The sequence below is a fragment of the Ceratotherium simum genome, chromosome 6 (assembly GCF_057802395.1).
Source record: "Ceratotherium simum simum isolate JZ-2026a chromosome 6, ASM5780239v1, whole genome shotgun sequence".
NCBI lineage: Eukaryota > Metazoa > Chordata > Mammalia > Perissodactyla > Rhinocerotidae > Ceratotherium > Ceratotherium simum.
The window spans coordinates 64183030-64314283 of NC_141905.1; the positions used below are offsets into that span (position 1 = coordinate 64183030).

Below are 131254 nucleotides of genomic sequence, written 5' to 3' on the forward strand. Positions count from 1 at the left end.
GGCACTAAAGTTTTAAGAAGAGTATATAGGAAAAAAATATATAGTTGGAAGGGTTCTACATCTTGCTTTAATTTTTTTTCTACAAATTTAGAAAAAGTCACCCTAATTTTGATTTTACCTGTGAAACATCTTGGACCAGCTCACAGAACACCATTTTTCTACTGGTGCACAATTTGAGAAAATTTGGCTAAAAGAAAGAGATGAGAAAACTTCACTCATCAAGCAGATCTCTTGTACTGCCCCTGCCACCTGCCTCCATCCCAAGCTTTAAGGTCACCACCACCATCACCACCACCGTCATCACCAACACCAACACCATCACCACCTTCATCACCACTGTGCTGAGTGTCACTATCTGCCAAGTCCCGTTAAGCACTTTATCTGCATCATCACATCTAATGGAATAGATATTATTACCCCATTTTATATACAAGGAACACTGTTAGTGAGATTATCACTAATATAGCTTATAATGGCAGAGCTGAGGTTTAAATCCAAGTATGTCTGACTCCACTGTCCATTCTCTTAACTGCTACCTTATACTTCCTTCTTTATGACCCAACATACAGCAGCAAGAGTAGAAAATAACCCATTGTATTTTGTAAGCCTGTCAATAAGCCCTTTATCAGGTGTTTAAAAACTTCTCAATCATAAATCTACCACTATATTACCCAAGGAGTATCTGTCTCCTGTAATCAGGTTTATACTTGTAGAATATATTTTACAGAATTAGTTATTAAAAAAAATATTGATTGAAAGCAAGAAGGAAGATTCTATCAGGATTGTTGTGAAGACAGTAAAATATAGCTCAAATTCCACTTTTTTCCCATGAAGGCTTCCTTGATTCAACTTTCTTGGAACTCCCTTAGCCCTTCCCCTGTACCCTTAGCACTTTATCTCCTGATTGAATCCCCTACATCTGCTAAGCCTTTTGTGTAGGTGCTGGGGATACAGAGATCAAAGACACAGTCCCTGCTCTCAAATAGCTCACGATAAAATATGTATTAGGATACCTACAGGGGGCTATGAAAAAGGAAAGGCATCAACTCTAGCTAGAAGACTTGAGGGAGGGGAGTACAAGGAGAGCGTGGGTCCCTGGGAAGGAAGTGAGAGGGAATAGGGATTGTGACCCTTGACCTCATCTTGAGGTGGAAGTAGGAATTAGGCAGAGGGAGAAGGTGTGCATGTATTTGGGTGTGTGCATAAGCGTATGTGTGCCTGTGTTTTCTAGGCAGAAGAAGCAAGCACGATGATAAGAAGGAGAGGAGTCTGGCCTATTACGGGAACTGCAAGTACATAATTCGAGACGGTTTGTGCACAGGGTGTGTGCTGGGAAATGGCCCAAGATGAACCTGGAAAAGTTTGTTTGGTGAGGAGTTTGGATTTTATCCTGACAAGGATTGTGCATCATTAGAAGATCTTAAGATCTTTGGAAAGATCATCCAGGCAGCAATGTAGAGAATGGACGGGCACGGGAAATGAGATGGCATGGGAAAGTGGTGCGCAAGTCTAGAAGTCAGGAGATCAGTCAGGAGGCTCTTGCAGGCATTCAGGCCAGAACTGATCGGGCAGTGGAAGTGATATTGAAGAGGAGGAGTGAGAGACAAGACATATTTAGGCAAATAAAATGAATAAATGGGGCAAAATAAAACAGTAATCTCGGGTTTCCAGATAAATAAAATAGATTTACCTTTTTATGTTATCCCTGAAAAGATTCACATTTCTCCATTTTTTCCAGAGATTGCACTACTGGTATATAGCACAGTTAGCAGAATTAATAGAATTAGTATTCTTTGTATGCAGCCAACATATATTTACTTCTTGTTGCACCATCCAACTTGGTTTCCTGAAGCTGAAGTTGTGGGTTGATTTCCATGAACCTGACTTGCCTTTACTCCATTCCCTGGCTACACAGACTGCAAATGACACTGCCTCTGTCTTGACATGAGTACAGCCATGTTTGGCCGCTCCATTGACCTACAGCCACCAGCACAAAAAGAAATATAAAAGCTGCTTTCTGCGTGGTGGGAACTGGCCCTTCTCTCATGGAGGGAGTTGCAAGTTGTAACATTTCAAGGCTCTTGGAGCGTCGTAGCACGGGATGGACTGGCCATCTGTGCCGGGCTGGGACGATAACCAAAGAGAACAATGCAGTACACAACTACTGGGCTGGGACGTTAGCCAGGGGCCTCAGTGCACATACGCCACTGATAACCATTTTGTGCATGGGAACACTAAATGCTTGCTCTGCAAACTCTGTAATTGCTTACTCTAAAAATTACTGATGGTATAAAAACTGCTGGAAACTGAGACCCGGAGAGAGTTCCACCTGCGGAGGGGATGCCTTGCCCAGGACGAGTGATCCTTGCCCAGCCGCGTCGATTGACAGGGCTCTCCCGGCAGTGGGGCGTGGATGTTGTGAGTAATTGATTTGATGTGAAGTAATTGATTTGATATGAAGTAATTGATTTGATGTGTTCTCTTTTCGGTCAACCTGGTGTTTCTCTTTCTGGTTGATTTGTGTCATTTCTCTTCAGCCGATGTGGGTGTTTTCCCTTTCCAGTCGGGCTGATGTTTTTCCCTCTTAATATTTGACCTATTTGGATCTGTTTGCAGACTGTCACCTTTACTATCCTCTATATAATAAAATATACCTTCGGTCCATTTGTTTGGAGTGGAAAGTGTCTTTTACGTCTCCGATCGAATCCCCGAACCTCTCATAACAGCCTCTCACAAGAGGATTGGGTAAGGGGCAGAGAAGACAGACCTGTTAAAACCCATCCCACTGTGAATGAAGCACCTCGAAAGGCACCACTTCCAAGAGGGCCGGTGGCATCATCCAGAAAGGGAGTGCATCTTTAGTGTATATTTCTATGATGGTGAAAGTAGCCTTCCTTAGTCCAATGACAGAAGCAACAAAAAGAAAGAAGACATGCAGCTGAAAGGTTTAGATTAGATTTGAGGAACCGTTTTCCCGTCAGAGAAGCTGTTCAATATTGATATCAGTTATGCCAAAGAATATTCTCTCCTGGAGATATTTTGGGGATTGTGATAAAATATACATAAAATAAAATTTACCATTTTAAGGGTACAGTTCTGTAGCAGTAGGTACATTTACGTTGTTGTGTAACCTTCACCACACCACCATCCATCTCTAGAATGTTTTTATCATCCCAAACTGAAACTCTGTACCCATTAAACAAAATCTCTCTATTGCTCTCTTCCCGCAGCTTCTGGTAACCACTATTCTTTTTGTCTCTATGAATTTGACTACTCTAGGTACCTATATAAGTAGAATCATCCAATATTTGTCTTTTGGGCCTAGCTTATTTAACTTAGCATAATGTTTTCAAGATTCACACATGCTATAGAATGTATCAGAATTTCATTCCTTTTTAAGGTTGAATAATATCCCATTGTATGTATATACCACATTTTGTTTCTCCATTTATCTGCTGATGGACAGTTGGGTTGTTTCCACGTTTTGGTTATTATGAATAATGCTGCTATGAACACTGGTGTACAAATATCTGTTGAGTCCCTGCTTTCGATTCTTTTGGGTATATACCAAGAAGTGGAATTGATGGATCATAAGTGTATTAGGAAAAAACCCAGTCTTTCCTCCTGTGTGTCTCTCCTTTGCTCTCACACTACTATCACACTCATAACACTTCTGACACTTCTGGTCACCAAATGTGTGGCGGTTTTTCCCACACCAACCAATTCTCTGTGACACCAGCTGGGTGTTCTACAATTTAATTCAATTCTGACACTATCTATCTGGAGATAGTGGCAGATCCCACAGGTTAAGTGTTCAGTCCCACGAGACTGTCCCTTCAATTCAGATGCCAATTGCAAGTAGTAGGTCTCCAGATTACCCACAACTTCTGTCCGACTTGGTTACAAGTAGGAGGTTCCCAAGACCTCCTCCCCCTTGGATTTGATTATTTGCTAGAGCGGCTCACAGAACTCAGGGAAACACGTTTACCAGTTTATTAAAAGATATGATAAAGGACACAAATGGACAGCCAGGTCTGGGAGGGTCCTGAGCTCAGGAGCTTCTGTCCCCACGGAGTTGGGGTGTGTTACTTTCCTGGAAGTGTTCACTAACCCGGAAACTCTCTGCACCCCACGCTATTGGGATTTTACAGATGCTTCCTCACGTTGGCATGATCAATTATTAACTCCATTTCTGGCCCCTCTTCCCTCTCTAGAGAATTGAGGGTGGGGCCATGCAGGGCTGAAAATTCCAAGCTTCTAATCATGGCTTGGTCTTTCTGGTGACCAGCTCTCATCCAGGAGCCCACCCAGAGTTGTCTCATTAGAAGAAAAGACAGTCCTGTCACCCAGAAAATTCCAAGGGATTTGGGAGCCTTGTGTCAGGAACTGGGGTCAAAGACCAACTATTTGAACAAAAGATGTTCTTATCACTTAACGAATTCACAGGGGTTTCAGGAGCTCTGTGCGAGGAACTTGAGTTGCAGGGGGGGGTGGGCAGAGACGAATATATATATTTTCTATTATCTCACAATATTGTAATTCTATGTTTAATTTTTTGAAGAACCATCATACTGTTTTCCACAGTGGCTGTACCATTTTACATTTTCACCAGCAATGCAAGAGATTTTTAAAAATAGGATTTTGCCTGGGGGGTTTACAACTGTTTCTCCCAAAACTCACTCTTCATTCACTATGCCCTTAAATTCACTAACCTTTTTGTTTGTATCGACTGCATTATCTTTTTTATCATTTTTTTTTGTTTAAAGAAGGATAAATTCAGTAATTTATCAGTAATTCGAAGGGCACAGTGAAAGTTCCACCTGTTGTTAATATTCCCCTGCTCCTCCCTCTATTTGACTGCTATGCTATCACTCTCTCTCCTTACCTCATTTGGGATTCTCACTTGTTGAGCTACTGATTAAATAATCCATTCATCCTTAAATTTATCCATTCAAAACACATTTATTGAGCACCTACAGCAAGCCTCAAATGTTAATAAAGGCAGGGGCATGAGTTCCAGAGGATGACAGTAAAAGTAAGCAGAGTAACTAGAAGTGTGTCCTGCAATGGCAAGTGGTGGGTGATGGGAGTTAGCCTGAAGCCTTGGGCTTGGGAGACTGGGACTCAGATGGTGTGGAGGGCTGCTAAGAGGAAAGAAAGGTCACTGAAGAAAAAAATCCTCTATATAACAATTTTTCCCAGGGCTGGTGCTGATTGAATCTATGTGATAAATACCAATGTGTTCAATTTGTCTTTGTAAACTCCTAAAAAATATATTTACTTTTCCATCCTCAGCATCTAGCACAGCTCCCATAGCATTAACATAATGGTTGTTTCCATGGGGAATTTTATCTGTAACTTTGTTTAACTCTCTGTGAACAAAGTAATGGTAGGAACTTGTAATTTCAGGTGTACCAAAATGTACTACAACTGGAATTAGAGAAACTCAGGGCTGGAAATTCTACAATTCATAGATGAGAAAACTGGGACCATAGAATTGGAATTGAGCCTGCCAAAGTCACGTAGCTTGTTAGTTGTTAGTGGCAGGGTCAGTAAAGAACTTAGCGGCTTTGATTCAGTCCTGTCCCTTGCTGCAGCCATACTTCCATCAGAACGAATGATTCAGAGAAAAAAGAGTTGTAAACATCAATGTGTATCATTTGTACTTAGCAAAACTTGTATTCAAACAAAAATCCCAAATGATTCCCCATTTTCCCCCAATTTAAGCTGACAACCCATGATTATGTCATATTTAGTACAGATTTAAGAAACCTCACCTTCACCATTTGTGACCACAGCCCATTTCATCCCTAATTCACTGCATACAGCAGCAAAAATCAACAAAGAAAGGTTTAAGGCCTTACTCACTTAAAATTTCACCTACTGTAAAATGTGGCTTACCTACTTTACAAGATATAATCAGGTTGAACCTGATTTTTATAACATTCTATCAGTCCTAAGAAAGTACATATATATCTATAATGCATGTTTATATCTTTATTAATCATAAAATCTTGAACTTCCATAATCCTTTTTATTCAGTTGTATCAAAAGGCCTTAAGAACATGATGCATGCATTTCTCATGAAGGAAGCATCATGATTTTTTCAGAAGCTAGCCCCAATTAAATGTGCCTAGGTTTCATGGTGTTTGATCTGCCATTTGGACCTCAAAACCCAGGTTAAATCTGCAGAATAACTTGTAATATGGAGTAAACAAGCCTAGTAATCAGTAGCCTGTTACAAAAAAATAGTGTTTTATAACACTAGAGTTTTGCTCTGCTTAAGGGCAAGAAACATGTAGTAAAGATGTCTGCCTCCCCTTCCCTCTCCTCTCCTGCACTTCTGCCTCATTCCCTCCCCTCCCCTCCCTTAACCTCTCCTTTCTCCTCCTACATAATTCTTGGCAGTGAATTATAAACTCTTGAGGATGGCTTCAGTTATGAATGTAGTGGTCCAGGAAAGCTTCCTGTAATCTTAACCTGAGCAGTTATTGATTGGAAGGTGATGGGTTTGTAAGGCTTGCCTTGAGACCTGCTAATTAGTATGCAAATGTTCAATTTCAGCCTCGTCAGTACTCTCATTAGCCCACGTAATTCTTACCTGTAGTCTTTCAAACCTGTGATAACATGCTATTTCTACTCCTCAAAATCAAGTCACTTCAGGTACTGCTCACTGCATCTACGGTTTGATATCCATGAATTTCGTTTTCTGAAGTGAATTATCTTCCTAGAGTTTATTTTGGGGACTTAATCCTGTTGTGAGCTTGGCAGACTTCTATCTAGTTTGAGGGGAGCGGTAAGTCTGATTCTTTCAGACTATAAATATGGCAAGTATTCATAGCAGACAGAGTTGTCCTGGTGAGTAAAATTATTGATTGAGTCATCCTGAAAACTAGTGGCTATGAATAAATTGCTATCCTTATACACAATTATTGGAATGAATCAAAGTCAGCTTTACATACCTTCAAAACCTGAGGAAAACAGCTCTGAGTGAAAATAATATGTACTGGTGAAACTGCTTTTTTTAAAAGAGGAACATCTTGCCAAAGATTCAAACTCATTCCTTTCCGGGTAGCTTAATTGCACAAGCCTTATGCTAATTATATTAAAGATTTGGCAGCTTTACAAAAATCTTAAACTTGTACATGCAGGTTCAAAATACCCTATTTCAGTAGCCCAGAGTTAGGCCAGGAAAGTGTTTCGGATAATGCCAACCTATAGTAATGCTTTTTTTTTTTTTTTATAACTATGGGCAGCTTATAATTTATAGTTTCACAGGAATTTGCTTAACAAATGTGCACGTGATTACTTGCCTGTCCTCCAAAGCCCAAACCTGTGTCTTCTGATATCATGGGATGCTATCTGCCACGTGCCAGACTTATAAAAGTCCGCAAAGATCCTCTTTGCTGGTGAGTGTTGTCCTCGTACTTGGTATGAATTCCACTCACAGCACATCTTCAGCTGCATAGAGGTTGAGTTTTTAATATTCAGCATTCATAGAAGGGCATAGATCTACAAGTTATAACAGAGTGTAAGGAAGAGAGTAAACAGCACAATGGAGATAGACTAAGCCGTCATTCCCATGTACTACAGAGTATTGGAAAACAATTAAGTAAACTTCTCTTGATTAAAAAAAATAAAGAAAAGAAAGGTTTGAAAGTGGCTGTAAGAAAAGGATAATTTGATTCAGAGCTAGTCATTTATATCAAGGGAAAAATACCTGAGATGATGTAGGTTCTTGATAGCTGCTATAATAATAACCAGACTGGCACTTAAGGGGAAATTTGGGGAGGTGGGAGGGTTGGGAAGAGTTTGAGTTAAAAGTATATATTGTTGAAAGAAAAGTATTATGTGTCTTAATCTTGTGTTAACAAAGTCTAAATAGCTGGGTGAAGTCTTGGAGGACCATGTCAGGGTGAATGTACCTGTATTATATCCTTCTTTTCCAAGATCTTATCTGTGGGAAAGATATATTTTCACCATAAAAAATAGTGATATCATTTGCCAATTGAGGGTCACCAGCATCTGCATTAAACTTCACACATTATTTTTTGGTAGCCACAGAGGTGTTAACAGAGTTGGAGTGTTGGGTAATGTTTTTTCTTTTTTTTTTTTATAATTTTATTTATTTATTTATTTTTCCCCCAAAGCCCCAGTAGATAGTTGTATGTCATAGTTGCACATCCTTCTAGTTGCTGTATGTGGGACTCAGCCTCAGCTTGGCCGGAGAAGCAGTGTGTCTGTGCGTGCCCGGGATCTGAACCCCGGCCGCCAGCATCGGAGCACACGCGCTTAACCGCTAGGCCACGGGGCCGGCCCGAGTGTTGGGTAATGTTGATGTCACTGACGGGTGGTATAATTTAGGCATGGGAGACGTGAGGAGTAGGCACACTCTTAGAGGTGGAAGGGAGAGGATCGAGGAAGAGATATCTTTGCTCAAGCTACCTCCCCCATCTTTGATGGTGCCTCTCCAATGGATCCTCCCTGGCAATTCAGACCTTCTGGTCAGGGGCTCTGCATTCAGTGGGCTTGGTACTGCTCCTAAAGGTCCCTGATGAAAATCTAAGACATTTTATATTGCCTTTGGGAGTGGTGGGAAAGGGATTAAATTGCAGTCTGGCTCTCAGATCCTGAACTGGGCCAGATAATTCTGGTTATAGGCTAATTCACAGATTTTCTCTACCACTCTACTTATCATCAAAGCTCGTCAAGAGGTGGAAAGGCAGAAGCAAAAAGATCAATAGTGTCCTAGAACATAGTAGAATAGTCTCTTAACTCCTTATTTATTTATTTATTTTTGGTGAGGAAGATTGGCCCTCAGCTAACACCTGTTGCCAAGCTTCCTTTCTTTGCTTGAGGAAGAGTGGCCCTGAGCTAACATCTGTGCCCACCCTCCTCTATTTTGTATGTAGTTTGCTGCCACAGCATGACTTGAAGAGAGGTATAGGTCTGCACCTGGGATCCTAACCCGAGAACCTGGGCCACTGAAGCGGAGAACTCCGAACTTAACAACTGTGCCACTGGGCTGGCCCCAAATTCCTTATTTTCCTGATACCATTAGACACCCTTGCTCTCCCACCTAAAAAAAATCACCAAGAAGAAATCTTCTATATTCTCAAGACTGAAACAGTAATGAAAGGTGTGGACTGTGATAACAAAATGAAGTAACATATGTAAGGCTTCTAAAATGGAGCTGGGATGCCATTAAGGAAGTGAGGCTGGGCCGGCCCGTGTGTAGAGGTTAAGTGCTCATGCTCTGCTGCTGGCGGCCCTGGTTCGGATCCCGGGTGCGCACTGATGCACCGCTTGTCAGGCCATGCTGTGGCGGCCTCCCATACAAAGTGGAAGAAGATGGTCACAGATGTTAGCTCAGGGCCGGTCTTCCTCAGCAAAAAGAGGAGGATTGGCCTGGATGTTAGCTCAGGGCCGATCTTTCTCAAAAAAAAAAAAAAAAAAAAAGGACGTGAGGCTTATGCATGTATACCACCTCTCTGCCCAGATGAAATGTGACTTTTTTGAATTGTGCTTTGCTGTTATCTTGACTTTCTTTTAAGAATTGGAAAAAAATGCTTCCTTCCATAGATAAGAACTTTATTTTTGCCTTAGAGATGGCCTTAGCAACCAATCACGAATAGCCAAGGAAGAACAGTTGTTGGTAGCACCAATCACATGTCTTGCAAAACAACCTGTGTGATTTATCTCTTTTTGTCTTTATAAACTCTTGCCTTGTTTGCCTTCTCCAGAGCTCATTTTGGGTTTCTGCCTAAATCTATGTCTCCCTGGATTGCAATTCTAATTGACCAAACAAATATCTGTTGTTTAAATTGTAGTGATTTTTCATGGGTCAACAGAGGCAAAGGTAGAAAACTGAGCTGACTCTTTGCCGGCACTTCAAACAGATTTCAATACTGTGAAATCATCTGGGGAGTTGTTATCTCTCAAACTTCAGGTGGTTAAAGACGATTATAAGACATGTTCTGTTGCTTAAAGATTTGCTGACATCAAATGCCTTTTTTTCTCCAAATGAATGCAGGAGTGACATTTCTGAGTTAATAAAGGATCTGAGAAAGATGTGGCCTTGAGCAGCATTTTTATTACCATTACTTTTCCACAATCTAACTCTTCTGCCACAACCCTCCTGCCCACACAAACCCTACCCCCTTCCTCAGCATTATTAATCTAACCTGAATCACTCTATTCTTCTCCAAGAGAACACACCCCAGTAATAGCAGTGAGTCATAGACACTCTTGCTTTTCTCTAGTCTCTAAAGGACTTGACGAAATGCCAGATCTGATAGAATAAACAATAGGAATTTCAGGTGAAAGGAGCTCTTTAGGTTCTTGTTCAGTATATTACCCTCAATATTAGTTACCAGGTAAATTTTCTAGTTGCCTAGTGGTGGACAGGTTTTTTATCACACTAATACTATTGACCCTCTCTATATCTCCATGTTCTAAGTAGTCATCCTATTCAGTGAGGCAAACTCTCAGCTGTGTCTTTTAGCTAAATCAAGGGCTCTTTCATCTTGAGGTTGAAAATAAAATCCTTTCTTGCTTAAGTTGGCTAAAAAATATGAAACAGTTTACCCACAAAGGTCACCCTTTGATAACAAAGTCTTCAACAGTCTCTACAAGTGAATCAATGACACATTATAGAATCCCATATGAGACCTTTAGGTAATAAAGAAAAGACATAGAAATAGTTTGTCAATTACTCAAGAGGAAATTTATGAGATGACAGAGCACTAAAACACATCTTCTTTACCATGGATAGGTCTATAAGATGAGACTTGAATTTATGGCAAGAGAAACCTAGAGGAGAGTTTTTGAAGGTGATTTTCAACTTATATACAAATGTCATGAGAAATATTGAAAGCTACTTAAGAGAATTTAGTAGACTTTCTTGTGAGTGTTATAAATCTGTATTAAATTTAGTTTGTTTAACTTGTCCTAATGGATATTATAAATTAACTTAATCATGTGGATTTTATGCAATCCCTCACCCAAGTGGATTTTGATCCTGGTTTTTTACAAGTGTATGTCTATATTTTTAATTGTTTAAAAAAATACCTATGGATACTAGCTATGTCGACATGATATAAAAATTTTTGTCAATACAGAAAAGTCAATGGTATGGAATTTAGGTCATCCTGAGATTACTGTTAAGATTTAAAAAATAATGCTAAAGCCAAGAATTTTAAAAATAGATAAATCTACTGAATGAAATTTTAAATTGTGGCTTAAAAGTATGTGTGTGTGTGGGTGTGTTTGTATGGAGAGAAAGAGAGAGACACTATTCACTATTCTCTTCTTGCTGTTAAAAAAGAATAAAACACCTCATAAAGATTTTTAGGTCTACGTCATCATCCCACCAACAATAATCACAGACAAGAACGGAAGAAGCATTTTACCACTCCCTGATGAATAACAAAGTGGCTAACAGTAGCCTTGGGTATTGAAGAAATTTAAAAACACAAAGAGAAAGCCTGCCTTAGGTTGATATTAATTACTATTATCATTGAATTCTATTGCCCAAATTGTCCTCTATGGGAGTAAGGAGTCCTTGCCTGCTGGCTCTCTGGGGCAGTATTTTTCCTTGCCAAGTTTCATATGAAACATACAATGTCCTGTGTCAGAAACACCAAATTCCTTATAGGCCAATAGATTTCAGGCTCCTAAAGACATGGAAATGTTTTATCTAAAGGTATAATTAAAAACTATAGGGGCTATATTCCAGATCCCTCATACTAAATTGAGAGAGGAAGGTATGTTTCCATTTTGTTATGTGACAGGAGTAAGTAAAATACAAACTTATATATGGGAAGATTATTCAATTCTAACAACACGTGGAAGTCAGAGATGTAGGTCAACAAATGTGCATTTCTGAAATACAGGTTTTCCTGAGTACTTATTCCGAGGTTCTTTGAAAATCTGGCCAAAACAATCCTGTTTAATATACCAGTTCACATAATAAGCAAGTCAGAACATTTGCAAGGCAAGATGTTGTTTTCCTTTATGCAGCCAGCAAAAACACAGCTCTAAGCTTAGGTCGTAATGGTAAAAGGATTTTGGAGCAGCTGACTCTAGGGAATCATAAAAACAACCCAACCTTATGCCCCAAGGCATAAGAATATGCAGTCTGCATTGTGCTTCTAGTGTCAGGACAAATCATTCTGCTTTTTTCAGTGAGTAACTGATGCCAATGGATGAGTAAAGGGAGAAATAAATGTAAATGTACAGACTCAGGCCTGTGGTGAGGTGAGTAACACCTATATCACAAAATCATGAGTTCTCTTTCATTTTGTAAATTCCTTGAGATTAATTTATATAATTTTTGAAAAATTTAGAAGGAATGGGATACATATTATTAATTTTGTAGAGGCTCCAAGTTTTCTGTTATTTATGGCTTAAATTGTGAGGGATCTTATAGACCGTAGCATCTTTAAAAAAATATGTGACCTTTTTTTGGGAGATAATTAAAGGGATGAAAGAATTATGGGATGCATTCCTTTAAATCAATAAAGGAATGGCGAATATAGTTGCCTATATAAAATAACGATTGAGTGCTTCCTACATACCTACCGCTGTTCTCACGTGCTGTCATGAATTCTCATTTAATCCTCCAATCCCTTGGAGGTTGATACTATTATCCCCATTTTACAGATGAGGAAACCGAGGCACAGAGACACTATTACAAAGCACATAAAGTACTGGTGCCAGAATTTGAACCCAGGCAGTTTGACTCCACCATTTATGCCCTTAATCACTGCATTAGGCTGTCTTCAGGTTCTGTAGTTATACCCGACTGCTTAGGGCTCAGTTAATTCCTCCCGGGTCCTGGCTACTTCTAAGCCATTATTACCAGATGTTAGTACAGAGACAGTGTCCTTGTTTAAAATGGCCATTCCCCAGGATTGAAAACACTGGCCCCTTAAAAATTCCCATCTTCCACGTGACTCAGAAATTACTCAGCTGTCTCTCCCTAAACCCGGTGCTCCACCCAATTTAGTTAACTTTGTTGTTGCCCAGCAACTGAACAGCGCCACACAGGAAATGAACAGGATTATATTAGACTAAGGATGTGGCTGTCTAGTATCCAGCAGGGTCCATATCTGCCTCAAACATCTGAATTCTGGACCAACTTATTCTCAATTAGCGATGATTCTGCTTCCTGTATTGCACCACGACCAATTTCATTGGGCTACATTTTCTCTCAGTTTTGACCAAAAGATTTGAAATCAAGCTAAGGAATCCACATTTTGAGGTAGATACACTAGAAAACCTGTGACAGAAGCGCTAAGTGTGTGGCAGCAAGGGCTAGAAATTAGCTCAACTGCATCCGCGCGGACTCGAGGAGAGATTTCTAACGTGTTTGAGTCTCAATGGCTGCTCTTTTCTGGCCTCTGCCTCTGGAGCGTTACAAGCTGTCAACTTCACACACAGCCGGCCCTGCGGCTTTTGGTCCCGTGGAGACTGACGAAGCGCCTTTGCTGTGATGAGCGGGAGACCAGACTAAGGAGAGCCAGGAGAAGGGGAGGCGCGTTCTCAGGCGTTCTTCACAAACACACAAAAATAAGGAAGCAGGAAAAGAAGACGATGCACGGAAAGAGGAGGGAGGGGGGGCGCGAAGAGAAGCGCGCCCCCAGCAGGATCGGTTAGTCCTTCTGAAGCTCAGCCCAACCCATTCCCAACGCCTGCTGGGGATCGCGGTCACGCGCGCGTAGTCTCGCCGCTCTCGGGCGCTGGGCGGAGCCGAGCGGCGCGCGTCAGTCAACTCGGCCAATCACGAGTCTCTGCCGCCTCTCACGTGGCTCCTCCCGCCCCGCCCCCTTGCGGAGGCTCGCGGCCGCGCGCGCGCCGTCCCGCCGTGCTCGGCGCCGGGCAAAGCCGAGCTGCGCGCGTCAGTCAATCTGGCCAATCGCGCGTCTTTTCCGCCTCTTGCGCGGCGCCGCCCCTGGGACGGGACCGGCTCACGGCCGCGGCTGCGCGCTTTTCCCGCGCTCTGGGGATGGCGGAGGGAGGTAGCGTGTGGGGCGGCGAGTGGATGTCTGAGACCTGGGCCTCTTGGGGGGTGGGCTGTGGAGTCTAGGAGAGCCCTTGTCGCGGTCAGGGGACCTCTGAACCCCACCTCAGGCCTGGGGTCTCGAGGGCTAGTGTGGGTTTTCTGCAGTGGTGGGAGGGACGGGAGGACTCCTCCTTCTGTTTTTCTCCCGGGAAAGTTGATGCCTTTGTTTGAGGAGACACACGCCAGTCGACTCTCTTTCGGAGGCTATTCGCTGTTTAAACTGAAAAGATGCACACAGGCGTAAATTTATCTGCGCTTGTGTTCCTTATCCCTCAGGCCTGGAGGGTCACTGGTTCTAGTCACACGGCTTTTAGGGTTTAGGGTGGTGTGACAGGTCTGATGATGTTTGAGTCAAGATTTCAGTTACGCTTCCTCTCATTATGAAGCTGGCATAACGAAATTAAAGAATTGTGACTCTCCGAAGTTGTTATTCTCCCCCACCCCCCGTATGGCAGGTTTTGAGGATATTTTGATAAGATAAAAACAAACGGAGAGTCTTGTTTATATGAGATGCTAGCTAGTTAATTTGTCACGGAGAAACTAGTAGTCACCATGAGGACCAGCACCGTCTTATTTAGGAAGGTAAATGGGAAACCACTGCAAAAAGAGCTAGAAGGAATCCCAACTAAGTGAACGAGGACATAGCTGGCTCCTTGTGGATATTATGTACAACGATAAACAATTCTGTGATAAAAATTGAGGAATATATAGAGGTGTGGGTTAATTTGATTTCCATTTTGTGATTATTTTCTGTTTTTTTAGAGGTAAACCAAGATTTCATTTTCAAGATGGAAAGTCCATCAGACTCAGCTGTGGTTTCACCAAGCACTCCACAGGCCAGTGCCAGTCCGCCATCTCCCCATACCAGTAGTTCAAGAAAACAAGTATGAACATCTTAGTTCTTCCAGGGGAGCTGTTCTGGACTTCTAAGTATTGTCAGTGGTAGCTTTAAGTCTACTGAAGATTCTTAATTAACATAATGTGTAGGTTAATAAGTAAATATTTTATTAGTAAATAATTTTAGGTGTTTAAGATAAGGGTTTGACCTCCCCCCCCCCCAAATTTTCATCTTGAATCTGTTTTCATTTAGTTTCAGATCAGGTGATTACAACATTCCGAAATGAGGCAGTTTGAATCTGCGATGTTGTGAGGGTCTTTGGTGGCAGGATCTAGGTCTTTTCCTCACTTTGTGACTTGCAGGCCCCTAGAGTAGCAGCAGGCGTGCTAGTAGCTGACCAGATGTTTGTGATTACTGGGATAAGTGTCTCAACACTGTTTTAGGAGAGTGCTGACTTTGCTAAAATAAAAAGAGGATAAAACTTAATGGAGCTTCCAGGAATTAAAGATGTTTTGTGATGCTTACTTTAGATATATGGAGACAGAAAGCCATCTAGTGGTGTCTACCATAGAAATGTAAGGTCTTTATTTCTAGAAGATTTATTTAGACCAAGAATGTTGTTCTTGATTAACATTATTAATGTTTTGTGCCTTTTTCAGCCTATGAGTGCAACACTTAGAGAACGATTAAGGAAAACTAGATCTTCATTTAATTCCTCTTACAGTGTGGTAAAACGTCTCAAAGTAGAGAATGAAGGAGACGATCAGAACTTTTCAGAGAAACCAGCAAGTTCAACAGAAGAAAACTGTGTGGAATTTCGAGAAAATTTTAAACGGGTAGACAGTGAATTTGAAGAAAGTCCATATGGGAAAAATACCTTCAAGAATATCAATGCATGTGAGTCTACATCAGTTGATGCTGGGTCATGCAGTGATGATCTTCAAAATGACTTTGTGAATGAGAATCTTCCCAAAGAAGGATTAAATGAAGAAAAAACAAAATTGGTGAAGCAGATTCAGGAGAAAGAAGACCTTCTTCGGAGGCTAAAACTAGTCAAAATGTACAGATCAAAGGTGAGAATAATTTCAGAACCATTGCATGATTTTTTTTTTTTTAGATAAATGATAGGAAAGTAATTTCAAAAAGAAAAAATAAGTTTATTTTAGCATAATAAGCAATAAGCCAAGTATCCAGAAGCCTGGCTTCCAACAACTTTAACTCAAATATAAGCCATATATTTAGAGTAGAGTAGAAGAGGCCTCTGACACCAGATACAGCCTTTTAAAAGACCTAGCTCTCGTTTAATATGCTCTCTCTAATATTTTCTCTCTAGTTTCCAACCTGTAGCAATATTAGCAATATCAAATGTTAGATGCAAATACAATGAGAGCAGAAGTGACAGCTGATAGAGAATGATTAAAAAAGCTAAAAATGGGCCACAGATTATAATAAAAAGTATTTTTAGTAGTGATCTTGTGTTCCTCCAAATTATTAAAATGTTCCAGGCATTTTGTTTGAGAAAACAACTAATATATATTAGATTTTAGATTTTAACCCAGATAGGTTGAATTAAATAGAACTTGGGAATTGGAAGAAGATAAGCTTTACTTACCTGGATCATTCATGTGTATGCAATTGCTGCTTCTTCCCTAGCAATGTGGTATAAATGATGGAATAGTATATCCTATTTGCTCTCTTGAATGTTTAGGATTTTTCTAAATATAACTACTTGAGTTTTATGAGATAGTGAATGTTGAAAAATATTTTTAATTTGAATATTTCATTTTTTAAAGTACAACTGTAATAGAAAAAGTGGATTTTTTGAATCTATACTGTTGCTTCTCTCCAGTTTTGCCCTATTTAATAATTTGATTTTTCCCTGAGGGTAAGGGTGGCCCAGAGCCTGGACCAAACAAAATAGCCATGGGACTCAATTTGAGTGTCATTGTAACCATTCTACTTAAAACCATCCTACTTTTTCCTGGATAGAGGTCCCATTCATGACCAAGTGTGTTATTCTTTAAACCTACTCATCGACTGATTTAACAACTTTAAGTTAAAGTAGGATGCCTATCTAGTTACTGACATATATGGTTTTTTTTTCCTGTTTCAGAATGACCTGTCTCAGTTACAGTCGTTAATAAAGAAGTGGAGAAGCTGTAGCCAGCTGTTGCTTTATGAGTTGCAGTCAGCTATGGCTGACGAGAACAAGAAACTCAGCCTTACTCAGTTGATAGACCACTATGGGTTAGATGATAAGTTGCTACACTATAACAGAAATGAAGAAGAATTTATAGGTGTTTAATTCCTAATTTTTTCTTCAGAATATCTTTGAAAATGACAACTTAAAAGATACTTCTACATTTTAAAGGGAAGATACAAACCATTACGGCTTTGAGAAAGGTATCTCGATGAACATCAATTTAGGGCAATCTGTTATATAAATATAAACTAAATTCTAAAGTGAAAATTTAGTATTTTGGATAAATTTGCCAAAGAAAACTTGACATTTAAAGAAATGTGAAAAAAAATTTGTCATGTTTGAAAAAATAATTGTGACAATTCTGAAAATCAGTTTTAATACATTGTTTTGTTTATTGTGGTAAAAAAGTTTTATTTTAAATGTTAAAAAATAGTCCAGTCTGGTAAATGTCTAAACCTAAAAGCGGTCTAAAAATGCCTGCCTCTCTCCTAAGTTTGTGAACCTTGTTTCCATCCATTTACCACATGTTTCCATCTGGATGGTCTAGCAGGTAATTAAGCTCATATGTCCAAAATTATATTCTTTCCTCTCTCTCCAAATTTGTTTCTCATATTTCTCATCTCATTTAGTGAAATGACCGTTTATCTCTTGCAAAACCACATATCCTCATCTCTTACTTTGAGGCATCATGGCATACAAGGTCTTTCACATTCATCTACATTTCTAGCTTCATCTGTGCAGTAGATTAAACTTAGAGTTTCTTCTTTGTTCACAGCGACTTCTCATCCAGAAACCCACCTTCATAGGGTTTTGTTTCTGCCTGCCATATTATACAATGTTACCTGTCATCCTGGCCATATACAGAAATATGACCCAAGTAGGCCCAGTCTCTGGGAATTTGGAATTGTGCTTAGGAAAAAGAAAGCCCGTCTCTTTTTGTGGCTGAAGCTGTTGTATGTAAACTTGGAAGCAGAAAACCTGGTGTACTAAGTAGAGTGTGTGCCCTTACAAAGAAAGGCAGAGATGACAAATAGAGAACTTGGTGGGTCAGCGGCTTCCTGGTTCTAGTTTCCAGTCCTTCTTGAGGGCTTTCTGGATTTCTGCTTTTGGGTCCTTTTATGGGCTAAAACAGCTTTACTTAGTTTAAAAAAAAATCTTAAAAAAAAAGTACTTGCCTGCTAGTAGGTAAGTAGCCACTACCCTGAGCTCCCCTCCTCCAAGTGTGCCCCACTTTCAGCCCAGTCCCTGCCTATGATCTACCAAACTGTTAATATTTGGCATATCAGGAGACCTCAGGACCCTGCTCTTGCATCCATTCTAATTGTTAGTGCCCATACCAGAAAACTCTCACCCTCCCCGCCACCCCACCACACACACACACAAATTCCTGCCTTCTAGACACTGCTATTGTCATTGCTTCTGTGAACACAAGAGGACTGGCCCAGGCCTCACGTGGGCCTCCCTAGGCTCTGGGATTCCTAATTGGGCACTCCTGGGGAGCTGTGCTGTTTTGTACCTATCAGCCTCTGTCACTGCTTGCTGCTTAGCCAGATGGCTTAAATGTGGCAGGGGAAGCAGTTTCCATGGTGAAGGTGCTGGCATTTGGCTGCAGCTACTCACTGTTGAATAGCACATCCCCTAGAGTCACCTTACATGTCCACTTGGGGGAACAGTGGGACTCTGGTTCTGGGAGAGTTAGGGGGAGCAGATGGGGTCACAGTAATGGGCATTTCCAAGGCATTGGCTGAGTGCTGAGGGCTCCAACAGCACAGTAGGCACTCTTGCAATAGGAGGTGGGTCATGGAATATGGATCAGGCTTATGGGAGAATTTGGGGCCTAGGGATGCCTATGAAGCAGTCAGTCCCGTTTTTTATTGTTTCTGTTGAATTTCACCTCCATTTAATGGGATACGTTTATTAAAAACCACTAAATACTATATTTTTATTCATGAAAATGAAAGCTACCTCTAAGCACTTGCTTTGTGTCAGTTTAAAAAGTATGTTAACTCATTTGAGGATTACAGTTATCAACATCCCAATTTTAAAGATGAGGGAATTTATGATGAAGTTATTTAAAAAAACTAAGTAATTATTTAAAACTGAAGTGGCAGAGCCGGGATTTGAAACCAGGCAACCCAGCAATAGAGCCCTACTCTTAAATCTTGTGCTTAAAGCTGTGCTATGTTTGACCAAATTAATTATATTACTACTTGATAATATAGATAATATTTTAAGGGGCTATAAAAATATGAATATAATTGCTGTTCAGCAGAAGTTGAGAGGAATCAGTACCACGGACAGTATCAAAAGTGGGTTGGGGTGCATGACCCATGTGCCCTTTCAAAGTCAACCCCCAAAATCAATATATCCCCTGTTGAAAAGAGCTGCAAGAGGTTCCTGCTAACCTCCACCTATCCATGCCTCAAAACTGAGGCATTCAAGCAGGGAGCTTTGTCAGAATCACCCAGGGTAGCCACTAAGAAATAGAAATCACACAGGCTATTTGGTTTGTTAAGACCTGGGAATCCACAGAACATTATCCAGTGAAATTGGTGGCATTGACTATTAGCAAATGGAGCCTTCAGGCAGCTAATTTAGGTGACATGGAATTTGTATCACTGGAAGAAAAAAAAGTCTAGTATATCCATGGTTGGCTCAAACCAATAGGACAGAGAACTTCTGACAATCCTAAGTACAAAGTATTTGTACTCTTCACACTTCTCTACCCTTGGGTCCATCCTCCCACCCCATCAATACCCCTCTCAGAGACAGTTTTGAAAGACCCTAGGAAATGTTACCAATGGGCACTTCCTTGCTGAATCAGCCAAATTGACTACTTCAGGAATCATTCTAGTACTAAGGAGGGAAGTCATAAAAAATGATGTTGGTCCTTTTATTTCTCTTACCATTCACATCTAGCACTGATCAGTATATGGGTGATCAATTATGGTACTATCCTGGCCATTTCTAAATGGAAAATTTTAAATCTAAAGATTTATTTCTAAATAGAAAGTTTTATAATAGCTCTCTTGCTTTACCTACACCAGTGTACATTGGATATGGTGTTGCAGATTATACTTAATATTTAATTCACAAATTGCAGAACACTGAGGCATTGACATCACTTGGAGATTGTGGTCAATGATCCCAATGGTATCAACCTGGAATGTAGCAGTCCACAGGCTATGGAAAGGCAAAGCAGTCTTCTGACCAGTTAATCTTCTCATTATTTAATTATCATCATCTATGTGAATACAGTGATAAACTTTTCATGGAAATGAGAAAACACTTTTTTCTGTTTGCTGAACCCTATTGGCTAGGGCACAAAATTGAGATCTGTTACAGTGAATATGAAGTGTAGAAGATTATGTAGAAGAAAACATGTAATTTACAAATGATTCAGGGCTTGGTAAAAGTAAACAGTTCACCTTGTTCTCATTGCTAGAACAGGGACTAATATTTAAACGTTCTGGTAAACTTTTTTTTGATTATAGAAGAAATGCTTACTGAAGAAAACTTGGGAAATGTAGAAAAGTATATGTCATCCATAATCTCATAACTTTTCTGGTAATTTTATAAAATTAGAAATGCCAGAAGTGGCTAAGAATAATTTCTTTTTGTCTTTAAGACTTTCTATACTATTACCATGAAAATAAAAAATTAAGACTAAATGAATAAAATGAATCTTGAATACTTTCTGAGTTAAAATTTTGTTCATTCTTAAACAAAAACAACAATTCATGATATTTGACACACATTTATTCATGCAGGACAAACATTTTTATAATGATTAAGGCTAAAATGAAATAATTTGCTATTAAAAATATGTAACTAAGAAGAGGCTCTACTTAAATTCCCTGATATGAAAGAAAAAGAAATCATTTAAATCAAATTAATTTATTTTTTAAATGATCGACTTGGCCTTGTGTTTTCCACCAGCGTTTTTACATTTGAACAAGAGCAGGAAATGCTTTCATCCTTAATCTTTCAACTTCAGCCTGCAGTATTGAAATCTGTTCAGCTTGTTCTTTTGAAATTTTTGTTAACTTTTGTTGTTGCATCATGTTTTCATATCGTTCTTTGGCAATCTTTTCACAAGTCAGTTTAGACCCTATTCCAAAAATGAAGAAGAAAGGATTTAGTAGATTATTATCAATACTTTCAAATATAGAAACAACACTTGGAATCAATTAAACGTGGAAGAAATGCTGGTAGCTTTATAACTACTGTACAGATTTCAGGAGTACTGATTACTTTTAAAGAAACCTACCATTGAGTAAAGAAAAAAAATGCTTACCGATTGCATTACAGATGTCTTGTCTCTCTGAGACAGCCACCAACTCTTCTCGTAAATTGCAGCTTAGAGTATAATTTGCTACATCTTTTTGATTGCTGAACTTTCCCAGTTTTTTTAGTAGTTTTTTGCAGTTTTCCACATTCTTTTTGTGGGTCTGAAATTTTGGTTTCCATGACACCCCACAAAAATAATTTTGAAAAAATACATTATATTTTATAAAGAAATTATTCTTAAAATTTAAATTCATCATCATTAATCACCATTTCCTAGTGCCAAGCATGATGCCTGCACATAGTAGGTACCTAGATTATTTGTTGGAAGATAGAATGGTAGGTTAATAGCACATTTTAGAAAAAATCTTGTATATTCTTAAAAATGAGAGATTAAAAACCACATAGCCTTGAGATTACATTGTTTCTATCTTATATATGCTACACAATCAAAACTGAGCATTTGTTAAGCATTTCTGAAAAAACAAAGCCTTTACAATGCCAAGGAAAGACGATCAACACTTCTCTTACATAAATCATAACCTAATGTGAAATAGGAAATTCACATACACTCAGATATCTCCCAAGGGGTTAATTCTAATATTAAAAGAAGGGCTTCAGTCTACCACGCTTGTTATGGTTGCGAAGACACTATTCAGAGATCTCTACATCCTGAATATTTGTAAATGACCAAGATTTTGTTAGGTTCTGTTTGAATTCATGATTTGGAACACTGTTACTTTGTTCGAATGATTCACAACTGTTGGGATTATAATGATCACTATTTTTTGAGACCTACCTTATCTAAAACAGCAATGGTTTGCTCCATTATTCCAATCTGAATGGCAATCAGAGTCTCATAGTGTGGTTCATTTAGGTACTTTGAGAGAGAGAAAAAAACAATATATATAAGGATATTTTTCTCTGTTTATTTCAATAGATAACTATAAAGATTATCTTAGTTTTGAAAGTTACTGTTTTCATAAAAATTGTCCAAGTTTAGGCTTATTTGACTTTTGTGCCATAATAATGTACTTGTATTTAGCCATTGATACGCTCACCTATATACTAATAATTACAAATGCCTAGAGTTTATTTTCTTATTCATTCATTCATTTATTCAACTCACCAAATATTTATTAAGTGTCTCATTTGAATCCCATATTAACAGTGTTCCAGTTAAAGACACTGTGGGAGATACAAAGATAACATAACCTAGCCTTCAAGAAAAAGTGAACAGGTAGACGTGATTGGTTGCCAGAAAATATGTAAAGTGACAAGCAAATTCAAAGGTGGTTTGAGATGGGATTTGGTTTCTCTGGACTGGGGAAATCAAAAGGCTTTATGAAAGAGGTGGCATTTATCCTGAAAAATAGATTTGGAATGTGAAAAAAAAATGAGGGAAGATATGCCAGGTAGAAGAACCAGTAATGAGCAAAGGCACAGAGGTAGAATCCTAGAAAATAGTAATCAGTTGGGGTTGAGAATACTGATGTATTAGAGGAATGTGGGAATGAATTTGAAAAGTTAGGGTGAAGGACACTGAACGTCCACCTAAGGATTTCATAATTCATTTGCCAGGTAAGAAGTGGCAGTTTAAAATGTTTGAGCAGAGTAGTAAAGTGATTAGAGCTGAATAGGAATATTAATCTGACAGCAGTATATGATATAGATTAGAGAAAGACTCAAGGTCAGAGACCAACTAGGAGATTATTATAAAATAGTCTAAATCATTGACAGGGAAAGACTGAGCCGGGGAAAAGGCTATGGGGATAGAGAATGAGGGAATAAGTAGATAAACTAGGCAAGACTTGGAAGGAAAGGGAAAACATGACTACACCTTCAAGCCTGAGTGAGTGGCTGAAAAGAACTGAAATAAGCAAATTAAGAAGAGTTGCTATTGGGAGGTGGGAAATATAGAAATAGAGCTTGAGGGAGGTGAGGGCCAGAGAGCTTGGATTGGAATTGGAATTGAATTGGAATCCAGAGAGCTTGAATCAGTCATTTAGAAGTGAGCACTGAAGTTAGAAAAATAGAGATCATCAAAGGAGAGGGCATGGAAAGAAACGCAAACAAAGCTAAGGGCAAAATCTTAAAGAATAGCTATGTTAAGAGACGTAAAAGAGAAATCAGTAAGAGGCAGAGTAGTCTGACACGTCGGAAGAAAAACAGGAGAAAATAGGGATGATAAAAGCCAAAAGAAGGAGCAATTAAGATGGTCAGATGCTACACAGTTGAGGGATGGTGATGACTGGATTTGACAATTAGGAAATCCTCGGTGAACTGCAAGATAGAACTATATTCCTGAATGGGTCACGAAGAACCGGAGACAGCAGATGTAAACTACTGGAAGAAAAAGACGGAATTCATAGACATATTATGAATAAACACTATTGGTTTAGGATATGCTTGATATCACACAGGCTCCTGATTAAATACTGGTTAAATGAATAAATACATTAATGAATGAAATTAAAATTATATAGTGGGGCAGGGGGAACTTACCTTTTGACGATCTCTTGAAAAAAACAGCATCTGAATATCCCAAGCCTTCTGATTTAGATCTTCCATTTCCATCTCCATTTTCTTATGTTCCCACTCAATCTGAAATATTCCTTTGTGGATATCTTTACTTTCCATCATGCTAGCAACTTTCTTTTGTCCTTGAGTCTTTAAAAAAAAGGTACATTCCAATATTCATATAATATGATTCTGCATACAGAGTATAGACTATCTGAAGCTGAATGCTATTAGAAAACACTTGGAGCACAGAGATAAGTCTATGTTCTTTTAAAAAATGTAGCAGATATTAAAAATTACTTCTTGGGCAAAATCTGATCACTATAAAGTATGATAGTTACTAAACAGAAGGGATTATAAGATACATTTGAATGGCATAGCCTATTTTCTTTATTTGTCAACGATTAGGCAGGAACTCTTTTTGCCATCACCAATATGTATGCATTTGTATCCCTACTCTCTGCCCTGCTTCCTGACGCTACAGATAAAGGATTGTAGTTTAATGCAGCTAGGCACAACAGTATCTGGTTGGTAGCTAGTGGAAAAGCAAAAAAATTTGAATGAGTTAAATATGATATTTAAACAACTAGATGTTTTGCACTTCACTTCAAATTACCTACATGAAGTTCAGAAAGTTGTTCTCTCAGATTGCTAATAGTGAAACTACTATGTCTCTAAAATAAATTTGTACAAGAGTTCCATCCAGTTACATTTTATATTTTTCCTCTCTTCTCCTTCAAAAACTTAGCTTTTTGAAGTTCATGCCACCATACTATAGCACGTGCTACTTTTTTTTTTTTGCTGAGGAAGATTCACCTTGAGCTAATATCTGTTGCCAATCTTCCTCTTTTTGTTTGAGGAAGATTTGCCCTGAGCTAACATCTGTGCCAATCTTCCTCTATTTGGCATGTGGGTTGCCACCACACAATGGCCGCCAAAGAGTGGTGTAGGTCCATGCCCAGGAACCGAAGCCCGGTCGCTGAAGCGGAGTGTACTGAACTCAACCACTAGGCCATGGGGCCAGCACCCACCTGCTACTCTTTTTAAAAATTATTTTCTTCTTCTGATCACTGCTTGGCCTGTCAATGCCTTGAATTTCCCACTTTCAATGATCTTTTCTCCTTCTCACTCAGCTACCCAGCTCCCATGATCATACCCTTGATCTTGTCATCGCCAGCTCCAAAATCTTAAGTTCGAGCATTTTTCTAGAGGAGTGCTCCTCAAATGGGGCAAATATTGCCCCACCAGGGGAAATTAGACTATGTTTGGAGACATTTTTGGCTGATGTGACTGGAGGAGGGGGTGTTGCTACTGGCACCTAGTAGATAGAGACCAGGGATGCCGCTAAACTTCATGCAATACACAAAACATCTCTCCACAACAAATAATCATCTGGCCCAAAATGTCAATAGTGCCAAGGCTGAGAAACACCGCTGTAGAGCTACCACATCTCTTCTCTGCTTTCCTTTCAGTCAACTTTTTTGTAAAATTTATTTATAGCCACAGTTTCTACTGCCTCACTTCATATTATTTCTTCAACCATCACCGATTGAACTCCTGCCCCAACCCTCCACTGAGACTGCTCTTGTCAAGTAATTGACATAGCGTATGAGTCCCTCCTCCTTGAAACTGTTTCTCTCGTGGTTTCTAGATTTCCTCCTGGCAGCTCCTTCTCAGTCTCCTTACCTGACTCCTTCTCTGCTAGCTTTTTGAGGGTTGGACTTTGGGCATTGGCCCAAACTCACTCTTCTTCTAGCTACCCACTTCCTGGGTGGTCTCAAGCAATCTCATGGCTTAAGTTATCTATATGTAGATATCTATATGTAATAACCCATATTAGTTTTCTACATGTGATCTATATATAGCAGTCTCCTAAATTTATATCTCAGCCGTGAATTTTGACTGTCTACTTAATATTTCCATTGGGATGTTTTACAGGCATCTCAAATTTAACAAAGGCCAAAACTCTTCATTCTATGCCCTCAGTCAAAGCTACATCTCTCCAGTCTTTCTCATGTCAGTTAATGACACCATCAACTACTCAGTTGCTCAAAAGCCAAAACTTTAGGACTTATTCTTGAGGCCTCTTTTTACCTCACCCTTCACGTTCAATCCATCAGCAAATCTGATAATGATTGTTGCTTCTACCCTAACAACAAAAACTGAAGGAAAATTTAAAACATTCTGAGATAAACAAAAGCTGAGGGAGCCCACCATTAATAGGCCTGCTCTACAAGAAATACTAAAGGGAGTCCTTCAAATTGAAATCAAAAGGCACTAGACAGTAACTCAAAGCTAAAGAAGAAATTTTAAAAAACCAAATAAAAAATTAACTCCATAGGTAAATATAAAAGCCAGTATTATTGCTTTTTGGTTAAGTACTCTTTTTTTCCATATGATTTAAAGGAAATATGCATAAACAATAATTATAAATCTACGCTAATGGATGCATAATATATAAAGTTGTGATTTGTGACAATAACAACACAAAGGGGGAGGAACAGAGCTGTATAGGAGCAGAGTTTTGTATACTATTGAAACTAAGTTGGTGTTAATTTGAACTAGTTTATTATAAAATTATGATGTCAGTTGTAATCCCCAGGGTAACTACTAAGAAAACAACTAAAATGTATATGGAAAAGGAAAAGAGAAGGGAATCAAAATGGTACTCTGCAAAAAAATCAACTATATACAAAAGAAGGTAGTAGTGGAGGGATTGAAGAACCAAAAATATGATATGCAGATAACAAATATCAAAATGGCAGAGGTTAAGTTCTTATTTACCAGTAATTACTTTAACTGTAAATGGATTAAATGCCACAATTAAAAGGTAGAGATAGGCACAGAGGATTAAAATAAATGATCGAATGATATTATGTCTAGAAGAGATTCACTTCAGATCCAATGACACAAGTAGTTTGAAAGTGAAAGGATGGAAAGATATCTTCCATGCAAATTGTAACCAAAAGACAGCTGGGGTGGCTGTATTAATATCAGACAAAATAAACTTTAAGACAAAAATTGTTAGAGAGACAAAAGAGGACATTATATGTTGAAAAAAGGCCAATCCTTCAAGAAGATGTAACAATTATAAACGTATATGCACCTAAAAACAGAGCCCCAAAACATATGAAGCAAAAATTGACAGAATTAAAGGAGAAATACAGTTCTATAATAATTGGAGACTTCAGTATTTCACTTTTAACAATGGATAGAATAAGTATACAGAAGATCAATAAGGAAATAGAGGATTTGAACAACACTATAAACTAATTAGACCTAAGAGACATATACAGAAGACATCCCAATAATAGCAGTATACACATTCTTTGCAAGTGCATTGCAAAGAATGCACTTCTTTGGAACATTCTCAAGTATACACTATATGTTAGGCCATAAAAATGAATCCTAATAAATTTTAAAAGATTAAAATCATACAAAGTATCTGCTCTGACCACAAGGGAATAAAACTAGAAATCGATAACTGAAGAAAAACTGGAATATTCACAAATATGTGGAAATTATACAACATATTATTAAATAATCAATGGATCAAGGAAGAAATCACAAGGGTTATTAGAAAATACTTTGAAGAATGAAAGTGAAAGCATAACATACCAAAACTTATGAAATGCATCAAAAGCAGTGTTCAGAGGAAAATTTATAGTTGTAAACACCTACATTAAAAAAGGAGAATGATCTCAAATCAATAATATAACTTTACCTGCCTTATGGAATTAGGAAAAGAAGACCAAACTAAACCCAAAACAAGCAGAAGGAAGGAAATAGGAAGATTAGAACAGAGATAAATGAAATAGAAATAGGAAAACAATAGAGAAAATAAATAAAACCCAAATCTTTGAAATCAGAATCTTTGAAAAAAAATCAACAAAATTGACAAACCGTTAGCTAGACTGACAAAGAAAAAAAGAGAAAAAATTCAATTTGCTAAAATCAGAAATGAAATCAGGGACATTAATACCAACCTTACAGAAATTAAAATTTTATAAGAGAATACTATGAACAGTTGCATGCCAAGAAATTGGATAACCTAGATGAAATAGAAAAAATCCTAGAAACACATAAAGTGCAAAAACTGATTCAAGAAGTAATAGAAAATCTGAATAGACTTATAGTAAGTGAAGATATTGAATTAGAATAAAAAACATCCCAACAACAAAAAAAAGCCCAGGACCAGAAGGCTTTGCTAGTGAAGTCTACCAAATATTTAAAAAGCATTAATACCAATCCTTGTAAAACTCTTACAAAAAATTGAAGAGGAAGGAACACTTCCAAACTCATTTTACTAGGCCAGCATTACCCTGATACCAAAGCCAGACAAGGATAACACAAGAAAAGAAAATTACAGGCCAATGTCCCTAATGAACATAGACGCAAAAATCCTCAACAAAATATTAGCAAACCAAATCCAACAGTACATAAAAGAATCGTACACACGTGCGCGCGCACACACACACACTCCTAGACATATGTTCAAACTGCTAAAAGCCAAAGATAAAGAGAAAATCTCACAGGCAAACATATTACCTTAAGAGGAACAAAGATAAAAAAATATAGTAGGCATCCTGTCAGAAACTCTGTAAGCAAGAAGAAAATGAACACCTTTAAAGTGAAAAGAATGAGAAAGAGAGAGAGAGAACCTGCCAATCAAGGGAACCCAGCAAAATATCTTTCAACAACGAAGGTGAATCAAAGACAATTTCAGACAAAGAAAAACTGAGAGAATTCTTTATAGGCAGACTTGCATTTCAGTTAAGTAAAAAGAAGTTCTTGAAGCAGATGGTGTATGATACAAGACAGAAACTTCAATTCACACGAAGAAAGATCTCTTGAAATAGTGAATACGAAAGAAAATAGAAAATACTTTTTTCTTATTTTTCATCACTCTAAAAGATAATTGACTCTCTAAAGCAAAAACAATAACAATGTATTGTGGGTTTAGGACATTTGTAAAAGTAAAATGTATGGCAACATTAACACATAATCCCTAAATAGCACAAAATGCCCAAATATTTGGAAATTAAATAACACACTTCTAAATAACTCATGAGTCAAATAAGAAGTTACAAGGGAAATTAGAAAATATTTTAAATGGGAAGAAAATGGAAATGTAAAATATCAAAATTTGCAGAATGCAGCTAAAATGTTGCTTAAGGGGAAATTTATAACATTAAATGTTAGAAAACAAGCAAGGTCTGAAATCAATTATCTAAGCTTGTCTAAGATTATCGTTAGGTAAGTAGATTGAGCCTAACAGAATGATGGCATATTAGAATGAACATTTAACTCCATGGTCCTGAACTTCTTGTACTTCAGAATTATCTGGGAAGCTTTTAAAAAAATACCCATGCCTAGGAGTGGGGCCTAATGTACTGCCAGAGGTGGAAACCACTGATTTAACTGAATGAAAATGATTTATCATGGAAATGGGAGAATAATGAAAAATACTTGGTACAGCAGATGATATGTTGGTTTTTTTCTCCTTAAAAAATGATAATTACCCGAATCACAGAATTCAAGTCTTCAATTATGTTCTTGTTGATGAGAATTGCATCAGAATACTCCAGCAATAACTGGAAATTCTCCAGTTCTACTTGTCCTTGTTTAAGGAGAATTTGGATTGTCAAATTTAACTGGAATCTCGCTTTCTCTTCCTGTAATCTAAATTGAAAAAGACTTCAAAGTAAGTGGTGGTAATATATTTATGCTTCAAATCTCACCTATTATCTGAGAATATAAAATTAAAACTTAATTTTCCTTAAGCTGAAGGAAAACATGCTAGAGATCAACGTGGAAAATATTTTCCCAATGATGAACTTTCCTAGAGTTCTCTATGGAATTAATATGGAATTACTTCTTATTAATATGGAATTATACTTGGGCTGCTCAAAGAATGGTATGGACAGAAATACATTCATAAAGTTTTACTTTATGATTAAGAAAAGACTAATATAATTTTGATTGTAAGTGGAAGAAAATAGAGATGCTGCTAAACAAATCTATTAAAGTTCTGACTTTATGTACTGACTTCTGATATTATATTAACAATGTTTAATCTATATACTACTTATCAAATATATTTCTGGGTAGTTCATATTCCTCCTTATATCCTAGATCTGCAAATGATGTATAATGATGGATTTGGGACCATCAAAGAAGTATTTATCAATGTGGCTGTAAATACAGCCAAAAGTGAAGCAAGAACTTAAAACAGTATCCCAATCACTCAGCAAAATACAACAAGCTCCCCTAAAGAAAAAGATATTAGCTGGTTAGGTGCCTACATGGAAATTTCTCAGATATCTGCTTAATTTTCCACACAGGTTGCTTGTGTGGCTTGAGCCCAAAAGTTCTTACTAGCAGAAGTAATTTCTTTGTATGTATTTTTATGTGGAAGGAGCAGATTAAAAAATACTAAGATTTTTCGGTAACTTGCCTATTTGTAAAAAGAGCAATGGAACATGTAGGTTAGTTCCGTTCTGATATAAGGTCTTTTGTAACAAAATGCACCTTTCCAAAGAGAAGTTACAAAGCCCAACGAGACAGGTAAGTCTTCGCCAGCTGTGAACTAGTGATTAGGCATTCTCCCCCCAATGATAACACAACCTAACAGCCCTAGCTTGGACTTTGAATAAACGAAAGGTTCATATTACAGGATGAGTTCATGGAAGACTTTTTCAATTTCACGTTGCACCTTCTCATCATCCTCACTTCTTCTTCGGAGAAAAGCCACCATTTCCATTAAGCCAGCTGCTTTCTGCCTCACCTGAAGAAGCCAAACCACAAACATCTCAGAACATACGGAGATTTAGAAATGAAAGCAAGCTAATTTTAAAGAACTTTAGAAAACGTACATCTTTTAACTTTGTTATAAAACCTTAGCAAGCCTATCTTTCTAAGAGACTAATAAAAATTTAAATCCCTGCCAATACATAATATAATATACCTAAAACTTACATGGTACATTCTATAAATAATTTGAAAAGTATCAAATTTGCTTCTCACTGAAAATCAAACATGTAACCAACTAGAATTTTTTGTATATTTTACTTTAAAATTTGTCGTCATCATCTTAGATAAAATTATAAAATCATAGACACTTTAACAAAAATATGCCAGCCTGATGCATGTGGCACTGAATTTAGGGAATTTGGGGGAGAAGAGGCAGGATGGTCAAGAAGCAAGAGGAAGGATTCTCTTCCCAATTAAACACACTCTCAAATTGTTACCCTTGGCTATATTTAAAAAAAATGTCTTATCAGAGACTGATATATAACAATGTACACCTGAAATTATACAATGTTATAAACCAATATGACCTCAATAAAATAACTTTTAAAAATGTATTCTAGCGAAACTGTAAAGTTGGTTCTGGTGAAATATAATTCTAATCTATGCAAAAAGGACTACTCAAGACTTGAGGACTACTCAAGACCAGAGCAGAGAGGAGAAGGGAAGTTGTGTCTACAACATTGCTGTCCAAGACAAATATAATGTGAGCCATAAATGCGAGCCACATATGTAATTTTAAATTTTGTAGTAGCCATATTAAAAGAAGTGAAATGAAACAGGTGAAATTAATTTTATTAATATATTTTATTTATACAATATATCCAAAACATTGTCATTTCAACCTGTAATTTATATAAAAATTTGAGACATTTGCCATTCCTTTTTTTCATACTAAGTCTTCTAAATCTGTGTGTTTCCACTTACAACACATCTCAGCTGGGACTGGCCACATTTATTTCAAGTAAACAATAACCACACGTGGCTAGTGGCCACCATTTGGACAGCGTGGGTCTACAATTACAGGTCTATACTGAGCCCTCAATAGCACTAAGGTTAAAATTTTATTTCATCATCATTATTATTAATATTACTAACCACTACTCTAGCAGGAAAACCTAAATAATTAGCTTTTCTGAAAGCATTGACCACCATGAACTATATATATGATATTAGTATACTAAATGAAATTGAGATAAAAGAAAATAAAATATTATATACTTTCTGTTCATTTTCCACTTTCACTCGTCTGGTCATGCAGAAATGATCCCAGACCAAGGGGTCCAAGCCTTCTGGCATGTTATTAATATTGTCCAAGTCATCCATGGCTTTCATTAACTGGGCAAAGGCATCCTTATTCAATTTCCCAGATCCTGGTCGCTCTCCAAAAGGCACAATACTGGCCATATCTGAGTGTGTTTTCGGTTTATGAATCCTGGTATCACCAATAAAAGCCCATCAACCTTTCACATTCTCACACAAAAAATCAATGTTAAATAATACAACCCTTAGCATAGGTATGGCATTGCAAGACACTTTCCTTTGGCACTTAGGGGCTGGTGAGTGGATTATTCCAAAGAGGAAAGCACCCACTTTGACCTCCTTCTGTACTCTCTGGATGCCCAGACATGACCTTAGCTGAACTATAGATGTTCCTAACTGTTGTCAGCATTGGCAGCTTTACCTGCACTAGAAAATGTCTCCCTTCTGTGTATTTTAAGCAGGCAAGCAAATGCCCAAGAGAAGTGTGACTGTTCCCTGGTTCTGTCCCACACACCCTCTGCTTGTATCCTTTTTGCAGGTGAGTAGCCTGGAATATGTTCAGATATACAGGCAACTGGAGAAGTGCCTCTTTTTAGCCACATTAATAGATTAGCTTTGTTTCCCTGGGCTGCAGCTGGGAAGGGGAGTACAAAGATCTGTGCAAGGCACTCACTATCGAGATGCTTTACAATACACTATGCAGTTACTATTGCTAGCCTCTTTCTCTAGATGAGAGCAGTGAAGCTCTGAGAGGAGCTATTGGCCCCAGGTCACAGGTCTGATAGATGGTGGCGTTAGGATTTAAAACTAATTCTGTCTGGCTATAAAGCTTATGCTCTTTCCACTGTTGCCTCCCAATATATGGGAGGTCTCACTTCGTTTTTCACAAGGCTTATTATAACTTGCTCCTTTAAAAACAGGGGAACCTGTGATGTGAGGCATGTTCTAGGTTGAATTCCCCAGGTTGCACGTGACCCGTAAGAATGAGTTTGTATCTCAGACACAAATGAGCCTACACCTTTGTGACAAACTCCATGATTTCTAGATTACATTTGATTGAAAATTATGGAAATTTGAATTTATAAAAATTTGGAAATCTGTGAAATGTAATTCTAATGCTGCTTTCAGTATAAAAATCAGATCTTTTAGAACTTTTTTGATAATGGTTATTTTCAATCATTTATACTGACATTTTCGAACTTGGACACAATCACATGAGATGTTCTGAGAAAAAGGGATTTGTGTCAAATAAGTTTGGAAAACACCGCTTACTCTATTTTCTATACTTGGAGATCCAAAGGCCAAAATCAAGTTCTGAGAAGTTCTTTAGTAAAGAAACTGTTTAACTTTTTTTTTAACCCAGTATTTCCCCAAACTTACTTTGTCCTGGAAGCCTTTTATGTGTAATTCCAATTCATACCTCAAGGGACTCATATTTGCTGGAACATATCTTGGGAAAAACTGTTTATAAGTCTGTATGCCATCTGACTTCAGAGGAACTACTTTCATTTATAACATAGAACCTGTAATAGCACTATGCTTACCTAGATACTTAAGTATTTTTAAATAATGAAAAGAAATCATTATTCTTCATTGCCTCCTTAAGATGTAAGAATAATCTAAAAAGAACTGAGTTATGATTAAGGCACTTAAACATTTTCATGTAAAAGATATTACCCTGCATATTTCCATCTAATTGAGAGAAAAAGCTGAATTCTAACAACACTCCTGTTCATTTACAAACTTTTTTCTCAGAAACATGATAGCAAAGGAGAAACAAACCTGGGTCGGCGTTTAAAAAGTTTGTAGAGTATATCCACCTGATGACTGGGAATTTCAGAAAATTCCTTTTTAAAGCTGCGATCTAGAACCTAAGGACAAACATATCATTGCCAGGATTGCAACCTTTTTCTGAAACCTTTTATTTGTTGACAATACTCTTCAAAATATAGAGTCGTATCACTTTGATTTAAAAAAAAATCCATGAAAACTTGGTTTATAAGGTAGACTTGTTAGATGGCGTCCACTCACTGTGCAAGGATTTCTCAAAGATTTATTTTGAATAGAAAGCACCTCAGTGAGTTAAAAATATTATTTTATATGAGATTTTAGAAATCATTCAGAACTGAAGTTTCACAAAATAATATTTACCTGTAAAACATGCAAAGTACTCTAATCTATTCTATTCTATTTCATCCCATTCAATTCTATTCTTCTTTATGCTTTTCTATCCTACTCTTATCCATTATAAAACTGCTGGTCATAGCCTAATTAAAGTGATTTCATGACCAACTAATGGGACCTGCAACGTGATGTTCGCAAAGCCTGAAAGTCGAGATGATCTCTCTCTTTTTTGTACAAGAGAAAGCTTAACCCAGAGAAATTTGCAAAAATTTATTTACACAATGATTTTCAGAAATATACAATGGCATAGAATGAAGGTCACCCACAACTAAGAATGATAGTAGGAGAAAAATCTATGAGGAAATTAAATTATATCCCTTTTAATCTTCCCCAAATCCAGGCAGCAGCAACTCCGTTGCATTGGTGAGGGGCAAGACAATGGCTCTCACTTTGTCTTCCGCCAGTAAGTTGTCATAGTGTTCCTTGTACACATCGAGGTCTTCTCTAGATTTCCGGATGGCCTCTGAAGTCTGGCTCTATAATAATATCAGGAATAGCCGATTGGAACTGGAGATTTTTCAGGATAAACAAAAATATTGGGGATACTAAAAAGAACAAGAAATTTCCTAGTACAAGATAGATGTCAATGAAGTATCCACTACAGGTAACATTTGTAGAAGAAAGTAACCAGTTAGACACTTTGAAAGAACAAACATCCAATCACCTGTTCCTAAGTACAGCCAGCTCTGTATGTGAGTGTGGAAGTGACTATGGAGCATACTGCATCCTGGGCAAGGTGGTATGGACAATGAAATTGCACAGGCTTGGGAGTCACGTGGACCTGGTTTCTGAGAGCCTGAATATATAAAGGGACAATGGCCAGACCGTATATTAAAAAAGAACTCTGACCCACAACTTCTGCAGCAACCAGCCAAGAAGTTTAACTGCAACCTCTGCAGCAATGGGCCCCAAATTGTCAGGACTTGGTCAATAACTTTCAGCTTTCCTAATTTTTGCCACCATTTCCAACTTAGGACCAACCAGAGAAGGCCAAATATACTCCCAAACCAATCCCATAGGTTGCCCAGCTTTTAATTAACTTGCCCCCTAGCTTCCCAAAGCCAACAACTTCCAATCAGGGTGCACCTGAAGCCCTCTCTTCCTTTCATCATAACGCTTTCCCATCCCCTGCCTGCCTTGGAGTGTCTGCCAAACACAAGTAATGGCGGCTGATTCCCTTATTATACCAAGTTTCTGAATAAATAGTCTGCTTATACATACTGGTGCGAGACTTAGGCATGTTACCAGTCTCTCCAAGATGGTCTCCTCATCTGTGAAAGAAATCCAGTACCCTGCAGGGTGGTTATGAGTAGGGTTGTATTTAGAAGGTTCTTTGCATATGCTATTTAATGGACTCTTAGCAAAAAGTAAGTACATATGTCATATATGATACTCTAAATTATTCATTCAAAATGTCCTTTATTAATACTACTAGTAAAAGCTGACATCTTTTGACAAGTATTATGTGACAAGCATTTTGCATTCATTGCCTCTTTAATGAAACACATCTATTCATGTGATTTATTAGAGTATTTCAGATTATGACAGCTTTTCGTTCTATAAGCTAACCCTTACTTACATGTTTAGTAATTGGGGTGCCAAATTGTCCATAAAGAAAAATATTCCCTAGAGAAGAGCCTGCAAATAGCTTAAAAGGTTATATCTCTTGTCCAAGGTCCAACAGCTAGGCAGTGGCTAAAAGCAAGTTCTTTCAACCATGAAGCTATATGGCCTCATTTTAAAAACCATATGCCACATGACTAAATGATTGCTGGTGCTGAATCACATAACTTTATTAAAAGATTGGAGCGGCTGCTTTCACCTGACTCTGGAGCAAAGTCCCAGGCAGGGAGCCAAGGAACACACAGCTGAGTAGGAACGTGGAAGGAAGGAAGGGTCCAGGCATGTGAGCTCTTATTAAACAAGGAGCGCGTTGTCAGGAAATGCTGGTACTCAGATATCAGATACTATACTTACTTTCTCTTCCTGCTTCCTTGTAAGATAGTTGTGCAGGAATGCTTCTCTGGAGCTTATTTCTTCATCCAACAGTAAAGAAAAAACAAGGTTATTTATTTTCAATTCCTCCTGTAGAAATATTTAAAAAGGGGGGAAAATGATCAATACTCATACCTGAGAAACGATTTTCCGTTGAGTTGGCACTCATTAAGCAAGTTTATGACATACAAGTAAGAGACATTCTTCTTAAGAAAAAGGGACTATAAACTGTTGCAATAACTTTTTTCCTTTTTCGTCATTTTATTGTAAGATAAAACATATATACAGAAAAATACATCACATAAATGTATAGCTTAATAAGTTATTATAAAGGCAAACACTGTTGTAATCACCACCCAGTTCAAGAAATAGAGCTTTGCTACTGCCAGACGCCATTCCCATGTGTCCCCATCATAATCTCAACCCCACTAATAACCACTGTCCTGACTTTTATATCTTTGTGTTTCTTTATAGTTTTATTACCAAAGTATGTATCTCTAGGCACTATAATATAAGTCGTCCATTTAAAAAATTGTCACATATTTTCAATCTCTTATAATCCACAGGTTCCCTTCCATCCCTTTTTTTCCCCTCACATTTATTTGTAGTTATCTGTAGTTTCACTTAATCTGGGTTTTACTGACTGCATACTTATGGTGAGTTCATCAGGGTTCTTTATCCCATGTATTTCCTGAGAATTGGCAGCTGGATCAGAGGCCTGATCAGACCCATGTTTGATCCCTTTGGCAAGACTGGAGATGATATTGTGTTTTTTGGTCAGGAGACATATAATATCTGTTGTCTTTCTTTTTGTGATGTTAGCAGCTGTAGATGCTCAATGCCCAGGTCCACTAATCCATTGAGAGTTGCAAAATGGTGATATTCTATTTCTGTCATTCCTTTTTCACTTATTAATTGAAATTCTTTTATAAAAGAGATGCTTCTCCTTATCTGCTATTTGCTTACCTAGTGGTACAGTTCACATAGGAAGGCAGAATAAATACTTGATGCTTTCTCTTGATCAGTTCTTAAATAATGAATTGATTGTTATCCTCTGAAGGTGACAGAGGGACATTTTTGTTTTTAAAAGATCGCAAAGTCATGAATTTAAACAAATTTGATGGGTTTCAGTTAAGTACTATTATTATCATTGTTGAATCTTAAATTGTTCCATTTAGGAGGGCTTTGAAGTTGGCTCCCGAATCCTTTTGATATTACCTAATAGTCTTTGATAATTTCCTCATTATCTTGTATGAATATGCTTATTCTAAGAATATCATTTTAAAATAACAGCTTTATTGAGATGTATTTCACAATCCATATAAATCACTCATTTAAAGCATATAATTCAATGGTTTTTAGTTTATTCACAGAGTTGTGCAACCATCACCACAATTAACTTTAGAATATTTTGTCACTTTGAAAAGAAAACCTTTAGCATTCATTTCCCATTTCTTCCCACACCTCCTAGAGGCCTCCCCACCTCTACCCCAAGGCAACCACTAATTAACTTTCTGTCTCTATGAATTTGCCTATTCTGGACATTTTATATTATCGGAATCATTCAATATGTGGCCTTGGGTGTCTGGCTTCTTTCACTTAGAATGTTTTTAAGGTTCATCTATGTTGTAGCATGTATTAATACTTTATATTGCTGAATAATATTCCACTATATGGATAAATCATATTTTATTTATCCATTCATAGTTGTTGGACATTGGATTGTTTCTACTTTTTGGTCATTATGATTAATGCTTCTATTATGATTAATGTTGGACCATTCATTCCCAATCTCCCCCTGCTCAACTATCATACATATACATTTCCTCCCTGCCTGGCCAGGGATTATGTTCTTCTATCTGTGGCCATGACTCCAGAGGAGTAGCCCCTCTCCCACAGCTACAGGTCTGTCTGGGTCCTGGTAACAGCTCCCTTCCTTTGCCTCTTTAGCTCTAGAGATGATACTGGCTTTCCATTGTTTCTAGTCCCTGGTGTTTCACCGTTCCTGGCTGTTTCCCTTAACCCTGCCCATGCCTCAGTAAAAAGTCCCTGCATTAAACTCTCTTAAATGTAACCCTTTCAGTGCACCATTCCTGTTGGGACCCTGAGGTTACAGACGTCTTCCTGGAGGTTACCTTAACCTCTCTCATCTTTTTTGGTTGACCCCCTTGTTCTGGTGAGACATATCTTCCAATAGCTCTCTGAGAATGGGTGCATATAAATTTTCGAGACTTTGATTTCTCAAAATATTATTAGTCTCCTCTTACACTCAGTTGATAGCTTGGCCAGCTATAGAATCCAATGTGAGTAATAATTTTTCCTCAGAATTTAAAGGCTTCATTCCTAGGTCGTCTTGCATCTAGATACTGCACACTTCGTTTATATTCCTACTGCTGAATCAAATTAAGCCAGATTTTTCATCTGATCTTTTGGGGTATGTGGATTATTCATTCATTCAACATATAATATGAGCCAAGGTTTTTGCCAGTTTCTGGAGATACAGGGATGAACAAGACAGACTTAGTCCGTACCTCCACGGAACTTATAGTCTTGGGAGCCTTAAAAAACAATCTCACATAAATTAAAATTTAGTTGCAATAAGTGATGGAAAGTAAAAGAAAAGAGTATATAATAGGAAGATCTAATCTAGTTTGAGGAACTTGCTTTTAAGCTGGAACCTGACAGATGAGTAGATATAGGCCAAAGAAGGAGGCAAAGAAGTTGGCAAAGTGTTAGTGGCAGAGTTGGGAGGAAGGAGGACACTGGTGTGTTCAAGGCACCAGAGGAGGGAGTGTAACCACTGCCCGCTAGGACCAGTGCAAACTGACCCCATCTTGTCAACCAAAAGTTCCTCAGGGGCAAGCCAAAAATTTGCAAGTCACATAGCCAGAGCCTGTGTAGAGGAGAAAATCTTGACCTGAAATGACCCTGGAACCAAAGATTCTCCCCCCAACAGAACCAAAGGACTGGGACATGACTGGAACTTGAAAGTCAGACTCTCATCAGAGGTGAGAGGTCTGTTGTCTAGGAAAATATGGTGTTAAAGCCCCTTCCACACCTTACCATAAATGTTTAAAACTTTACCATAAATGTTTAGAACCTTACCATAAATGTTTAAAGCCCTCCAATCAAAACCTGCCCCACCAGCATTTCAGTGTACTGGCCTCTTCTCCCTAACCTCTTAAATTTTGCCCCAAATCCTGCATTGGAGAGACAGATCTGAGAGCTTATGCCTCCTGTCTCCTTGCAGATCAATCTTGCAATAAAGCCTTTTCTTTTCTCAAAAGCTGATGCTATAATAATTGGTTTTATATGTGCATCGGGCAGAGAATCTCATCTTTGTGCAGGAACAAGGGGAGAGTGGCACAGATGAGGCTGGAGAGGCAGCCAGAGCCAGCGCAGGCAGGACCTTGGTGCCAGAAAGGGTGTTAGTCTTTATCCTAAGAACAATGAGAGGTCCCTAGAGGCTCCTTAAAAGAAAAAGTCTTATAAAGCTTTCATTTACCTGGTTGACAACCATCTCTGCCTTCACTCTCCTTTCAAAGAGTCTTTTCAAATGTTCATCAAAATTCTGTGTGCTTTCTTGAATAGAGTTTTGAAGTTTCTTCATTTCTGCTTCTAATGACTGGAAGAAAGTCAATAGCAAAGTTAAGGTTTAGGAACATCAAATGCTCCTAGGAAACGGTGTTTATATTTTGCCGCAAGGGAGGGCAGGTGGAAGGCAGGCCCTGTGAGGTGTTTTGGGCCCTCTGCCACCTTTAACCAGAGATGTTCTGCCTGGATCTGCTTAATATATTGTGTGTCTCACATTTTTGCTAAAAAAGATTGCACTGGGGAAAAAAAGGTTAAAAATCACTGATCATGACTAATTATGCAGGAAGAAATAAGCTTAAACAAAGTGCAGCAAATCTTCCCAGAAAATTCTATCTCTTTACATAGGACAGAAATTTCCAGGAACTCAATTTGGCCCTAAAAAATCTTGATTTTTCTTTTTTAAGCCATAAATACATCTTCATGGAACTTTTTAGATTTTAAGGCAATAAGGAGTGAGTATATACATATGTATGTATATTTAAGTATTTGTACTCTCTCTTGTTTTCTGTATGTTTTGTCCCTCCAAACAGTTCTACAACAGGGGAAAAAAGTCCCGCCCGCTTTCTTTAAATTCCACCAGGACTTAGAGCCAAGCACACAGTAGGTAAGTGGAAAGCTATGAATTTATATTTTTAAAGAGAACAACATCTGCAGATCAATCCTAGACATACTGTTACAAATGATTTTCATCTTTCAAATATTTTGTAACTTTTAAAATTTGATGTAACTTTAAATTTACAGAAAAGTTGCAAAAATAGTACAAAGAATTCCCATATACTTTTTACCAAATTAATCAATTGTTAATATTCTGCCCCATTTGCTTTATTAGTTGCTCAATATCTCTTTCTCTCTCTCTCTGTATCTCTTTTTTCTCAACCATTTGAGAATAAGCTGCAGTTATTCTGTAGACTGTCACTCAGTTTAGGTCTGTCTGACGTTTTCTCACGCTTAGATCAGGTTATGCATTTCTAGCAGGATCACTATATAAATCATGTTGCATTCTCAGTGCACCACATCAGGAGACATGATGCTGGTTTGTTTCATTATTGGTGATATTAACTGTGACCACTTGGTTAAGTAGTGTCTGCCAGTTTCTCTATTGTACAGTTACTATTTTTCCATTTGTAATTAATAAATTTGTGGGAAGATACTTTGAGACTATGTAAAAAATCTTGTTCCTCATCAAACTTTTTTTTTTTTTCCCGAGGAAGATAGGCCCTGAGCTAACATCTGCCAATCCTCCTCTTTTTTGGCTGAGGAAGACTGGCCCTGCACTAATATCCATGCCCATCTTCCTCCACTTTATATGGGAGGCTGCCACAGCATGGCTTGACAAGCAGTGCGTCGGTGTGTGCCCAGGATCTGAACCGGTGAACCCTGGGCCGCCGCAGCGGAGCGTGCGCACTTAACCGCCTGTGCCACCGGGCCGGCCCCAGCCTCATCAAACTTTTATCCACCAGTTTTAGCATCCATTGATAATTCTTATTTGAATCAATTATTACTATGATGATAATAATACCATTATTATTTTAAACGTATTTTGAAAACCCAAGTTCTCTCTGTGCTGGTTTAATAAAGGAAAAGACTGACTCTGGGAAGATGATGGAGAGAGAAGTTTAGCAAAATGCAGAGAGGCATATGATGCAAGGAGAAACATCACCCAAATTAAGCTAATTAAGCAATAAAGAACTATTAAAATAAAACAAACACAGAAAAAGCACACCTCAGGGTCAATTTGCTTGTAATAATTTATAACACTATCTCAAAGGATGGAAAATGTCATGATTGTGGCCTCCTAACAGTTTATCAAAGTCTTGTGTTCCTGGATAATGGAAGCATTGTCCATGACAAATGCCAAAGACTCAGCCTGCCAGGGCCCGATTGTCCAAGGGCCCCAACCCACTCTTCTTTAAAACACTCAGATTCCAGGCCTTTGAGGCTCTCTGGTCTGAAAGGAACTCTTTATGATGTCAAAACAGCCTTTTGCTCTGTTCTTCAAATACCCCACACTCTTCTCTCTGCAGGCCCTTCTCATGTGCTTTCCCATCTGTCTGCTTGCTCTCCATTCCCTGCTCTTCAACCTATTCATCCTTTCTCATTCTTCCTACATAAGCATAAGTGCCACTTTCTCAAGGAAGCCTTCCTTGGGTCCTGTCTTAGGCACTGTTTTGAGTCTTAGAAGCAAAGCCTGGAACAGGATTCCAGTGCATGTGACTTCTGCAGGGAGGGCTCTTTTGGAGACACCTGTAAGGGGGTGAGGGAATCAGGCAGGGAAGGGACAGGAGCTGAGCAATGATGTGCTCTCAGGCAGCCCAGCCTTGGCCTGATTCCCAGGGGTATAAGGATAAATAGAGAGATTCTGCTGAGCTGTCCCAAATTGGGCCAAGGGGGCTGGACTTTTGTACCCTCATCTCATCAGTCAGCACTGGCTGTCCTGGGTGGGGGCAGTGGTATAACCTTGAAGGTGTCTCTGGATAAGGATGCCCCTTGATCAGTCAAGAGCAAGGTGCCAGAGAAGGTCTCAGGTGTAAGCCTTTAGCTGCAGCACTCATAGCAGTGAGGGGATGGGCATGCCAGCCTGTAAAGGGACCTGGCGAACACCAGTGGCCCTGATCTAAGTCAGTGCCTCTGTGTTTACTGTCATAGATGGCACCTGAACTTGTCCTTCATGATTTATCACATTGTAGTTAAATAATTATTTTGTGAACATCCAGTTAATATAATTGCCTCCTCCCCCGGAGAGCGAGCACTGTGAGGGGTGAAGGCTGTGTCTGTCTATTCACCACATGTCCCTTGGGACCTGACAGTGCCAAGCACATAGTGGGAACTCAAGGAGTATTTGTTAAAGACACGAGGGTCACTTTTCCTCAAACATTCCTGGGAAAATCTCATTTTTCCTTAAAACGTCTGCATCAGATGCTGAGAAATGAGAAGCAGGGGAGATGAGAGATGGGAGACCAAGTAGAAGGTATGGATGAACACCACAGAATCTATCACATCAAGAATTTCTCCCAGCCCTGAAAAGCCGTGGCCTGCAATTTAAGCAGGTATTGTTCTAGCCGACCAGACTGTATACTCCTGAGGGCAAAGGCTTTATCCTCTCATCTGCAAGTCCCCAGGCCCTGGGAGAGTGCCTGGCACATCATAGGTGTCAAAAAATTCATCCATTCATTCAAGAAATATTTATTAAGTTCTTACTATGGGTCAAGCATAGTTCTAAAAACTTGGAATACAGTAATGGACAAAAGAGACCAATTCTCTTCCCTTATGTTATATTCTAGTAGAGGAGGCAGGTAAGCAAACAAGTAAAGAGGAAGTAGGCTGGGTGAGATAAGTATTCTAGAGAACAATAAAGCAGGGTGAGGAGGAAGAGTGAGATTGGGCCGGAAGGGAGATGAGGTGACAATTGAGTAGAGAGCCAAAGGAAGTGAGACAGCAAGCCATGTGGCACGTCAAGGCCCTGCAGCAAGAATGAGCTCTGAGTGTCGGAGTCAAGACTCTGCGGTATCTTAGAGGAACGCCAAGGAGGTGGGAGGAGCTGGTGCAGTTAACAAGGGGGAGAGTGATAGGAGATAGAATGGGATAGGATTCAGGGGTGGGGGAGAGCAGGGAAACCGATGCCATAAATCAGGTGAAAGGTGACAGTAGTTTGGATTAGGGTGGGAGTGCTAGAGGTGCCAGAAGAGGAGTTTCTGGGAAATCAAGAATGGGCTTGAGAGGTAGAGGTGCAGTCTCAGGTGGTACTGCTTCTGGGGAAAGCAAGGCAGCTTGGAAGAGGCAGTCTCCTTTTTGAGACTTGGGGATGAAGGGAAAGAAGGAAGGAAGAAGTGGAGATTAAGAATCCTGCAGAAACTAAAGAAAATCATGAAATCAGAAGACACACCAGCCCCTTCCCCCTCAAATAAGAACACCATTGCATGAAGAACTTAACTTTATATGAAATTGATAATTAGCCACACAAAAGGAAAAAAAAAAGAGATTAGTCCAAATAACTTCTGAATATACTATGTGGGTGGTCCACCTTCAGTGGATATATCCTAAGAACAAAAAGAGGTACAAGGAAATCTTAAACTTAGTAGATTTGCTTTTGGTAGAGGCATTTTATGTATATTGTAGGACTGAGCATATGAATAAATATATTTATACTTTGGGAACTAGATTTTGCACTGAGAAAGGAGATCTAATTATTAAATGAAGGAAAGAGAAGAACTCTGTAGTATATTGAATTGGAATTGGAGGTAACAGTATGAAGTTTTGATATCATGTATGTATATCATACAGATAGGTAGATAGATAATCATATATATATATTGTTAGCTCTGTCCACAGAAATGATCTAGAGGCCATGATCCCTCCCTTCCCCAGTAGCAATGAGCTCATCTGGTACCAATATTTTGGTTTTTAAACACCAATTCCCAGTAAAAAGAATCAGGGATTCTTAGAAAAATAGCTGATTCCAGGTGCCTAGAACATCCTGTTGTGTTAGAAAGGAGAAAGTGCTCAAAAACTTATGGGAACATGTCAAAAGGACACAGATGACAACTTGAAGCAGCTCTGAACACTTAGAACTTCAAAAAGAATATGACAGTAATGGATTAAAAACACATTAAGTTTGAAAAAGAATTTTTAAAAAAGAGTGGGCCTGGGATGGGACAGAGGGAAAGCTCTTCTTTACATAAGAATACCAACTAACAAATATGGAATAAATGATAGAAACTAGAAAGGAACTATTTTGCAATCATTATAGTAATAGTTGATTCAGGTAAGGATCATCAATGGATGTCAAAAGACAGGATGAACAGAGAGTCACTCAGTCTCAAAACATCACCCCACAGATTGCTTATTAAACACAAAGGAGAAAGAGAACTTATATAGTGAAGAAGTCTGGAGAACACCTCTTTTCCAGTGATCATACTTATCACCAGTAATGGGACCAACTGACATCAGGTGCCTCCTGATACCATGCACTGAGGACACAGCACCACCCATGTAGTATTATTGTCCGAAATATTTTATCTGAATCTAATCATGAGCAAACAATCCAATCCAAGTTGAGAGAGATTCCAGCAAACAACCTGCCTGGAAAAAAATGTCAATGTCCTGGAACACAACACACAAAGCCATAGAATTGTCCTAGATTAAAGGAGACTAAAAGGATGTGAAAATTAAGTGCAGTTAATTATATTTTTGGAGATTGAGAACAAATCAAGCATGAGTACTACTGAACTCAGATGTAGATGGGGATGGCAAGTAGACTTTTGGTGATGAACACGATGCAGTCCATACAGAAGTTGAAATATAATGATGTACACCTGAAATTTACATAATGTTACAAGACAATGTGACCTCAATTAAAAAAAACAGATGTAGATGATATACAGCAGTTCCTCAAACATACTATGATAGGTATTCATTAAATATTTGAAAAATGAATGGAGGACCAGATGAATTGTAACAATGTCAGAAATGTTGAAATCAATAAGAATTAAAAAAAAAACATTGCAATATGTTCGTTTTGTTTTAAATTATTCTAACTCTTTAAATTTATCTCCACCCACTTCCTCAAATTCTCTTGAGAATTTAAACTGAAACACTATCCTCAAGCTACTCAAGACACTGAGAAAATAAAGAACATGATTTTAAAAGATATTGAAACAAACCCCCAGATATGACAGATATTAATTCTTTACATTTCTGACCTTTCTGTACTTATCTCTTTCTTCATTTAACTCTTTGACTTTTTTCTCATAGTCTTTGAATTGTTTCCTTTCCTCTTCAGACCATAAAGCATCAGATTTTGCCATGAAAGCAGGTTGAGGGATCACCTGAAGATATAAATGAAAACATACACTGTAGCTCAAACATATACGTAGCGGTACAGGAAAAGCTCAGAGTTATCACTGCAGTTAAAAAAAGAGCCCTTTAAAAGTGTCTAGTTCTTCACATTGGCAAGACAATGACCTGACACTTTGACCAAAGGATATGAAAAAATATTACAGCTGTTTTTCTATGATTTAAGCAAGAGTGGGCAGTTTGGGATGTACCCAGACTCTTAGGTGACAGGTTTGGAGGTGTATGTTGATATCTTCATAGCTAGAACTATGCCTGAGCTCCAGGGACACCTATGCAGGTATCAAAGAGGGTGTTTCCTGGTGTACCCAGAGAATTACAGGTGCAGCATTATCCCTGCTTTCTGGAGAGACCAAAACCACTGTGGTTGCTTGTTTTCATTCATTTGTTCGCTTTTTGTCAGATTGGAAGGCAAGCCTGAGGTTTCAAATTTCTCATTTGCCTCATGTGGTATGTTTATAAGGTATGGGGAGTTTGTATAATATTTGTTGCTGTAGAATTTTTAAAACTCAGGTTTGTATAGACAAAAATGGTCAAATTTAAGTAGCTCTCTCCACCCCATTCTACCTTTCATAAGGATGTCAAGGAATCTCACCATTCTCAAAATGTCTTCCTTCCTAACTTCCAGAACTCCTCCCATCATGTCCATCAGGGCTCGGTGTCTTGTGCTGGGGCCCTGGAAAAGAGCCGGAGTCGGGGAGGATAGCTGAGACAGAGATCTGACACTCCAGTGGCACCAGGAGCAGCCGCCCACCCCATGTTAGAATGACTGCATTTAGGATTGGGGAGGTTGGGCAGTGGCCTGGAGGGGAGAGAAGGCGGCCACCGAGATTCCAGTGACCTTTGACCATGACAAATGCCTTGATGTGTTTCTACAGTGGAGTACAAGTACAAGGCTATTCAACCAAATCAGGAACCAGTATCCCTAAAGGAAAGAGGGTCTTAGGTACCATTTGAGCAAAACTACATACTTGTGACAGAAGCCGTTGCTCCATTACATGGGTTGCAACCAATTCTGCTTTGGCTTTTTGCCATGGATTGACATGTTTGTGTGCTGTAATCTGAAAGAGAAATGTAGTTTCCTGCTGTTATTCTTCCAAATTTCAAACCAAACACTCTTTCCACACACTGAAAGGAGGTTGGAAGTTATCAAGGGGGATAACGGGACTATCTAGATTTCACAATTTCCTATCTGGGAATGAAGACGAAGTCTAAAATGAGAGAGTTGGAAAAACAGATCATTACTTCTCTATTAGCTCTCAAAGCCCATCTCCATCCATAATGAGATTACAACAGGGGACTTGACTTAGATTAGGGGGGTGAGGAAGGCATTCAAAGTTGTGTCATCTAAGCCAAATCCTGCAGGATGGGGGTCCTGAGAGGTCAATAGCTTGGGGCATTCAAGGAATTGTGGGAATGCAAGTGTGTTCAGAACAGAGGAAGACAGGGAGAGCAGCTGGAGAAGGGGCCCGGGGTGGGCAGTCAGAAAGGGGCTGTGGGTGTTATCCCAAGTGAAATGAGCAGCCACTGCAGGGTTTAAGCAGGGGAAGGACAGAATAAGTTTGGCTTGTAACAAGACTACTCTCCTGAATGTAGAAGGGATTAGAGTAGGAGAAGAAGCAAGCATGGTGGGTTAATCATGCTCATACAAAGTGACCGCCCGGAGCAGGACCCTGGTGAGAGTGCAGAGTGCGGTCCTTGCTATCACCGTGCTCCAGAGTCTTAAGTCACATGGCAGGAGTCTGGTTCTGGAAAAAACTACTTCCTTAAACAAGTTCAGTAGAGAATAGAGGTTAAGAGGATGTACTCTGAAGCATGATGGTTTGGGTTCAAACTGCAACTCTGTTACTTACTAGCTTTGTTAACCGTGGTCAAGCTACTTAACCTCTCTGTGCCTCAGTTCTCTCATCTGTAAAATGGAGGTAATATTAGTACCTATCTTATGAAGTCTTTTAATGATACATTAGTCTCAATCTATCTAGGGCACTGAGAATGGTGCCTGGCTTTTAACAGGGACTGTATAAATGTTTGCTATTACTCCTAAGCAACACTATTACCTTTTGCCCCAAAGTAATCAAGCTGGTTTCATGTGAGCAAGGGGTTTTCTTTGAGTATCGTCTAGCATTTTTTACTTTTTAGCAATGAAATATGGTCATATTTAATTGTTTTCTTTAAGCATTTACTTGTAACCACCTCTGTGCCAAACACCTTTTAAGAAAGCTGTCCAGCGAGCCCCTTTTCTCTGGGATCCATACTGCCCCAATGACCTAGATAATTACTGGAGCTCCACCAGCCTCACTCCCACAATGTGATCTGACCTCTCTGGGTACAGGCACTGGGCCAAGGAGCCCCTTTCCAAGCAAATCTGGAATTGGGACTAAGAGATTCTAGTTCAGATCTGCTGCTCTCTTGAGTGTAGGAGATATAAAGTAGAAACTGCTAGAGAAAGCCGAAAGGCAGAGAGAAGTGAGCTAAGAGACAAAGAAAGAGGACTTCTGGACTCCCTATAAGGCTCCAGTCTTTGGTTCCTGTTTCCTTCCAGGGTTGGTGTCCGAATCTTCCCAGGACTCCAAGGGATTCACAAAAGAAATTTTCATTATTGCTGAGGCTATGTCAACTGTTTTTATTACTTGTAACTGAGAATGCTACCTAATACAGTCGCTTCCAGTAGCACAAACAAGAAGATGAATAAATAAGAGCTTTGGAAGATGTCATGAGAGAAAGGGGAAGGGATAATGTAGCTAGTCAGTACCTCTCTATCCTCCACAACAAGGGTTCTCTCTGGCTTCTCATGGTCGTCAAATTCTGGTTGCCAGACTGATTCGTCCAAGTCCAGATCGAAAATAATTTCTTGAATTCTTACATTTTTTTCCTTCACACGTGCAATTTCAAACTCTTTTTGTTTATATGCAGCATCAAACTCATTATTGAAAGCAGTTTTTACCTTGTAAATGATATCCTGAAATATCAAATGTTACTGTAGACACATCACATATTATATCTTTACTGGCAACATGATCCTACAGTTTTACTTTCCCTCCAAAATCATTTTACAAACTATCAGTAAATTAATATTTCCAAAATACTGTTTATATTATGTCATTTCTTGGTTCAATAATCTACAGTGCCATCCTGCCATGGGTAGGATTAAGACAACAGAATAGCTGTTATACCACAACCTACTTCCCAAAATGTAACTTGTAACTCAACATACAGGTATGTTGACAAATGCTGAAGTGGGTGGTGGATACTTGGAGGCTCTTTGGGCTATTCTCTCTACTTTTGTGTATGTTCTAAAAAAAATCCATCATAAAATATTTAAAAAGCAATACATGGTATTTAAGTTAGGAAACGTCTTTTCTTTGGAACCCCGTTTGGGGGGATGTGGTGAGGAAGAGATGGCCTACAGAGGCTGTTTGGAGAACCTCCCAGAGAAGCACAACCACACACAGTATTCTTCCTCTGTATGGACAGGTCATTCTCAGGTAGGAAGGGGACCCAAGCTAGCCAGCTGGATCAGACCATTACTAAGGTGGCTGTAGGTCCAACTGGATTGCCCTCACCTCTGCTAATGAGCAGAATGATGGGTCAACTCAAAGTAGCCTTTACCATCGGAGTTCTGTCTACATATCTGTCCTACTGAAGATGAAACCACTAAAGCAGGGAGGACAAATGATCTTACACCAGAATTCCTCTTGGGCTGAAATTACCTTCTCATAGGAAAATGCCTTAATAAAACAGCAGGAAGGTGAGACCCTGAGGGCATGGGTCAGTAGAAGCTGAGCAACAAAAGAGATAACTAGACAGTTCTGAGTATAAATGCATAGGAATTTCAGGGTTGGAGGAGAGGAAGAAGAGAAAAGGATAGGGAGAGAAAGCAGAGCAACATGGCAGGAGGCTAGAACTCAAATTACAGATATGGCTGAAGGACTTTCAGGAACAGAAATGGCCAACATTAAATTTCAAACCATCTGCATTGGTGCAATCTCAGTCATGGAATTTTCAAAAACCTTCAGTAGGCATGTACAGATGTGTTCTGAGACTGACTTGTTTGGTTGAAAGTAAGGAGTAGGAGCTTAGAGCCTAAGGGATGCCGCACCTTATCCCTGAGCCCAAGAAGTTACAGAAATCTTAGAGAGGAAATTGTATTCCCCCAGGTTAAGGGGATAGATAAACAATCACATCTTGATCTTATAAGAAGGTCTTCATTGACATCTGGGTTACCTAGAAGATGGCATTCAAGGATTTCTTTTATCTTTGAGCTTACTGAAGATCAAAGTAGAAGAATAGTTTGTTTGTGCTGTCAGCCAGTGTAAGGTGTTGTTTAGAAAACCCGGTATCACAGAACCCAGTCCAAATGGATGAAAGCAACTCTAGTACACAAGCTCTGTTTAAAGAACATGTACATCAGCCACCTGGGTATTTCTCTACGTACGTTAAAGACATCATTTGATTGGCAATAGATTTCAGTTTGAGCCTTTGCAAGATACCTCATGGAGAGTTTTAGAGATTTTCAAAGATAAAGAAAAAATTCACCCACTTTCAGTAATATAATCTGGTTGATTTTCTCTTCTCTAGAATGAAGTTCCAATTGGCTTGACAACAAAGAGGCATGTACCCCAAAATCAGTACTCAGACTACCAAGCAGGTAATTGGGCAAGTTGGTATCTTTTACTGCCACATTGTCTCCTTCCTCTTCTTCATCCTCCTCTTCATGATGCTTTTTAACCAAGGTAATTGCAGACTGAACCTCTACAATTTCCTTTCGTAGCTAAATATAGAAAAAGATGACACAGAAGTTATGCAATAACAAGAATTCTCTAAAGGGCAATTGTGTGACAAGTTAATTATTTCAACAACCATTTTAAGATGTTAAATTGTCCTGCCAACAACTGAATTCAAAGATAGATAGATCCTGAAGATGCTGCAGAAGAGATTAAAGCTGCAGAAACTAATAAACTGTGTAAATCAAAAGAGTAAAAATTGTCCTTGATAGTATGTAATATTTATATTTTTCTGTGAGGATGACAGCTGCTTATAAATGTTTTGAATCTTTCTTGGTACTTAAACATTAAAAAATATACCTTCTCTTCATATTTTACAAAGGGCCTTATTCACATATGACTGGTGGGTGTAGGTTAAGAAGAATTAAATATGCCTTCATTTTGTGTTTCAGAAAATGAATGGATGCAAGGTTCTGGCCAAAACAAAACTACACCAATGGGGCAGTGTGTTTTTTAGTGGTTTGATAGAGATTGCCGATAAAAAAAAAAAAAAAGCTGGAATTGCTTTAGCAAAACCATAATTCCATCAAAACGGATACTACTTCATCTTTGGTCAATTATCTTAAAATACAATCCTTCGTGATAAGAGAAGATAAAAAGAGTATGAGAGGATGAAGACTACTTCTGACTAGGACAAGAACAAAACACCAAATCTCATTTTTTAAAGTATATCCCCATATTCAGAGGGCTAGCCAGTCTTGTATAGGATATAGGCTTCTTGATTTATTGTGTGGATTTGGCTCCTATATTCATTAGAATATATTCTACAAATTAACAAGCAATGAAAATATAAGTACAAACAATATTTAAAGTATAAACAATATTTAAATTTATCTTAAATTGTATTCCAACACATCTGTATGAAGGAGACTCTGAAATAAAACCTATCACTTATAGAAACACATATATATTTAAAATTATACTTTAAGGCACTCTGTTTCAATCTTCTTTTGCTGCAAAACTCTCTTCAATTCTTTCAACTCTTCATCTGTGCGTTCTTTCATTGGGAAGTTCTCAACCACATAGGGGATGTGAAAACACTTGGGAAAAAAAACAGGATGAAATAATATAATAATAGTACACACATTTTTAGTATGATTGTGTGTATCTGGAGTGGGGGATGTTTTCCCTGATTAAAATTAATTCATAGGTTATCATACATGAGTGAAATTGACAACGGAAACTTTCTTTACAACAATGTATGCCATCAGTATGGGTGTAAATTTTGTACAAAAATACTTTATTTCTAGAGCAGTGGTTCTCAACTAGGAGTGATTTTGCTTGCCCTGTCCCCCTCTTCTCCAGCCTCCCAGGGACATTTGTCAATGTCTGGAGACATTTTTGATTTTCACTAAGGGGGTGTTGGATGTTACTGGGGTCTAGTAGATAGAGGCCAGGGATGTTGCAAAACATCCTACAATCCATAGGACAGCACCCACAACAAAGAATTATCCAGCCCAAAATGTGCTGCTCTTGAGAAACCTTGTTTCAGAGCAATACTCAACCACATAAACATAGGGTGACCATATATCTCATTATCCAAATTGGTGGAATATTTGAAGGTCAAAAGGGTGCTGTTAATAGTTACTCTAGGACTACAGGCATAAACTGGGACTTTTGGTCACCCTGCACAAAAAGGGGAATTGTGCTGGGAGGAATCTCAATGAAACAGCATGAAAAACAGCCTTTTAGAAAATATGAAGGCAGGCACAGGTAGAAATGTGAACAATATTATGTCCAGCTTTCAATCTGTGTGAAATGTGGGTGAGGTGGCTTTTGGAATAGACAGATATTAAGACCTGGATGCAGGTAGTGTCATCGAGGAAAGAGGTGCTAAGACAAATCCTAAGAGTTGCTGGCTTGGAAGCTGACTGAGCAGAGAGGGAAGAATGAGACAAGAGAAAGTGACACATCCAGGTGGAATTCAGTACAGGAAGGGCAAGTGTGCTTTGAATGCCTTGCTTAAAGTTTTTTTTTCTTAAAATTATTATTTTTTAAAATTTTCTGCCATGAGACGTTCAATGAAAATTCTCATCGAGTAAGGTGTTGCACCTGGAGTTATAGCTGTTACCTTAAGAGCTCGACCTTTCACAGCCATCGAATTCCAGCATTCTTCTTTGATAAGTTCAGCCAAATATCTCTTGGCGAGGTTATGCATCTCTGTATCCTTTCTGATCTAGAAGAACATAGATGAAGGGAAAATGTAAAATGAAAATGCGGCCTCTTAAAAAAAATAATCTCAATTGTAAATTCACTAACCAGTCATGGCTGCACACTTAGTGGTAGAGTTTGATCTTCTTTCCTCAACACATTGAGCTGCCCTGCCCTGAGATGCACTTTGCGGGGAACGCTTCCCTGTCTTTGAGAACCGTTCCTGAAGTTTAGTTTGGAGACTTGAGATTTCCTTCCTTGAGGATGAGAGTGTCAACATAAACACCTCTAAAGGCAGGCAGGTCCATATACGTTTGGCTCACGTGCTCAAGGCAGGCGTGCAGACAGTCTCATGGCCATGGTGGGCTGGATAGCTAACATGCACATTATCACAGATCTGGCAGGTTGGTGCAGGTGGGAAGTGAACCCACTGTGCCAAGTCTTCCTGTTTATTAGAGAACTTTGAAATTTGTATTTTTATGAAACTGCCAGATACCTAAATGTTGGCTTAATTCTTGCCAATGCATATTTGAGGTGCCAGTTTGTGACTTCTGGCTTGGGGTCTTTAGTGCACTTAATTCTTCTATTATTTACGTCCACCATGAAATGAATGCTCCACTAGTGTTGGGGATCACATAATTTACCTTTTCCCATTAGAAACATATGTGTTACCTCAATTAGTTTTATCTGCATAAGTAATCCTATTACTTAATATTTAAGTGATTGAGTATTTTTATTTTAACAGAATTTGCCAAAAGACCTGTTATGGAAGTGAGGCCCAGCAATCTTTAGTCCTTAGCATTCTCTGCAGAACTTCTTTTGCATTTCACTTTGTTGACAGAATTATTAGCAAACAGGCTAAGAATAATATTCCCCAGATTAGAAAATGTCTTATTTACTCATTCATTCATTCATGTTTATTTTATTCGTTGTCTGATCAAACGACTTTCTAATTTGCATTTTATTTCTTTTTTATCCATTGAGTTAACGGCTAATACAGTTTTAAATTAATTTTTCTTAAATAAATAGTGATTTGACGTATCAATTGTCAGAACCTACCTGATTCCCACCCCACCTGGCCCTCCCTTCTCCGCTGCTGAGGCTACTTGATCGATGTCTCCAGACTCGTCCCTAATTCTGTGTCCAAGTTGTCATTATTACTGGGCTTTGGTCTTTTCCCCATAATTGGGATCCTGGCTGGGGCTGGCTAGTAGCCTGGTTCCTTTAGGACTGGGATCCCTGACCGGTAGGTGCCACTAACTTTTCCCAAGGGCTAGTATTCTGCTCTCACATGTGCCAGTCAGCTGGGTTTATGGTGCCATCTGCTGACACTGTTCTGTCCTGGATCGTCTGGTTCCACTATCATGCCCAATCTGAGACTCATATCTCTTCAAAAGCCTGGAGCTCAGGATAAATAAACAATATGAGAGAAACGAGCATGTGAAGAGCCTTTCTCTGTGCCAAAGCCTGCCTCAGAAGATCAAGGAGGTTCCTTGAGGGACGTGCAGGAATTTGATATGCGGCAAGGGGGTGCGTCTGAGGCGGAGGCACCAGTGGGGGTGGGGTGAGCAGGGTGGGTTCCTCAATGGTCAGTAGGTCAGCAGGCCAGAGGAGCAGGTTCTTGGGGCTGAGAGGTCAGACATGAGCTTGGAGAGAGACACCATGATAGAGTGAGGATGAGGGCAGGCACCTAACCCAAACTTATTGTAAAGTGGTCAAGCTGAATGGGCTGGGAGAACTTGGTGCCAGAACAGGAGGGGGCTACCAGACCTGAGTGTAGCCAGGGCTGAGGTGGAAGATCCTGAAGCCTGGTGGGCAGACAGGGAGGGCTTCCTGGCTCTCATCCAAGTTGTGCGATCTTGGCCAAGGGATTCTAGCTCCGAAGGAAGCCTCAACTTCCTCAAGTGGGGAAAACAATAAGCTACCTTGTGGGACTGTTGTGATGATCAAAATAAATAACATTTAAAAAGCCCCTAGATTAGGGCCAATCTAGTATAATAAGAAAATGGAGGGCCAGCCCAGTGGTGCAGCGGTTAAGTGCGCACGCTCCGCTATGGTGGCCCGGGGTTCGCAGGTTCGGATCCTGGGCACGCACCGATGCACAGCTTGTCAAGCCATGCTGTGGCGGCGACCCACATAAAGTAGAGGAAGATAGGCATGGACGTTAGCCCAGGGCCAGTCTTCCTCAGCAAAAAGAGAAGGATTGGCATTGGATGTTAGCTCAGGGCTGATCTTCCTCACAAAAAAAACAAAAAAGAAAATGGGATAATTTCTAATAGTCCTCTGTTGCGCATTTAATAACAAAAGCCAAATTCTTTACAATGGTGTACAAAGTCTTCAGAGCTGGCCCTATCTACCTCCCTCACCTCAATCCGTGAGATTCCCTCCTGTCCGCTGTGCTACAGCCTTTCTGACCTGTTCCTGGAATACTCCAAGCCAGTTCTGCCTCAGAGTCTTTGCTCTTGCCACTCCCTTTGCCTGATATTCTCTTCCCCTAGATCTTTGCATTGCCAGCTCCCTCTCTTCTTTTAGTTTCCAACTGAAATGTCACCTCTTTAAAGTGGTCTTCTTTGACCACAGAAGTAGATCCCCCACATCCATCACAGCAGCCAGTTTGTGTCCATCATACAATATAGAGAGATTTGTTTATGGTGTGTCTTCTCCACTAGGTTAGCCCATGTGTGTGGGACCTATCTGTCTTCACTGTATTCCCAGCACCTACGATAGTGCCTGGCACATGATGGATATTCAATAAATGTTGCAGAACGAATGAATGGATGGATGAATGATAACTTTTATCTCCTTGAGTCAGTCTGTTGAGGTCCTTTTAGTCTTGATTCTGTTATCCAATATATTTCCTCTCATTCTCAGCTTCACGTCATTCACCAATTTGACAAACATGCCTCATTTCTATATCTTCACCCTAGTCATTAATAAACATGGTTCACAGGACAGAGTCCTGGGGCACATGGTTGGACACCTCTCTCATACAGACATCAGTCAAATAATCAGCCTCTTTTTGGTGAAGTTGTTTAACCAACTATAATTCACTTAAATGTTCTTTAATCCAGCTATATTTCATTCTTTTGTTCAGAGGAAAAAATGCTTTTATACTTGTACACTCAAAAAATCAAATGTACTGTGCAGGTTAAAAAAGAAGTAGCTTAAGAACAGCCTGTGTAAAATACTTAGGGCTTTTACCTAAAATAATATCCATGTGAATAAACAATATGATGTGGCTGCCATAAAGAGATGCAAAGGCTGAATTAACAGAAGTATAGTATCTAGGAAAACAGATGTTTCAGTTTATGCTTTTTTCTAAACTGGCTAGATAATAACTGGAATTCTTTTGTGGCTGCCATACTTAAATATAATGAAATCAGAGGAAAACTGCAGGATGATGATGAAGCTATTGAAACTACATTATATAATGGTCATAGGAGCTGGGACAGTTAACCTAGACAAGAGAAGATACATAGAGAATATGGTAATTGCTAATTTCCTCTAACCATTTTCAGAGTGGCCATAGACTACATGGTGCTCAAAGAGTAGAAGAACCAGTGAGTACACGGAGAAAGATTTCAACTTTAATGAAGAAAGGGCTTACTAAACCAGAAGTGTCCAAGGTTGGCATGAGGTGGCTGGGGGGATTTCTGAAAATGTTCAAGCATATGGAGGAAGATGGTTGGCATGAATGTCATGGAGGAGAGATAAACATCAGAAGTCTGGCTGGCCCAGATGCTCTTCTTTCCCCTGACCCTCAAATTGAGTAAGTCTCTGACTCATTCCATGTATATGCACTAGATTTATTTTATTCATATTGTGCTGGAAAAGTTTTTCTTTTATTTGGATTATCCTGGAAGAGTTCCCCTTCTTATTTTCTTTTTACTTCTTTCATTATAGCTTTATGGTGCTTAAATTAGATTTTTCCATACCTTTGCCACTTCTTCCTCACTTTCATCATGAAGCCTTTCCAGTTCCTCAAGATCCAGGCCAAATTCTTGTTGCTCTAATTTTGCAATATTATCTGCTGTTTCATTTTCTTCCATCATATTCAGAACCTGAATTTTCAAATAGGAAAAGATGGTGACAAATAAAGAATTAAACTTTAAAGAAGAATTTTCCAAGTCTTTTTAGGCAGCAATCAACAAAAAATAGATGCTCTGTTTATCTAAATGTAACTATTAAGTAAAGAATTAGGTTATGGGCTTAGTGTGGTTATTTAAGTTGTAAAGTGTAATCCTTAAAAGCTCATTCATCTAAAAATGACAACAGCAAAAATGTATAATTTCATCACTTCATTGAATGATATTAAGGAATTATTGATCTTTAGGTTGCTAATGGTATCGTGGTTACGTGTTTTAAGATTTCTTATCTTTTAGAGATATATGCTTAAATAATTAAAGGTGAAATGATATGATATCTCGGATTTACTTCAAAATAATCAGGGGAGGGGATGGGGGTAGGGGTATAGATGAAACAATATTGACAACTGGATTTATTATATTATTATTATCTCCACTTTTATATATATTTGAACACTTATATAATAAAAATATCTTTAAAAGTTTATAACTCAAAAAATTCTGTGGCAAAGGACACACATTGCAACATACATGGCAAAGTATTAATATCTTCAAAATATAAAGAGTGCTTACAAATCAACAAAAACAAGACAGACAATATGATAGAAAAAATGAGGACTTCAGTTTCAAAATGGTGGACTGAGAATGGGCTTGACAATCTTCCTTTCCTGCCCCAACCCATAAAATTAAGAGAAAAGAAATATATAACAAATAGATAAATCCATTACTACAATTAAAAGGAAAAAAATAAAAAGGATCCTTCAGTAGCATGGAAACAGTAAAATCTGAAAGATGAAAATCAGATGGATCTGAATGATGCATCGTAGCCCCAAGTGCACACAGGACAGTACTCAACAAAAAGTAGAAGCTACACCAGATATAGGAGCAAGGGGTAACCGAGAAGTAACTGGCAGAGTGATTACTTGGGGGTACTACCTCAGAAACAGGCAAAGGATAGTGGATAGAACCTGCGTGGACATGTACCCCCACACAGTAAAACTCTCTGGGGCCAGCAGTAGTAACATGGGGAACATGGTAATCCTGTTACCATGGATAAGCATTCTTGTTAAGGTTAGGAAGAAGACAAGCATGTCCACTGTTATAACCACTATTGTGTTGGAAGCCCTAGCCATAAGACAAGAAAAAGAAATTAAGTATAAAAACTGATAAGGAAGAGATGTGATTTTCAGAAGATATGATAGTCAACCTAGACAATCCAAGAAAAATCAATCAACAAAATAGTAGAACTAAAAAAAGAATTCAGCAACGTGGTCAGAGATAAAATCAGTAACATTCATATGTATTAGTAGTAACCAATTAGAAAATGTAACAGAAAAATATTCCACTCACAAAAGCAAAACAAACAAACCATAAAATACCTAAAATAAACCTAATAAGAAATTTATACAAAGTCACTTTTAGACTATAAAACTTTACTGAAGAATATTTTTTAAATGGAATAAAGATACATATTTATTTACTTTTTATTTTTATTTTCTTTGTGAGGAAGATCAGCCCTGAGCTAACATCTGCCAATCCTCCTCTTTTTGCTGAAGAAGACTGGCCCTGGGCTAACATCTGTGCCCATCTTCCTCCACTTTACACGGGACCCCGCCACAGTATGGCCTGACAAGTGGTGCATCGGTGCGCACCCGGGATCCGAACCAGCGAACCCTGGGCCACTGTAGCGGAGTTTGTGCACTTAACCACTTGTGCCACTGGGCTGGCCCCAAAGATACATATTTATAATATATTATACTTATGTAAATATTCATATAAGATTTATATTTTAAACATATATAACATGTATAAATATATATATATATAAATTTCAGAGATGGCAAATAAATTCTCTACCAAATCAAACTGTAAGAAATTATTCTCAATCAAAATCAAATCAGAGTTTTTCATGGAGCTTCACAAGCTGATTTTAAAATTCAAATGGAAAAGTAAGTGTGCATAAAAAGCTAACATTTTTTTGAAAATGAAGAGCAAAGGGAGAATTACTTTCAAGATATAAAAACATTTTATAAAGCTATAGCAATCTCATTTCGCAATATATACAAGTATCGAATCATTATGTTGTCCACCTGAAACTAATATGATGTTGTATGCTAATTATACCTCAATAAAAAATAATATATATATATATAATTTTAAAAAGATTCAAGTGCTTTGGGCATTAAAATACTCAATTTTTTAAAAAAAGTTATAGCAATCAAAATAGTTTGGAATTGGCTCAGGAAAAGATCAATACTCAGTCTCAGAATAGAGAGTCTAGAAACAATCCCATCCATATGGGAATCCAGGGATTGATAGAGGAGGTGCTGCAAGTCAGTGGAGAAAGGATGGTATATTCAATAAAAAGCCTTGGTGAAATGGGCTATTTATTTGAAAAAAATAAAGTTAGATCCATAGCTCATATCTTTCATGAAAATAAATTAGAGATGAACTAAAGGAGTACTAGCAGAAAATATGTGAGACTTTGGAAGGCCTTTTAAAATCAGACACAAAAAACAAAAGCTATAAAGTGATCAATACCCTTGGATCATAATTTTAAATTCTGCATTGAAAAAAGCACGTTATAAGTTAAGAGACAGGACAAAATATTTGTAGTATATTAGATTGAACTATATAAAACAGCAATTTCACGTGGTTCAACCCAATAATAAGGGCTGTCTCTAGATTTGCCCCATGCACAGCTCCATGCTCTTTACCCCTTCCAGCTGACTGGGATGAGAGCAAGCTAGGCAAACTCAGAAGCCATGTGCTGAAGACAGCAGTCTCCATCAGCCTGGGTCTCTGAATATTTGCATGGAACAGAGCAGCAGCTGCATAAAGAAATACAAATTAAAAATAAAAATAAAGAACTCCTACAATCAACAAGAAAAAGACCAACAACCCAATAGAAAAATGAGCCAAGGACATGAACAGGGAATTCACAGAAGAGGAAATATAAATAGTCCTTGGAGTTATGAAAAGATGCTGAACCTCATTAGTAATCAGGAAAATAAAAACAAGGGGTGGAAATTACCAAAGAAAAATTTAAGAATATTTCCCAGAACTGAAAGACGAAGGTTTCTTATCGCAAGTGCTCACCAATGCCTAGCACATGAAAGAGACAAAAAACCCAAAACAAACTAGTGTACTGGTAGGAAACAGATGACACACTCAAATGGGGTAATTGGGGAAGGAGGCTTTTAAAAAGATTTGGCAGGCAGCGAGGCATGATAGAGCATGTCAGGTTAGCACATCACCTCTCCTAGGTCTGAAGGGCAAGAGTGGAACCTGGTTCCTGGTTCCTGGAACCTGGAGAGACCAGTAGCTGTAGGAGAGGGCTGGCAGTTGCTGCCGACTCATAACACCACAGAAAGGACACTGGGGGAATAAAGACCCTGAACGTAATTTTCTCCTGCCCTGATCTCCTGCTGATGTCACTCACTGGCTAAACCCAAATGGAAGCCAGAGGGAAGAGAGCCCCTGATGCCATCCACAAAGGCCATCTCTCTGGGCTCAGAGCAGGGTGGGAAAGGGTGGGGAGTACATTTGCACAAGCAAACCAAGAACAGCAGTCAAACATATCAGGGTGCATAAGGGTGAAATTTCCAAACAGCAGGGATAAAGAAAGGATTCTATAAGTTCCCACAGATAAAAATCTGGTTACCTACAAAGAAGTGGGAATCAGAAAGGTATTGGATTCTCTAAAGTAAACACTGAAAGCTAGAAGACCATGGAGGAAGCCTTCAAAATTCAGAGGGGAAATCATCATATACCTAGGTAAACCATCAAACAAGTGTGTGAGTAGGATAAAGACATCTTAAGAAACACCAAGTCTCAAAAAATGTACCTCTCATGTACCCTTTCTCAAGAACAGAGCCAAAGCATGGTACAACTCTAGGGGATGGGCACCATTCCCATTGTATTCCATTTAAATGGCATGCCAGAAGCACAGCTACGTGATAAAAGATGTTCCCAAGCATGGGACAACACAGAAGTCCTGCTTAGGAAGCTACTGGAAGATGACACCAAGAAAACAAAGAAAAACGCATGGGACCCCAGAAACGGGGGCTCCAATCAGGAGGCAGGTGAGAGTATTTCCCAGGAAGATGGACAAGAGAAGTCCCTAGGACAGCAGCCATGTGCCTGGTCTAGAGAGCAAGATGCTTAGATTGGAGCTGGAAGATGGAAAGCTCTAGAAGAAAGGTCACACACACACAAAAATGCACAGTTTGTTTACCTCAGGTATTTGACTGTATTGAGAAGAGTTTTCTAGCATTTTGAGAGATTTTGAATAGATAATAGGTACATAGAAAGGCTTATTCCAAAACAAAGGCAATTATTAACTCCAGGAAAAATAAAATTGTTAAAACGGAAATGTAATCATAGTATACCCCGTGGCTCAGCTTTGAAGAATATTTACGTAACTATAGGAGTGTGCCTATGAGTATGGATTTATGGGTGTGGTGTAGTGGTGACGGGTGTAAAAGAACCTAAACACTCATTTTCCATTCCAGGAATCCCATAGTTAGCGTCAAAATAGAAATATCAAGAAATAGCAGTATTAAGATTATTTAGAAAGATGGAGGTAAATATCCAAACAAAAAACCTGAAAGAATTGAAAACAGTTACCTCGGGAGTGCTGGAATCATAGTGAAATAAAGGAGGACAGGTACTCCTTTAAAAACACTATTTTTAATGATATAACTCATTATTTAATTTGTAAAAATGTAGACATAACTTCGATAAAAATAAATATTAAAAAAACAAATAAAAGAGTATTTGAGGAAGATAGAAGAAAACCACTCTTTATATATAGTGTGGTATGGTAAAAATTCTACCTTGTTCAAGTACCCCAGAAAACGGAGCTTACAGGCAGAAGAAAAAATGGGTATAGCTCCTCATGCTGTGTTGAACCAAATAAAGTTCAAAAGTCATTTTAGACCAAGGGCCAAATGTATTAGCATGTGAAATCACAACACTTACAGTTTTAGCAAGTGCTTTGATTCCTCTTTTTATCTCTCTCCTTTTCTTGGAAAACAGTTTAACCTCATTTTTGATGGCCTGAAATGGAACAAGTATATCACTTAAATAGGCAAGAGAAATGATAGAGATATATATGATACATAAATACATACATGGGTACAGATACATAGGTAGATAGCACTTCTCCAGAAACAGAACTAAAAAACATTTAAAAAGTGTACGTGGGGGCTGGCCTGGTGGTGTAGTGGTTAAGTCTGCGTGCTCCACTTCAGCAACCCGGGGTTCGCAAGTTTGGATCCCGGGCGCAGACCTATGCATGGCTTGTCAGGCCATGCTGTGGCAGGAATCCCACGTATAAAGATGGGCACGGCTGTTAGCCCAGGGCCAATCTTCCTCAGCAAAAAGAGGAGGATTGGCAACAGATGTTAGCTCAGGGCTAATCTTCCTCACCAAAGAAAAAGAAAAAAAGGTGTACATGAAATAACGCCACTGCAATACCTTGCTTAAGTCAACTGCTACTACGTAAGGGACAATTGAAACAACATGGAACTGATGTTAATTATAAGGCCAATGGAAAGAAAATAATGAAGTAACGAAAAATTAAATAGAGAATAGCTGACAAAAACAAACACCAGTCTGCTATTCTATTGGGAACTTGAGTGAGACTAGATAAGCAGGCTAAATCCAGACACTAGCTGCCACCTTTGTCACCTTCCTGCACATCTGAAGCCACCATGTCCCTTCTCCTCTTCCCGGCCCACCCCTTTACTTTAAGCCAACCTTGTAACATCCCCCAAAACTCACTCCAAGCTGAGGCATCACAGTTCACTCTCTGTTTTGGCAACCTGGATACTTTTGTTGGGTTTCATATCAGCCTAAGTACAGACCTTAAAGCTCATATAACTTAATCTAAAAGATAGAGCTGTGTTCAGGGTGTTAGTTTGCCTTTAGGAAAGTTACACTTATACAACAGAATGCTCTGCTAAGTAGCATCTTGTTCTATTTCTAACTTTCCAATGGGTTTTCATAAGAAACTAATCTATTTGGCACACTTACAGAGCATTATTTCAAACCTCTCGCATGTTTTATAAATACCTCTTGGCTTTTTTGTTGTATCCAGGGAATTTCCTTCGTATCATCATCTTGGACTAATTCGTCTTGTGATGAGTCAGTGCGTGACCTCGTGTTCTCGTTTATCTTAGAGGTAGACAGACATTTCTTAAAGTTAAAATTCATCAAGCTCTTCTCCTTCCACCCTACTTCATGTATTACTTTAAATCCCTTTGTACTGGTTGCATTTTAAAAAATAATACCAAATATTTTGCCTGCCCAAGATGTTAAGTTTTATTAAGTTAATTCCTACCAGTCTGTCCGTATATCAGCGACACTTTTCACCGAGAAAGCAGAAACGATCAGGTCACACATTCACCAAATCACTCTCTGCCTTCTTCCTGTTACTGTGGTCCAAACGCTCCTGCCCTTCGAGGCCTGCTGCATCGTTTGTACTTAGGATCTTAATCTTCTCCTTCTGGGGGCCTACACTTTTTAAAAAATCCCACAACCTTCTGCATCATCCATTTCTCTCTTCTACTGACTCTTTCCCAACAGTATCCAAACATGCTCTGGTATCTCCCGTCCTAGGAAAGCTCCTCTCCACTGACCACCACACTCCCCTTTAGCTACCACTCCCCTTCTAGGCTCTCCTTCGCAGCAAAACATCTTGAAATTGAAAGAGTTTGGGATGTCACACTCTCCTGTAACCTTACTGGCTGCCCCTTCTCAGTCTCCTCCGTCTCCTTGAACTCTTCTCCTGGGTCTCTAGACTGTCCTGGTCCCCTTCTGTTACTCACCATCCACTTTTCCATGATGACTTTACCTAGTTTTATGGTTTTAAATTCCATCTACATGCCCTTGACTCTCAAATCAACATTTCCAGTCCTGGCCTCTCCCCAGAACTCAAGGCTCCTCTATCCAAAGGCCTACTTGGTATCTCTGCTTGGAAGTCTAACAGGCTTCTCAAGCTCAGCATGGGTAACTGATTCCAGATCCCCTTCCTTCTCCTCACAATCTTCCCCATCTCTGGGAATGGTACCATCTTCTACAATGTTGTTCAAGTAAAAAACCTAGGAGTCATTCTTGAGTCCTTTCTTTCCCACTCCCTCTATGTCTATCCATCAGTGAGTTCTGTCAACTCTGCCTCTGAAACTCATCTGGAATCCTCCACTTCTCTTCTTCCTCACAACACTCCTCCACCTCCAGTTTGTTACCTGGACCTCTGCCATAGCCTCCTAATTTACTCGCTTCCACTCTTGTGCCCCACAGGAAACGTTCTCTACACAGCGGCAAGGAATCACTTCAAAAATGTAAATAAGATCTTGTAAATCCTCTGCTCAGAACACTTTAATAGGTTCTCATTACATGTAAAATTAAATCCAGACTCTCTACCTGGTTTACACAGCCCTTTGTTACCTGGTCTTTTCCCACCTCGAGGAACTCATCTCCTACCACTCTCTCCATTGCTCGCTACAACCGCACTGGCCTTTTTTAGCTCCTCAAACATGCCAAGCTCTTTCCCCCTCTGCCCTGAGTGCTTCTGCCCCATGTTGCATGTTAGCACCCTCTTTTAAGTCAGATCTCAGCTTAAATGTCTTCTCCTTGGCGAGAGGCTATTCCAGCCAAACACTATCACACCAACCCATTTTTATATACTAAATAGATCTTGTTAATATCTAATCTTTTCTTATCTTTTGCTTACTTATCTATCTCTCTCTGCTCACCCCAACCCCCAATTAGAATGTAAGCTCCGAGAAAGCAGAAACTTTTTCTGTCTTATTTATGCCTATATCCCCCACAGCCTCGCATTTTGTAGGTACTTAAATATTTGTTAAATTATTGAATGAATGAATGTCATTCTTTGGCTAGATACTTCCTAAATAATGTATGTGATTTAAAAGATAGAGAGACCATTTGACCAAGCATGGGAATTGGTAGTAAGATTTTTTTTTCAGGCCAACCTGGATCTTGTACTATGGTTTAAATAAGATCTGAGATGTAGTATTTGTGATGGCTTTGAGAAAGGTTGAATATTTTCTCTCAGATGTAGCTCATGTTCTTTTTAAGAATCATGAGATACCTGGATAAAGAGGAATATTACTAAATATCTGCTAAAAGAAAACCGCAAACTGAAAACCGATATCTGATTTAAAAAGAAAAGGAGAAAGAAAACTATAGTGGAACTCAACTGTGTTTTCAGAATCTGATCCCAAATCCAAGAAATCTCTTTGTGTTATACTTAAATAATCACTCTCCTCTTCTGTGGTGGTGTTCAGAGAAGTTAAAAGTCGCCGGCAATAATCAAGAATTTCACTGGCTAAGTTTCCTCCAAAATGCCTATATGAATAAAAAAAAGAAAATAGATAGGCTACAAAATCACAATTGTGAAAAGTCACATTTAGCAGTATTACTTCCAGACACCTAACCATTTCTACACAAAGAACTATGTGGACAATTCTCCACAGTACCCTGTAGTAATAGGACTCTACTTCTTAGAGGGGAGCCCTTTCATGGGCTCCAGGACACGACAAGCCTCTTGACCTCCCTGTGGGACTTCTCCTCATGCTGTCCCCAGACCCTTACCCTACATGTCTTCCGTACCTGCCTCCGCCACTGCACAGAAGAGCCACTGCTCTGGTTGAACCCCCAGAATGAACTAGGAGCTGTGCTGCTTCACACACCTGGTCATACTATCACAATCAGTCCTCACAGTCCCCACCCCCACTGGAGGAAGTACTATTACTTCCACTCAATCCACCAAGGCATCTCAAACTTTAGGCACGTCTGCATCACCTGGAGGGTTTGTTTAAACAGATTCCTGGGCCCCACCTGCCGAGATTCTGATTCAGAAAGTCTGGATGGGGCCCAATAATATGCATTTCCAACAAGCTCACAGGTGCTGCAGACCCCTCCCGAATAACATTGTTATAGATGATTTAGAGGGCTTGTCACGTGCCTAAGGTCATAAGCTATTAAGTTCGGGACCAAGGTTTCAAGCTCAATTTTGTTTTGAGTCAGAAGTCCACGTGATTAACTACCGATGGATGGAAATGTCCTTACTCCCATAAATGGGGCTCCAGCACATGTTTGCTGTTGTCTGAGATGCTCTTTGTTCACTGACTATAAAGGACACGTTAGGGCTTATATAGTGAGACACAAGTTAATATTTTATCCAGATTCCATGTATAAAATGGGCATATTGATGCAATCTTCAAATGTCTTTGAAATAAGTGGCTACCAAAATTATGATACAAAATCTTCATTTACATTTATTTAACATTTGCAAATATTTAACATTTTCACAATGTCACTGATAAAGGTCATATTTTGTTTTTTAAATATGGATCAGAGAAAGCACCATGAGATATTATTTTTGCAGAAATAAATTGTACATTGACTAAACATGTCCATCAACAGATCAAACAAGGCAACATTTATTTTTTTTAGAATTTTTTTTCTTTCTTTTTTTTGGTGAGGAAGATTGGCCCTGAGCTAATATCCATTGCCAATCTTCCTCTTTTTGCTGAGGAAGTGTAGCCTTAAGCTAACATCTGAAGGCAACATTTAAAATGCAGTGTCACCTTCATGCTCTCTACCACCTGGTCATCATCCATATGCTTGGGTAGTATTTGTTGGTTTGTTGTAGAATTTTAGTCTAAGCAAAGTCTAAATAATTTAATACTGTCTAAGCAAAGTCTAATTAGGAAAGTAAATTTGTATGTGTGTACACATACATAGATATCTATGTCAGGTTTTATAGGGATAAACAGGAGCTTTTAAAGTTATCTACTGTTCAGAATTGTCCTCGTTCCTTGTACTCTTCCAACAGGTGTTATGAAAGGGAGGACTGATCATCTCATATGTATTCACTATGTCTTCTTATTTTTTGTATTTTGATGCTTTGACATCTGGGCCCCTGCTGACCCTGGAGGGAATGCCCCTCCCGGGTCCAGCCAATTCCTAGAGATAGTAAACAGCAACTAATCCAGAGCTCACAGCCCCAACCACCACCTCCACTGGGCTTTCATACTCAGGGCTGCTATACCCCTGCCCTAATTACCCCGGGGCCAAGTACCAGACAAATAGGGGCAGGCACTATGCCCCAGAACCCACTGGAATTACCCAAACCAGCCAATCCCAAGCCAATCCTAGCCATGCCTGCTCATTCCCATGGAAACCATAATAAAGGCTGTTGCTCATGTTTTCCCTGCTCCTTCTGCTTCCTTACCCACCCTGGTGCTTCCCCATGTGGCCCCCCATAGCATGACATAACCCCTCCTCTTGGGATCTGGAAGTAAAACAATCTTTTCAATGGCACTTGTCTCCTGTTATGTTGGCCTTGCTGTATCTAAATACTAACAAAATCTTTATTTTAAAACACCGTACGACATGAGATTGCTTACTGTATGCTGTACGTACCTCCATCTTAGGTAAACAAGGGTGCCATCATCTCTCCCATTTACCAGAATGTTTTGTCCGTTCATTGAAATTCTCACCGACTGTATCCCGTGGCCCTGGTGAGAATGACTCCGACACCGAGCAAAAGTTTCCTTAATAGTTTTAGGAACAAAGTACAGAAATTACTAATGCAACTCTACCGTATGGTTTTTCTAAGGGAGTTGCATGCGCTTTTGCTTGTGGATAAATCTTTTTCTATTTGTTAACAACATTTTAGTTGATATGGAAGTAGCCTCTCAGTAATACATACCACTGAACATCTCTAGTTCTAAATACGTTCACCAATACTGATTTATTCTCCCATTTGTGTAGTATGGAAGGAGAGGGATTATTATCACCAATTTATAATAGGAAAATCAGACACAGAGAAGTGAATGGACTTGCTGAAGTCTATGAAGTTAGGGGAGGGGCCTTGAGCCAAGCAGAGTTGGCAAATTCAGATGCCTTCAAGAATCAGGCAGGTTCCATTTATGTGCGAAGAGGCTGAGTGTGACGAGAGAGGGTGATGTGCACTGTGAAGAATGGAAGATAACATACTTCACACGGAGGATGCTAACTGAACTAATTTAATTAGAACCCAGACTAAACGCATCACTAATTTGATACACAAGGCAACAGTGTAAGCTCGTTGACTAAAAACTGGGACTTTGGTGCGACACTGGTTCTCAACCATGATGCCTTAAAAAATTGTTTTTTAATTTTTTGAGTAGGAACATTGAAATGGTTCAAAATTTAAAAACTATAAAAGAGCGTGCAGTGAAATCTCCTTCTTGTCCCCAATCACCTTCCAAAGGCAATTAATGTAATTAGTATCTTCAATACCCTTTCAGAGGTTTTTTAATGCAGTAAACAAAATTTTATATAAATATAATTTTAAACATAAATTGTAGCATAATACATATGTTACACACCTTGCCTTTCCCCCTTAACAATACATCTTGGGTTTCATTCCATGTTGTTGCATAAAGATTTCCTCATTCTGTATTAGCTACATAGTATCCCATATTTTATTTCTGTACTGTTCATGTACCTTTATTTATTTATCCATCCTCTGTTGATGGACATTAGGTTGCTTTTACAAACAGTGCTGCCGTGAATATATGAGGTGCTTTGCACAGAATCAACCAGAAAAACTTTGACATCCTGCCATGTCATGCCACTATCAGTTGTAGTGTACATTCCAAATCATTTAAATGAGAGATGGTGTGGCAGAGTTTGCAAACTGTTCACTTCAAAATAATCTCTAAAGGATTCAAGATTTTTCCTGTTTAATAATAATATCACTTTTGCCCAGTTGTATTCCAAATATGCTTTCTTGCGCAGGTGAGCAGGAAAGAGCTGTATGTGCACAACCAGGGCCCAGTTCATCTGGGAACCCACAGGAGTGTGTCACGTGGGTGCTTGTGATGCTTCAGGTGTGTGTGGTGGAACCCTGGGTAAGAATCATTAATAACCAGTACAACTTGGTCTCAAAACCTAGAAAAGGATCCTCCATTCTTTTAGGAGAAGAAACTATTTTCACTTTCTCAGAGGTCTGACAACAAGGGAAACCAGAAATCATAGCGGTAGTGGTGACACTGAGGTTTGCAAGTGATGGAAGAGGACTTGGTAAAGGCCACACCCTTCTCCCCTCTGCTCTTCCAGCATCACATGAAGAGCCAGGTTGGGGGGGCAGCAGCAACCTGCCCAGAGGCCCTCCAGGCCAGGCAGATAGCAGTAATAATCTCTAGGTTCACACAGCAATTCACTATTTCCAAAGCAGTTTTGCATACACCCTCTCACTGGCTCTCACCAGAATCCCACAGGGTGAGAGCAAGCTAGGCTTCCCTGATATTACAGATGAGCTTCGGAAGCTCCGTGAAGCTCAGGGAATTTCCAAGACACACAACTAAGTGGTGATGGAGCTGGGCTGGAGCTCACCTGTGGTACCCTGGCCCCACGTTCCTTCTTTGCAGATCTGAGTCTACTGGTTGGTGTTTCCCCACTTAGAGGCTCCGACCTCAGCACATAAATACACCCAATGTTAAGTCAATAATACCATCAGTGGTAAATAAGTTATGAGTCAATTTACCTAAGAAAGCATTCCAACTCCTTCCTAAGGGCTTTTATTATATGCAATCAAGATATATATCCCATGATGAAAAAAAAAGAAGGAGTTTACCAAGGTATGAACATCTCGGATACACAGAATTCCACATTTAGCTACTGTTATGAGCCACAATCCATGTGGAGACAGAGAGAGCATTCCGGGTCCATAATGTTTGCTTTGCACTTTTTGGTATGGCTTAAGAATGCAAATACCGCTATGTTCCTGCCAACCAAAGAAAAGGACCACATTATAGAAAAGATCAGGGGAGCCGCACCTTAGGGTTTGCAGTTGCGCGTATACGGTCAGATTCAAACCCACAAACGTCGTCACTGGAAATAAACTGATACGTGATAAAGTGGGCATCTGTACTTGCACCACATTTTTCAGCTTTGTTTGCAAATAAAAGTTTGTTTCGGCCAACTAAGAAAAGTCTTCTTCATATGTTAGCTGCCGTTAAAGACCCCTGGAAGGCCCTTTTCCATCCCATCCCCACCAATCCTGCCCCCTCCCTACCTCAGCAACCCCAGCCCCCTGCCAAGATTATACACAATATTTCTCCATGTCTAAATATGACCTATTCTTCAAAGTCCAGTTCAACTATTACTTCCTCCATGAAGGTTTTCTTGAATCCTCCTTGCCATAAACCATTTCTTCCTTCTCTGAATTTCCTTGTCTCATACCCAGCTGATAGCAGCCACTCTGGGACAGAAGGGCTTTGACAGAGAGGAAGTGTGGGTAGATAATGTGGGCCAGTGTATGTAGCAGGAGGTGACACAATATGGGAGAAGTTTGAAGAGAGTGTGATGAAAGGATGTCAGAATGATACTTTGACTATTTTGTGCAATTTTGCTTAGGGCTCAGGTGCAAAGTTTCACTGAAAATCATCAACCCTGTAGCCCCTCACACCTGTGGAATGGATTTTCTAGTGCTAGATTGTTTTTTAAAGGCACTAAATTAATATTGTGTCATCTGTGTGTTATCTGACAAGTATGATGTATGTGGCACAAGTGTGAGGTTGCTGAAATGTATTTTATGATGGATTAACAAATCATGCTAATAGAGATCTAATTCAAGGAAATTACGTTAAGAAAGCCATTTGTTAACTAGACTATAATGTTAAAGCATGGATCATGTCTAATTAATACAATGTGTCAATCTTGATTGTTAAGATAAATGATAGCATGCTTAAATTTTGGCATACCTTCTCAGGAAGAAGATAGCTGCAGATATATGGCACTTGACTACAGAAGCCATATATTCGGTTACTTTGAAAGTCCAACACTGCAGAGGACAGAGTGTGCTCTATCTCATACAGGAACTTATGAATGAATTCATCTCTCAGCCTCCCTCTTTCATCAGCAAAGGTTGCAGAAACTATAAGATTTGGGGAAGAAGAGAAATCATTTGCACCATATACGATTTTATTTTTTTAAGCATCATGAACAATTATGAAAAGCAAAATAAAAAATTTAAATGCTCAATTAATAATGCAGAGGCTATTAGGTGATAAAAATGATTTAAAAACAACTTGGTCACAGTAGAAATACTTGAGTTTTAAGTGACTGATAGTAAAATATCTTTTATAAGGCCTTGGTTAATTTCATCAATTAAGTAGAGACATATAACTAAAAGAAACTCATGATGGTCTAGAGAATCTTAATTAAAACATAAAGGTACTTTGAGGTTCTCAGCTATCTTATATTCTATACATAGTTGCAAAATAGCTACCCAGATATATTTGTTATTTAAAACAAAGAAAGAGTGTCTCTTTTATCAAACCTCTTTATCCAGAAAGCTTTCCTTATAATTTTATCAGTGAAAGTAACTACACAGTAACCTCTATGAATTTGACAATGTATATTTAAAGCCACAAAAAGAGATATCACAAAATGACGACTCAATTTGACAAAAGCGCCAGTTTATCCTGTTTTTTTCTCTGGTAATAAGACAAATTCATATGAATGACAAGGCCTGGAGGAGAGTCCACATTGTTTAGCAGCCACATTAGTTTCACTTTGTAAGATGCATAAAAGCCATTTTACTTCTTCACATGTTAAGAGAAAAAAAGTGCTATCACTAGATAAAAAGAAAAAAGGAAAAAGAAAGCTATAGCAACTCCTCATTGGGGCCCAGGACAGAACTGGTCACTTGTTTTTTCTTTACCTCGTGGTAGCATTTTAGGCAGAGTAAATATTTCCAGCCTGCTTCTTCCTGTTTCTGGAAGTGGGGAGAGCACCATCACTTCCACTATGTCTGTTTCCACAAGAGACACCGTGGATATTTGTAAAATGCCTTTGCACACCTCTGAAAGCAAAGGGAAATCAACACCACAAGTGGTCATTGATATGTTTAAAGAATTTTTTATCTTCCCAGTAAGATATCACGCTATAGAATTGCCTTCACTAAATCTTTAGATCCACATTTATTTACTGGATATTAAAAGTGACCTTTAAACATAAGTGACGGGGACATTTTTGACGAACAGATGGGGGATTCTGATTAGATGTCTGAGTTGGCAGTTTGCTCCTCTAGAAATCCAGGTGATCCGACCTCTGTAAGGTGCCATGCCCGGCCCACCTTGGGTTCTTTCCAGACTCACTACTCCTATTCTCCTCTCCACGGGGGCTGTTCTGCATGCGTCCACTTTCTCAGGTCCCAGTATCAGCGCTTCAGGTGTTCAGTGGATGACCTTTCCTCTTACTTAACAAGGAAGACGGAGGACAACTGACACAAACTGGACCTCAACTTTCTTATCGTGAATCTCACATTTTCTGTTTGTTCTCACCTGCCCCTGCATTTCCTGACATTTTTTTTACAATATAACCATTTTCTGTTTGCAATATTGAGCCCACACCTCCAACGTCCTGTTACACCATGTGCTATCAGTTACCTTTTTATTTTCTTGTGCCTTTTATGGTTTCTTCCATTCAGTCCTCAAGACTCCCCTGTCTTCAAACGAGGACCTTCCTTTAACCCTGCTTCCCCACCACAGTCATTATCCAGTTCTCTTTTCTCTACCGCAAACTTCTTAATACAAAAGCTGCTACCTCCTGATGCCATTTTCTGACGGCCACTCCCTCCCTAACCTCCTTGTCTCTTCCTTCCAAAGCAGCAGCTCTCCCAGGGTCACCTGCTGACTGGCCAATATGTGAAGGCCTCGTCTCTCATCCCCATCCCACTCACAGTTGGCCACAGTCTCTAGCTTCATCCAGCCTTCCTTCTTCAAGCTCTTTCTGGAGTAGGTGACTCCCAGTCCTCGCATTACTCTGGCCTGTCCTCAGTTTTCTTCACCGCCTCGTCTTCCTCTGTCCACAACGACAGTGTAAGCAGCTTTTCCCATACTACACTCCAACCGACCAGATATGTTAAAAAATGGAATATTTAGGCAGGACTTGCACTCACTCTGAGGTCAGGGATGGTCCTACCACACTCCCAGTCGTCTAATTTACACATTTAGGTTACCTGTTTGGCCTTATTAAGCGACTGGGTTTGCTTCTACTCTGCCTTCTTAAGCTGTCTCATCAGTTTCTATGATTTCAAGATCAGAATACTATCATTAAGTCTTGAACTACAAATCTCCATTTCCAAACTTATGCTAAATATCCCCAAATGAAGAGCTCACTGGCTTCAAGTCTACAGAACTTGTCAGCTCACCCTATCCCTCAATCTCCATAACTTTCTTTTTTCTTGAGTTTTTACATCAACTGATAGCATCAGAAACTTCCACTATCTAGTCTAGAAATTTTGGAGTCATTGCTGATCCATCCCTTTCACATATAATTGAATACCAGGTCCTACCAATTCCAGCACTCTTAGCTGTCCCCTCTTTTCTCTTTTGTTGACTGCTGCGTGGCTGTGTGCATTGTGGGTAAGAGCATTAGCCCTGAAGCCAGACTTCCTGAGTTCGAGTCCTAGCTCCACCACTTCCTAGCTGCACGATTTGAACACATACTTAACTCACTGTGCCTCATCTGTAAAGTGGGGATAATAGTAGTCTCTACCTCATAAAAGTTGTCTGTAAGAATTAAATAAATTAACACATGCCAAGTGTGTAGAACACTGGCTATCACATGATAAGAAATCTCTTTAAATGTTGGCTATTGTTGTGATTAATATCATCTCTTGCCTGGGCTACTATAAAAATTTCCTAACTCATTTTTTTTTTTTTTTTGGTGAGGAAGATTGGCCCTGAGCTAACATCTGTGCCAATCTTCCTCTATTTTGTATGTGGGTCGCTGCCAGAGCATGGCTTGATGAGTGGTGTATGCTGCACCCAGGATCTGAACCCACAAACCTTGGCCACCAAAGCAGAGTGTGCTGAACTTAACCACTATGCCACCAGGCTGGCCCCCTCATCTTTTTTATTCCATTTTCTTGCCTTTCTGCTCCATCCTTCACACTGGTGCCAGAGTCATCCTCTAAAAACCAAGTTAAGTCAGGCCAGTTCCATCTTGAAAACTTCTGATGATGTTCATTAACCACAGAAAAAAGTCCAGACTTTGATATTGAAGATGCTTTGTCTTCTTTCAGACCTTGTCACCATGATCATCATCTAGTCAACTCTTTATTTACCCATTACCTCGGACATCTGACCATTCTACATGGCTTTGCTCAGACTTTTACCTTGAGCTGGAATACTAATATGCCCCACCCTCCACTACTTTAAGCCCTCAGAAAACCCCCGCAATCCTCTGCACCCCCTCATCTTCCCCCCCTTCACCTCCACTCCTTTCCTCACACCTGGCAGAATCAATGCTTCTTCCTTTGAACCTACACAACGCTCTGCTTATTTCTTCTCCACCAAATTGTCTCCTTGACCTTCCAAGCCCCACAGGGCCTCGGTTCAGCACTTTACACCTAGTAGGCACTCATTAATTTTTAAAAAATCAATGAATGGATTTTGAAATATATTTTTGGGAAAAATATACATACATATTTGGTACTTAAAGCCAGAGAGTATTCATTCTTACTACTTATCACATAAATGCTATTTCACCTAGCAGATCTGTGATTTACCTGGGCATTTGGACGCATATTACTGAAAAAGCTGGATATCGCTTTGTTTAAAGAGGAAATTTTAAAGATGCATGTAATAAAACTTTTCTTTAGATATCTTTATTAAATAGAGGTAAAATATTATTTTAAAAAATATTTCAGGGATAAACCAACCCAATTTCCCTTTGTAATAACATTAGAAATATTTAGCCATTTCATTAACTAATTCATTAATTGAGTCAAGAAAATTTATTTAGCATCAACTATGTACCAAGCAGTTGTACCTAAAACCTCTAAATATGATGTGGGAATTCTCCTAGGTAACTTTTAACAGTTATTTAAATGTTTCTCTTTTAGAAAATATGCCACAAATAATTGTTTCACTATTGCCTCATTTTTCCAACCTTAAGTTCTTTGGAATAAAGGGACTGGTATTTTAAATTAGTAAGTATTCTATGAAGTACCTGTGAATCCAAGAATCTGAAATAAGCTTGAGGGGTTGGCATTGATAACAAAGATGTATCCTTCTGATGTTCCAACTAATAGGTACATTCCTCGCTGGTCGTAACTAGAAAAGAATAAATCTGATTATCAGATTTTACTTGTTTCACTAATAAGATGGTAAACAAAATTATCGAATGACAGCGTGGAGATACATTCAAAACCAGTCATTCTTATGTTTTGTGATTTTTAATATTATCTGACCTTATAAAAGTCAAGTGATTACATGTAAATGTAATCATTACATTCTAGGCTAATGCTATCGCCAAACTGCAACTTATAAGCACACAGTCAGGAAGATTCAGTAAAGATGGGCAACTATTTCATCATAAGTGAAGGAAATATGACAACAGAGCTTTCTTGGCATTTCAAGTGGAAATAAGCAATTCTCAAATTAGTGATGAGTGTGACATTGTAGTACCCTTCAGTACCAGTACCTGGCAGCGGAGGAAGAAGGTAGCTAAATATTTCTACACCTTCATCAAATTAGAGAAAGTGAGAAATGCAAATTAGGATAAGAGAAAAGGATCTGAGAAAGAAGAGGCACCAAAAAATAGGGTACAGAGGAGTCAGGTGTAAGTAGAGGGAGGTTACAGAACCTTCCCCACTGAGCTGGAGGCGGCAGAGCTTGTGGGAACAGCACCGGCAGCAAACACCCAGCTCCTCCAGGCGCAAGGGGGGTGATCTCAGGCAAATGCTTCTCTTAACCTCTCTGAACCTGAATTCCCTCATCTGCGAAACAGGGACAGGCATAATACCTTTCCGACTGGTGGGGCGAGGATCACATTCAATAAGCTACAATGTGTGACAGCACCTCAAGCTGTAAAGCAGGGCACCAATGTCAGTTCTTATTAATACTTACTATTATGATAAATTAACAAAAGATAGAATAGCAATAATGACACACATTCCAAATCCAATATCTCTCTGCTGTCTTCTTACAAGCATTGCTTCAAAAGATTTGAAATCATCTAAATGCCCATCAATATACTGTCCTTTAAAAATGATAGTATATTCACACAGTGGAATACCATGTAGCTGTAAAAAAGAATGAGGAAGGTTTTTATGTGTGGATACAAACATTCTCCAAGATATACAATTAAGTGAGAAAAAATGAGGTGCAGAACGTCGAATGAACTTTCGAATAAAGTCAGTGCCTCTGGAGCCCAACTGCCTGGGTTCAAAACCCAAGATTTGCCATTTACTACCTGTGTCGTATTAAGCAAGTTATTTAAACTCTTTGTGCTTCCTCTTCCTCATCTGTCACAAGCACACAATACGAGTATCTATGTCGTGAAGTTAATACAACAGCAGTGCCTGGCACAATCTAAGTGCTTGATAATTATTTGTGAAAATAAGAGCAAGTACTCATTTCTTATGCTTGTTTATGGATAAAATATCTCTGGACAGGAGACATGAGAAATTGGGAACAGGCTGGCTCCGGGGAGGAGAACTGGGTGTGTGGGGACGAGAGTGGGAGACTTTTAACTACAGACCCCTCTGTACTTTTTGAACGCTGAATCAAGTCAATATATTAATTTTCAGAACAAGACATGTAAAACTTAAAATGAAAAGAAATTATGGCTTCACTGGAATTCTCAACAGACGGGCCTGACACAGTTGCGGCAGAGTAGGTGGTACTTACATGAGGTGCTGGACGGAGGACTCGCAGAGAAAGGCCTTGTGAACTGCCTCAGGGGATTCGGCATCCTGGACGTCGAGGAACTGGATAGAGCCACCCACGGTCCCCACAGCAGCAGAGAGGGAGGAGGGCGAGCAAGCCAGAACTGTCGCCTGTTGAAAATAAACCCCCAGATGCTGAACTACACTGTGCCAGAGAACAAAGCCTGCTCTCCTACACATAAAAATTCTACAGTTTACTTGAAAAGCCTGCAGAATGAGAAGAGTGGCAAGTGTTGTGTAGTATTACAAACTATACGCTTAACGTTCCTGAAATAATCGATTGCATAAGAAGTCATAGGAATCTGTACATCTTATTCTTTTATCCTAAAACTAGAAAGATAAAAATATAAAGGAGTTTCTTGAACTTTAAACCATGGCTTCATTTTTATCCCTAAATGATTACAAAATTATACCAATAATAATGAAAAATAAAATAAGAAAATTTAAATACATTCCTAGCATCTTTTGGACATCTTTATAGAATGTTGGTGATTTTTTAAAAGCAGCATTCATCTGCTGGATAATAGTAGGTCCTGGGATGCTGGTATGACTGAGGAAGAAAAGAAAATAACCGTATCACTGGACCATGTATTCAGTCACCAAAGAAACACATCACAGGTTCCTGCTCATCACATAATCATTTACAGAATACGACGTCTAAGAGAATAAATTCGCTTTCATGACACTTAAGGAATCAGATTCATTCCTCTCTAATTACACTTTGTAGGTTGTTTTGAATAAAATCATAGAATGTTAGAAATAAAACAGATCTTAAGAGATAATCACTTTGCAGAATACAAAATGGAGAAGAACAGAGCAGCAATTTGCCCCAGAATCCCATAGCTGGTGGCAAAGCTCAGATGAGAGCTCAGGTGTCCTGCCTCATTAGAATGCAGTTTCTCAGTTGAGCAGGTTTTTATTTTATTTTTAAAAGTGAATTTTCCAAGGCTTACCCAGGTTGAGTCTTTAGTGGTTCCTCAGTGTGAAACCGGCAAGGAAATGGTGAGGGTTTTAGTATTTTTTTTAACTGAAGGCCTTTATGGGAGCTCTCAGTGTGTGTGCGAGTGTGTGTGTGCTCAAAATAATCAGTAGAAATTGTCCTCCATTCCATGGCACCAGTGGGCTAGGCTAAAACTGTACAGCAATATCTGGAGGGGTCTTATGTACCCTGGCAGGTGCCATCAAGGGAAGCTGCTGGTGTCCAGGTATCCTGCCATCATGGCGCTGGGCTGGGTGCTCTGGGGACCACTGTCTAAAATGTTCATGGGGAACACAGTCCAGGGCACAGGCAGAGAGATCTGGCCGCAGCATCGCTGGGTCAGTCCACTTGTCAGTTCCCCACAGAACAGTGGTATCCTCCAGCGGGGAGAAACCACCGACTCTCCCCAGTGCAGGCTAAACCACGTGAGAGTGCATGCCTGGTTTGGAGCTCAGTGAAGGTTTGTCAAATTAACTGTGAAAGTTGTCCGATTCCCTCTGCTCTGGTCAGGTGAAGGGAAGACGTCTGGAGCAGAAAGTGGGCCTTCTAATGGTGCCTATACCCCTCCTTAGCCAAGAAGAACAAGGTAAGTCCTGATTATACAGACCCTTGGGTAGGTTGTTAAACATCTGTCTGCCTCTCCTCTGTAAAAGGAGATGTGAGCCGATGAACTTGAAGATCTCTTCTAGTTCTAGTAGTTCTAATAGAAATGAATACATATAAGCCTTTGTCACACAGATTGTGGAATCTACTCATATTTCATAGTCTTTTAGGTAAGAATTTCTATCCTTACCTTTGGGGTGAGTTTTATTTATCCCATTGAACTATGGCTCTTTTGCATCTTGTAATCCTCTTATGTGAGGTATGATGCTTCATTTTGTTTTATAATGACATTTTAATTTTATAAAAGGGAAGGATTGTAACTCCCCTATCCACTACCAAGATCCAGATCTCATCTAGAACTGTGTAATACAGCAAATGATGATAATTTAAGAAAAAAATAACAATGGTAACGTTGTTTCTTGGTCATTTATTTATTTATTTAGGAAGATTAGTCCTGAGCTAGCATCCGTTGCCAATCTTCCTCAACAAAAAGAGGAAGATTGGCCCTGGGCTAACATCCGTGCCCATCTTCCTCTACTTTATATGGGACGCCGCCACAGCATGGCTTGACAAGTGGTGTGTCGGTCCACACCCCGGGTCTGAACCTGTGAACCTTGGGCTGCTGAAGCGGAGCACATGAGCTTTGCTATGCCACCGGGCCGGCCCTCTTTTATGTTTTTTAAATATTATTTTATGTAAAAAGCACTGTGAACATGGCAGAAATAACAGTATCACCTTGCAGCAGGTGTTGTGAGCAATTGTGGTTTGCCACCCAGCATCCATACACCCTCTTTCTGGAAAATCTCTTGAATATCCATTGAGAAACCATCTCTCTCCTATTTTCAGAGTTGAGTAGAATAGATCTAACTCCCATTTCCAGGGCTGAGCTTAAGCAGATTAGCATTCCTCATCTCCCTGTCCACAGTAATTAGTTCAGGGATGTTATTAAGACATTAGAAGACATTTACTAAGCCTTCTGGAAAGGAGAAACTTCTTTTCTCTTCCTCCTCCCACTCTAGAAAGCTTTCTTCCATGATGGTCTGATGTAAGGTTGGCACCTGTGTCATTTGGATACCACCAAATGGAGCATAAAATAAAACTAAAGACATAGTATACAGACAGAGGAAAAAACAAGATCCTCGATAATATCATTTGAGTTGCTGGATCGAGCCACACCTGAGGCCAGAAAATTCTATACTCTATAGTTGACTAAGCCAATAACCCCTACTTTTCTATTTTTGGCTCTAACTGGTTAGAGTGGCAATTTTCTTTCACATTTAACTGATCCCCTTGAGGTTAGATGGTGCCATTTAATTAGTTATGGCCAAGGGGATGTTTCATTTCTGAGTAAAAGCACTTAATTGCCAATTCAAGACTCTTCATCACTCTCTTCCCATAACATGGCACTGAGGAGCTATTAGTTGGTGGAGACTCCATCATCCTGGCTCCCTGAGAGACTGTGTGGAGCAGAGACCCTGCCAATCCACAATGAACTTATAGCATGAGTGAGATATAAACCACTAGGATTTCAGAAATAACTGTCATCACAGAAAAACTTGTCCTTTCCTATACACCAATATGGTATCTTATGTCCCACCTTCTGGGCTGTGGAATACTTCGTACACAAGAATTACTCTAAATATGTAAGGTAAAAATGCAATAAGGCATCTGTAACAAGTATTTCCACAGACTACTGACATGTAAATATGAAAAAGTGGATTGGATTAGAATTCAATATTTTTTAAAAATCCAGTTATAAGACACACTTACTGGAGTATTCAGATAAATCCTGCTGACACAAGAACCATCCTCTATATACCAAACACAAACTTCCCCTGAATGTGTGAGTGTCTGTAAAAAAAAGAAAAAGAAAACTCTAAATGGAAAACAAGACTCTGCTATGGAAGCATGTTCTAAATCCCTTTCTAGGATGTCAATCATTCTGATGATTTAGTACAAAATTTCATTTTACTTATGGAGAATATAATTACTTTACATTCTCAGCACCAATACTTCTGATTTGAACAAATATTAGCTATCATCTTTAATACAATTTAAGTAACATATAATAACTAAGGATTAGAAAAGTGAAAGATTTTTTCTCATGTAACAAAACTGAGATAAAAGTTACTTGAAAATTCAATGAGATTATTGCCTAGTGAATAAGCCTAAAAATAAGAAATTATACATTGTTATTTTTTTAATTAATACACTGTTTTTAAGAGCAGTTTCAGGATTACAGAAAATTTGAGCAGAAAGTACAGAGTTGCACTTACCCTACATACATACAATTTCGCCTATTATTGACATCTTGCAATAGTGTGGTACATTTGTTACAATACGTGAGCCAATATTGATACAGTATTATTGACTAAATCCTATAGTTTATATTAGGGATCACTCTTTGTGTTATATACTCTATGGGTTTTGACAAATGTGTAGTGACAAGTATCCACCATCACAGTATTGTACAGAATAGTTTCACTGCCCTAAAAATCCCCTGGGCTCCACCTCTTCATCCCTCCCACCCTCCCTCCCGACTGAACTCCTGGCAACCACTGATTTTTTTAGGTAACATTGGTTTATAACGTTATATAAATTTCAGGTGTATATCATTATATTTCAATTTCTGTGCAGACTACATCATGTTCACCACCCAAAGACTAATTACCATCCATCACCGTACACATGTGCCCTACCACCCCTTTCACTCTCCTCCCTCTCCATTTCCCCTCTGGTAACCATCAATCTAATCTCTGTATCTATGTGCATGTTTGTTGTTGTTTTTATCTTCTGCTTATGAGTGAAATCATATGGTATTTGACTTTCTCTGTCTGACTTATTTTGCTTAACATAATATCCTCAAGATCCATCTGTGTTGTCACAAATGGCAAGGTTTCATCTTTTTTTTTTATAGCTAAGTAGTATTCCATTGTGTATATATACCACATTCTTCTTTGTCCATATGCCTGTTGATGAGCACTTAGGTTGTTTCCAAGTCTTGGCTATTGTGAATAATGCTGCAGTGAACATAGGAATGCATGTCTTTATGTATTCATGTTTTCATGGTCTTTGGATAAATACCCAGAAGTGGAATAGCTGGATCATATGGTAGTTCTATTCTTTTTCTTTTAAAAAAAATTTTTTTATTGATGTCATAATAGTTTATAACAGGGCCGGCCCCGTGGCTTAGCGGTTAAGTGCGTGCGCTCTGCTGCTGGCGGCCCGGGTTCGGATCCCGGGTGCGCACCGACGCACCGCTTCTCCGGTCATGCTGAGGCCGCGTCCCACATACAGCAACTAGAAGGATGTGCAGCTATGACATACAACTATCTACTGGGGCTTTGGGGGAAAAAATAAATGAAATAAAATTATTAAAAAAAAATAGTTTATAACATTGCGAGATTCCAGTTGTACATTATTGTTTGTCAGTCACCATATAAATGCGCCCCTTCACCCCTTGTGCCCACCCCCAACTCCTTTCTCCCTGGTAACCACCAAACCATTCTCTCTGTCCATGTGTTAGTTTATATTCCACATATGAGTGAAGTGATACAGTGTTTGTCTTTCTCTGTCTGGCTTATTTCACTTAACATAATACCCTCCAGGTCCATCCATGTTGTTGGAAATGGGACGATTTTGTCTTTTTTTATGGCTGAATAGTATTCCATTGTGTATATATACCACATCTTCTTTATCCAAACATCTGTCAATGGACACTTGGGTTACTTCCACTTCTTGGCTATAGTGAATAATGCTGCAATGAACATAGGGGTGCATAAGCCTCTTTGGATTGTTGATTTCAAATTCTTTGGATAAATACCCAGAAGTGGGATAGCTGGATCATAAGGTAGTTCTATTCTTAATTTTTTGAGGAATCTCCACACTGTTTTCCATAGTGGCTGCACCAGTTTATGTTCTTACCAGCAGTGTATGAGAGTTCCCTTTTCTCCATATCCTCTCCAACACTTGTTATTTCTTGTCTTGTTAATTATAGCCATTCTGATGGGACTGAGGTGATATCTCATTGTAGTTTTGATTTGCATTTCCCTAATAATTAGTGATGCTGAACATCCTTTCATGTGCCTATTGGCCATTTGTATATCTTCTTTGGAAAAGTATCTGTTCACATCTTTTATCCATTTTTTAATTGGGTTGTTCGCTTTTTGGTGTTGAGATGTATGAGTTCTATATATATTTTGGATATTAACTCCTTATCAGATATATGGTTTACAAATATCTCCTCCCAATTGTTAGGTTGCCTTTTCATTTTGTTGATGGTTCCCTTTTCTGTACAGAAGCTTTTTAGTTTGATATAGTCCCATTTGTTTATTTTTTCTTTTGTTTCCCTTGCCTGGTGAGACATGTATTCAAAAAGATGCCACTAAGACTGATGTCAAAGGGTGTAGTGCCTATGAAACTAAGAGCTGGTTCTTTGAAAAGATAAACAAAATTGACAAACCTTTAGCAAGACTCACCAAGAAAAAAAGAGAGAAGGCTCAAATAAATAAAATCAGAAATGAAAGAGGAGAAATTACAACAGATACCTCAGAAATACAAAGGATCATAAAAGGATACTATGAAAAGCTACATGCAAACAAATTGGATAATTTAGAAGAAATTGATAAATTCTTAGAATCATACAACCTTCCAAAACTGGATCAAGAAGAAAGAGAGAATTTGAATAGATCAATCATCAGTAAGGAGATCGAAACAGTAATCAAAAACCTCCCAAAAAATGAAAGTCTAGGACCAGATGGCTTCCTCAGTGAATTCTACCAAATATTCAAAGAAGACTTAATACTTATCCTTCTCAAACTCGTCCAAAAAATTGAAGAGGAGGGGAAGCTTCCTAACTCATTCTACAAGGCCAACATTACCTTGATACCAAAATCAGGCAAGGACAACACAAAAAAAGAAAATTACAGGCCAATATCACTGATGAACATCAATGCCAAAATCCTCAACAAAATACTAGCAAATCGAACACAACAATACATTAAAAAGATCACACACCATGATCAAGTGGGATTTATTCCAGGGATGTAGGGATGGTTCAACATCCACAAATCAACCAACATGATACACCACATTAACAAAATGAAGAATAAAAATCACATGATCATCTTAATAGACGCAGAGAAAGCATTCAACAAGATACAACATCCATTTATGACAAAAACTCTGAATAAAATGGGTATATAAGGAAAGTACCTCAACATAATAAAGGCCATATATGACAAACCCACAGCTAATATCATACTCAATGGTGAAAAACTAAAAGCTATCCTTCTAAGAACAAGAACCAGACAAGGATGCCCACTTTCGCCACTCTTATTTAACATAGTATTGGAAGTCTTAGCCAGAGAAATCAGACAAGAAAAAGAAATAAAAGGGATCCAAATTGGAAAGGAAGAAGTAAAACTGTCACTGTTTGCAGATGACATGATTTTATATATAGAAAACCCTAAAGAATCCAACAAAAAAACTATTATAAATAATGAATACAGTAAAGTTGCACGATACAAAATTAACATTCAAAAATCAGTTGCATTTCTATACACTAACAATGAAATAGCAGAAAGAAAACAAGAATACAATCCCATTTACAATCACAACAAAAAGAATAAAATACCTAGGAATAAATTTAATGAAAGACCTGTCCACTGAAAACTATAAAACATTGTTGAAAGAAATCAAAGAAGACACAAAGAAATGGAAAGATATTCTGTACTCATGGATTGGGAGAATTAACATAGTCAAAATGTGCATACTTCCTAAAGCAATCTACAGATTCAATGCAATCCCTATCAAAGTTCCAATGACATTTTTCACATAAATAGAACAAAGAATCCTAAAATTTATATGGAACAACAAAAGGCCCGGAATAGCCAGAGGAAGCCTGAGAAAAAAGAACAAAGCTGGAGGTATCACATTCCCTGATTTCAAAATATACTACAAACTTCTAGTAACCAAGACAGCATGGTACTGGCACAAAACCAGAGACACAGATCAATGGAACAGAATTGAGAGCCCAGACATAAACGCACACATTTAGCGACAGCTAATTTTTGACAAGGGAGCCAAGAACATACAATGGAGAAAGGAAAGTCTCTTCAATAAATGGTGTTGGGAAAACTGGACAGCTACATGCAAAAGAATGAAAGTAGACATTATCTTACACTATACACAAAAATTAACTCAAAATAGGCTAAAGACTTAAATGTAAGACCTGAAACCATAAAACTTCTAGAAGAAAACATAGCCATTGATATTTTTATGGTCTCCATAGTTTAGCATTTTCCAGAATGTCATATAGAGGGAATCATACAGCCTTCTCGGATTGGCTTCTTTCACTTAGCAATATGCATTTAAGTTTCCTCTATGTCTTTTCACTGCTTAATAGCTCATTTAATAGCTCATTAGTGTTGAATAATATTCCATTGTATGGATGTATCACAGTTTGTTTATCCATTCTCTTATTGAAGGACATCTTGGTTGCTTCCACGTTTTGGCAATTATGAATAAAGCTGCTATAAACATTCATGTGCAGGTTTTTTTGTGGGTCTAAGTTTTCAACTAATTTGGGTAAATACCGAGAAGCTCAATTGCTGAATCACCTGGTAAGAGTAGGTTTAGTTTTATAAGAAACTGCTAAACTGTATTCCAAAGGGGCTGTGCCATTTTGCATTCCCGTCAGCAATGAATGAGTGTTTCTGTTGCTCCATATCCTCGCTAGCACTTAGTATTGTCAGTGTTTTGGATTTTAGACATTCTAATAGATGTGTGGTGGCATCCCATTGTTTTAAATTGCAATTCTTTAATGACAAATAACGTTGAACATATTTTCATATACTTATTTGCCACCTGTATATCTTTTGTGGTAAGGTGTTTCTTCAGATTTTTGCCCATTTTTTAGTGGGGTTATTTATTTTCTTATTGTTGAGTTTTAAGAGTTCTTTGTATATTTTGGATACCAGTCCTTTATCAGGTATACATTTAGCAAAGATTTTTCTCCCAGTCTGTATTTTGTCTTTTCTTTCTCTTAATAGGGTCTTTTGCAGAGCACAAGTCTTTAATTTTAATGAAGTCCAACTTATCAATTTTTCCTTTCATGGACTGTGTTTTTGGTGTTGTATCTAAAAAGTCATTGCTGAACCCAAAGTCACTTATATTTTATGTTTGTGTTATCTTCTAGGAGTTTCATCATTTCACATTTAGGTCTATAATTTATTTTGAGTTAATTTTTGTGAAAGGTGTAAGATCTGTGACTAGATTTCTTTTTTCTTTTTGCGTGCGGATGTCCAGTTGCTCCTGCACCATTTGTTGAAGACTATCCTTTCTCTATTGAATTGCTTTTGCACCTTTGTCAAAGGTCAGTTGACTATATTTATGTGGGTCTACTCTTAGGCTCTTCATTCTATCCCAATGATCTATTTTTCTGTTCCTTCACCAATACCATACAGTCTTGATTACTGTAGCTTTATAGTAAATCTTGAAATCAGATAGTGGTAGTCCTACACTTGTTCTTCTCCTTCAATATTGTGTGGGCTATGCTGGGTCTTTTGCCTTTCCATATAAACTTTAGAATCAGTGTATCAATATCCACAAAATAACTTGCTGGGATTTTGATTGGGATTGCATTGAATCTATAGGTCAAGTTGGAAAGAACTGATATCTTGACAATATTGTCTTCTTCTCTACTTACATGGAATATTTATCTATTTATTTAGATCTTTGATTTCTTTCATCAGAGTTTTGTAGTTTTTCTCATACAGATGTACGTACAGTCATGTGTTGCTTAACAATGGGGATACATTCTGAGAAATATGTTGTTACGCAATTTTGTTGTGCGAACATCACAGGGCGTACTTAAACAAACCTAGATGGTATAGTCTACTACACACCTAGGCTATATGGTACTAATCTTATGGGACCACCATCACATATGCGATCTGTTGTTGACTGAAACATCATTATGCAGCGTGTGACTATGTTTTGTTAGATTTATACCTATTTTACTTTTTTGGTGCTAATGTAAATGGCATTGTGTTTTAAACTTCAAATTCCAATTGTTCACTGCTGGTATATAAGAAAGCAATTGACTTTTGTATATTAAATTTGTATTTTGCAACTTTGCTATAATCACTTAGCTACAGGAGTATTTTTTTATTGATTCCTTGGGATTTTCTACATAGACAATCAGGCCAGCTGAGAATGAAAACAGTTTTATTTCTTCCTTCTTAATCTGCATATCTTTTAATTTCTTTTTTGTCTTATTGCATTAACTAAGACTTCTAGTATGATTTTGAATAGGTGTTCTCATCGTTCAGTACCATGCTAGCTGTATGTTTTTTATAGATGGCTTTATCAGATTCAGAAAGTTCCCCTCTATTCCTAGTTTGCTAAGAATTTTTTTTTTTATCATGAATGGGTGTTGGATTTTGTCAAATGCTTTTTATGCATCTATTGATGGGATCATGTGATTTTTCTTCTTTAGCTTGTTGATGCAATGGATTACATTAATTCATTTTTAAATGTTGAACTAGCCTTGCGTACCTGGAATAGATCCCACTTTGTTGTGGTGTATAACTCATTTTATACATTATTAGGTTTGATATGCTAATATTTTGTTGAGGATTTTTGCATCTATGTTCATGAGAGATATTGGTCTGTAGTTTTCTTTTCTTGTACTGTTTTTGTCTGGTTTTTGTCTTAGGGTAATGCTGGTCTCATAGGATGAGTTAGGAAATATTCCCTCTGCTTCTATATTTTGGGAAAGAGTATAGAGAATTGATATAATGTGTTCCTTAAATGTTTAGTAGAATTCACCAGTTAACCCATCTGAGTCTGGTGCTTTCTGTTTTGGAAGGTTATTATTAACTATTGATTCAATTTCTTTAATAGATATAGGCTTATTCAGATTATTTATTTTTCCTTGTGTGAGTTTTGGTAGACTGCATCTTTCAAGGAATTGGTCCATTTCATCTAGGTTATCAAATTGTGGGCATAGAGTTGTTAATAATATTCCTTTACTATCATTTTAATGTCCATGGGTCAGTAGTGATGACCTCTCTTTCAGTTCTTTTTTTTTTTTTTTGTGAGGAAGATCAGCCCTGAGCTAACATCCATGCTAATCCTCCTCTTTTTGCTGAGGAAGACCGGCTCTGAGCTAACATCTATTGCCAATCCTCCTCCTTTTTTTTTTTTTCCCCAAAAGCCCAGTAGATAGTTGTACGTCATAGTTGCACATCCTTCTAGTTGCTGTACGTGGGATGTGGCTTCAGCATGGCCGGAGAAATGGTGCGTCGGTGTGCGCCCAGGATCTGAATCCGGGCTGCCAGTAGCGGAGCACGTGCACTTAACCGCTAAGCCACGGGGCTGGCCCCTCTCTTTCATTTCTGACATCAGTAATTTGTATCTTCTCTCTCTCTCTGTTTTTAGTTAACCTGGCTAGAGGTTTATCAATTTTACTGATCTTTTTGAAGAGCCAGCTTTTGGTTTCTTAGATTTTCCCTATTGATTTCCTATTTTCAGTTTCATAGCATTCTACTCTAGTCTTCATTATTTCTTTTCTTCTCCTTTCTTTGGATTTAATTTGTTCTTTTTTTTTTTTTTTCTATTTCCTAAAGTAGGAGCTTAGATTATTAATTTTTTTTCCCCCAAAGCCACAGTAGATAGTTGTATGTCATAGTCGCACATCCTTTTAGTTGCTGTATGTGGGACGCGGCCTCAGCATGGCCAGACAAGAGGTGAGTTGGTGCATGCCTGGGATCCGAACCCGGGCCACCAGTAGCTGAGCACGCGCACTTAACCACTAAGCCACGGGGCCGGCCCTAGATTATTAATTTTAAACTTTCTTCTATTCTAATATATACATTCAATGCCATAAGTTTCCCTCTAAACACTTTTACTGCAAAATCCCCTACATTTTGATAAGTTGTATTTTCATTTTCATTTAATACTTTCATTTTAAATACTCTTACGACTTCTTTGACCCATGTGTTATTTAGAAGTATATTGTTTAATCTCAACATATGTTGAGGCTTTCCAGCTATCTTTCTGTTATTGACCTCTAATGTATTTCCATGTGTCCTGAGAACATACTTTGTATGATTTATATTATTTTCAAATGGTTAAGGTATGTTTTATGACCCATAATATGATCTATTTTGGTGGTCAGTCCATGTGAGCTTGAGAAAAATGTGTATTATGCTATTGTTTGATGAAGTAGTCTATAGATGTCAATTACATCTAGTTAGTTGATGGTACAGCTATGTCCTTACTGATTCTAATCTTCTGCCTGCTGGTTCTGTCTTTCTGAAGAATTTCTTTTAACATTTCTTGCAAGGCAGGTCTACTGGTGACAAATTCCCTCAATTTTTATTTGTCTGAGAAAGTATTTTTCCTTCACTTGGAAGGATAATTTTGCTGGATACAGAATTCTAGATTGGTAATTTTTTTCTTTCAACACTTTAGATATTTCACTCTACTCTTGCTTGCATGATTTCTGAAGAGAAGTCCAATTCTTATTCTTGTTCCTCCAAGAGTAAGGTTTTTTTTTCCCCCTCTGGATTCTTTCAAAATTTTCACTTTGTCTTTGATTTTCTGCAGTTTGAATATGAAATGCTTAGGTGTAGATTTTTTTGGTATATATCCTGCTAGGTGTCCTCTGAGCTTCCTAGATGTCTATCATTAATTCTGAAAAATTGTCAGCCATTATTATTTGAAACATTTCCTCTTTTCCTTCTTCTCTTTCTTCTCCTCCTGGTATTCCTATATTATGTGTATGTTATACCTTTTGTAATTGTCCCATGGTTCTTGGATATTCTGTTCTTTCCTTTTCATTGTTTTTTCTTTTTGCATTTCAGTGTTGGAGGCTCCCATTGATATTTGGTCAAGCTTATTGATTCTTTCCTTGGCCATATTCAATCTATTGATGAGCCTACCAAAGGCATTCTTCATTTCTGTTACTGTGTTTTGATTCCTAGCATTTCTTTTTTATTCTTTTTTAGAGTTTCCATATCTATGCTGATATTACCCAGTGATTCTTGCATATTGTCCCTTGTTTCCATAAAAACCCTTAGTATATTAATCATAGTTGTTTTAAATTTCTGGCCTGATATCCCACCATCTCTGCCATATCTGAGTCTGGTTCTGATGCTTGCTCTGTCTCTGTTAACTGTGGTTTTGTCTTTTAGTATGCCTTGTAATTCTTGTTAAAAGCTGGATATGATGTACTGAGTAAAGGGATCTGAATTAAATAGGCTGTATTATGAGATTTTATGTTTATCTGGCTAGGAGTTAGACTGTGTTTACTGTTTGTTGTAGCTCCATGTCAGAAATTTCCTGTAGTGTCCTTGTTTTTGTCTCCTCTGTTGTCTCTGGATTTCCCATGAACATTTTTAAATAAGGCCTGAGATGTGCAGATTTTTCAGTTATAATCCTCTTGGTACTGGCTCTAGTGGTGGTTCTTACTTCTGGACTTCTGCTCCAGTCAGCTGTGATTCTCTGTATATGCCTGTCTGTCTCTATAACTTTGGGGGCAGTCATTTGCCCTATAACCTCCTTTTTCTGAAGGATCTAAGAATTGTTGATTTTAAATTTGTTCAAATATTTTCTTGTTGTGAGGCTCCTTACATGCTGGATTGAAAGCCCAAAGTTCATATTATTAATTTTTACAAATAACTTTTACTCTTTCACAAGATCAAGACTGGAAATCAGCTTAAAGTAACTGCAATGTGATACAATTTAAGTTCTGTTTCTTGAATCCTATGGAGTGTGTAACATGAAAATGTCGACCAAGTATCTAAATCCTAAATATGAAAATCTTGTGTGAAAATTTTTATTGAGTTGAAACAACCATAAGAATAGACATAATTCTTATCAGAGAACATCTGGAAGAAAAATCATATAATCAGAATCTCAAGATGGGAAGAAACCTTAAGTGTTACCTATTCCATAGTCTGTGTATTTTTTTATTTGCTAGAACTCCCAAATTCTTAATGAATTTCTTGATAAATCATATGAAAAGTGAAATATGTTTCTTGAAGTCAACAAAAGGTAAACAGTAGAGGGTATTTTATTTTTCCTAAGTAGACTGAATTCATGTCCTGTGCATGGCAACTATTTCATTTTCATCCTCAGATGGGGCTGAGGGTAAAGAGGGTAAATACTAATAGTTTAGTGAGTGTTGATGACTCAGTGGCAATGAATGGGTTTAAAGATCTGGCTTATAAAGCGTGGATGGTGAATACAAACAGGATGGCTCCTAAGATTTCAATTGCTCTGGCTGTTTTCAGAGACTTAACATTATGAAGTCACAATATGACGATGTCATTCTAACTGGGGAGTAGATTTAATGATGGAAGTGGTTGGCATTTCTACCACATCTTCAAGAATATCCTCTGCTCCTATTTGCATCAGGTTGCACATGAACTTCCAAAATCTCACCTTTAAATCCTACTGTGAAATGGCAAAGTTTTCCTTACCATGCAGTATTCATTTCCAGGTGTAATAAAGTCAATTGCCTGAAATTTCCCATCACAAGCATCCAGGACTTTATCAAAGGTTGGCTTTTCACCAAAAGTGTAAATATAAACAGATCCCTGTTGAATATACCAAAAAAGAAAAAGAATGCAATTATTACATGTGTAGTTGAGATTTATTTATTAATTTATTATTTAGTAAATGCTTATTGTGAGAAAGGCACTGTGTGGGAAAAGGTGATGAGAAATTAGAGATCAACTCAGTAAGGCCTTGACCTTGAGGCACTTAAAATCTAGATGCTTAATTTGTTTATCAATTGATTCATTCATTCATCATTTAAAATAATCAGTAAATAAAACTATCTTCTTTTCTCCAATTCCAGGATTTGTTTTCTAAGTTACAAAATGTAACAAAACACTTTTTCATGACTTCAAAAATAATGTATCTTTGTGCAAAAAATTTGGAAAATGTACAAAACAAGAAAAGTTGTTAAGACAAACTAAACCCTGTCATATACTAGACCTTGGTGGGCACTAAAAAATTTTTAAATAAGCCTGTGTGGAAATTGTGGAGGTATGGCTGAAGTTGTTCCTTTATGACTTGTTCATCATCCTCAGCCCCCAAATTCACCTCTCAAGAAAAATCTGTCCTGTAAGTTATGCATCTCTGCCAAGTAACTGTAATATGGTATGGTCACTTAACTAGCAATAGGAGATCTTCTTTCAACGGATGACAAGTTCTTCAAGTTTACTTGAGTTAAACACAACTATTTTTGTTGTTGTTTACCTAAAAAAAAATACAACTCTGTAGAGTCTAAAATTTGGTAGATATTTACTAATTTTACTTTTCATTCATTCCTTCAACAATTACTGAGTGGATACACTGTGCTAGGCACTGCTCTGGATGTTGGGGCTACATCAGAGGACCAAACAGACAAAACTTCCCTGTTGTCATGGAGCTTACATTCTACTGGGGGATTCAGACAAAAAATAAGATATATAAATAAGATATAGTGTAAGTTAAAAAGCAATAATTGTAAGAAGAAAAAAGTAAATCAGGGAAGGAGGATATGACATGGCAAAATAAGAGGGTGAAATTTTAAACCAAGTGTCCAAGAAAGGCTTTACAGGGAAGGTGATTCTAGAGAAAAGGCTTGAAGGAAATGAGGAAAGGATTCATGTGGATTCTGTGGGAAGAGCATTCCAGACAGAGGAAAGAGCCAGTGCAAAGACTCTGAGGGAAGAGCATGCCTGGTGAGTTCAAGAAAACAGCATGATAGCCAGAATGATGGGAGCAGGATGAACAAGAAGCAGAGAAGGGGGAAAGAAGGCCAGGGTGGGGAGTAGAGTCCACATCAAGAAGAGCTTTGTAAAGCATAGTGAGGATGTTGGCTTTTACTCAGAATAACATGGGAAATCACTGAAGGGCTCTGAGTAATGAAGAGAAATGCTTTTTTCATTTTGGCTGCTATGTTGAGGATACATCCTTTATTCCTCTCTCTCCTCTCTGGGATTCCAATCAAATATATGTTAGATCTTTCACTGTATCATTCACGTCTATTACCCTCTCTTCTGTATTATCCTATCCTTCTGGACTACATTCTGGATAACTCTTGTGAGCTATCCTCCAGTTCATGAATTCTCTCTTTGGCTGTGTCCAATCTGCTGTCAGACATATTCATTTAATTTTTACTTTGTAAGTACATTTTTCTTTTTTAGAAGTTGTATTTGAGTCTTTCTCTTCTGTTATGTTACATTTTTTATTTTTTCCTGTTCTCCACAGATATTTTAAGTTTGTTATTTATTAAAACATAATTAGCATAGTTGTTTTAACTTCTGGTAATTACCAGAAACTGAAGTCTTTCCATATTTAAATTTACATTTCTTTTAGGCAGAAAATCATTGAACTTTATTTGTAATCCATCTATTTTTTTTTTTATTTTTTTTGTGAGAAGGACTAGCTCTGAGCTAACATCCAATGCCAATCCTCCCCTTTTTTCTTGAGGAAGATTGGCCCTGGGCTAACATCCGTGCCCATCTTCCTCTACTTTATATGGGACGCCACCACAGCATGGCTTGACAAGCGGTGTGTCGGTGTGCCTGGGATCCGAACCTGCGAACCCTGGGCTGCTGAAGTGGAATGCGTACACTTAACTGCTGCATCACCATGCCAGCCCCTGTAATCCATCTAAAGTCATAGCTTAACAATATAAACTGCTGCTAATCCTGACCTTTGAGAGTCATTCCATTAATTACAAGTCTTCCTAACAATATAGTTGAGGTGGACATTTGGTTATATCCTGCATTTATTTCCCTCCCTTTTTCTCTTACAGAATCTGTATATTCCTCAGACAACCACCCATGACCCTAATCTCAGTCCATGTTTGGGTGGGTTGACTCTACCCAGGGTCCAAGAGTAAGCATATGACTTAGGCCTGGCCAATCAGAGCTTAGAAACCCTCTGGACATAGTAATTGACCTAGCAGTGGAGAGGTGACCCAAGTTAGTACAATGAGCTTAGAGTCCAGGACATTTTTTCCAGCTGGATCTTTCCACCAGGGTCACCAAGAGGACAGAAGTATAAATTGGAGTTGCAAGAGGCTCTCTTGACACCACAGGGGAGAGTCTGCATGGGAAGGGAGGCAGCAGAAAGGAAACAGAGCCAAGAGATGGAGAAAAACAAGGCCAGTGGCATCATGGGAGCTCCTGGGGTCAGATCAACTCCTTGCCCTTGTAGTTACATGCACAAAAACAAACAAACAAAAATCCCTTTGTTATTTAGGCCCTTCAAATTGGGTGTTTTTCAATTTGCAACCTAAAGAGTTCTGACTAGTAGAGTATCATTATGCAGCACACTCTGCCTTTCATTCCTGTCATGCAATGACGATAATAATATTTGAAAATTGCATATGAAGAAATCACCATCTAGCATACCTTGTCTGTTTGAATCAGCAACATTTTGTAACTTGGAGAAAACATCATATGTTCCACAGGCCCTTCAACCTCAAGAAAATCCTCTACTCTGTAATTTGAATCTTTAATAATAAAAGAATACACAAAGCCATCCTAGAGACCAAAAACAGTGAGATAGAGAAAATCAGGCTCAGTCAATGCATAGTATATTTTCCTCATCAGACAAGCTAACTGTTTATTTTTGGAATCATCATCTATGTTTACATTATCTAGATTGCCTGTCTTATTACCTTTATTTAGGCAACTTTTAACCATATTTCCTGGTCAAGTTTCAATTTTATCTCTTTCGTGACATATTTTTCAACTACCTAAAATTTTACTGGTCTCTCCTTTCTTTGAACTTCTCTAGCATCTATCTTTTTACCACATTCTTTGTTATACAGGAGGTGGGGCAAATGAGGCAGTTTACTGTATGGCTTGTATATAGCAGTCTCCTTACCTCAAAGGATACTAGCCTTAACGCATATTATTTAATCATCATTATGTGCATTTGTTATCTCCCTAAATGACCCAAGGTGGGAAGTGTGCTGTTTATTTTTTTTGTTTCCTCCTTTTGAGTTTCTTTCACAGTGCTAGAAACAGGGCAAGTATCCAGTAAAAATGGCTTGGTGAGTTGATTGGTTGGTTGGTTGAAAATAGATTTGGGTTAGTTTAACTACTCGCAAAAGGAATTTGAGTTATTTTTACAATAGTGAAGAGGCTTTGGAGAAATTCATCCATCATTTCTAGATTAGACCCCATTATAACTAAGAGTATGCATTTGTAATTTGGCTGGATTCAGACACTCTGAGACCTGGGGAGAAAAGTGTGCAAGGTGCTTTGTCCCAGATCATGATCATTCTCCATCCTTCACCAGAGCAGATGCTCCAAGCACTCCTTTAAACTAGGTTTTAAAAAAACACAAAGAATGGCCTTGAGAAGGACAAGAGTCATAAAAGGCGACAAACGCAGACTGAATGTAGGCGGGGCAGTAGTCCATTGCAAGGCTAGGGGGAGGGGACTATGAGCTGAACGTAGGTTTATGAGCTCCAAATTGCTTCTCCTTGGTGGAGCTACATCTCTCAACCTGACATCATTGCCTAGCTGCCTGCAGGGTCCTGGAGATGTGATCTGTGGCAACGGAAGAGACAAAGCTAACAGTGGTACCAGTAGGCCTAAGATTTTAGTGTAGAGCAGCTCAAACCTTAGCACTGATTTCAATGTCATGGAAAAGGAATGTGGTCTGACTCCTTTTCATACTTACTGAGGCTGTGTGCTCTAATCAGTGAGAGCAAAGACTTTGGAGTTCGACCTGCCTGCGTTCAAGCCCTCGCTCCTCCACTTACTGGCTGGTGAACTTTGTAAGACTTGGCGCCTTTGTCTGTATAAGGAGGACGTCAATAGTTCCTACCTGATAGGGTCGTTGTGAGGACCAGTAGGATAATACAAGCAAAGCACTTAGCACAGTACCTGGCATAACGTTAGCACCAAGTAAATGAGGACTATTAATACCAGCTCTAATACGGACAATAACAATATGATACATGTAAGCTAAATGGGCACACACAAGACGCTAAGCTGAAGCTCAGACAAAAGGTTCCCTTTGTGTCTGACAACCTAATGCACTAGTGCACAAACAGCCATGGAATTGGGTGACAGATATTAGGTATTCTTTGGTGGGGGAGATTTTTTAATTTTGTTTTTGCCTATTTGCAATAAGATAAATACACAGTAGTTCATTATACTGTTACCTCTACTTTCGTATATATTTGAAATTCTTCATAATAAAAAGTTTTATAATAGCATGCAACAAGGAAACAGTTTTAATTAATAATCTGACAGAACCTGACATTCCAAATTATGGCTCATAATAGTAAATGGCAGCAAGTGGAAATTGTATATTTTCTTGAAAGCAATTAATTTTGAAGAAAAAAATACATTACAATTCCAGAAGCAAGCACGCCTCCCTTCTGATATGCCAAGGTGACTGGACTGATCAGATTTCTCCCATCTTTTGGAAAAGAAAAACTAGGTAAAACCGGTGACACATAATTAAAAGTGCAATACAAAGTAATTAATCTCATTTTCCTAGGGCATTCATTTCTTTGTAATTCTTCTTTCTAAAAATCAACTTCATATTAGAATATGTGCTATGATGCCTCCCAAACAAGGAATAATAAAGCTGCTTAGCAATGATTACTGATATAAATCACATAAGATTTTTAAGTTCTCTATCATCAGGTCTATGTAACTAATATTGTGGAATTATATAGTAAATATATTTTCTCTTTTAGGAAAGCATTGTCAGAGATTTTAGGAGACCAGAAAACAACAAGCCAAAACTATATTATTATTATCAAGCTGTATACTTAAGATCTGCACATTTTATGATACGTAAACTTACACCTCAGTAAATGGAGCACGGTGGGTAAAAGAGAGTAAAAAGGAAAAATGTTCTATAAGAGAATTTGTTATTAATAAAATATTATCCTTGGATGTTGTACACCTGAAACTAATATAATATTATATGTTAATTATACCTCAATAAAAAATACTGCCCTTGATGAAAAACAACAAAAGTATATTACCTTTTATGTAGATAAACCATGAGAACTACAAGATCAAAGGCTCAGAAGCCATCCATCAAATTATTTGTTTACTGCACACTACGTGCTTGGCATTTTGCCAGATGCTAAGAAGCATACTATCTTTTCCTTCAAAGACTATTCACTTCCCAGTAGTCCCTTCTTTTCCAATCCACCTGCCACTAAGTCCAGGTTCTTACGACTCCTGCCCTAATCTAGGTGCCTGCTATTGTTTATAGCCACCTACTTCAAGGATCGTCCTTTCCTGAACGATGGCTAAATTAATCTCCCCAAGCACAATTCCAGTTAGGGTACATCCCCACTCAGAAGTTTCTGATGTCTGCCCACTGCCAGCTGAATTATGTATAAAGGCCTTAGCCGGACAGTCAAGGTCAGATATGCTATAGATGTCCTTTCACTCCCTACTACCCCTGTATAACACCTTATACTCCAGAGAAACTGGACCACTTCCTGTGTCTCAACCTTCCCCATGTTTTCCTATCTATACAGATACCATTGCCAAAAATTCCACCTACTCTCATCTCTGCCTGTGAACCCATCCTTCACGGGCCATTTCAAATACCACCTTCAAAATGACTTAACTTGGCCTGATTTAATCATTTGAATTCCCATAGCACTTTGTGAAGTTCTCCCTTAGTGAAATCATTTTAATCTACCTGGCTGTAACTATCTGTCTACTTGTCTTATGCTCTTTAATAAATCCCTGGAAGGTGGAGATTATGAGATTACAGTCATGTACTGCACAATGACGTTTTGGTCAATGATGGACTGCATATACAACTGTGGTCCCATAAGATTAGTACCATAAAGCTAGGTGTGTAGTAGGCTATACCATCTAGGTTTGTGTAAATACACTCTATGATGTTTGCACAATGACAAAATCGCCTAAGGATGCATTTCTCAGAATGTATCCCCGTCATTAAGCAACGTGTGACTGTATGTATTTACCATCTATATCAACTCTGAAGCATCTTGCTTAGTGTCTTCCACACTGTAGAGGCTAGATAAATATTTATTTGAAAGCATTTATAATACACCATGAAAATTATTAGAAATAGTGTACAGGAAGGAAATAGTGAACAATGTAAGACTATACATGATCAAGTCCTAAATTGTGTATAACATATTACAAGTGTGACAGGAGTTTGGAAATGAGAAACATTGTTTTATAATTCATTTTACAAACACTTATAGGTGCTAATTTACTCTGTAGCAATCTCTGAGATTAAAGTTTGGAGCCAAAGGAAAAGTAAAACACAGTTCCTGACTTCAAAGAGTTGATGACTAGTAGGAAAGACAGACATGCACCCGGGGCATTGTAGAAGCACAAGATGAGGCTCTAACAAAGGAGTGAGTCTGAAGGAACCCCAGACAGGGGCACCTAATTTTGCCTGAAGGTTGGGGTGACGACAAAGAAGGCTCCACAGAGGATAATTTCACCAGGTAGAGAAGGGCATCCTAGACAAAGGTAACGACAGATGCTGGCAAGCAGAATTTGGAAAGAGCACAGAAATGACAAGATCTTCTAAAAGGCTCATGTGGGAGGAGCTGAAATTGGAAAGAGAGGCCAGAAAAGAGGCTTACTTTTTAGAGAGCTGTAGGATGGTATTGTGGATGCGAGATTAGAGGGTGGACCAAGCCTAGAGGGTACAGGTGAGAGTAAAGGGAAGAGGGAGGGGCTGGGAGAGGCAAGTCGAACCTAATGGCCTCAGTTTTATCAGTGAAGTGTGAGTCAGGGACTGGGAGAGGGAGTAGAAGAGGAACACTGCAGTTGGGGAAAACTTGCTGTAGGAGGTGGTGTCTGAGCTGGGAACAGGAGGATTCAGATAGCAAAGTGGCAAGAGAAGGAGCTAGGAGGCATGTCTGTGAAATGATGGGAAGAAATGACTGGCTAGATCAGAAAACTCATACTGGGAGTGCAGGAAATAATACTAATGGAGCAGGTAGGATCAGATTAGAGAGGCCATGAAATCAAGGCAGAGCAGTCCTTGAGTTACACGTTGAGAATGGTATTTAAGAAGGGCAGTTTGACAGAGATGAAGCGCCTGGTTTGGGTCAGCTGTAGGTTAAGATCAATGAAGTCAGTCCTAAGATTGTTGCAAAAATCAAGGTGTAAAATAATAAGAGAAACTGGAATGGAGAGTGCATTGGACAGGTTTGGGGAGCTGGCCCTGGCGAGGCCTCCTTCTCAAAGGGTCTGCCCCCACTGGGTGAACATTGGCTTCTGAGACCCAGGCCCAACCCCGGCCAGAGCTGATGGGACCAGCAATGGACACCAGATCTAAGGAGAATAGATCAGATTCTATTAGAAATTCTAACCAAGCAACATAAAGGTAATTTTCAAGATGGCAATTGGATTTAAAAGGAAGATCAATGTAGAGAAAGGAGTTGAGAGGGGCGGAGGGCAGGAAAGCTAGCTTTGTTTAGCTAATTAAACAGAATAGCCATGTGTTAAAGAAAGGATACAGCATAGTATCCAAGAACTTGGACTCTGAAGTCTTATTGGCTGGATTCAGGTCTCAGCTCCACAGTTTACTAGTTATGTGCATTTGGGCATATTTCTTAATCTTTCAATGCCTCCTTTTCCTCATCTATATCATGGAGATAAAAATGTTTCTCCTTGTAAAGTTGTTTTGAGAATTCCATGAAATATGCATTATAGAGTGATAGCAGAATATCTGGAGCACAGAACACTTAATAAACATTAGCTAGCTATAAGGAATGGCCACAGGACTTGGTAACTAACTACAGGATAAAAGAGAAGGAAGAATCAAAGATATCTCTTCAAGTGCAAAACCATCACCAACGGCAACACTTCTGGGAATATGAAGCAAAGCAGTTTCTCACCCTTTGGTGATCCATCTTCTATCTTATTAAGCACAGTCACCTTCAAGGTGTCTCCGTTAATCATCAAAAGATGACTCTCTTCACAGCCAACATATAGGTCACTTGTTGGAGTCCAGCAGTGCATAGTTGGGTGAAGCAAAGGATATAGGTCGTCTTTAGGCTTCAGGGAAAGATTAGAAACCTTGTGTTAAGACAGCAATCATGGCATAAGAGCCAGAGAATCACCCATCAAAGCAACTTCCAAAAAGAAACAAAGGAATATAGACCTACGTACATTCGTTGGTCCCACCATTTGCCAAAAGCTAAGTAAACTTCTTTGCTCCATTTCTCTCTCTACATTTTAATTCACCAGGTAAAAAATAAGGCATTCTTGCCAACACACTCAGAGTTCTAGACGAAAGTTTTGAGTGATAACTTCTACACTGTTTCTTGGTGGACTTTTGGTATCTTAAATCTAAGAAAGTCACTGTCTAGCTAAAATCACCCTTTTTAAGGAAGACTTTCATCGACATTTCTCCTTCCTTGTTCTTCAGGGGATATGAATGTGATTTTCCTTGAGTGGCTATGGAGAGGTTGGCCTAGATCCTCTGCCTAATTAGCTTTCTGGAGAATGAGAGGATGACCCCCCTTGCCTGATTCCAATGGATGCTCTAATTTGGTTCATGAAACATCTTATGTGACTTTGATTCCATGGAAAACTCAAAAAGAAATGCACTAAATCTATGGGATGGACCTAGAAGAAAAGCTGGCTTTGAGGACTAAAAATAAAGTGGACCAAGGATCTAAGGCAAACTTTTCCTATAAAGGACCAGGTAGTGAATATTTTAGGCTTTGTGGACCACATAGATCTCTGTCATATATCTATTTTTTTTCATAACCCTTTTAAAAATGTAAAAAACATTCTTAGCTTGGGGCCATACAAAAGCAGGTGATGATTTGTTGATCTCTGCCTCAGACAGTAACACTCCAGTGTTATGCCCCTGACAGCCTTAAAACTGGTGTGCAGCAGGAGAGAGGCTGCTGCCCCTTTCTGTCAGCACAGAGCAGGCCTCCTTGTAAGTCTAGGACCACTTGCTCTCCTTCCTGGAGGTCAAGGTAGCTGTGGCAGCTATTCTGGGCATGTGTCCCCCACAGCACTGATTAAGATTTTTTTTGTGTGTGTGTGAGGAAGATCAGCCCTGAGCTACCATCTATGCCAATCCTCCTCTTTGTGCTGAGGAAGACTGGCCCTGAGCTAACATCCATGCCCATCTTCCTCCACTTTATATGGGATGCCGTCACAGCATGGCCTGACAAGCAGTGCATCAGTGCACACCAGGGATCTGAACCCGGGCCGCCAGCAGTGGAGCACGCGCACTTAACCACTATGCCATGGGGCTGGCCCCATACTGATTAAGATTCTTAATTTAGGATACCATGATAGGGCGCTCTTTCCTTTTTATATAAACAAGTCAAGCATACTAGCTTACTCTTACATATTTATTTACAACAAATTCAGTACTATCTGAGCTTTTTGTTATGCTATACTGTTATTTAGAATTGCATTAGCTACAACATAATGTCTTTGTTTTCTCTAGGCATCCTTACACCCATAGGAACAGAAAACATTTTTAACAAGCTATGGGCCAAACAACAGAATTATTAAATTTCTTAAGAGCTCCATGTTTCTTTCATTCTTTCATTTATTTATTTATTCATCTGGTAAATATTTATTGGGCACTGACTACACTCCCGGCACTGTTCTAGGCACAGGGATGTAGCAGTGAGCAAAACCAACAAAAAATCCCTGCCCTCGCGGGGCTCACATCCCAATGAGGGGAAACAGAGGGAAAACAAGTTAAGATGTTAAATATATAGAATATTATGTGTTGAAAAGTGCCGTGGAGAAAAATAAAGCAGGTTAAGTTGGAATTGGTTCCAATTAGTTGGGGGAATACTGCAAAATATATGGACAGTCATTTTTCCATTCAAGACTCCCTGATGTATGTAAGCCACCTTTCTAACAAATGCTCAATTACTTGAATAATATAGGACATACTGCTCTTTTAATTTAGGAAATGTTTGTAGATTCAACACAAAGCAGATGTGACGCTGACAAAGTAACTATATTTCTACTGATTCTCAACTGATATAAATTTGTTGCATAATTGATATTTCAACAAACATTTATTGGGTGTTGGTTATACAACAGGCATTGTGCCAAGTCCTAAGGAACCCCTCTTCTTAATAGGATAATCACCTACTGAGGGAAGAAGTAGTATCAACAAATATCAGAGTCAGAAAACATGGCAGGTTATAGTAGAGCGGTGCTGAAATATTAACGGGTGCATCGATAAGAAAGCAATTGGTTCTTCTTGGTGGAGTGAAGGAAGTGTAGAATTCCAGGGCTGGACCTGGAAATATGACTAAGGCAGATATCACACACAGGAGCCCCCACCGTGATAATTTTTAAAACGGTAGACTGACTTTAATTGTATGGTTGGTCTATTTTATGCCCTCATAGCCTTGGATTGTTAGAAAACAAATACTTGAGTAACCATCTAGCCACCCAGTGGGTCAAAAAGAGGGGCGAAACCACCCAAAAGGATCAAACCGCAGCTGATAAATGACATTTTTGTGGTGTCTAATTGAGATTTGACTCAGAGGGAAAAAGAGTTACTCACCAAATATCATTATTTAATCACCATTATTTAAGTTTCTTGGGTTGTCTTGATGACATCTAACCTTAGACTATAAATCACAAAAGACAAGCTCTTACCTGGTGCGGCAATGGACTCAAAATCTTAAAAAAACACACATATCTGGTTCTCACAACACCAGTGAATCTGTGTGTATGCAACAGAAGGTGAGGATTAAACTTGGGACATTTTGGCTTTGGTAGGTTAAACCAGCATTATATGTGGCTTTTCTTACTTTAAGACAAACCTGGGCTTGTCTTCCTACTACTTTTTTTCTTTTTTTAATTTCTTTCATCAATGTTTTCTTTTTTATTTCTTTAACCAATAAATATGTTCTGTGTCATTTAAAAATAAATGTGATATTATATGGATTATGTGAGCAAAAACAATAATTTTCAATGTTGAAAATTCTGAGAATTGTAAAAGAAAAGGTGCCAACAGTGTTTAAAAATATTTGTTGATGACACCACCTCCTTGTTGAGTCCTCTGGAATCATAAATCAAACATTTTGGCCATTTGAAGACCAAACATGAAAAATATGAGTCCAAATTAATATTGCTTTAGAAAACATAAACACCTGAATATGTTTCAGAATACTTGAGTTTATAAAAGAGAGTCCTATTTAGCAACTTGTTTAAGAAAAATAAAAGGGGTAGATGGAAAAAGGAAACTGGACACTTGAGATTAAATTCATTATGTTGGATCCAATTTCTGCCCAGATAACATCTACCTTTGATTTTCCCCATGCTACTACTGGATACCATTTCTAATGCCCTAAATAAGTTGTGTAATGTGACACAGGGTCTATTTAAAGGCCTATAATGTGCCTTTCTAGTGTTAGCTACAAGACGGATAATGGGAGGTATTTAATTTTGTAATTTTGTAAAAGTTCACAGTTTGTCAATTTCTAAGACTCTTGTATAGATAAAGTCATTACTGATTTCTTTGCCATTAGTACTCAGGTCACAAGCAATGCCATTCAAAGGAAGGCAGAGAATCAAGATCTATTTTTGGTTATGTTCTCACTCAGTGTACAGACATTGATTAACGTTTTAGCCATTTTTCTCACCTTATTTATCTATAAGATGAAAAAGTAAATACTGGAAAACTTCTAATTTAAATGCAAAGTACGTGGCTTTATTAAAATCCCCTGTATGATTTAGATATGTCAAACTTTAACATTAAATTTCTGTTTTCAGAAAAAGATTAAAATGCATTGAGTACAAAATTCCTAGGAAATAAAGATGTCTGTTTATTATGAGCATTTTAAAAAATAGTAATTCCACATTTAAGTATTTAAAGAAGGCATTTCATAGCATTTTTCAAATGACCAGGACAATTGCCTGAATTTTTAATGTTTTATGTAGGGTTCACCGTGCTTGTACAAAATGTGAAAGGTGAAGGCTCCTATTGAAATTTACTACAGGAATAAAAGATTTGAGATAGTCGAAAATTTTGGGGCCTAGGCATCAAATACAAAATATAGAAACATTTTTCCAGGTTGTAAATCTTGATGGCTGATCTGTTTGTTCTTACTACTTTGCTGCCCCACTGTGGCTGCGTATGGTTGTATTCCCAGGCTAAGACCTGTGCTATTAAAAGGAATTCGTCATTTTCTGTAACTTAAAAAAGTGAATAACTGTTATACTTTAGAGGAAATACTAAGAGCATACAACCTTTTCTCTTGTTTGCTGTAGATTTTTTTATAAACTAGTTACCACACTGAATTATTTTTAACATCTATAGCTTAACTCTCTGCAGTGGTCAAAAACATTTGGGAAGCTTTGCCTCCTTTATCCTTGGCTTGGAGCTTTAACACAAGTATTAGCATAATGCAGGTTCCAGAGGCTTAGCAGAATCAAGCTCCTAACCTTCATCCCAAAAGCCCTGCATGTGCTACCCTCTGCTTCCTGCCTCTTTCTTGACCATCACCTGCATCTCACTTCCCCTCATTTACCATACGGGTCTTTTCTCAGCTCCTCAAACATACTGAGTTCTTTTCTTCCCCCAGGACCTTTGCACATGCAGTTTCCTCTGCCTGAACACTTTTTACCCTCCTTGTAGCAGGAGTGACACCTCCTTGTCCTTCAAGTCTCAGTTTAAGTGTCATCTCCCCAGAGGCCTTCCTTGACCAGCCTGTGTTAATCTCATCCTCACCTCCACTCCCCATTTATGCTGTTACAATAATTATCACATTTTGCAATGGTTTAATGTAGCTTTACTTTGGTGTTGTTGCCCTGTCTCCCTGTTAGAATGTAAGCTCCAAGAGGCAGGGATTATGGTTGGTTGGTCACCATCTGACCCCATTGCCTAAAACAGTGCCTGCTACGTAGAAGGAGCTTGATAAATCTGTTGAATAAATGAATGAGTGTACAACTGTTGACAAACTCCCTTTTGAAACTTTCTTCCACCGTTTTCCACGGCCTTGTTCCCTCCTGGATTTGTTCCTACTTCTGTGACTGTTCCTTCTCAGACTCCTCTTCCTCCTCCCAACTCTTGGTGGTCAGTTTCTCTCTGGCTCTTCCCTGACACCCTTTCTCTCCTTTTCATCACAGCCCACCCCCGTTCCCCAGTGCTCCCACTACCCTCTCTGTGGGAATGACTCTGACATCTGGGTCTCCAGCCCTGCCTTTCTCCTCCCTAACACTAGGTCCACTTTGCCAACTTCCACCTGGCATCTTCACCTGGGTGCCTTCTCAGCACCCCAAATTCAGTATGTCCAAACCTGTAATCACATCTGGGCTCCCCGCTTCAGTTAGCAGTGCCATCATCTTCCCAGTCACCCAAACTTGATACTCTAGCGTCTTCACCTCGTGTGGTCTCCAGGGCTAATCTGTATTAAAAACCAGGATGATCCTCTCTATCCTGCATGTCTCATGGGATGGTCATGAGACTCAAATGAGTAAACAGGAAGAAGTGCCAGATAATCACCCTGAAAGTTTCTGCCTCTTCGCCTACTAGCCCAGCAATGGCTGACAGTGGGAGCACAGGTCCATAGATGAGATCCTTGGGCAATGATTGGGGGAAAATTACATCTGTTTCATTATAAAATGACCCATCTTCCAGAGGTAGTTTTACCGACCTGTGGAAAAAAGAGACATCAGAATAATAAGATTAACAGAAGCTGCTCATTGATGTAACTGCTGCCTATCGGTGGTGAACAAGATGGGAGGTGTAATAACTTAAAAAAAACAAAACAAACAAATAAAAGCCAAATAGTAGATTTTAAAATATATATCATAAAAAGACAAGTAATGCACAGTTATAAATTAAATACATAGGGATTTTCAAAAATTTTCAAAGTTAATATCTAAAGCAGGAATTGTAAATTTGAATGTTGACAGGGGTCAGGCAGGTGATGTGTGGCCAGGTAGTGATTATGGCAAATGGGAAAATATTTTCCCTCCTAAAGGTGGCAGGCGCCACTCAGTTCCAGCCAAGAGGGTCTGTTGACACATGAGAATTTTGATTCCAAAATTTCAGAGAATATCATAATCTGCATATTTATGAGAAATCTCTCAAATTTTAATGTTAGCCACCATTTCAAGTAAAAAATAAACACGTGGGCCAAAATAAACATATATGTAGGTTGTATTCAGCTACCTTTGCAACATCTGGTATCAAGAATTCATTTTCAAATTTACCATATATCTACGTTTAACCCATAATATGGCTATAAAGATGAGTTTGGAAAATTCATGGCTTTATGCACTAAATTCAAAACTTCCTTGGTTATGTTTCATGAATGATGAATAATTTTGAAAAATGATCACACAAAAACAGTAGCTACTACTCTAATGTAAGGGATAAGTATTTTCAAATCCTGCTTGCTTTCTGAGCCAGGACAATCCACTCATTTTGCTTCCAACTTCATTTTCTTACAAAAAAATCAACATTCAGAACGAGAGGAGAATATTCAAGGGAAGAAAAAGGAGAGGAAGGTGTGATAAATTACTTGCCCGCCCTGGCAAGGATCTGATAGAGACATTACTCACTTTATGAAAAGGTACAGTGTTGTCAACTCTGCCTAGAGACAGATTTGGCTATTCAACGGGTTCTTATAAAAATGAAATTGAGACATAAAGAGTACTGAGCAGAAAGAAGAGCCTCTCTTAGGGCTCTCCATTTAGAAAACTTTATTAGCTTTACATTTCTCTTAAGAAGGCAATTTTTCAAAAACTGCAATTTCAAGGATGTACATGTCCAACATCTCCTTAGTCTTTGACTGAGGGGAGTATGCTGAGAATAGTCAGCTCAGGGGCACCTTGAATCTTTGAACTCTCTTCAGCAAAGGCACTATTATCATCAACTATCACCAGGACACTAGTCACAGAATTTCTCTTTGACTAAGTTCTATTTAAATTGGTAACTCCCATAACTCCACTATATGCAATTACCCTGTTGTTTGTAGATAATGTGGCTAAAGGTATAACCTATACACTTTCCATATTTAAAAGTTTCTTATTTTTGAGATTCCAGTTGGAAATCAAAGTAATAGGAGCAAAAAGTTATAACTGTCCCTTTTATACAACAGGCAAGTTTTGAAATAGGAAGAGACATTTTGGAAAATTCAACATTGTTGGAAAAGGCTCTAAGAGGATTTGATAGTTAAAAAAACTCATTGGGAAATCAAGTCATAGAGAATCCTTTCGAAATGTAAGCAATCACTCCAAGGTAATTATATATGTAGAAAGATGATATCACTTAAGATGTATGAATAAAGCCACTTAATTCATCCAACTGATTCAATCATGTTACATGAGCACAAACAAAGACCACCACATTGTTGTTGTGGAGTAACGGTGTCTCTTACTCTGCTTTGAGATAATGCTCCTGGTTACTTCTTTCAATGGTCCAGACAGTCACTGCACTTGGACTTGACAAGCACAGCTGGTGCCAGTTCATGGGGTTAAAAGTCATCTGGCTCACATCCACACCGGGTTGTGACTTCTTGCACAAAATGACACTCGATTCCCAGTCCCTTAGAGGAAAATTGTGTTTGGTGAAAAATAATTCATTTGAATTTCACATCTTGAGAACATTTATCTAATTATTTGAAAATAGTTTACATAAATTAAGACTTAATTTATGATACAATTTATATAATCTATGACATTAATATCAAATTTATAAATCATTACAAAATAACTGTTTCTAAAATATTACTCTGTCATAGGGCACTGAGGCTATTTTATCCTCCTTATTAAATCAAATCTAGAAAATGGACTATATCATCATATTTACTGAAAAACAGTGTAGGCATCTAAATCTCTTAATACTGCATATGAGTACTCCTTATGGATCTGGATATACTATTCACATGGATACCAGTTGATCACTTACTGAGTTTTTAAAATCAGAGTATTAGTACTTTAAGATGAATTAATTCATATACCTATTCGAAAGAATATCTTGAATGCCTACCATGAGCAAAGTCCTTTGCTAGATGAAATGAAGGGAAAAAAAATAAACGTAAGCTATCCCATCATACAAGGAGCCAGCACTCCATTCAGAGTTATGATTCAGAAACGGGAATATATATTGAGCTCGCCTTGTTTTTGGCTCCCTTCCATCCCCATCACAATGTCCTGTCCATCACATCAACCATTCTCTTGCTGGTATCACTGCTTCCCCGGATTTTTTCACTTTCTGCTTCAGACGCCTAGAAAAACTGTCAACACTGGATGGATACAGGTGAAAGCCTGGGCTGCTGGAGACGTAGGAACAAAGATCACAGGACTATGTGTTCAGTGACATTAGAAATCGTGGTTACTGCCCCCCCCACCGTACCCTCAAAACAACCTCTGATCTCGCTACGTTTCTCTGGTCAGTTCTCTCTCCATTCTCTAAAACAACCATTTTTAATATTCTCCATTTTCCTGACACCTCTAACCCCTCCACCTCCTTCTTATTCTCAATAAATGGCCTTGATTCCCATGAAGAAAATAGAGGCTATCAGCAGAGAGTTCTCCCCATTTCTTGCTCTCAAGCATAACAACCTGTCAGGATCTGTATCATTCTTTCCTTCTCCTTTCTTGTTACAATGGAAGGCATGTCCTTCCTCCAACCTAAGGCCAATTTCGTGTGCTCTGGATCCTACAGGGCTTGCCTTCTTTAGAACATTAGTTTATCCATTATTCCTTCTCTTCTGCATCTTTAGACTCTCCATGTCTCCTGACTCATTCCTGTCAACACTTAAATTAAGTGTTCATCTGTACCACCTTTTTTTTTTTTTGGTGAGGAAGATTCACTCTGAGCTGACCTTTGTTGCCAATCTTCCTCTTTTTTTTTTTCCTTGAAGAAGATTAACCCTGAGCTAACATCTGTGCCAATCTTCCTCTATTTTGTATGTGGGTCACCGCCACAACATGGCTTGATGAGTAGTGTAGGTCCACACCTGGGATCCAAACCTGTGAGCCCAGGCCACTGAAGTGGAGTGCACTGGCCTTAACCACTACGCCACAGGGCTGGCCCCTGTACCATCTTTTAAATAGCTCTCCCTCAGTCTCACCCTTCCATGTCTCTCTTCCCTCTCCTTCAAGTGAAGCTTAAGTGAGTTGTTCTCAATTCACTGCCTCCTCTTCCTCATTCTCACTCTCTCCTCATTTCAAGATTTCTGCACCTCGTCACCACCCCTCCATTGACACAGCTCTCTCCAAGATTCACTAATATCCACCTGCATCCTAAATCCTACAGACACTTCTCAGTCCTTGTCTAAGTTTGCTTCTGCAGGATTTGACTCTGTCACCGCAACTACCTTCTGGAATCACTCTTGGACTCTCTGTGACACACCTCTTATGGGACACCTCATACCTTTCAGCCTCACATTGCTCCTGGGCCCTTGATCGCCCTTCTGCCCCGCTGACTCGGGGGCTGTCCAACTGTGTAGGCTTTGACTAACTTCATGTGGGAATACCCCACCTGTGCCTCACCTCATGTCTACTCCACATGCCCAGGGGCCACTGGGCATGATGTGCAGGAGGTCACAATAAACCTGCAAGTGTGGGGGAATTAACACCCTGTGCAGTGAACCTTCGATTGATGGGGTAACAGGAGTAGGTAGATAAGTTCTCGTCTCTTCCTCTCCCCTTCCCAGCTCTCTGTCTGTCACTGCCCAAGGACCGTCCCTGTTCCCAGTAGTTCATACAGCCTCTCAGAAGACCTCCTGTAAAACAGAGCAATCAATTGCCCTTGGTATCAAGTAGTGGCCGGCAAAGTACTGCATGCTCATATTGGGTCTCCTCCTTCCCAGCCTCTCTCCCCTTTTCTTGCACGCCTGCTTCCTGGGATTGCATTCCCTACTGAAGAAATGGCTGGCGAGCTTCTGCCTCAGGCTCTACTTTCTGTGGAACCCAGGCTGAGGCATATTTTGGAAACCTCCACATCTGGTGTCCCTCCTCCCTCCAGGACTGCTCCTTCTGAGTCTCCTATGAGGTGCGTCTTCCTCTTTCTGTCTCTTATTGGTGTTTTCTAGGTTCTGCCCTAAGTTCCCCTTTAGATGTTCTTACCCATGTTTAGCACTTTGATTACCAATCTGATTTAATAACTCCCAAATGTTTATCTCCAGCCCTTTCCCCTGAGCTCCAGTCCTGGAAGTCCATGGCAGAGGCACATTGTGTCCCTCAACATCTACTCTCCATTTCTCCCTCCGAGTAACAGACCTCTGGTTTTCAGCCAGGCACATTGTCACTCACAGTGAGGACCATATTTCCCAGCCTTCCTTGCAGCTCAACGTGGCCTCTGACTAAGCTGGCCAATGGGATCTAAGTGGCAGTGATGTGTGCAACTTCCAGGCTATTCATTCTTGCAAAGGTTTGTGCCCTTCCCCTTATACTTTTCCCTTCCCACTGGCTCCCAAAAATACATGGGAGGTGCCCCACTTTAGACTAGAGATGAGGGCAACACGCTAGGAATGGGAGAGCAATAAGATAGCGGGAGACTGGCCCCTGACACTGGGGAACCACCGTACCAGCCACGCACTGCTCATACCCACACTGCTGTGTGTGAGAGAGAGAAACTTCTGTCGTGTTTAAGTCACTTCTTTTGGGTGATTTGGGTTTCTGTGACAGCAACTGAACCTAAATCCTAACTGAGATGCCAACCAGGCATCTCCATTTATTTGTTTATCTCAGGCACCCTCAACTCAGCTTGTGCCCAACACATCTTCTCTCCTCCCACGCCCTGGGTATTTCTCGGAATAGCACCATAATGTCCCCGAGTTGCCCAAGTCACAGCTCGGGGCATAACCCTTGACTGTCCCTCTCCCTCAGCACCACGGCCAACATTCAACCAATCACCAAGTCCCGTGGAGCTGCCTCCTAAACACCTCTCAAATATCTCCCATTTCTTCTATCCTTACTCCCACCATTCTAGTCCATGCCACAATCATTTCCCACCTGGACCCGACAGCCTGTTAATTGATGTTCACGCCTTATTTCCCTCCACTATACCTTCCGATACGGCTGGAAGGAGTCTTCTTACATGCAGATCTGAGCGTATCACACCCCTGCTTAAAACCCTTTAATGGCCTCCTGTCGCCTTTAGAGTAAAGGATGTGCCCATTAGCATGGCTTATATATAAGATGAATATCCTTCCCAGTATGCCCAGGACAAAGCCAGTTTAGGCCTGTTGCTCTGTATTAATTATTAATAACATCCCCTTTCACTCTCAAAAGTGCCCTGATTTGGATGATAAACCACATGGTCACCTTTTTATAAGGCTGCTCATGAGATGGCCTCAGACTGTCCCTCCAGGCTTGCCTCTCATAGCTAATCTCTTGTTCCCATCACTATGATCTCTTAATTGAATCTTCAAACCTGCCATATTTTGTCTGACCTCACGGCCTTTGTATATGCCATTCCTCTGCTTCAAATCCTTTTCCTTCTACCCCTTCACAAGGCTGATTCCTGCTCATCCTCTTGGTATTGCTACTGGTTGAAGTGTGTCCCCGAAAATTCATATGTTGATGTCCAAACCCTCAGTATCTCAGAATGGGATCTTATTTGGAAATAAGGCCTTTACAAAGTTACATGAGGTCACTTAGTGTGGCTCTACTCCAATATGACTAGTATACTGGTAAAAAAGGGAAATTTGGAGATAGATACACATACAAGGAGAACACCATGTGAACATGAGGGGAGTTATTCAGGAGCCTAGGAGAGAGGTCTGGAACATTCTCCCTCACAGCCCTCAGGAGGAACCAACCCTGCTGACATGTTGGTCTCAGACTTCTAGCCTCCAGAACTATGAGACAATAAATTTCTGTTGTTTATGCCAGTCATTTTGTGGTCCTTTGTTAACAGCAGCCCTAGCAAGCAAATACATCCAAAAACAGGTGAGTGTGTAAACAAACTGTGGTGTAGCCATACCATGGAATAGAAAGGGATAAACTATTGATACAGACAGCAGCATACGAGAATTCAAAATAATTGTGCTGCATGAAAGAAGCCAGACAATAAAAAGAGTATGTAATGTATGACTCCCTGTTTATGAAATTCTAGAAAACACAAACTAATCCAGAGTGACAGAAAGCATGTCAGTGGTTGCCTGGGGGCAGGGGAGGGGCAGCGATGGAGTAAGGGAATGTGTGTCAAGGGGCAGTAAGGTAGGACCTGAGGGGCACAAGGAAACATTTGGGGGTGATGGATATATTTACTATCTTGATTATCATGATGGTTTCACGGGTGTATACATAAGTCAAAGCTTATCAGATTGTACATAAAGGAGTACATAAATTATTATATGTCAATTATACCTCAATAAAGCTAAAAAAAAGAAACTCTGCATAAATTAAATGTGGCTCTCTGAACCTATATTATTACATTTTTATATAAGAAATGCTGGTATGTAAGGAGTATCCTCAATCATTCCTGGAACATTTTGTACTTCCCCTTACTAAGACAAATCTCCCCTTGAAGGAGTTTATATTATGGAGGGAAGAGTGAGTGCAGCTTTGAAGCTGGCCGCATGAAATGACCCAGCAAAGACGACAGATGTGTCTTAGCCACAGGTGTTTCCTATACAGCTGTCAAATGTGGTATAATATTCCACTCTCTGAACATAGAATTGTTCTAATGTCTCTAAAAATCATTACTTTAAGCTGAGTTCCAATATAGAGACCATCTTAATTTCAACATTAGTGGGAAATATGCAAACAAGTCAAAGGTACCATTTATTTGAAGAAAAGATGAGACTTTGTGTATTTATAAGTATATTCTTTACCAGACAAAGGAAATATTATAACACGGTAATAAAGAGAAAGATGATCATTTAGCTCTCACATAGATTTTGCCCTGCCAAATTTTATGCCTAAAAGTAGCAACTATATTAAATGTTGTAACTAGGACTTTTATTCCCTCCATTTTTCCCTGTTTCAGATTTTTCATGTATATGCCCTTTGATAAAATCCAGAAGGACAAAATTAAAATGTTAACCTAATGAAAGGAATTCTGCAGGATGTTGAAACTTACCAGAGGGCCAGTTCAAATTCTGGGAGCGAGGAGTAGCTAGCCAGGTAGGTGCCACAGTAACTGAACGAAAGTAAAGTATAATCCAGGAGAATATTGCCTAAAATATAAAATCCATTACAAGGATTTAATAATCACATTCAGATTAACCATAGTCTTATAGCTTATTTCTCTTATCTAATGATTGTCACATAATTCAAAAGCATTTAGCCCTTGGAATAAGAGATCTCCTGGCTTATTTCTAAGACTATGAACAGAAGGCTAAGAGCAAAGTTAAGTTTTTAAAAGATATTAGAGTGAATTAAGACCATTAGTCACTGTTTCTAGACTTCAGTGCAGAACTGAGCATACTACACCATGTATGGCCCAGTGTGATTTGAAATGACCCAAGAACCATAAAATATTCCATAAATATATGAAACATTGTAATTAGAAAAACTATTCAAATAATTTTAAATACCTTGGAGAGTTGTAATAATTCTAGCTTACTTCCATATCTCTGGCCCTTAGCTTAATATCTTCCAATATTTGGAACACCTATAGAAAGTTCTATTCTTATTTATACCTATAGCTGAAGAAATGAAACATGACTTTAAAAGTCTTAGCAACAATGTGTTTAAAATGTGCACCATGAAGATGCTAAGACGAGGGAATGTCTGCTTCAGCCTCCCTGTATAGGAGGCTCTGGTTTTCCCTCTCCCTCATCTGCTGTTCTTCAGTGTTGTTCCACAGGGGCAAACCTTGCCTTCTCCTTCATCTGTCTTTTCTACTTTTGTGTCTCTATAGCTGGTTCTGTGTAATTTTTTTTTTTTTTGGTGAGGAAGATTAGCCCTGAGCTAACATCCGTTGCCCTGGCCTGACATCCGTGCCCATCTTCCTCTACTTTATATGTGGGATGCCTGCCACAGCATAGTCTGATTAACAAAGAAAACAGCTTGTACTTATTGAGCATTCAGTGCAAAAAAAAAATAATTTTTCTGTGGGATACAGGTCTTAATGGAATGATTTTCTATCCTTGCTATACAGACATTTCCTCCCATAACTTAACATTATTAATTTTATATTTTTTAACATTCATTTTAAGTTTAAACAGTACATGGTTTCTGAAGAAAATACCAAAAAAAAAGCATAAGAAGAAAAATATATCCTGTGTAATCCTACTATCAAATTTGGTAAATTTTGTTCTGGTATTTTCTTCTGTGTGTTTACTTTTAAAAATACAGATATATATTTTTTCTTTAAATATAACTTTGCTTTTTATAGCTATAATAAGCTAACACATGGATTAAGTGTTATACATAATAATTCATTTTTAAAATGGAACTTGGGGGCCAGCCCCGTGGCATAGTGCTTAAGTTCGGCACGTTCTGCTTCGGTGGCCCAGGTTCGCAGGTTCGGATCCCAGGTGTGGGCCTACACCACTCGTCAGACGACACGCTGTGGTGGTGACCCACATATAAAGTACAGGAAGATTGGCACAAATGTTAGCTCAAGGCTAATCTTACTCAAGCAAAAAAAAAAAAAAAAAAAAAAAGGAAGATTGGCAACAGATGTTAGCTCAGGGCTAATCTTCCTCGCCAAAAAAAAAAAAGAAACTTGGATCATACATAGTGTTACTCTTATTGGATTTTTTATTTGCCTTATATTGAACATTTTATCATTAATAATTCTTCAAAAATGTGATTTTTAATGTTTGCATAATACCCCTTTATGGGATGTTTTAACTGATTTAACCATATTCATATTACTGGAGATGTAGGTTGTTTCCAATCTTTTGTTATTATGACAGTGCTTTTAACTCCTTTGCACACAAATTTTTGACCATATTTCTGATTATTTTCTTAAAATTGAATTCCAGTTCTTGAAGTGGGTTTACGTTGGTCAGAGTAAGTATTTACTTCCCAGAGGGACCGTATCACTTTATACTCCCACCTTCAGCAAAAACAGTGCTACCAATCTCCCTGCACTCCGTCTAGCAATTCTGATCTTTAACGAATTGTGACCTGGATAAGCAGAAAAAACTCTCAGCTTGGTTTAAACTACAGTTTTTATAATGAATATTGAGATGGAACTTTTTTTTTTTTTTGAGGAAGATCAGCCCTGAGCTAACATCCGTGCTAATCCTCCTCTTTTTGCTGAGGAAGACCGGCTCTGAGCTAACATCTATTGCCAATCCTCCTCCTTTTTTTTTTTTCCCCTCAAAGCCCCAGTAGATAGTTGTATGTCATAGCTGCACATCCTTCTAGTTGCTGTATGTGGGACGCGGCCTCAGCATGGCCGGAGAAGCAGTGTGTCGGTGCACGCCCGGGATCCGAACCTGGGCCGCCAGTAGCGGAGCGCGTGCACTTAACCGCTAAACCACAGGCTGGCCTGAGATGAAACATTTTTGGATGTTTTTGGTCATTTGTAGTTTGGTGGTTTGGGTGAGTTCCTTTGCCATTGTTCTAGTGGGATGTTTATCTTTTTTTCATTGTTTCATAAATGCTCTGAAAATATTTGATCATAATTGTTCCAAATATTTTTCTCAGTTATCATTTGCCTTTTAATTTTTCATGGTATTTTTGATATCTTAAGTTTTATATTTGTATGTAATAAATATGTCAATATTTCTATTTTTATTTTTTTCCTTCATGTGAAAAGTTCTTCCCAATCCTGAAATCATTTCAATATTCTACTATATTTTCTTCTACTTTTCAAATGGGTTTGTTGCTTATATTGAACTCTTATTTTTGTCTGATATATGTTTTGATGTACAGTATAACACGACTATCTAACTTGATACTTTTGTTCAAATGGTTTTTTAACACCAATGTTGAATAATCCATATCATCTATTTTGTGTGTGGGGGGGGCAGGGAGTGACTTTCATCATATACTTAGCTTTTATCTGTTCTAGAGTCTGTCCCCAGTCTTCAACTTTTCCACCCATCTGGTGATCCCTGTACCAATACCACACTCTTTACTACAGCGCCATAATGTTAAAAGGACCCTCTGCCATGCCATCATTCTCTTTCAGATTATTCCCATTCTCTACTTTTTGTTCTTCCAGATGAACTTTGGGATCATTTCATTTATATTCTCCTTGCTCTCTAAAACATATCATAAACCTATGAATTGCTTTCTGTGAAGAATACCAGAATATATTTATAACAACCAGGCTTTCCATCCAAGAATATGTCCCTATATATTTAAATCAGTGATTTTTGTAGTTTTCTTCATCTAGGTCATTCACATTTCTTCTTTGGATCATTTCTAAGCATTTAAGTCTTCCAATTGCATGGATATTTATTTTGAAACCAGCATCTTACCAAGCATTCTTTTATTAGTCTTAGTAGACCATTGCATTATCCATAATCTCCTTTCCCATAGCTATAATTTTTCTCAGGTTTGTATTTTGTTGCATTGGCTAGAACTTCTAGGTTCATATTAAATAATCGTGGTAACAACAGGTATCCTTGATGACTTATTCCTAATGCCTTTAGAGTTTTGTTATTCAATATGAATTTTGGCTATTGGTTTGAATTAACTTGCAGTTGCTTGGACAGGGCTACAGCCAAATAACCAAGCTAGGGAGATTTTAAAGATGAAGGGTAGTTATAGTCCATATAGACAGTTCAAAACATATGAATGAGTTATATTTTAAAAGATGTTTTAATCTGTTGAGAACACAGACAAATTTCCCCACAAATAAAATGTTACAAATCACAGTGAAGTTCCCTGGCTTGAACCAGACACTTATTCAGCCTAGGAGGCTACAGAACTAAGACCAGCCTCAAGCTCTCCTGAGCATTCTGGACAGAAGGCTGCTCTGCTAATAAGGGAATTGTTAGGTGCAGGCTCCAGTAGATGGGCAGCAGCCCAGTCTGGGTCAGTTGAATCTATGAATGAGTCAGTAATAATTTAAAGGGTAGGTAACATTGATGGGGCACTTGGAATATATATATATATAATTTCATTTATTATCACCACAGCCATTAACAGTAGATACCACCATTATCCCTATTTCATGGATAAGGAAATTGAGGCTCAGACTTGTCTTTACAAGTTATACAAACATTAATTCACCTGGATTTTCAATAAATCATCAGGAAAGAAAAAAAATTCTTCTGAAAAAGACCAATTTTCAAACTGCAGTTAGTACTGTAATAGAGTCTTCTAACCCAGTGCTTCTCAAGTTTAACGTCCACATGAATCACCTTGGGAATCTTGTTAAAATGCAGAGTCTGATTCAGGAGGTCTGTGATGGGAGCAGAGTTTTCTGTATTTATAACAAGCTTCCTAGGTGATGCCAAAGTTGAAGGCAAGCAGACCACACTTTGAGGAGCAAGACTCTAGCCCACTTAGTTAAATCCCCCGCGATCAGCCTGGTTCCTTCTTTAAAAATGTGTATTGCAAAACAAAAAACACTTAAAAAAAAAAACATTTCATTTATAAGAACTAGACTTGGTCATGTCTTATAACAAAATCCTTCAGTTATGGCAGGGGAAGGGTCTCGTAGGATACCTTTTAATTTGGTCCTTCTGGTCAATGCAGGAAAGTTGTATATGTAGATGAGGGGTTTTAGCTTCCGGTCAGAAAAAGCCACAACTTCATAAGGAATGTTAGTTGCCACGACGCCCACAATTCCATTCATACACTGGAGTACAGTCTTTTTCTTGGTTTCAATATTAATAAATATTACAAAATTCCCACAAGGGTAGCAAATGGTGCTGTCGTTGACAAAATGAACCTTCTGCTTAGGGAATCCTTGCACCCATCTTTGGGAAAAGATATGTCACCATCAATATAATACCTTTCAAATACTTTTTCTTTTTTTTTTTTTTAACAAGGCAAACAAAAGGTCATCAGAGTCTTTGAGACATATGTACTCTATTTTCAACCCCTTTCTGCCCAAAACAATCCTAAGATAAAAGAGCACATATGCTGGCTGTGAGACAGGTTTGAATCCATGCACTATGGAAATTTAAATGTAGACCTAAAGTTCCATAGGTCTCAAAAGCCTTCTTCAGAGAAATTTTTCAATGAAGCAAATCCTCTGATCAAACCTGAGAAAGTCTCAGAAGGATTTCTGGGGTCTTGTATACTTGGAAAAGAAAAGGTGAAAACAACAGAGAGAGAAGAGCTTTATCCTAATAGAAAATGGTGTATTCTGGGCCATTCTTTTATAGTTAGTTTTGATTTTAAAAATAAACTTTAAAAAACAACTTTGAATAGCACAGCTTGCTTTGTGGTTGTGCTGAATAAGAAGATTGCTTCAACTGATGAAGAGTGTGTAGCTATATTTCAGATCTAAAAATACAGATAAATGCAGAAAATAAAAGGAATTAAGTCAACATGAATGAAAAGGTTAGAACACAAAAGGAACATATTTTTAAGTAAGGAGGGTGTGGTGGGTGTATGCTAGAAGGGAGAAGAGTCTGAGATGGGGGGAGATTCTACTTTTATTTAAATGTTAAAGATATGCTTAACGACAGTGGAGAAGGCAAGTGAAGGACACTGGTTTGATGAGTAACCTCAAGAGACTGGAGAGTACAGCCTGGGCCGGCAGAGGCTGCTGTATGGAATAGAGTGCAAGTAACACTCTAGAACGTGGAAGAAAATAAATACCACCGTATATCTGGGCAGAGCTTTATGCGTTTCAAAGGCCACTATAAACGCAAATAAATCCAAAGGTAGTGGATGGGAGTTAGAAGAAAGGGACTGCCTTGAGGGCCTTAACTTTGGGGAAAATCGCCAAAGACGACAAGGGTGGGGCGGGGGGATGGGGGGGCGGTATGTATGAAAGATCAAGGGAAAACGAATCACTGAAGGGAATACTGAGCCAGACAGAGGAGGAGGAAATGAAGGGTGGAGAAGAGCAATACTGGGTGAGCGAGCAAGGGCTGGGATTGCAGAAAAATGGGGGGATAAACTGGAGATGTGGTCACTGAATAAGGGGATGGAGGATGGAGAGGACACCGAAGGAGGGAGTCTGCGGGAAGGCACTGGGGGTTGGAGGAGAAGACGTCGAAGTTTCCGGGAGAGCAGGTCTAAAGCAGGGGAGCAAGAAGAGGGTAGGGAGGGGATGTGGGTCGGAAGGAAGAGTTTCCGCCCGACCGAAGCCAGTCGCGGGGCGGTGGTCGCCACACCTCACGGACAGGGACGGGCTGCTGGCGGAGGAGGAGGTCTCATCTCGCTCCCGGCCTTGCACCATGGCCGTGTTTCTCTCAGCCGGGCTGCGGGCGGCACCGCTGCACCTCGCTCGGGTCTGCAACCGTCACTCTGAGGACCCCGGCTGCGCCGACGCGAAGCCGCTGCTGTTTACAGCTGTATCCTGGAGACCGCGCCCGCCGCGCCCAGTGGCTCTGCCCTTTCGGCCGCTCTCGAGCCAAGCGGATTGGTGGAAGGGCTGCCGTGTCTCCGCCAATGGGCGTGCGGCGAGCCAAGCGAGGGGCGGGCCCCTCCGAGTGAGTGCTGGAGAGACCTAACCACGAGGAAATAATTACAATATTAATCAATGTCATAGCAGAGATTAATATTGAGTGCTGACCGTGCCAGACTTTGTTCCAAGAGCCATGGAGGCATCGTTTCATTTAATCTTCAGATCCCCCCATCAGCCCCATTTTATAGATAAGGAAAGTGAGGATAAGAGAAATAACTTGCCAAGGCTACAAAGTTGAGTGGAACTTAAAGCCAGGTCTAGTCTAAATCTAGAGCTCCAAGCCCTTAATTACTGTGAAGGAATAAGAGGCATGAACTGCAAGAGAAGCAGAAAGTTTATTTGGGGTCTTAAGAACTGCAATTCCGGGAGCACAGCTTCGGGTATAAACCAAAATAGTGTCCCGCTAGGGAGTGAAATCAGGGGCTTTTAAAAGCAAAGAAGGGAGGTATTACAAAGAATTTTAATTGGAGTTGGAGGCAGACAGTTAGTCTTGCTAAACATTGATTGACTATTGATTCTATCTTCAGAAAGTCCACAGTCCTCTGTCTTTGTGATCAAGAGGTGGGTCTTTTGCTGACTTCTCAAATAATTGCTTGTAAAACAATTGGCATGTTGTTCCAGTCCAAAAGTTTGGCCCAGTCCAACGTTCAAGACAGCAAGGTAATTTCTCTGGAGAGGTAGCTCCAGCTCCATTTAAAATGGCTCCACTATAGTCAATTTTGACATTACTATATTACACTTTCAGATGTACCTTCTGCTACTTCCAGGGGGCAGACAGCTTTGGGAAGTGCTGTAACCTGATGGAAAGGTCAGCAGCTTGTCCTTGCTTCTTCTCCTCTCTCTCATAGCCCCCCTTTCTCTCTCTCCTTTTCCTTCTCCTTCCCTCCCCTCCCTTCATTTCCTCTTCTCTGCCCCCACTTCCCGTCTTTACGTCTGGTAGTCTTGCTACATTTTCTCTTTCGTTTCATTCACAAATAGTTACTGAGCATCTCCTGTGCATTGTGCTAGTCAGAGCAAAATGGTGAGCAACACAGATAAAATTCCTTCCTTCTTGGAACTTAGAGACCAGTGGGTCCAGGGACAAATGTCCCCTGAGGGGCAAAATCACTCCCAGTTGAAAACTACTGATGACTCAATGTATTAAAAATTGTTTTAGAAGGTAAAAATCTATAGGATTTGGTGATGGATTGATAAAGAGAGATAAGAGAGAAGAAAGAATCAAGGATGCTCCTGGATTTCTGATTAACACAGTCAGAGATGGTAATGCCCTTTGCCCAAATGAGGCGAGGAAGGAGTGGAGACATGTGTTTCTGCCCTAGAGAGTTTCTTTCCTGAAATGTGAATGCCAAACACACACACAGTGCTTAGTGTTAAAGAACTGCGCAAAAATGGCTGACAAATTCTCCTATTTCTGAGTCACAGGGAACAGTGATGGAGAAAGAAGTCAACCCCCCCCCCCCACGACTCCCACCCACCAACCCCAGTACTTCCTAAATCCTGGGTAGTTTCTGTTGCCACTTCCTCACTAATTGGCCTATTTGTGTTTTGACAAAGCCCCCCACACATACTTTTAGCTACAACTCGAGTATTTTAAAACCAACACCAGAGAAGAATGTGATGAGGCAAGTCCTACCACCACTCCCAGAGTAAATGGGAGGTAGGGGATGTAACGTAGGCAGGAAGTGTGGACTCTAGGACAGAGATACTGACCAAGGCTGGAATCAGCCGTGACCCTGGGAAGCCGAACTTGCCCTGTGCTACAGCAAAAGAGGAACTGAACAGAATCAAATTGAAAAAGCAATCTTGTGACTATCTTACTCCAGGAAACACTGACTTTGGGGTTTAGATCAAAAGGGAGGTCTCCAGCTGGGTTTCTGGGGATATTTGTGGCTGATAGTCAGGAGGAGATGCCTTGACCTCTAAACCGAGCCAGGTTACTGGAAGATGAGGTGTCTTTCTGGAAGGGGAAATACAGTTCATCCCAGGGAATGGACTGGGAGATATAAATCAGGAAACTCTGCTCCAGTTCTCACTCTGAAAGATTTACAGATATTGGAAACAAAATCTAAGACCCACAAGTTCTTTCTCTAATCAGTGACCTGGGGAGTAGCCCTCAGTTTCCTAAGGTGATACCTGTATGTTCCATTTTTAGGAAGCACTCAACCCCCCTAACCAACCCTCCCCCCCCACCTCCCTCTCTCCTTACAAATCTCCACCCCACCACTACCAGATCAGTCCTGGACAGAATAAGACCAATTCTCAGCATGAGGTTTTATACCTTTGTAGGAGAACTCAGCTTGTCTTAAAGACCAAAAAAGCAGTGGTCAATTCAAATTCTTTGAGCCCTAGAAACAAAACCTGCCCACAACCAGCCGAGGAACAACAACATCAACAACAACAACAACAACAAAACACTTATTTTACACTAAGAGATTATTTCAGTCCTGGCTACCAGCCAAACTCCGTGATAATCTGAAAAATGAATTTTCACTGAGTTTTTTACCCATTGACCGGGTTTTCTAGGATTATTTAAACATGGGAGAAGTTTACACAGCATATAGGAAAGTATTTCATTAAGTTGATAAATAAATGACCTCTCGTTTATTAGGTAATTATTTGCTTTTTGTGAAAGGTAGCAATGTTTATAAGAAAAGTTGGAAAAAACCAAAAAGTGAACATTGTTTTTCTAGGTAAAAAGAAATGTAAATAATGAATGTTTTAAAGGTAAAGGAATAACCAATTGCAATAGAAAATAACTACTTATTCTCTGGTAATTAACCCTCTCATAGTGGTGATGATAAGAAACCACAATTTATTGAGCTCCTACTATGTGTTCAGAAGTTAATAAAATCTGGGTCCTCTCAACAACCATGCTGCAGAGGAAACCAGGGCTCAGAGTGGTGAAGTATGTGACTCAAGTTTGCACATTTACTTCATGGCAGAGTTGGATTCAAATCTGGGTCCACCTGCCTCTGAAGTCTGTGTGTTCTGCACAGATTTCCTCTCTTCTCAGCTATAATCGTAGCTAACTTGTATTAAGCTGCTCCTCTGTGCCTGGTACCTTACACACTTATGACATATGTATTATTTTATCCCTATGGAATAGACAGGGAAATCGAGTGTCAGAAAAGTTAAGATTTTTGCCCCAAGTCTCAGCTTTCAAATGGATTTGAACTCAGGTAGTTTTAATTGTCTTAAATAATCCTTCTTTCCAGGAGATGTGAAGACTTGAAATTTTAAATTGAAATCAGCATTTAATTTGAATTGAACATTTTTCTGGAAGAAGAGGAAAAATAGAGAATCCTTCATTATTACCAGAAGTTTTAGAATAAATAATATGGGAAGAGGTTACATTTTTATGGAGATCCTCTGCCAGTTAGTAAAAATGGTTGAATGTTATTTGGTGCATTTAATCTAACAGATTCAGACTTTATTTTCAAACTTCAAATATTTTTGGAGTGTAGATGGAGCATAGCTTTATGATTACCTTTGTTGTCCCAAGTTGCTGACCTTGATCTTGATACTGACATAACTGCGCTAAGTTGAAACATGGAAAGAGTTTGTAACCCACATCCAAGCAAATAAGACACTGAACACACAGTTTTAGATAATGCTTTAAAGAAGGAGACTGAGAAAGCTAGCTCAAGGTGTTACCAACCATAAGTGGGTCCGTTTACCCAATGCCCTACAGAAGAACCAGATGCCAAGGCAAAGGTCTTTTGCAGAAAGAAAAGACTTTATTGCAGGGCAGCCAAGCAAGGAGACAGGAGGCAAAGCTCTCAAATCTGTCTTCCGGAGGGGCTTTTGTGTGCGATATTTATTGGGGAGTAGGGAGTAGGAGGGCCTTGGGGCTGAGAAAGGGTAAGAGGAAGTTTCAAGAGTCCTCTGCACAGGTACCATTTTCTTTCATGTTTCTTCATGGGTTGCATGTGTAAATTCAAGGGGGTTCTGTGTGTTACATGCAGTGGATTTTTGGCCTGTGATGTCCAAAGTTCACTGCTTGGTCGTTCTGGTTATGAGCAAGTTATCTCCTTATCTGCAGTGTCCTTGTTATTCTGCAAGACAGCTCAGAAACTTTGGTTAATTTGTCTCTTACTTTAACCTTGCAGGTGTGACGTATGGTTTCAAAAGGGAGAAGGGGAGATTGTGACATCAGATCCACCCCTAATTCCAAAGCAAGAATATAAATAGAAACCCATAAACCATTTATCCAACTATTTTAAATGATTTATTAAGATTTAAAAGTCAAAATACAAATTATAAGCATGAAAATTAAAAATCAAATCAAAATTGCTTAAATAAAGCTAAAATTTTGATTTCATTTTTTATTTTAATTAAATCTTTTAAAATACTTTTGTATAAAAATATCTGTAATTTTCAATCTGTAAGATTCAATATTCATCTAGTTGTCAAAGTGAAGAATGGGTATCAGGCTTTACCATGTTTCATCTAGCCCGACATTCATAAATAAATGTAGGGGTAATAAGATTTGTCGTATAAAACACTCCTCATCCTCCATGTGCTACTATTGCCAATACCACACTAATTCGTGACAACCCCTGGAACCAGAAATTGGAAGCCAAAGAGAAGCAAGAAAATAGTCACCTGATTCTAGTGGGAAACAATACTTAATCAGGTGAGAAGAATACATTCATACTCTCTGAAAGGAAGGAGTGGACAAATTAATTAATGTGTTTTCTTATCCAAGCCCTTCTGCCCCTTAGGTCTTCCCCACACTCACTAAATAGTTTCTGCCTCTGACTTCATTGAGGGCACAGCACACAAATGGCACAATGCTCAAACAGTGGGTAGTCTTTAGTTCCCAGGACCTGGAGCAAAAGCCAGTGGCATTTCTCTGGGGCGGGAAAGGGTTTAGTCACAGTGGTAAATCTTGAGGGTTACGGCCATGCTGGGGGAATGTTGAGCACTGTATCCCACACGACAGAGGTGGGGCCCCTCTAAAGGGTGGGGACCATGGCAGGGGCACCCCTTGCGGCCTCTGTGGGTGGTACTACGTCACAAATGTTTGACAAACTATGTACTTTGTGAAAGATTAAATAAAGTAGGAGGAAAACAGTGGAATTTATAAGAAGTATGATAAAATACATTACTTTACAGTGTAACAAAAAGTTAGGAAGTTAACCCTGCAGGCAGTACCTGGGTGTGGGGGCATCCGGATGGCGGGGTGGGGCTTCTGAGGTCCCCTGGGGCCTTGCGTCTTGGGCAGTCTTGCAGAACATTGATATCTATGGACTCTAACCTAGACTTCATTTAAAGAAACCCAAAGGCCGTTAATGGACAAAAACAGGAATCGATTTGCATTGTGGCATAAACATTACTTAAAATAGCACTTTAGGGGAACATTAGGTACCAAGTTTTTGAAGACCATGATTTATGATCATTACACATCGAAGTTCTGGGTTTGAAAAGCATCATCAAGGCTTAAGATCTTCCTCAAAAGTTTCAAGTCTCATCTGCATTAAATTCTCCATCGAAATTTTGAAAAAGCTTAAAAGCACTAAAATCCATCAAACCATTCCCTTTTATATCCTTACATCTGACTTCTTTTCAATTTCCTCTGCCTTCAGGGTCTTTCATATTGCTTGTGTTCCTTTAGACTAGAGCCAAAGAAACAGTGCTTTCCAAAAAATACATGTTCTGAGGCCATAAGTTTTTACTGGTAGAAACCTGGCATGACAAGTTTAGAATCACGTGTTTCATCATATTCCATGACAAAAACTTGAGTTCGCAATAAGAAAATGAGGATGAAGTGGTGAAAATATTTGAGTTCAGATTATACTCTCAGAGGCTATGTGATTTAGAGAAAAGAGCGCTCAGCCTAAACGTTCATGTTTTTTTTCTGTCCCTGCTTACCAGGTATGTGATAACTGGAAAAGTCACTGAACCTTTCTGAAATTGAACTTCATCATCTGTAAAGTGAATCTGATCATATTTTCCCTGCCTACCTTCACAGGGTTGTTATGAGGATCAAATGAAATAATGTACATAAAAATGACTTTATATAAAATGCACAAGACAGACGCTGGTGCTATTACATAGTTACAAGTCATTTCCCTCATCTACTGAGCCTGGGAAGGAAGGTGATGTACATACAAACTGAAAGCAAGCATCATGTTCAGGCTGGCTACATGATCAGAGGGCTATGCTAATTTTTTTCTCTGAGTACATAGAATCCTATTGTGGGCTAATTTTAAGAAGGAAAAGATGATCAAGTTCCCTTAAATTGTTCATTAGCATTGACAATGCATGTTTGTGTTCTAGAAGAGTTATGGGTTGGAGCACATTAGCAGTTTGTATGATCTGTTTACTAGTTGTGACCAGCATTTTTTTCAAATGAAAGAATGTAGAATAGAAAATTTCACAATGCATCCCACATGATAGGGTAAATAATACTTCAGATCTGTGTGTGTGTGTGTGTGTGTACTTGTATTTTTGTATTTGATCATTAAAAAAATGTATTTTTTCCCTAAAAAAAGAAGTCACTAAGTACTTTAGAGATGCCTATGAGGGAGGCATACTGTATTTCATCAAATCTAAGATAAAATGATAAGGGGAAAAATCTATCAATGAAATTTCAACAGAATCATTTCTCATCACCCAGAATTTTTATTTTACGCTTATTGAAAGAGCTCTTTTAAACTGTGAACGAAACTCGGACCCCTCTCCCTGGTCTAAGGGGTGAATCTAGCAAGCAAGCTGCATAGGCTTCAAGTCAGTACAATAAATCATGCTGTACTGCGAAGCAGCCGTGGAGGCCTCCTAAGTCTGAGGCTAAATGACCTTGCAACCCCTCACCTCAAGACTGAAGACACCAGCAGGATGAATTAGCAACAGGCAGAGATAACGGCTACCTCGCTCTCACATTTCCCAGCTGCATTCCTTAGAGACTGAAGGAAAAAGTGAGGATCCTCGTCCTTAACTCCCTCCAGACATAGAGAACACCAACATTACGTGCCTTGTTTGACATACAACCAAGAAGTTCTTGTTCATGTTATCCTTGAAGTATATGACTATTAGATGTATAAGCCCTCTGCTGCATGGACACTGCTTTGTTAAAAATTATAAAAATTGCACTCAGATTTGTAAACCTCGGAGCAGTTCCTCAGAATACTCTGTTGGACTGTTTCCCAGGATTCGAATTGCTCTTCTTGATAAACTCCTTTAATTAACCTTTACCCAGACTCTTTATTTCAGTCGACAGAACTTATATTTTTATCATAAAAGAACTCAAACTTATTTAGAAATAGATTTTTATCCTATATTACCCTTGTGCAAGTATAAAAAAGAAAATATAAGTGACATAAGGTATTCCTACAACTTCTTCACCTTTAGAATCCAGCGCTTTTGAAAAATTTTTCAAATCAGGGTCATAGGCTTTCATGGCCCCCACCCTCCCCTACTCCTCTGGAGTAGGATTGTCCTCTGTGCCGAGAAGAGCCTTTCATTTAATAATGCAGCAAGAGTGCTGTCTTATCTCTGGGATTTTCTTCCAAGCCATTGACATTGTAGGGGAGGAAGACAATTCCTCTACCATCTAGGTCCTTCTGGCTGGCCTAAGAATTAAATTGACAAGAGACAGAATAACAGGAGAAAATCAAACAAAGCTTTATAACATGTACACATGGGAGAAACCCAGGAAAACTGAGCAACTCGCCAGAATGGCCACAGCCTCCACCTTACATACTATTTTCAGCTAAAGACAAAGTAAGATGTTGGGGGTAGTGGTTCAGGGGCTTCAAAGGGGAGGAAGGCAATTCACATGGAGATGGAAAGCAAATGTTTGGTAGACAGAAATTTGATGAGAGTGGGCTTAGCAAGGACTCTCACAGTCCACTCATACCTAGAGTTATCTATGGTGATGGCCTGTCTTGGGGACAGGCCTTTTATGTTAAATTCTTTGAGGCAGCTGGGGGGAAAGTCAAAGTTTCTTTCGGAGTCTCTTGTCCTTAACCAAAGAGATGCATTTGGGGGTGGCCAATTCTGATCCCCACAACATCCACTCCGCAAGTTCAAGCACAAGTAATAACATCTATGTCAGGACTGTACCCAGCCCACAGTGATTTTAAGATACAGCCCAATGTTCAGAGTGTTCAAATGTGAAGAAATGTACAGCTTAGAATTGATGAAATATGGTAGTAGTTAAGAGATCAGACTCTGATGTCAGTCCAGAGTTGAAAAACCAGCTCCACCGCTCAAAAGTATGTTGCTCTTGGGAAAGTCACTTAATTTCCATCCTCCAGGTTCCTCATCCATGAGATGGTAATATTAACAGTATTTCTTAATTTAATTCTTATTTAATTCTTACAGTTGTTGTGAGGATTAAACATGTTTCCTGTGGAACACTTAGGAGATACATGGCAGGAAGTGTGCATTCAACAGATAGGATTGTCCCTTACATGCTGTTTTACCACATTTTCATTTAACAATAAATCTTGAACATGTTTTCACATCAGTGTACATAGATCTACTTCATCCCTTTTAACAGTAGTTAGCGGTTTTTTTCTGTTCTTTTTAAAATCAGTTTCTTAAATTTTAATTTTTTTTTCAAATATAGCATATAGTGAAAACTCAGATTGTGTAGAAAGGTTTTCAAATGACAAGTCTCCACGTAATTTCTTCTCACCTCATCCTTTCCTACCTCAATTCCATTGTCCAGAAGCCACTTTCCAGCTTAAGAAATGGAATGTACCCAATACCCTGACAGCACCCCTCCCCACTCATGCCAAGCATCCTCCCTTTTTCATTTTCTTCCTTCCCCCAGAGGTGACCACTCTCCCGAATTCTATTTATTGCTCCTTGCTTTTCAATTCTACCACACATGCCTGTGCCATAACCAATATGTGTTTCATTTTGCACGTTTTTAAAGTTAACATATGTAGTCATACCATATATTTTATTTTGTGACTTGCTTTTATGACTCAATTTTATGTTTTTGGGATGGATTTATGTCAATAGCTGTAGCTGTACTTTATTAGTGTTTGTGGCTGGATAGTTGTCCATTATATGAATATATCACAATTTATTTATCCATTCCACTCTCAATGCACTTTTAATATCTCTCCCAATATTTATTTATTTTTTTGCTATTCAAGCTCTTTTTTTTTTTTTAAAGATTTTATTTATTTATTTTTCCCCCAAAGCCCCAGTAGATAGTTGTCTGTCACAGCCGCACACCCTTCCAGTTGCTGTATGCAGGACGCGGCCCCAGCATGGCCAGAGAAGTGGTGCGTCGGTGTGCGCCCCGATCCGAACCTGGGCCGCCAGCAGCAGAGCACGCACACTTAACCGCTAAGCCACGGGGCCGGCCCTCAAGCTCTTTTCTTTATGGGCCATTTATTCCTATATGGCTCTTCTTGAGAGAATTATAATGATTTTTTTTTCATTTGACTTCACTCCAGGACCTACTGATTCTTTCACTCAATCATTCAGCCAGTATCTTTCCACGGACACTCTTAGATGAAGGCTATTTCTCCCTGCTATGGGCTGTCATAAAATGTTAATTTTTAAAGAAACATTCTTATTCACAAGACAAGGGACCCTAATTTTTTGAAAGAGATTTTAAGTATAATTAATTAAAATAAAACACTTCATGTGACTTTCAATATTCATAACTTACTCTATAAAAATACCTTACTAATATCAATTTATTATATACTAAAAAGTATAAAATTATTCAAATTACATTCCTGAAAAATCACAGAAGAATGTTGTATCAAGTGGGTGTATACAATTGGTGAAGAAAAATGGTGCCCAGGAAGTAGCAAACTATTTCTTATCACTGAAACCTTTAACTCTTGATCTTTAACCAGCAGAATCAATTCAGGTTAGCCACCTCAGGTGAATTACAACTGCAAAAATGTGAAGTACTGTGTTCTTTCACCTGTGGCAAACAGCAGTGTGTATCTAGATGTTCACATATTATGCACACAACCACAAAAGGCTTGGAGATGATCCACTATAATGCACAGCAGCCCTACAGTAGCAGTCTCCTGAGACAGTATATTTTCTTTTCAATTTATTTCTTTAAGGAGTAACTTTTTACTTTATTGATGAATTGGATCTTTCAAATCATGACAACAAAATGTTACACTACTCATACTAATTAGAGGACAGACCATTCCAAGTATAGTCGTCTCTCGGTATCCAAGAGGGATTGGTTCCAGGACCTCCCCTCTGATACAAAAGCAGAGGATGCTCAAGTCCTTTATATAAAATGGCATAGTATTTGCATATAACCTATGCATATCCTCCCGTATACTTTAAATCGTTTCTAGATTACTTATAATACCTAATACAACATATATGTTATGTAAATAGTTGTTATACTGTATTGTTTAGGGAATAATGACAAGAAAAAAAAGCCTGTACATGTTCAGTACAAACACAACAATTGTAGGCCTTTCCGTCTGCAGGTGTGTTGAATCTGCCCACGTGCAACCCACAGATACGCAACGCAACTGCAAAAGTTCTCAAATAACACCTTGATCTGGAACTTTTAGTTTGGCCAGTCAGAGGTTTTGTGTGGCCAGGTTTAAATTTACGGGCTTAATTTGTATGATATCATTAATGTTCTAAAAGACCTTTTAAAAAGTTAATTTTCTAAAAAAGAGTTAAGCAAGACCCACGTTTTAGCAAAAATGTGGTCTATGAACACAAGGCAATCTATACAGAAACTGAAATATACTAATGTACACCTGAAATTTACACAATGTTAAAAGCCAATATGACCTCAATAAAATAAAATTTTAAAAAAGATCGAATAATCTGCAAAAAAAAATTGTGGTCTAATTTTTTTCATTTAGTAACGGTCATAATAACAAACATTTATTTACACTTATTCTGTGCCAAGAACTGTTCTAGTGCTTTCTGTATCTTTACTAACTTAAATCCTTCTTCAAACTCTGTGAGTGAGGCATTATGTATTTACCAGTCCATTTTACAGATGAGAGAACTGAAACACAGAGGGAACTTGCCCATGTTCACACAGGTACTAAGGGGTTCTTATAATCCATATGATTTCATAATAAATTCATATGTTGAATTATGAATTCATAGGTTGAAGCCCTAACCCCCCAGTACCTCAGAATGTGACCTTAATTGGAAATAGGTTCATTGCAGTTGTAATTAGTTAAATTAAGATGAGGTCGGGGCTGGCCGGGTGACGTACTGGTTAAGTTCACGTGCTCTGCTTCAGCAGCTCAGGGTTTGCAGGTTTGGATCCTGGCGCAGACCCACACACCACTTATCAAGCCATGCTGTGGCAGGCAACCCACATATCAAGTAGAGGAAGATGGGCATGGTTGCTAGCCCAGGGCCAATCTTCCTCAGCAAAAAGAGGAGGATTGGCAACAAATGTTAGCTCAGAGCTAACCTTCCTCACCACAAAAAAAAAAAAAAAGATGAGGTCCTACTGGAGTAGGGTGGGCTCCTAATCCAATATGACTGTGTTACCACACATAAACACAGGTTCATTTACCCAAGAAGCGGCAAAAGCCAATCACTGAAACGTCAGGCTTATAGCAAGGAAAGAGGTTTATTTATCAAAAGGCAGCCAGACGAGGAAATGAGAGCTAAAACAAATTCACCTCCTCGAAGGGAAAAAGGTAGGTGTTTTCATCTGGGGTTTAGGAAGAGGGAGCATGTGCTGGGGTTTTAGGTAAGGGAGGCAGAGCACGCGGCCTTGCTGGTTGGTGCCTTCCACCAGCCTGCCTTTGGCCTTGTGAGATTGAATCTCTTTTTCCTTGACCGTCTGGACTTTTCTGGTTAGTTTTCATCTTATTGAATCTCTTTTTCCTTGACCATCTGGACTTTTCTGGTTAGTTTTCATCTTCAGCCAGCATTTGGCCTTGTGAGGCTGAATATCCTTTCTTCTTGACCATCTGGACCTTGACTTCCTGGGAAAAACAACTCATTCACTACAGAAAGATCTGGTTAGTTTTAGTAGCTGAGTATGAGCATGCACAGCTGCGGTTAGCAGAGCTTATATCAAATTTTTTCTCTCTTTTGTTTTGCCCTAACTCAGGGAAGATTTAACTCATTCATTCTCAGTTTCAACTGTTGTCCTTATAAACGGGGGGAATTTGGACACAGACATGCACACAAGGAGGATGCCATGTGAAGATGAAGGCAGAGATGGGGACATGCTTCTATACTCCAAGAACCTCCAAAGATTGCCAGCAAACCACCAGAGCTAGGGGAGAGGCATGGAAGAGATTCTCTCTCACAGTCTTCAAAAGGGACCAACCCTGCTGACACCTTGATCTTGGACTTGTAGCCTCTAGACCTGTGAGAATAAGTTTCGGTTGTTTAAGCCACTCAGTTTGCGGTACTTTGTTACCTTAGCCCTGGCAAGCCAATACAGGGCTGGAGCCAGAATCAAACCTAGGCAGAAAGGCTCCAAGAGCTGAGTGCTTATCACCTCACTCTCTGCCTCTCCCATAATAGAGCTAATCAAAATAAAACCAGACATTCCGCCCCCCCAGCCCCCATGCCAGCAATACATGGCACAGCAGTTACCAGCTTTCAAACCAGGCAGACAAGAGCCAGCCCTGATGGCCTAGTGGTTAAAATTCGGTGCTCTCACTGTGTCAGGGCCAGGTTCCTTTCCCTGTCCTGGAACCCACCACTCGTCTGTCTAAGGGAAGGAAAAAACAACAACAAAACAACCCAGGCAGTCAAGCAAAATATTGAATAGCCTTTTCCCGTATCTGTACCATGTGCCCTGGAACCCCCTCTTTCTTAGCCCCTAAGTTACCAGGAGCTGTTTGAGAGGACGGTCTGGCCAGACCTTTTTCATAGACCC

General features: G+C 39.0%; 2 protein-coding genes across 3 annotated transcripts; one reads left to right on the top strand and one right to left on the bottom strand.

Moving 5' to 3' along the window:
- The first annotated feature begins 13889 nt into the window (after positions 1-13889).
- SFR1 (SWI5 dependent homologous recombination repair protein 1) lies at positions 13890-20802 on the top strand. 2 transcript variants are annotated; one of them, XM_004428045.3, is made up of 4 exons: positions 13890-14021; positions 14828-14949; positions 15563-15976; positions 17017-20802. In XM_004428045.3, exons 1-4 carry the CDS (start codon positions 14009-14011, stop codon positions 17206-17208), a joined length of 741 nt encoding a protein of 246 aa, XP_004428102.1. In that variant the 5' UTR covers positions 13890-14008; the 3' UTR covers positions 17209-20802. The 2 variants fall into 2 exon arrangements, with proteins under 2 accessions (XP_004428102.1, XP_087288680.1); XM_087432554.1 differs by lacking the exon at positions 13890-14021 and having other exon boundaries at positions 14925-15048.
- A 223-nt stretch (positions 20803-21025) lies between these two features.
- Positions 21026-118260, bottom strand: CFAP43 (cilia and flagella associated protein 43). The gene is made up of 38 exons (XM_087432555.1): positions 118139-118260; positions 116514-116767; positions 112015-112111; positions 106358-106525; positions 104476-104626; positions 98867-99026; positions 95357-95424; positions 93396-93527; positions 90465-90581; positions 79744-79824; positions 76354-76502; positions 74672-74775; positions 71376-71516; positions 70414-70586; positions 69285-69434; positions 67085-67215; positions 64855-65002; positions 62708-62809; positions 61613-61690; positions 56480-56605; positions 52465-52569; positions 51317-51433; positions 50150-50380; positions 48362-48568; positions 46581-46670; positions 46205-46285; positions 45459-45584; positions 39671-39790; positions 36148-36255; positions 34560-34646; positions 33769-33857; positions 31945-32158; positions 30588-30700; positions 29436-29595; positions 23899-24063; positions 22193-22273; positions 21404-21557; positions 21026-21217 (listed from the first exon to the last, which is right to left on the bottom strand). Exons 1-38 carry the CDS (start codon positions 118201-118203, stop codon positions 21051-21053), a joined length of 5010 nt encoding a protein of 1669 aa, XP_087288681.1. The 5' UTR covers positions 118204-118260; the 3' UTR covers positions 21026-21050.
- Between the last annotated feature and the right edge of the window lie 12994 nt (positions 118261-131254).

Bases quoted from the DNA above. Each gene is read 5' to 3' on its own strand.
- SFR1 (XM_004428045.3), top strand. The intron at 14,950-15,562 runs GTATGAACATCT...TGCCTTTTTCAG, and splicing joins CCAGTAGTTCAAGAAAACAA to CCTATGAGTGCAACACTTAG. The intron at 15,977-17,016 runs GTGAGAATAATT...TTCCTGTTTCAG, and splicing joins TCAAAATGTACAGATCAAAG to AATGACCTGTCTCAGTTACA.
- CFAP43 (XM_087432555.1), bottom strand. From the start codon at position 118,203: ATGGTGCAAGGCCGGGAGCGAGATGAGACCTCCTCCTCCGCCAGCAGC. The intron at 106,526-112,014 runs GTAAGTTTCAAC...TTTTCCTCTAAG, and splicing joins GAATTTGAACTGGCCCTCTG to GGACTGGGAATCGAGTGTCA. The intron at 48,569-50,149 runs GTGGGTGAATTT...TTGATATTTCAG, and splicing joins ACCAGATTATATTACTGAAA to GATATCATTTACAAGGTAAA.